General features: G+C 44.4%; 4 protein-coding genes, 1 long non-coding RNA gene and 3 other non-coding genes across 16 annotated transcripts; 2 read left to right on the top strand and 6 right to left on the bottom strand.

Moving 5' to 3' along the window:
• Positions 1–36,493: 36,493 nt before the first annotated feature.
• CLCN7 (chloride voltage-gated channel 7) lies at positions 36,494–69,617 on the bottom strand. 3 transcript variants are annotated; one of them, XR_009756428.1, is made up of 26 exons: positions 69,377–69,617; positions 68,031–68,108; positions 67,242–67,325; positions 64,054–64,119; positions 63,075–63,207; positions 61,004–61,113; positions 59,311–59,391; positions 58,685–58,747; positions 58,414–58,497; positions 57,929–58,022; positions 57,740–57,804; positions 57,244–57,360; positions 55,088–55,142; positions 54,722–54,782; positions 52,509–52,650; positions 51,604–51,697; positions 50,296–50,462; positions 49,374–49,425; positions 47,832–47,959; positions 47,211–47,296; positions 44,734–44,875; positions 43,989–44,066; positions 43,008–43,184; positions 41,549–41,629; positions 40,903–41,097; positions 36,494–38,493 (listed from the first exon to the last, which is right to left on the bottom strand). XR_009756428.1 is itself a non-coding variant. In XM_061570121.1 (25 exons), the coding sequence occupies exons 1-25, from the start codon at positions 69,494–69,496 to the stop codon at positions 41,011–41,013; spliced, it is 2,445 nt and encodes an 814-aa protein (XP_061426105.1). In that variant the 5' UTR covers positions 69,497–69,617; the 3' UTR covers positions 36,494–41,010. The 3 variants fall into 3 exon arrangements, 2 of the variants coding, with proteins under 2 accessions (XP_061426105.1, XP_061426106.1); XM_061570121.1 differs by having other exon boundaries at positions 36,494–41,097; XM_061570122.1 differs by having other exon boundaries at positions 36,494–41,097; positions 43,989–44,063.
• A 2,542-nt stretch (positions 69,618–72,159) lies between these two features.
• Positions 72,160–79,839, bottom strand: LOC133353564 (pentraxin-4-like). Its single transcript, XM_061569895.1, has 3 exons — positions 79,429–79,839; positions 76,136–76,622; positions 72,160–74,801 (listed from the first exon to the last, which is right to left on the bottom strand). The coding sequence occupies exons 1-3, from the start codon at positions 79,708–79,710 to the stop codon at positions 74,164–74,166; spliced, it is 1,407 nt and encodes a 468-aa protein (XP_061425879.1). The 5' UTR covers positions 79,711–79,839; the 3' UTR covers positions 72,160–74,163.
• Positions 79,840–81,506: 1,667 nt separating this feature from the next.
• TRNAR-CCU (transfer RNA arginine (anticodon CCU)) lies at positions 81,507–81,579 on the bottom strand. The gene has a single exon. It is a non-coding gene; the product is annotated as a tRNA-Arg (tRNA).
• A 2,407-nt stretch (positions 81,580–83,986) lies between these two features.
• TRNAR-CCU (transfer RNA arginine (anticodon CCU)) lies at positions 83,987–84,059 on the bottom strand. The gene has a single exon. It is a non-coding gene; the product is annotated as a tRNA-Arg (tRNA).
• A 2,623-nt stretch (positions 84,060–86,682) lies between these two features.
• Positions 86,683–86,755, bottom strand: TRNAR-CCU (transfer RNA arginine (anticodon CCU)). The gene has a single exon. It is a non-coding gene; the product is annotated as a tRNA-Arg (tRNA).
• Positions 86,756–88,460: 1,705 nt separating this feature from the next.
• ECI1 (enoyl-CoA delta isomerase 1) lies at positions 88,461–102,350 on the top strand. The gene is made up of 8 exons (XM_061570022.1): positions 88,461–88,479; positions 90,238–90,329; positions 95,597–95,767; positions 97,288–97,415; positions 98,379–98,525; positions 98,994–99,115; positions 99,894–100,072; positions 101,958–102,350. The coding sequence occupies exons 2-8, from the start codon at positions 90,293–90,295 to the stop codon at positions 102,122–102,124; spliced, it is 951 nt and encodes a 316-aa protein (XP_061426006.1). The 5' UTR covers positions 88,461–88,479; positions 90,238–90,292; the 3' UTR covers positions 102,125–102,350.
• A 384-nt stretch (positions 102,351–102,734) lies between these two features.
• Positions 102,735–143,764, bottom strand: INTU (inturned planar cell polarity protein). Of its 6 annotated transcripts, none has more exons than XM_061570020.1 (19): positions 143,615–143,764; positions 139,188–139,444; positions 132,783–132,998; positions 132,109–132,515; positions 129,997–130,082; positions 128,341–128,553; positions 120,797–120,915; positions 115,559–115,648; positions 114,964–115,041; positions 114,258–114,474; positions 113,190–113,243; positions 112,065–112,127; positions 110,926–111,138; positions 108,989–109,202; positions 108,075–108,325; positions 107,053–107,144; positions 105,664–105,853; positions 104,866–105,023; positions 102,735–104,276 (listed from the first exon to the last, which is right to left on the bottom strand). In XM_061570020.1, the coding sequence occupies exons 2-19, from the start codon at positions 139,439–139,441 to the stop codon at positions 104,165–104,167; spliced, it is 3,027 nt and encodes a 1,008-aa protein (XP_061426004.1). In that variant the 5' UTR covers positions 139,442–139,444; positions 143,615–143,764; the 3' UTR covers positions 102,735–104,164. The 6 variants fall into 6 exon arrangements, with proteins under 6 accessions (XP_061426004.1, XP_061426001.1, XP_061426002.1 ...); XM_061570017.1 differs by lacking the exon at positions 143,615–143,764 and adding an exon at positions 143,008–143,485; XM_061570018.1 differs by lacking the exon at positions 143,615–143,764 and adding an exon at positions 143,202–143,485.
• On the top strand, positions 109,002–119,807 carry LOC133353632 (uncharacterized). 2 transcript variants are annotated; one of them, XR_009756419.1, is made up of 5 exons: positions 109,002–109,138; positions 110,922–111,113; positions 111,526–111,594; positions 112,196–112,265; positions 119,409–119,807. It is a non-coding gene; the product is annotated as an uncharacterized LOC133353632 (long non-coding RNA). The 2 variants fall into 2 exon arrangements; XR_009756418.1 differs by lacking the exon at positions 119,409–119,807 and having other exon boundaries at positions 112,196–113,876.
• Positions 143,765–144,179: the final 415 nt, after the last annotated feature.

Raw genomic sequence — 144,179 nt, 5'->3', positions numbered from 1 at the left:
TTAAAGAAACAATAAATCACGCGGTAGGTTATTTCGAGATATGCAGTCTATTCTCCTTTGTTATGCAGTCTATTCTTAGTCTCAAGCCTCACCTTACCATATTAATAAAAAGTATGCGGCCCTTGCCCCACCACCTTCTCCAACCATTATATAAACGGAGTGGTAGCTCCTGCAATCTCTCATTTACTTGATACAGCTGTCGTGGCTGTGACGGTACCACCTGAAGACGGAAGCTTGTGTTGCCTCCGAAACGTCGTGATTTTTATGTTTATTTTATTTTAATTTTTAATGTTCTTACCTACGTGACTTTACCGAAAAAACCTAAGAATATATTTCGAGATAGCTAAAGTTAAGACTGTGGTCGTAGGCCCGTTCTTCCCAGCATGCCTTGAATGCCGCACGACACAATTGCACAGTGTGTAATATTACTTTCATTTCATTCCAGACTTTTTGTCTCATGAGCTTCTGACAATTTACAGAAATTTCGATGTAAAGCTTTCGTGACTGCAGGGATTCATTTTCTTGGTTCTTTCGGTAAAGTCACGTAGAAGGGAAATTATAAAATAATAAAAATAAAACATAATAAAATAATTCTCACGACGTTTTGGCCACAACGCTGTTTTTTCCGACAGACCTGTTCTTCACATGAGGACGGCTGCTTGCGTTGTGGCCGAAACGTCGTGAGAATTATTTATATGCTTTATTATTATTATTTTATTATTTCCCTTCTACGTGACTTTACCGAAAGAACCAAGAAGATGAATTTACAGAAAGTTTTAGGAGAGTGTTTGTTTGCTCTGATTGCTTTACTTCATTGCTGTGTTTTGTTTATTTTGTTTTTGCAATGTTGGTGACCCCGGGTCACGCGTGCTCATAAGACTCGTCCTGCTCTCTGGTTAAACAAAATAAACCTGAACTACTTTGCCTATTTGGTTGCAGCAACTGTGGGTGTCGTGAGAAATGGCTGAGAGACACCCAAAAAAGTTGGACAAAAAGCCTAGGTTTTCCTTTCATCTTTGCTCCCTTCAACAAATTGATATAGATTCTGATTATGCAGACAATGGAGTCTTTAAATATACGTATGTTGAACTTTTTCGCACCGTATGTTAGCCAATTGCTCTTATCGGAGCAATGCACAGTAGCGCACCAACAGTCGGCTCAATACTGAGTCAGTAGCCAGCGGTTACGTAGATCGAATATAATTATAGTGCACTAGAACTCATCTTATCCATGCTGAAGTGGGGGATGAACTTCACAGATTCAATCTGTAATATAACCATTAACCACCGGGAAACATTTGCTTCTAGGACACCCCCCAACTTTTTCGGTGTGGCTTTGTCCCGGAGAACCATCCATAGGCGGTGCCAACTGTTCCCACAGTGGTCCCTCAGGAGGGCTTGTACAAAGACAGCAGGAGGCAATGATGGCAATACCGATCTGGCACTTCCTAGCAATGATGACACCAGAGTGAAGTTGTCTCGTCGTCTCGCTCTTGTTGATAATAACACGGCCCCAATTGTGAATCTCGGCAGTGAAGAACAAGGCTGTGTGGCCTTTATACGTGCGGAGATTAAAATCGCGTTATATCACCGCACACACACAGTAGGGCAAGCACACGCACGCATGCTGTGGGATTTCACTGTTTATTGTTGCTTGGGGGAGGAAGGGGGGTGGGGGTCTTTTCATGAACTGCGGTTTGTACTCAAACAATTTTTGTTATGTTTGCTAATTCCATTGGCTTTGGACAAAAGCTCTAAATCCGACATGCGTGACTGACATTCGTGGCTTTAATGTAGTTATGGACCAATGTTATTTACCCATTAATATTACTGTTATTATAAAACAGCACGTGATAATTATTTATGTCAGGCTCTCGTGCAGAATGAGCCTAATTAGTGTAATGTGCAATAGAAGGTGTATAATTTGTGTGTTGTATCATAGGGCCCATTGTTGTGCGAGCCACCATAATTTCTGGTTCATGCTTTCGTAAACTGCACAGCAAAACTGCCGAATAATATTAATGCCTTTGACTAAATCACCCGGAATTGCCCCCAATCTCCTCAGATCCCAGAATGATCAATACAGCCTGGAGTGCTTCGATCAAAGTGCCTTTGTTTCAGCCTTTCCCCACGTGTTACTTATGTAATGGGTTCAACTGAGTCGCAGACATAGACTTGGAGGCAACACATTTATTCAGTTCCAACACACGGGGTAACCTTCCCCTTAACAGGATAACAACCTATGGTGGTGACCACCAGGCTAACTACACTATTTACAACAACGTAACTAGCTACTACGGACCGGGACCAACAGCTTGGGTCCGGGTCCACGTGTTGGAGACTCAAACGGAAAACGTAGACGTAGGTTTCTTCCAAGATGAACAACAACCCCGGTCCCTCTCGGGACCCGGCTTATATTCTCTGTGGGTGGCCGGCTCCACACTTGGCAACGTCCACCTTCCAGAATCCTCGGGAAGGATCTCGGTCCCAATCACGTGACCACCCCTAGCCCCCACTTGGGGCCCCTTTGTAGACGTAGCTGATCACGTGTCCTCCCGGGTCCACCAGAGTGCCATGGCCTCGAGTAATCTCTTCGGCCGGCACCCACACACCCTGTCCTGTATGGTCAGCACTGCACGCAAAGCGTGGTGCCATCCAGCGCTATCAATCAGCGCTCACCGGGCCACTCTAGGGCCGGCACTGCACCCAGCATGCTGACATCCAGCGATGTCACTATACTTATATTCGAACTGTACTCTAGAAGGTGTACGCACAATCAGCTTCTCAGTTAATATGCTTGACGTTTCAGTCTATGGCTCTTCACAGCATGACTATATATTATCTTGTCTGTTATGAGCTGTGTTTAGTTGAAGGCAGAACAGTCTGCAACATTCAACCGGGAATTACAATGACATAGCACACCCATCTGGCATTATTATGTCCTGAACATGCTTATAGGATGATAATAGGGTTTTCCCCTTTTTTCTGGCAACAAAACAGGTGTTAAGATGTTAAAACACCAAACTGAAACCTTATATTATCAGAGTATGTTTTTTGTTTGCATTCTGACCACAAGCATTGTGGTTAATGCAGACATGATTCCTCGTAAAAGGTTTCAGTTTTGTGTTTTAACATCTTAACATCTCTTTTGTTGCCATAAAAAAGGGGAAAACCCTATTTTCATCCTATAAGCATGGGGATAGTGGGCCAAGTGGTAGTGCCGGTCCGCATCATGGAAATGGAGGTACGTGCTCCGGTACTGGTCTCCTGTGTGCTCACGGTTTCCTGCTTGATGGGCACGGACCTGTTGGGTCTCATACCCGTTCGCATTCTGATGGACGGGGTCACTTGTATTTCTTGCGCCCAGACGGGGAACCGAAGCAGCTTCCGCGAGTTCAGGCGCTGGTCAGGACTACGGTCTCAATCCCGCCTGGTGCGCAGGCCTTGGTGCCGCTCCAATATCGCACCCCGCTCGTCACTTCCCGGTCGGATGCACCGATCATTGTCTCCGCAGTATCGTTGGTGGTGGGTCGCCATTGCTTAGCACCAGCTGGCACGCTCGTGCGTAGGAATCAGCCCCTGTTCATGCAGGTCCTCAACATGGCCGACACCCCCGTTACAATTCAGGAAGGGACCTTGTTCGCAAATGTCAGTCCCATGCATTCAAACCCTGAGGCGCACACCGTCAACAATGTGCAATTGGACGGCCCGTCGGTCGGCACAGAGGACACGGCATGGATAGACGCGCTCCTGGCACAGAACACAGATCTGTCGGCAAGGGAAGCGGGGGAGCTCAGGACTTTGTTGAGTGACTTTGCAGACGTGTTAAGTCAGGGTCCCTACGATGTTGGTCGCACGACGCTGATGGAGCACCACATCGAAACGGGCGATGCGCCACCCATTCGGCAGAACTCCTATAGGATGGGTCCTAGGGAGAAGGAGCATGTGCGGCAGGCAGTGCAGGAGATGATGGAGTCAGACATCATATCGCCATCAACGAGTCCATGAGGGGCGCCGGTTGTATTGGTTAAGAAATCGGATGGATCCTTGCGTTTTTGCGTAGGCGGCTGAACAAAGTTTATCTTGGCGGACGCCTACCCGCTCCCGCGCATAGACGACTCATTAGATGCCCTCGCAGGAGCAATAATTTTCTCCACACTAGATCTTTTGGCAGGATTTTTGCAGCTACCACTAGATGCCGAATCCAGACCGAAAACGCCTTTCAGAACGCCTCAAGGTCTCTTTCAATTCAACTGTTTGCCGATGGGTTTACAGACGGCTCCTGCCACTTTCCAGTGATTGATGGAGCTGGTGCTTGCGGGATTGCAGTGGGAGTCGTTCCTCATCTATCTCGATAATGTGATCGTGTTCACTCGCACATTCGAGGATCACTTAACCCACTTGCGACAGGTGTTTTCGAAAATCCGTGACACCAAGTTCAAGTTAAATCCCTCCAAGTGCCATATGGTTCGCTCCTCCGTTAAATACCTGGGGCATGTCGTCAATGCGTCGGGGGTCGCGACAGATCCCGACAGAACGGTGTGCATCTATCATTGGCCAACACCCACGTCCGTGCCTGAAGTCCGCAGATTCGTGGGGTTTGTTTCCTATTACCGCCGTTTCGTCGAGAACTTTGCAACCATCGCTAAGCCCTTGCATGCGCTCACGGCGAAGGGACAGTCGTTTCATTGGGGCCAGCCAGAGACCGACGCGTTCTTGACACTGCACCAGCGGTTGACAGAAGAGCCGCCCCTGGAATACCCCAATTTTACGATTCCCTTCCTGCTGGACGATGCGAGTGAAGTGGGCATCGGGGCCGTTCTCTCCCAGATTCAGGACGGGAAAGAGGTTTTCATTGCCTACGGAAGTCGCGTCTTGTCGCAGGCCGAGCAGCGGTATTGCATTACGCGCCGCGAGCTGCTTGCCGTCGTCCGCTTAGTGCAGCAGTTTCGGCCCTACCTGTACCCGCGAATTCACTGTTCGGTCATACCATCCACAATAATCCCGTGCCGTTCAGTGGTCATTCCAGCGCCCACCCCCTCTCCATTGATCGCGGCGCAGTCGGGCCCCCAACCTGGACACCCACCCAACCACCTTCCCACCCACCAAACCACCTTCCCACCTACTCAACCACCTTCCCAACCACCAAACCACCTACCCAACCACCTTCCCACCCACCAAACCACCTTCCCAACCACCTTCCCACCCACCAAACCACCTTCCCACCTACCCAACCACCTTCCCACCCACCAAACCACCTTCCCACCTACCCAACCACCTTCCTACCCACCAAACCACCTTCCCACCTACCCAACCACCTTCCTACCCACCAAACCACCTTCCCACCCACCAAACCACCTACCCAACCACCTTCCTACCCACCAAACCACCTTCCCACCTACCCAACCACCTTTCTACCCTCCCGCGGCCACTGTTGGGATATTTTTTTTTCGATTCAACGTGCCGCGAAGATCGAGCAATCTTGAAAGAGTACCATGGACTGCACCAATTTGAGAATCACTGCTCTAGTGGTAGTGCCTTATGCCGATAATCCCTCCTCTAAGCCAGCCTACGTAGCCTTCCTGGGGGGGGGGGAAATCTCGAGTTATAAATTAAGCCGTGGATTGTAAGGTGGAGTGACTGACGAATGTTGGTGAAGGGTTTGGAGCTGTGCCTTCCCACCACTGTCAACACTGTCCTGTATTTATTTACTTCCACAAAAAATATAAAAATGCATTGGCCATTACTCTCCAATGGAAAAGAGTGTGTTACAGAGTATTATATATCGTTACACAATGTGTACTCACGATGACTCTCAATAATAATTGAAGGCTGTCAGCAGTCATTATGTAAATTACGACTGCCCTGCTTTACATGCCAAATGTTCTTTTATGAAGACCCTAAAAAAACAGGGCCTTTTTAAATCGAGCCTTGGACATGTGATAAACTAATCTATATTACATAACACACACTGAAGTAGTTTGTATCGTGCTGGGCTGCTAAGCCACAGTGTCTTGGCTCTAAAGCCTGCATGACTGCACAGGTCAATGGAATATCTGTCATAGTCACATGATCCCTGAAGTTGAATGCCTCATCAAAAACCAAAAAGACTAAATATATATAGGGTAGGTATGTGCTCTCGTTTTTCAGATTACTCGGAAAAACGGCAAATCAGACGTAGATATGACGTTTCGTACAATTCTAACATTTTTGTTTGTTTCGGATTGATCCAAAAACATCAATAATTTGACATCACTTCCGTGCTCAGGTCACTGAGAGATAGCAACACAGATAGATTCAAGAATCTAGCTCTTTTTTCCATCTCCCTAACACCTCACTACAACACCTGGTGGTCACGCACGCAAGCACAAACCAGGCTCATCCTGCTGAGTTTCTGGGATCTGATGAGATTCGGCGCATTCTAGGTGATATAGTCACGATCAAATATTGACTGGACCACATTGGGCAGTTTAATATCCATTGTATGTTAATGGCTGACTTAAACACGAGAGACCAGCGTCTATGTCAACCCTGGAGCGTGGCCTGGTCTAAGGGGGGGAGGGCAATACACGAACTCACTCACAATGTCAAACGAACGTAAAGAACGTGGTAAACGCTATACGGAACGATGTGCTTTGGTGTGTCCTGCATTCTGCCCTAGCTCTACAGCCCCTGCCCCCCAAGTATACGAGCAAAGGCCGCACGGACACTCCATGGCTTGACTTGAAGATTTAAGTTGCGCAAATTGTTGGTGCTGGAGAAATCGGCGCATTTTTTGCAACGACAAAAAGAGACTAAATTAAAGTCGACGAAAATGAATGGTCACCTTAAGTAAGGGGGACTTGCCCACCCCCCTCACCCGAGGGTACCGGTGCACGTGCGGTTTAAGATTTCTAAAGCATTCCCCCGCGCCTTTATCCAAACACAAACTGGTGGCTCGATACAGCTCCATGGAGACTAATGGGAACAGATTTCACGTCTTTCCGAAATGGCCGGCACACGTCACATCGCCATGGTGACTTTACGCAATTGTTGGTGCTGGAGAAATCGGCGCATTTTTGCAACAAAAACAACAACAACAACAAAATAGACGAAATTATATTCGACGAAAATAAATTTTCGGCTATAGATTGGAATCTGGACCTAGATGTGTGAATGTATGTGGTCCGGCTTAAGGATCAAACTCCCTTGTGGTATTATTGGATCAATATGAGAGAATGGGTGCAGGGGTTGGGTGACATTAACACTCATAATCCTAACCCTATCCATTAACCCCACCATAAACCCCTGAACGTAATTCACATCCAAAACCACATTTCATACGGGCAGTCGTACACTTGAGCCTTTGCAGTAAAGGTCATACATATTACAACACACACGTGTACATTTTAAAATAACAACTTACAGCCATTTGGATAAAGGCCTCCCCATGGTGTATCGATCATGGAGGGATACAGTATTTGAACATACTTCACCATGCTGGTAATGTTATAGCAAATGTATCAATAGTGAAAGCGACATCAAGACGTATCATTTAAATATTTACAACACATTGTAGTAGGGTGACACAGTGGCGAAATGTTAACTACCTCACCTGGTTTGCAGAAGGTCATGGGTTCTATCCCAATCCTGTCACTTGTATATTTGGAGTTTGCGTATCTCTCTCCCCATGGTGGCGTAGATTTTTCTCCAGGTCCTCCAGCTTTTCCCTCCACATTTAGAATCAAATTGCATTTTGAGGACTTGGCTGCTATAAATTTCCACATAGGCCACTTCGTTGAGCAATTATTTGAGGCCAGGTCGCTTCTGAAAAATAGTTATATTTATCAGTGGGCCTCACCTGGTCAAATACAATTTTTTTAGTATAAGTTTTTAGTTTATTGAACAATCTAAACATTGCTCTCTGACATACAACGGCTGGCTAAATATTGAAGAGATCAACTGTCCCTTGAAAGCTACCCCCCTCAACCCCTATCCTGGGTGCGCCTTTGTCTGTTTATGAAGTTATGGGAAGCACGTGTTTATCATGTATAATGCAACATTATGGAAGCAAGGGCTTATCTCGAAATCAACTTAAGCTTCGATGTCATTAATACTCGTAATGGGATATTTTTTTTAAATGGCTTTGAAAATATGTGTAAATTAAATTGTTTTAGATGGGTTTCTCCATGACAACAATCAATATTTTGTAACATCCCCTCCTATAGTTTTTGCCGGAATAATAATAATAATAATTTATAACACTGTTGTTAATGCACTAAAGGATGAAGCCCTCCCCATAGTGTGTCGGTGATGATCGGTTGTTTGGTCATACTTCACCACACTGGTCAGAGTGGCTTCGTGAGTGGGGAGACTGATATTAACCAGTTCAGATATATGACTCCCCCACTGATGTGAACTGTGGCTGGGAATCGAATTGAACGGATACTCGGACCATGCTATCCACCAAGCTGTTTCTCCCACCGCGGAGAAACAGCCCCCTGAGACTCCGATCAAAATCATTACGTTGCCATACATAGCAGGCGTTACCAAAAAGATTTCCAAAATTCTAGGCAAACACAAGATCCAGGTCCGATTCAGTACAGTACACAAAATCCGTGATCTGATCCCATCCGTAAAGGATGTCATTCCTGACTTAGAGTACCCTGGTGTCTACAAACTGAGTTGCACCTGTGGTGATTGCTATATCGGGGAAACGAAACGACATGTTTCTGATCGCATTCGTGAGCACAAGTCAGATTTAAAGCACGGAGGACGAATTCTTCTGCCGTCGCTGATCATTGTTTCAATACAGCGGGTTCTCATGATATTGTTTTCCCTGATACCAAAGTGCTTTGCAAGCCGTCTGGATACCACCAAAGATTTGTCCATGAAGCCATCCAGGTATACAAACATAGACACAACCTCAACCGAGAGGATGGTTTTAAATTAAGCAATCATTGGAAGGATGTCATCAACCAAGTCAAACTTTAGCTGCCTTATAATTTTACAGCCATGTCCGTATTTCCAGTTTTTTACTCCCAGCCTGATACACCACCATTACTCGTCGTACCGGCACTGTAGTCAGTCTCAAACCTCCCCTCCCCCGGCATCACAAAAGGAATAAGTATAACCCGTAAAAACAAAGTTTTTCACTATAAATCCTTTATATGCGTGGCGGATAGAGTCCTCTCGTCCTCTGGCTTGAGATGGCTGCCACCTATGGGTCAGATGATTGTCTGCCAGTATTAAGCAATTGGTAATTAAATATTTAATTTGTTTTCCCTAAACAGTGTAAAATTTTGGAAAAAGATTTTCACGAACATTAATTGTCTCGCACAACGAGTCTGTGTGCAAAATGTCAGCTCGATTGGATCACGGGAAGTGGGTTAAAAAACGACCGAAAGATTTGCACGGTCGTAAGCAAGCAAGCACGCAAGCAAGCAAGCGAACTTAATATAAAGGATTTAAAAAGATGGGTATCTATCGGCTTAGCTCATGCTAATCCCCTGTCCAACCCTGACCCCTTGACTCCTCACCCCCCCTAACACCCTATAACACATTCCTGCGGAGGGAGCTGGTAGGAACGTTGGGTTGCTCGGTCAATGGCCAGGGTCAACGGCGGCGTGGTGTATTCCGCAAATATGGCCGACTATGAGGGCAGGCACAAGCCGGCGTGAGTAGGTTAAACGTTGAGTTTTATAAGGACACCACGGGGTGACCAGCCCCTCCCCACCCAGCCCCACCCTCCCCTCCCCACCCAGCCCCTCCCCACCCTCCCCACCCAGCCCCTCCCCACCCTCCCCTCTCCACCCAGCCCCACGCCTCCCATTTTTGGATGCACGACGGACGGACGGACACAATAATCCCCTGTGGGCTGGTGTAACCAGGAGGTTCCTACCAGTATAAACACGTTGTCTCTGAAGAGCTCTCTTCATACGCTGCAGTGGTTTTGCTGGGGCGGTCAAACAGTACCTGATGCTTGTGTTCCTTCCGAAACGTCGTGATTTAATTTAGTTGTTTTCATTTATTTTGTTTTATTTTATTGTATCTTTTACCTACGTGACTATACCGAAAAAACCAAAGAGTATGAATCCTTGCAGTCATGAAAGCTTCAAATCTCGAATAAAATTCCGGTCAATGGGTTCGTGCAGTGCAACGCGCCACTACATCACCCCAACACACACAACTCGCATATGTCCATATTTTGTCGCGGAACTGTTATGCAAACTTTGTTCGGGAAGTTACGCGCTTCTTCTCATCGTAAGTGATGCACATTGCACTGAGTATGCATGTCAGTGGAAGATACTGGAGGTAGAATGCCCTGGTCTCTCTATTCTTCTAAATCCGGGCGGGGGTTAAGGCATCACAACGAAAAGAAGAAAATGTGTTTTCTTAATCAGCTCTGCTTATACATCAGCTGCGTTTTGGAATATAATGGTATTTAAAGTTTATTTTGGATGCCCATGCATGTGTTATTTATAACGCACAATCAGTTGCATTACAGGGTCATGAATGATGACCCTGTAATGTCTTGTAGATAGAGTGTGCTCACCAATAATATCTGGCAAATGGCAATCCGGATGTTGTTGACAAAGTTGGGAATAAATAGGGGGGGAACCCCATACGTTTAAACAGCTGGAACCTGTTCCATCTTGATTTGCATTTAACGAGGTTCCATTATTTTGATTTGGAGTGCTCTTGCCAATAACATCCGGCAAACCAGCAGGATCTGTCTAACAAGCTTGACTCTGCTGATGAGTCCTTGAAGGTCGAAACTGGTCCAGCATTTGGTTGTTCAAACAAATGCTGCTGGATAATATTGATTTGCAAAACCCATAGGCTCATATAACTTAAGCATATTTTTTTATGGAGAAGGACCAAAAAGAGGTATATATGTTTTGTATTACTACAAGGAGCATCCCATTCTGCAGCTATATTATGCTAGCATTTTTTAGACAGTACTTGCTCGTTTTACGATGTACTGTAATTACTGAATTATCATCATAATAATAGTATGTCCCCTGAATTCCAAATGTTTAGGCTCCTAAATAGTTCCGTATAATGGAAATTGCAGGCATACATCTAATTTCTTTTTTTCAGATTCTGGAAACCCCAAGGTGAAATTGGTCATCATTGCAGAACGTGTTATTTGATGCCGAGGCACCTCTAGTTTAATGCCAATGGCATAGGGCTCAATTTGAATCCCAGCCTATTTCTTTACAAACAAATGACCCAGCCTGCATTCCCCAAAACGCCTGCTCCAGGTGTCTACAATAAAAGCGCATTCAATGATCGACGCTTCCCATGCAAATCTCATCAAATTTTGAGTAGATACACTTGGGACACTTTTGGGCGGATCATGGTGAGGGCAAGAGTCTGGTGAATGGGGTGAAGCCAAAAGGGGAAAGAAGTAAAGGTGCAGCCCTGCAATTGCTTACTAACAACCCTGCTGGCAGAAGACCCTCTAAAAGAGAGATTTACAGAGTCCGTAATGTTTGCCTGCTCTTCTAGGCTGGCAATAAATATTTGAAGATGTGGAAGTTCCCAAACCTTGCCCCATCACACACAATTTACCTAATTGACTAACTGTGTTGTAATACATGTATATTGCTTGGTGGGCAGTTGTGTGGTGGGTTTAAAGAAACGTGTAATCCATTGTTTCATCTACAGCGCCTGGAGATTGAACCTAACTGGCGACCTTGGATTGCAAGCCCTTGACACCACGGCGGCATCCCTTGTACGCACAAAAGTAGCTTGGAATTAACTCGGAGACTGGGGAGATACAAGAGAGCACGACAGAGCGTGGGATGTTGGAATGGAACCGGAAAGAGAGGGTGTGGACCGGGGGAGGGGGGGAGTGAATTATTAAGCAAAACATTACGGCTCAAATTGTTGGATTTGCTGACGTTTTGTCTTGTCCTGTCTTAAAACTCGGGTCATGTTCGTTTCACTGGAGCACTGGGGGTGATGCTTGTGGAGCATTCGGTGTGAACGCCTGAGGCTCCTGGAGGTGCTGTCAAACGCCTTCACAACTCTGCTTAACCGCCGACAATCGTTGCGAGTCTTAAACCCTCGTCACGTAGCTGAAAGTGTGACAGCTGCCCGACTTTGTTGAGTATTTTAAACAACGACTTTCAACCAATATCATGCCAAAAACGCGAAGGTATTCACAGCCAATATTACGATTCGTAATTGATTTTTGTGTGAGGCCGACCTGGCCAAGTTGTTCTTTCTTGCAAGACCCTCCACCACCCGACCTAGCCAAACAAATTAAATCGTCAGGCGTACAAGCGTTTTACAAGTGTTCAAAGCGCCAATTATTATTGATTCAACTCCAACAGTGCGTTGTACGACTCAACAACTGCCAACCGTCGAATGCTCTCCGTGAAGAGTCAACTCCAAATCCTCGGCCTAATTATGTATGAGCAACGTCAACTTGGAGCTCACTAACGGCTCTCGGTTACACGAAGTTGCAGCTCCGGTACGTCCAAAGTGGAGTGCTTCAAATACAATGCCACCTCCCACGGATAGACAAACACGACATAAAATACTCGGCAGAAACAGTCCATGCAGTTATCAATCATGAGTACGTGATACCATGGTTTCTGCCTTACTGTTGAAAAAAACCATTGGAGAATCCTACCCAATGAGCGTGAAATGAAATGAAAACTGCCAATAACGGCCAAGAAAATCTAGGATTTTGCCGTTGAACTATGGCCTCAATTTCAGCCGACCGCGTGGATGATTTGAATGTGCAAGGGCACATTCCACATATTTAATCCGAGCGACCGGGCTCGATCCATCTGAACGCCGGCAACCAATCTCGCTTGGGTTGACCACGTTGAGCTGAATAACACTGTGTAACAAATAAAGAAAATTAGTTCCTGGGTAGTAAGTATTATTTCCTAATTGCTTATGCCTCAAAGTACAGAAAATGGCTATTATTCCCCACAAATTTTGCTTTTGTGACCAGGACAGTGATATTTAGAAATTTACATATTTTCCAGAACATTCCAGATAGATTCATGAGCTCCCCGTACCCACTCATCCGGAGAGAGAGCAGCCGTCTTGAGAAGAGAGCAGCAAGTCAGAGAGCGAGGAAGACGTTGTAGATCCAGATGACAATTTCAGAGGTGGAGCTGAGGGGAGAAACCCATACTACCACAACCAAAAAGACCTCAAGGACTTAATCAGAGATCTTGGTCTCACAAATCCAATATTGAGCTTTTGACGTCTAGGCTCAGCAGTGTAACTTGTTGGATGAACGTGTGCAAGTCGCAGATCAGAGGAAGCGTCAGCAACCTTTTTGCAGCTTCTTCACCCGTCAAGATGGGCTTTGCTTCTGCCACAATGTGCCCAGACTCTTTGATAAAATCGGAATCGCCTGTAACCAGAATGAGTGGCGCCTCTTCATTGTCAGCTCATCCAGGAGCCTCAAAGCCGTGCTGCTCCATAATGGTAACAAGTACCCGTCTCTTCCCCTGGCTCACTCGGTGCACCTCAAAGAGGATTACAACAGCATCAAGACCTTGCTGGACGCGTTGAAGTATGATGAGTACGGCTGGGAGGTCATCGGAGACTTCAAAATGGTGGCATTCCTGATGGGTCTCCAAGGCAGTTTTACCAAGTTTCCCTGTTATCTTTGCCTTTGGGACAGCAGGGACACCAAGGTGCACTACCACAGGCAGGACTGGCCACAGCGGACCGAGTTTTCTGTGGGGAGGAACAACGTCAAGTGGGAACCACTGGTGGACCCCGGAAGGTGCTGATGCCACCACTACACATCAAATTGGGCCTTATGAAACAATTTGTCAGAGCTGTAGATAAGGAGTCGGCAGCCCTCAAGTACCTTCAAGACTTCTTCCCTAAGCTGTCTGAGGCAAAGGTCAAAGCTGGTGTCTTCGTCGGACCACAGATAAAGAAGATCCTGGAGTGCAATGAATTCCCCAAGAAGCTCACTAGTAAAGAGAAAGTGGCTTGGAACAGCTTTGTCACAGTGGTTCTTGGCTTCCTGGGCAATCACAAGGTCGAAAATTATGTGGAGCTGGTTTCGACTCTGATAAAGAACTACGGCACAATGGGATGTAGGATGTCCCTCAAAGTCCATATACACGGGAGCGTACTCGGAGGAACAAGGTGAGCGCTTCCACCAGGATATACTGGACTTTGAACGCCACTACCAAGGACAGAATAACGAGAACATGATCGGAGACTACATTTGGGGGCTGATTCGTCAAAGTGATTTACAGTATAATCGTAAATCTCGAAAAACTACTCGCTTCTAAATCTTTTGTAGTTATTTTTGTACTACTTTAGTATAAATACATGTTAATTTTGATTAATATGTAGTTTTTTCTGACGATGTGAACGAAAAGACACAAATTCGCCCGTTTTCTCATTAAAAATAGGTAAATTTCAAAATATCACTGTCCTGGTCACAGAAGCAAAGTTTGTGGGGAATAATCGCCATTTTCCACATCTTTTTATGCATAAGCAATTAGGAAATAACACTTACTACCCAGGAACAAGAATTATGTTACATAGTGTAATTCATACTGGATTTTAACCTGGGACATTCATTCGCAATTCAGCTATTCCAGCCACTGTACATATATGCATTGTAGTGAGAATCTATGCATCGCTGAGGCTACCAGAACTATTGGTGCAGTGCGATCCTTCTTTATGATCCCAGCAATCGACAGCCAACATTCACGGCGTTTAGTGTCTGGGCAATGGGACGGACAATATCCTCGGTCGATGCTAGGTTGACGCAGACTTCAGGAACGAGTACCTGGTGCAGTGTGTCAACGTGAGCACTGGTGAGACAAAGGCAGCCAGGCATGGTGTGAAAGTCACACCACACACCGCGTGCGCCGTATGTTCTTATTAATAGTTACTCAACGTGGATGTATTTGTTTCCCATTGAAAATTATCTGATGTCACCCCCCTCCTCCCACACCTCCAGTAACGGGGACAAAGCAGCAAAATATTCTCCAAAGCTTAGCCCTGGACAGTTCCGGCAGAAATCTTGCCCTGGTGCTCAGTATAACAATACTTTGTGGAGGGGTCTATGCGGGCAATGTGGAGTGCAGGGTGGGTGGCAGCATCTTATCCTGTTTGGTCAGCATAGCATTTCGAGTAGCCTCTCAGACAGTCTGGAACGCTCTGCCAGATAACGTTCGATCCATCCCAGGAAAAGATTAAAAAAAAATTTAAAATGTTGTTTCGTGTAACCTTAGGAACTTCGATCAAAAACCGCCAGCGTTTCTCCAGTATCACCACAGGCCTCGGCCTCACGACATTGTCTCTGAAATATGGCGCTGGTCAAATACATGCACTTTATTGTCATTATTGTGTTTGGACTGCCGGGCAAAATAAAATATCACTGCTGCTATAAAGCAGAGGTGTGGGAGAATTGAAAAAAAAGCCACGGTCCAGTGGGTGTTGGCACGACTGCAGCTTAATGTGAAGTGGTGTGTATCTCGAGGCGCACCGAGTGGCGAGTGCGTGCGTGTGCGCGCACTGCACACACCCTCGCTTCAATTGTCCTTTTCAAGGAGGCACTTTGAAACACAGAGGCTCTCCCATCCCAAAGGCAGTGAAGTGCCTTCTGCTGTCGTTATTTTCTTTTTTCTATACACAAGATTGCAGCACACTGTGTCGCAAAAGATTTGGGAGAATGGAGTAAAAAATTATTATTGGAAAAAATACTTAACCCCTATAGCTTCTTCAATCTGCACACACAGGCATGGTGAAAATATAATAATACTTTGTATTAACAACGGTCTTCGCATTTTTTTTAATCGTAAAAGTGTATAAATGTCAGGTTTTTTTTGTTGTAAGTCATAATATATTCGTGGCTATGCCACAGTCTTTATTTTATCTGTTTTAATTGTAATGTATAATAACAATTATGTGTTCACGGAGTTAGAATTATATTATTATAACCAGTAAAGCCTCACTGAGTCTCAAGACTTGTTCAGGAGGGTGCTGCTACATTGGGATGTTTGTCAAATTCAATCAAGGAGTGTTTGGCTGCCATGTGGGTGGAAACCGGAGAACCCAGCACGCGCATTGAGGAGGTGACGCGCGTACCACCCACCTATCAGTCACCTGGTACCCCACGCCCACAACGCTTGGCTAGCCCTGGTGGTCACATGTGGAATAACCAGGCTCAACACTGCTCAGCTTGTACGATACGTAGTGAGTGGGCGCATTTAGAGTGATTTTGATCCAGACAGTAAAGCTTTTAAATATACAATATAGTAATATATAGGTCAACGTTTTTTTGTTACGTCCTCTACTTAGCAGCAGCAAGCTTTGGTTCCTTTTCAATCTCTGCATGACTGATTGGTTCAAACTGCAGCAATCAAAAATAAAACAGGATGATCCCAATCCAAGTTAGAGTTTGTGCGCACATAAATAACCGCATTTATAATCAAAGCGGGGAAACTACAGCGGACCGCAAGGGAAACAAACTAAAAGCGTCATTACTGATGCTTGGTAGCGATACATGTTTTTGCTCAAATATAGCAGCTGTAAAACTACCGCAGGTGCAAGGAAATACAATTTCTGCTCATGTGATTGGTGATAATGATCATTTTTTAAATGCCACGATCTATCCGCTGCTCAATAAAGGCCTCTAAGCCATTCCCATCCCTCACGGCACGCCCAGTCGAAATTATCGCTGCATCTTTGCAGCTGACGTCATCCCAGATGTCTTCTATAATTTGGGTGCTCCTCCAATGTTTGTCTCGACCACCGCCCATTAAGTATAAAACTCACTCGCTTTTACACCATTGGAACCTCATTTGCCAGTAAAAAATATGATAATTGTTTTTTTTACCATTCTCTCTGGCTACAAAACTGACACCTTTTTTTACAAGGAGTCATGTTTGCATAGACCACAATACCTGCAGTCATCTGGTCCAACCCATGTGAGACTAGGCTCTAAGGAAAGCTGTCTCGGGTGTGGACCAATCAACTTCAAGGACAGTGCACATTATCAGAGTTATGTTTTTTGTTTGCATTATGACTGCAGGTATTGTGGTCTATGCAAACATGACTCCTTCTAAAAAAAAGATGTCAGTTTTGTTGCCAGATAGAAGGGTAAAAAAACAATTATCTCACTCGCTTTTTCTCAAGACACCTTCTCTAACCAGCGTATGTTCTCTGATCCACGATGTAATTCCAAGAATGCACCTACCGATGCTTCCTTACACACTTTTCAGCTTTTGTTCAGTCTTCCTAACAGCTCTGCAACCTGCCCTCGTTTACTGGTTTATTCGAAAATTTTGACATCGGTTCATCATCAATAGTTCCCCTCGGTAAACTTTGCCATGATATCTCGTTGTGTCCCCTCAACTGGTTTATTCAATTGCAAAGCAAACTTCTTGTTCATGACTTTTGCTTTTGCTCAAATTTATCTTTAACCCATCTCTGCAGTCTTTCTTTCACTAAGTTATTCAATAATTTCCTCCTGTTAATTTCCATTCAGTTGTTATAATGACGATATGAAAATCTGTTGGGGCGTACACTTTTCTGTTTATGGTTCTACCTTCATCATTCCAATCCAATTTTCAGAAGACAGCTCCTAATGTTGCTGTGAATAACTTTGGCAAAAACCGCATCTCCTTGTCTGACTCCCAGTCTAATATTTATGTTGTTACTTAATGTTGTTACTCATGCAATCTCAGTGTAGCTGGTTTTCATTGTTATTATTGATGATTTCAAATAAGTTTTATTTAGGTCTTGAGAGCTTGGATGACTGCATTAATTTCCCATTAAATAAATGCATATTAAACATTGTTAAGCCAAGTAATTTTAATGCTATCAAATGGCACTGGCTCAGTAATTGATAATGCCACCTGTAACTTAATTCAAGCTGAAGGAACTATTTAGTTTCTCAGGAATAGTCCAATCACTGAAATCAACGACTACTTTCAAAATTCGAATTTGAAACATTGAGTAGAATAAAAAAAAAACATCACAACGCGCTGCCTTCTCGCGGATAATTACGGCATAATTGTCAATGATTAAACAAAAATTACGTCCTGATTATGAATGCTTTAATGACACCATTTAAGTTGTTTAGAAACAAATTTAGCTTGGGCAGGATGCTTCGCTTGGAGGTGACAATGGCCGGTGTTTAAGAATATTGCCTGAGTGGCAGCTATGGAATAGAATGCATCTGAGAGAGTACATTTACCGAGGAGATGGAGTGGAGAAACCAGTTCGTGTGCATGTGCTTGGTGGATTATTGGTAAGCAGGCTCGTGACAGATAACGGCGGCTTGTATCGGCCTTCATCCAGCAGTGGAAAAATCATGGCTCATGATGATGAACTGTTTAACAGAAAAATCTCATTTATATAACATCGAAAGCTAAACGTATATAGCTCCAACATTAATAACATTTCAAGTGTATTGAATCACTTTGATGGATCCAAGTGTAATAATATCAAGAATATAAACTCGTCCAAATTATAACAAATTAATGTTGTCCCAGAATGGTGGTATATTTTCAGTTTGTTTACAAGACCATTATTATTTGGACACTGGGATTCATTGCCAGCTAAGGGGTAACTTGATGTGACATTGTGACGGCGCTTGGAAATTAGAATCATTTAAATGAATGCCTGGAGCATTAGACAAGCACATCAGCCCAGACATGCACAATATATTTGACGTGAGAGTATTTTTTTTTTCATAACCGACCCCAAAAATCCTTTCTTTGTTCTTGTGTCAATGTGGCCTTGTTTTTTTGCTTTACCACAGTGTCTTTGTTTATTGTTATTCAAAACACTTGCTTTCAATTAACATTGACGTGGCCATGGAGTGATTGGAATTTTTTTTAATACAAAGTACTGTACGTATACAAAAACATTAACAGAAACTGTAATTGGAAATATCTGACCATGTTCACATTTTATCATTGACATTCGTTCCGGCACCAACTGCAAACAACTTCTGTCGAAAAAAATAGATCAGTTTATTATAAATTAGTTAACTAGGACACGATGTCATTAAAATATATATTTAAGACAAAGCAGCGCTTTCACGCTGTTTAATAATAGTTTAATATTAGACCGTGCGCTAAATTATTCGTACAAATAATGATTTTCTGTGGCCAGCTATTTTTTTACACCCAATTAACCACATTATTTTTCCTACATTTTAAGATTAATACATGGGGCAGTAAAAAACGTATACATTTTTGAAAATTTTGTACACAAATGCTCCGTGCACACATCAATGTTTCATTTGTTTTTTTTAAACCGATAATTACATGAACACACACACATAGATGAACAAACCGCGTGCAGTGAGCTCCACACTAAATCGTAAACTCTCTCCATCCATGCACGCAAGCAAATGTGGTATATGTGTTTAGAGTCTCATATTGACATTATGGGCAAGGACTCGGTCTACCAGACTGGTTAAGCGAATCTAATTGTATATTTATAGAAAGCACCTTCACTCAAGGCGCTTGACATAGCTTACTAAACGGTGACAGAATTGAATGATTGAGATGGCAGGGGCGTGCTACAAGGGATGAGGAATGAGTGACGGCGATAGAGGGCTACTTGGGGATCACGAAAGAGGAGGGGAGGGACGAGAATGCGTGGAGAAGCAAGGGGATGGAAGAGAATTGGCAATAGAGAAGAGACGAGGCTTTACTAGAGGAACGGAAGGAGGTTAAGGAGGGGACTGCTTAATGCACAGGGACAGTGTTAAGTCTATGGGCAGCGTTGAGTCTATGGGTAACAGTGTTGAGTCTATGGGCAGTGTTGAGTCTATGGGTAGTGATGAGTCTATGGGCACTGTTGATTCTATGGGCATTGTTGAGTCAATGGGCAGTGTTGAGTCTGTGGGCAGTGTTGAGTCTATGGGCAGTGTTGAGTCTATGGGCACTGTTGAGTCTATGGACACTGTTGAGTCTATGGGCAGTGTTGAGTCTATGGGCAGTGTTGAGTCTATGGGCGGTGTTGAGTCTATGGGCAGTGTTGAGTTTGTGGGCGGTGTTGAGTCTGTGGGCGGTGTTGAGTCTATGGGTACTGTTGAGTCTATGGTGCAGTGTTGAGTCTATGGGCAGTGTTGAGTCTATGGGCAGTGTTGAGTCTATGGGTAGTGCTGAGTCTATGGGCAGTGTTGAGTCTATGGGTAGTGCTGAGTCTATGGGCAGTGTTTAGTCTATGGGCGGTGTTGAGTCTATGGGCACTGTTGAGTCTATGGGCACTGTTGATTCTATGGGCATTGTTGAGTCTATGGGCAGTGTTGAGTCTATGGGCAGTGTTGAGTCTATGGGTAGTGCTGAGTCTATGGGCACTGTTGAGTCTATGGGCAGTGTTGAGTCTGTGGGCAGTGTTGAGTCTATGGGCAGTGTTGAGTCTATGGGCACTGTTGAGTCTATGGACACTGTTGAGTCTATGGGCAGTGTTGAGTCTATGGGCAGTGTTGAGTCTATGGGCGGTGTTGAGTCTATGGGCAGTGTTGAGTTTGTGGGCGGTGTTGAGTTTGTGGGCGGTGTTGAGTCTATGGCCATTGTTGAGTCAATGGGCAGTGTTGAGTCTGTGGGCGGTGTTGAGTCTCTTGGCAGTGCTGTTCAATGTGCAGGGGAAGTTGATTCCAGTAGAGGGGTGCAAGGAGGGAGGACAGAAACTAGATTGGGCACAGGGAGATGGAGGGACAGAGATAAACGGAGAAGATTGGGAATGAAGAGGACGAGCGGGTTTATGCAAGTAGATTAGAGAGGGGATATATCTTCTTTACTATTTTCAACCACCACACTGCAGGTGAAAACACTTCACTCTCTGCTCCTTTCCTCCCACTGTGAGCTTTTGCAATTCCATCGCATCGTCAAGTTCTGATGACCTTGCCGAATTCAAGAAATATTATGAAGTCCCATCTCTTACACCTTAACGAGTGCTGTTTGTTGCTGACTAATTTGGCGTTTTGGATCTTTAGACCTGTGCTCAGCAACCATGACAACAAATAATAATAATAATTAATCAACCGATGGGCCCATTGACCAGTGCAGAAATAAATGGATTTCAATTAAACAGTCGGAGAAATAACCCAATTGTTTGATGTTTTTGTACCAAATGTTATTTCAGAAATAAATCAAATGTCTCTATCCCCACAGTCAAGCAAACTAATCTCATGTCGACACAATGGGCAAGTAGTGAGAACTTTTAAAAACATAAATAATAATGACGGTAACATATGACCCAACATTCGATGAACAATTAAACAGCGGTGACACGACAGTGTGATAATGAGATGTTCCAATTCGTTGACTTGTATTTTTGGAAAAACTCGGACGTAGGCTCATTATTCAATTAGCGGCCTCGCACTGTTTTGCCCTCTCTCTCACCCTCACTCCGGATGCCCCCGGCCAGCCACATCGCCCGCGTGAACAAGAAGGCGAAGAAGCTAAGTCGCTGCGCTTGAGGAGAGAGGGGACATTTGAACTTCGATGGTCACTGCTCGTTGCTCGGGCACAAAACAAATGACCGCGTGAACACCACCCACGGTGCACGCAGGAGCAGTGATCAACGTGCAACCCTGCCCCATCGACATTGCCACCGTAGAATGATGGGGCACTTCCCTGAGCTGCACACACTTTCCTGCTTGCAATGAAGATTATCGAGTGTTCAAGGTAAAAAAATATGCAGCCCCTGCCATTGCTTGCGTATTTATGCTACTACTGAGTGCATTTTGCCTACTCTTCCATACTGGCCGGATGTCTTTGAAAAGGTGGGTATAACCAGACTTTATCCCACCACACTTGGATCTTGTGATCGACTGTGGTGTACCTTTCGATTTAAAGCTTTCGTGACTGCAGCGATTCATCTTCTTGGTTCTTTCGGTAAAGTCACGGCCACAACGCAAGTAGCCGTCCTCAGGTGGAGAACAGGTCTGTCGAGGAGACAGAGTCTGTCTCCTCTGTCTCCACCTGAGGACGGCTACTTGCGTTGTGGCCGAAACGTCGTGAGAATTATTTTATTATGTTTTATTTTTATTATTTTATTATTTCAATTCTACGTGACTTTACCGAAAGAACCAAGAAGATGTGGTGTACCTATTTATATACTGCTGGGAGGACAGAGGTGTAGAGATGTAAAACAAATAACGTGCACCATTGTTTAAACTGGCACACCAGAAGATCAAATAGAAACAGCGGCCTCTGGATCCCAATCTCGAGGCTATTAATAATGCACCTCTCGTACCGACAGCTGCACTGCGTTATATGCATTCCTAGGTTTTCCATTGATGCACTCCCAGAAGGCCGTGCGCCTGATGGTTTGTGTAAGGAGCCATCCATAAATGACGTCACGCAATTTTGGACTATTTTTTACCCCCCCCCCCCCCATCGTCACACGGAGTCACAAAGAGCCAGACCCCCCCCCCCTCAAGTATGACGTCACAAAGCTCTGCCCCCCCCCCCCCAAGAAAATATAAACATGCTTCAAATCGCTTTAAACTATTGTCATTGTAGTGCGTATTTAATGTGCGGCTGCACTCTGATGTTGTAAGAGAAAACATTGATTTAAAAGTCTATTTAATTAAGTAGAACGTGTTGTCTATGTTTATTTAAAGTTGCGCATTTTGATGTGACGTCACATTTCTCAAACTACCCCCCCCCCTCGTCACACATCGTCACAAATGTCCCCCCCCCCCCCCAGGTGCGTGACGTCATTTATGGACGGCCCCTAAGGAATATTTGTGTAATTATATTTTGCCACTTCAGCAGCGAGGTCCCTAACTCACGGCGGCGTTGACCCTCACATCTTATAAACACGGTTGCCGGATCAATGCCACACCTTTGGGTTGCCAATTGCATTGTGATCACTGCGGGGAGCCAGAGACAGGGGTTCGGATGGGGTCAGCAGTGGCCGTAGATTCTGCTCCGAGCCAAGGCCCAAGCCTGGGAAATCGTCATCGGTCGCGTTTGGCGATTCCCAGGGGCCCGGCCATGATGCGTCGATTTAAATCGTGGCGTTTTTTTTAGCTCATGGGTGATTCTGCTGCGTAGGTGTTGACCGTCGTGCTGTAATGGCTCTTTGCTGTGTTGTCACGTTGTACCGCGCGTTGTTGGGATGACGTCGCGATGACGTTTCGCTCCACGTGGTGAGAGCTCATTCAGTACGTGCAGTGGTACATATACGTTTCTTTCAGAAAAAAAACGTCAAACATCGTGCCAAACAACATACGTTACAGCCAGAAAATACATCGGTGCGGGAAGGTGAAGGCATGGACCATATAAGTGCAGTACAACAATGGATTTTGCTGCACTGCCCACCACGAGCACACAGCCGATCACAGTGGTCACCCATCGAAGTGCTCACCAGGCTCTACAATACTCAAATCCTGAGGTTTGATGAAAATTAGGGCATTTCGGGTAATTAAGTTGTCAGAAGCTGTCTCTTAATAGGTTTACGTTTTTGATTATTTTCTTACGTGGCTTGGCGGTTGATCCATATTTAATACAAGTGCATTATCTGTCTCATGTGACAACGGTGGAACGGCAGAAAAAGCCCCGCTCAACAACACTGATGGGGGGAGCAAGCCTCACATCGTTAAATATATTACAAAAATAACGTAGCGTTATTATTTATAGGTGGAAGTGAGGAGTCATCCTGAAGTCAAATTAGTCTTGGGCTGTTGTCAATATTCATTGAAAGTCAATAACAACGGCATTAAATATTTCATTCATGGCTTCAGAAATGGGTAAATGCCATTGTGGAAAGAGGTTACTGGGTTACAGCAATCAATACTTTATAACATCTCCTATCTTCTTTTGCAGTGATCGTATCAATCATTACAGCACCTTGGTCAATTCACTGTTGGATGAAGGTCCCCACACCGGTGCAATCATGGGGATTGTTTGGCCATACTTCACCACGCTGGTCAGTCTGTGTTGGTGAAGCGGGTGGGGGGTATTAGGGGTAGTCATTTATGAGTCAAGTACAGTACTTATAGGGTGTCCAACACAGTACCATCCGTTAATCATTACACTATGTAACACAATTTTTGTTCCTGGGTAGTAAGTGTTATTTTGTAATGCCTAAAGAGTATAGAAAATGACTATTATTCCCTAAAAACTTAGCTTTTATGACCAGGACAGTGATATTTTGAAATGTACCTATTTTAAATGAGAAAACGGGCAAATTTATGTCTTTTCGTTCACGTAAAGTCAGAAAAAAACTACATATCAATCAAAATTAACATGTATTCATACTAAAGTAGTACAAAAATGACTACAAAAGATTCGAAACGAGTAGTTATTCGAGATTTACGATTATACTGTAAATCACTTTGACGAATCAGCCCCCAAATGTAGTCTCCCATCATGTTCTCGTTATTCTGTCCTTGGTAGTGGCGTTCAAATTCCAGTATATCCTGGTGGAAGCGCTCGCCTTGCTCCTCCGAGTATGCTCCCATGTTCTCCTTTAATTTATCAAGATGAACATCAAGGATATGGACTTTGAGGGACATCCTACAGCCCATTTTGCCGTAGTTCTTCACCAGTCTCAACCAGCTCCACATAGTTTTCGGCCTTGTGATTGCCCAGGAAGCCACAAACCACTGCGACAAAGCTGTACCAAGCCGCTTTCTCCTTACGAGTGAGCTTCTTGGGGAATTCATTGCACTCCAGGATCTTCTTTATCTATGGTCCAACGAAGACACCGGCTTTGACCTTTGCCTCAGACAGCTTAGGGAAGAAGTCTTGAAGGTACTTGAAGGCTGCCGACTCCTTATTTACAGCTCTGACAAATTGTTTCACAAGGCCCAATTTGATGTGCAGTGGTGGCATCAGCATCTTTCGGGGGTCCACCAGTGGTTCCCACTTGACATTGTTCCTCCCCACAGATAACTCGGTCCGCTGTGGCCAGTCCCGCCTGTGGTAGTGCACCTTGGTGTCTCTGCTGTCCCAAAGAAAATGATAGCAGGGAAACTTGGTAAAACCGCCTTGGAGACCCATCAGGAATGCCACCATTTTGAAGTCTCCGATGACCTCCCGGCCGTACTCCTCATACTTCAAGGCGTCCAGCAAGGTCTTGATGCTGTTGTAATCCTCTTTGAGGTGCACCGAGTGAGCCAGGGGACGAGACGGGTACTTGTTACCATTATGGAGCAGCATGGCTTTTGAGGCTCCTGGATGAGCTGTCAATGAAGAGGCGCCACTCATTCTGGTTACAGGCGATTCCGATTGCCTCGAACAGACTGGTCACATTGTGGCAGAAGCAGAGCCCATCTTGACGGGTAAAGAAGCTGCAAAAAGGTTGGTTACGCTACCTCTGATCTGCGACTTGCACACTTTCATCCAACAAGTTTCACTGCTTGAGCCTAGACGTCAAAAGCTCGGCATTGGACTTGGTGAGACCAAGATCTCTGATCAAGTCGTTGAGGTCTTTTTGGTTGGGGTAGTACGGGTTTCTCTCCTCAGCTCCACCTCTGAAATTGTCATCTGGATCGACAACGTCTTCCTCGCTCTCTGACTTGCTGCTCTCTTCTAAAGACTACTCTCTCTCTCTCCGGAGGAGTGGATACGGGGAGCTCATGGCAGTGTGGCACCGGGGCGATAGATGAAGGAAAGTCCAGATACGTGATAGCAGGTGCATTCTTGCCAGTCCGACGTTTGTAAGGGTCCACCATGCAGAAGTAGCAGCTGCTTGAGTAGTCAGTGGGTTCCTGCCAAATTATTGGGATAGCGAACTTCATGGCTCTCTTTTCCCCTCTGTACCATCCTACCAATATACATTTATTTCACCCATGACTAATGTGTAAGAGATTCTCGCAACATTTTTCATGGATGATATATTTTTTTCAATAACATTGAACATTGTAAAACATTTTAAAATAAAAAAAACTTTTACAATGTTAAAAAATGTAACAAATTTTATAACATTAAATTCCGAGCAACAATTGTACATCTTACCTTCCAGAGTATTTTTGCATTGCTCGCATGTGAAATGAGGTGCCCAGGGTTTGTCTTGATCCCCGACAGGCATGCCGAAATATGCCTTGTAGGCCTCACGCATCTTAGCAGATGCTTCCACAGAGTACTTTTTCGCTCTTGTCTTGATACATTGGCCACAAACATAGCAAAATGCGTCTGCTGGATGCTTACAGACTCTTGATGCCATCTCAGAAAAATGCAGGCTTAAGGGCCCTGTATTTGTACTAGTATTTATATTACTGGAAAGTTCTAAAATGTTCTAGAAGTTACTCCAAGTTTACTCAGCACTGTATCTATCTGGAATGTTCTGGAAAATACGTACATTTAAAAATATCACTGTCCTGGTGACAAAAGTAAAGTTTGTGGGGAATATTAGCAAGTTTCTGTACTTTTGAGGCATAAGCAATTAGGAAATAACACTTACTACATAGGAATAAAAACATTTTGTTACACAGTGTAATCAGCCCATGATAGATGCCCTACTATATGAAGGCCTCCCCAAGCTGTTGCCATCCCTCACAGTTGTGTGACAATCCACCTCGCGAGCGCCTGCGCACGAAGAGTCGATTTCATCGCCCCATCTCCTTGGTGGACATCCTCTCGGACACGTTCCACTCCTTAGCCGCTGCTCCATCACTATTCTTGACTATCAACCATCGTCTGACCATGACCGTGTCCTACCCACGTCCACTTTCTCTCTGTAACAGTTTCAATGATGATGTATTTGATCTGTGCATGTGCTCCAACCTACGCATTCGTCTTTCACTTGCAATGTCCACCTCTCAAAGCGCTTACATTTTCAACGCTATCTGCCAGGCGAGAACATTCCAACAAAATGGCACCCTTGCCAGGGATAGTAAAATGTGCCACTCACTCTTCGTGTGCGAACTTTGGAAGTGATAATCCACGTGCACCGAGCATTCCAGTTGTAATTACTGGCGAAACGTCATGCTCAGATTGTAAATGTTGTGACTTTGCTCTCCAATACACTGGTGTGCTGTACTAGTAACTAATCGGTATGTTCTGTTCACGGGTTTAACGACACATTTATATATTTTCGTGATCTAGCCCAAAAAAACCTGTATTATGGAGCATTCCAAACTGGCAGAACGCCACCATAACACTATGTGGTATAACACTTTGCCAGGCCCTCCGTGCCCATCGAAATTTAATGATTCGTTGCAGTAACCGTTTTGCCGTAGTCCACAATGTTGATGCTAAGAGCGTTGCTGAAATTAGTTGTCCCTCATATGAGGGAGCAAAAGTGTGCGCATAAACATACAGCATGTATCATCATTAGACCTCCTTTGCCAGTACCAAAATATAATAATAGGATTTTCCCCCTTTTTTCTGGCAACAAAACTGAAACCTTTTAACAAGGATTCATGTCTGCATTAACCACAATACTTGCATTCTAAATACAAGCAAAAAACACACTATGATAATATATGCATTGTCCTTGAAACTGATTGGTCCATACCAAGGGAAAGCTTTCTTTTGAGCCTCGACCCAATTGGTGCTCGACCAGAGGACGCCAAAAGGCGTAAAGCTCAAAGACAAAGCCACTATCAAAGTAATGAGGGCTCGGGGTGAGCATCTGCATCATTAGACCTCCTTTTCCAGTACCAAAATATAATAGGGGTTTTCCCCTTTTTTCTGGCAACAAAACTGAAACCTTTTAACAAGGATTCATGTCTACATTAACTACAATACTTGTCTGCATTAACCACAATACTTGACTATGCATATATTATCATAGTGTGTGTTTTGTTTGCATTTTGACTGCAAGTATTGTGGTTAATACAGACATGAATCCTTGTTAAAAGGTTTCCGTTTTGTTGCCAGAAAAAGGGGAAAACCCTATTATTATACAGAATGTACCGATCGGCCTCATTGTACACAATGAACAGAGATGTGCAATTATGAATGCCACATTGCCTACCGCATTACGATACCACACCCCCAATAATAGTGAACATATTTGTAAAAGACTTACGTGATTTCCTGCTCAAACAAGCATTAAGGTGGTGCTCATCTGTTTACAATCCGAAGCCAGTGGTGTGAGTTCCACATTTCAATGGGCAGTGGGTGAGTCCCTCCATAGGACAACCACTGTGGACTTCCCCACAAAGTGTTATTCATTTTATCAACCCCAGGGGGATGATGGGCTGAGTCAACTCCCAGCCAGGACTTGAATTTAACACGTAGGCTTTCGCGACCAATATTATCCATAATCAACGTTTTTGGGTTTAGATCGCGTTAATTTATAAATGTGTCGTAACCCTCCACCACCCGACACGGCCAATCAGTAAAAAAGTGTCCCGTTGACAAAAGACAAATAGTTCACTGCTTTAGCCCACCGGTATGTTGAAGCGTGAAACCACAACATTTACAATTTGAGTACGACGTTTCGCTGGTAATTGCATCCAGCATCGTACTCAAATTGTAAATGTTGTGGTTTCACGCTTCAACACACCGGTGGGCTAAAGCAGTGAAATATTTGTCTTTTGTCAACGTGACACTTTTTTACTGATTGGTCGTGTCGGGTGGTGGAGGGTTACGACACATTTATAAATAACGCGATCTAAACCCAAAAACGTTGATTATGACTTGAATTCGCAACTCTTACCGACTGCGAGCCACCTGGCCGTTAGACGCATGGGACTCTCTTAAATGTCCGTGCGATGCGAGTCGCCAAAGCAACACCTTTGCATACATCCCCGTTACATTTGTTTAGCGGAAACCACGGGACTACCCTCTCACACCTGCTCAGCTCAACACAAAGGGAACATGAAAGCAGTCGTCGCCGCAATTACCGCAGTTTGTCCTGAACACCAGCGCGTACAGACTTCCTTTCGCCGAGTGCACGGGCGTAATATGTGTTTTTTTTCTTTCAGGTGCACTCAATTTACCACTCAGAACACCTGTTTGATAATAACGTTCCCGGCCATAATACTTGGAAAGCTCGCTAAACAATCAGGATACCCGGAAAGCCCTCGCGAAAGGGTATAATATCCCAGGTTCACATCGAGATGGATGTCGTGGGAGCGCTGCCACGTGTGGATGGATCGATGTGGGGGTACCAATAAGGACCGCCGCCATCACCATCATAACCAATCATTGGCCATCGTCTCGCCCACGGCTAAAAATAATGAATGGGAAAGCACGGGAGAGAAAGAGATTTGATGATGTGCTGAGAATTCCACCGTGAACCTCACCCGTGCCTCCTTATTACAACGTTAAAATGCGATTCGATCATTTTCCTCTGCTTATTGACATTGGTTGCAACCGTGGTGCAATGGTTAGCACATTTGAATTGCAAATCAGAGGTCGCAGGTTCAACCTCCTGACACGGCATTTGAAACAATGTTGCAAGTTTCTTAAAATCCACCCCCCCCTCCTTCCTCCCACCTCAGTCCACCCAGTATTGTATTAATGGGTACACCACAACGAGTTAACCTGCAGGTCGTGTGTAGTGAGGTCAAGTGTGTTACTTCCACCTTTTTTTCAAGATATCTGGCCAGTGTCTAGGGGGCTGTCGAGAGTTTTTGCAAGTGGAGGCTCTTCTGCCAGAATTGGTGGTGGTGGTGATGAACAAGCAATTGCACTTTTTTATATACTGGGAATAGAACCATCACGATAGTTGCTAAGCAACCGAAAAGCGGGCAGCCGAACCCCACCTGAGAAACAAAGACTGCATGTGCATGTTTAAGTGGATGCCGTTTTCAGGCCACGCTCAAACAATAAAAAGCAATTCGTACGCCTCCACAAGTTTAGTGCTGGAGGCAGTAAATACAAAGGTGCATTTTATGGCATAATTAATAAGGTATAAGACGTGCAAGAAATCATGCAATGCAACAGTTAGTTGGGGGTCCATGCAGCCCATCATCTATGCTATGCATATATTTCTAGATTTGAAGCTTTCGTGACTGCAATGATTCATATTCTTAGGATTTTTCGGTAAAGTCACGTAGGTAAAAAACATTAAAAGTAAAATAAAATAAAAATCAAGACGTTTCGGAGGCAACACAAGCTTCCGTCTTCAGGTGGTACCGTCACAGCCACGACAGCTGTATCAAGTAAATGAGAGATTGCAGGAGCTACCACTCCGTTTATATAATGGTTGCATATAACTATACATGTGTAATCCGCAGCTCCGACACACGTCTAGTAGAAGGCTTCTTATTTATTAAGAGCACACAGGCTGTTCAAACACGCAACCCATCTCCGTCCTGCGCTACGCTGGATGGTCGACGGAGCTGATCTTGCAGAAGAACAGCCACATGGTCGAAGACGAAGAGATGACGATGGCAGCAACGCAACCAGGACCCAGACCCCACACTCACAGCCCTGAACCTCTGATTCGGTGCTCCTTATATCTGCCTGGCACGGCCAAGCTCCACCTCGGGCCACGCCCTCTTTCCAGAACCTTCGGGTTGGTTCCCGGAGCTTCTCGACTGACTCCGCCCTTGACCTTTACCCCAGATACGCCCCTTCATAATAATGAGGCATGTAATGCAGCTATAACCGTAATTACCCCTACAGGCCGGCAGGTGTCACCCTGTCATTACACATGTAAAATGCTACTTTTCCTGCCATAGTTTGTGGCTGAGCAAATGCATTTGGCACCACTTAAAGCGGCAAGAATTTACCACTCAGAACACCTGTTTGATAATAACGTTCCCGGCCATAATGCTTGGAAAGCTTGCTAATCAATCAGGATACCCGGAAAGCCCTCGCGAAAGGGTATAATTTTGCCGGTTCGCAGCGAGATGGATGTCGTGGGAGCGCTGCCACGTGTGGATGGATCGATGTGGGGGCACTAATAACGACCGCCGGCATCACCATCATAACCAATCATTGGCCATCATCTCGCCCACGGCTAAATTTCATGAATGGGAAGCACGGGAGAGAATATATATTTGATGATGTGCTGAGAATTCCACCGTGAACCTCCCCGTGCCTCCTTATTACAACGTTAAAATGCGATTCGATAATTTTCCTGTTTATTAACATTGGTTGTAACCGTGGTGCAATGGTTAGCACATTTGAATTGCAAATCAGAGGTCGCAGGTTCAACCTCCTGACACGGCATTTGAAACAATGTTGCAAGTTTCTTAAAATCCACCCCCCCCCCCTTCCTCCCACCTCAGTCCACCCAGTATTGTATTAATGGGTACACCACAACGAGTTAACCTGCAGGTCGTGTGTAGTGAGGTCAAGTGTGGTTACTTCCACCTTTTTTTCAAGATATCTGGCCAGTGTCTAGGGGGCTGTCGAGAGTTTTTGCAAGTGGAGGCTCTTCTGCCAGAATTGGTGGTGGTGGTGAACAAGCAATTGCACTTTTTTATATACTGGGAATAGAACCATCACGATAGTTGCTAAGCAACCGAAAAGCGGGCAGCCGAACCCCACCTGAGAAACAAAGACTGCATGTGCATGTTTAAGTGGATGCCGTTTTCAGGCCACGCTCAAACAATAAAAAGCAATTCGTATGCCGCCACAAGTTTAGTGCTGGAGGCAGTAAATACAACGGTGCATTTTATGGCATAATTAATAAGGTATAAGACGTTCAATAAATCATGCAATGCAACAGTTAGTTGGGGGTCCATGCAGCCCATCATCTATGCTATGCATATATTTCTAGATTTGAAGCTTTCGTGACTGCAATGATTCATATTCTTAGGATTTTTCGGTAAAGTCACGTAGGTAAAAAACATTAAAAGTAAAATAAAATAAAAATCAAGACGTTTCGGAGGCAACACAAGCTTCCGTCTTCAGGTGGTACCGTCACAGCCACGACAGCTGTATCAAGTAAATGAGAGATTGCAGGAGCTACCACTCCGTTTATATAATGGTTGCATATAACTATACATGTGTAATCCGCAGCTCCGACACACGTCTAGTAGAAGGCTTCTTATTTATTAAGAGCACACAGGCTGTTCAAACACGCAACCCATCTCCGTCCTGCGCTACGCTGGATGGTCGACGGAGCTGATCTTGCAGAAGAACAGCCACATGGTCGAAGACGAAGAAATGACGATGGCAGCAACGCAACCAGGACCCAGACCCCACACTCACAGCCCCGAACCTCTGATTCGGTGCTCCTTATACCTTCCTGGCACGGCCAAGCTCCACCTCGGGCCACGCCCTCTTTCCAGAACCTTCGGGTTGGTTCCCGGAGCTTCTCGACTGACTCCGCCCTTGACCTTTACCCCAGATACGCCCCTTCATAATAATGAGGCATGTAATGCAGCTATAACCGTAATTACCCCTACAGGCCGGCAGGTGTCACCCTGTCATTACACATGTAAAATGCTACTTTACCTGCCATAGTTTGTGGCTGAGCAAATGCATTTGGCACCACTTAAAGCGGCAAGAATTTACCACTCAGAACACCTGTTTGATAATAACGTTCCCGGCCATAATGCTTGGAAAGCTTGCTAATCAATCAGGATACCCGGAAAGCCCTCGCGAAAGGGTATAATTTTGCCGGTTCGCAGCGAGATGGATGTCGTGGGAGTGCTGCCACGTGTGGATGGATCGATGTATGGGCACTAATAACGACCGCCGGCATCACCATCATAACCAATCATTGGCCATCATCTCGCCCACGGCTAAATTTCATGAATGGGAAGCACGGGAGAGAATATATATTTGATGATGTGCTGAGAATTCCACCGTGAACCTCACCCGTGCCTCCTTATTACAACGTTAAAATGCGATTCGATCATTTTCCTCTGCTTATTGACATTGGTTGCAACCGTGGTGCAATGGTTAGCACATTTGAATTGCAAATCAGAGGTCGCAGGTTCAACCTCCTGACACGGCATTTGAAACAATGTTGCAAGTTTTTTAAAATCCACCCCCCCCCCCTTCCTCCCACCTCAGTCCACCCAGTATTGTATTAATGGGTACACCACAATGAGTTAACCTGCAGGTCGTGTGTAGTGAGGTCAAGTGTGGTTACTTCCACCTTTTTTTCAAGATATCTGGCCAGTGTCTAGGGGGCTGTCGAGAGTTTTTGCAAGTGGAGGCTCTTCTGCCAGAATTGGTGGTGGTGGTGGTGAACAAGCAATTGCACTTTTTTATATACTGGGAATAGAACCATCACGATAGTTGCTAAGCAACCGAAAAGTGGGCAGCCGAACCCCACCTGAGAAACAAAGACTGCATGTGCATGTTTAAGTGGATGCCGTTTTCAGGCCACGCTCAAACAATAAAAAGCAATTCGTACGCCTCCACACGTTTAGTGCTGGAGGCAGTAAATACAACGGTGCATTTTATGGCATAATTAATAAGGTATAAGACGTGCAAAAAATCATGCAATGCAACAGTTAGTTGGGGGTCCACGCAGCCCATCATCTATGCTATGCATATAACTATACATGTGTAATGAGCGGCTCCGACACACGTCTAGTAAAAGGCTTCTTATTTATAAAGAACACACAGGCTGTCCAAACACGCAGCCCATCTCCGTCCTGCGCTACGCTGGATGGTTGACGGAGCTGATCTTGCAGAAGAACAGCCACATGGTCGAAGACGAAAAGATGACGACGGCAGCGACGCAACCAGGACCCAGACCCCACACTCACAGCCCCGAACCTCTGGTTCGGTGCTCCTTATATCTGCCTGGCGCGGCCAAGCTCCACCTCTGGCCACGCCCGCTTTCCAGAACCTTCGGGTTGGTTCCCGGAGCTTCTCGACTGACTCCGCCCTTGACCTTTACCCAGATACGCCCCTTCACAATAAGGCATTATGTAATGCAGCTATAACCGTAATTACCCCTACAGGCCGGCAGGTGTCACCCTGTCATTACACATGTAAAATGCTACTTTACCTGCCATAGTTTGTGGCTGAGCAAATGCATTTGGCACCAATTAAAGCGGCAAGACTTTCGTTGTACCAACGCATTATGATTGACAACAGTTGTTCAAGCTACTGCTACGTGAAGGCCTCCCTACACCGAGACAGTCATTGGGGTTGTTTGGCCATGATTCAGCCTGCTGGTCAGTGTCGGTGGAGAAGGAGGGCAGGGGGGGCATGACCCCTTTCAGATATCACTCGCCACTGATGTTAGCCGTGACTAAAAATCGAAGCCAGCTCATCGAGTTCATAGCGCAGGCTGCTAATGACTGTCTGTACTAACAGTCCGCCCAGTTTATTTTTGTTTGTGGATTACAACCAAGTGAGAACCCACTGAGATGTAACAACAGAATAATTAACAATACAATCACACAAATCAAGGGGAGAAGTAAACCAACGTTTAAAGAATATATAATTTTGTATATAAATAAATAAACGTTTTACAAACAAGTAGTTTCGGAACTAAATGTTGCCACCCAGCACAGTATAACACTGAACCAGTGAAATGTCTGCTGTGGTCTCATTGAGTCACGAAACTATTTGGCAGGCATTGCTTATAATTATTATTAGCTTGGAAAACCCACAATCTCTGGTGGGCCTTGTGCTTTCCGTGTGCGGCATGAGGCTGAAAGCGTCCACCTCGCGTGGCATTTTGGGGCAGTAGTGGCAGAGCTCGCGAGTGTGGCAGCGATGCAACTGCGCCGTGGGGTGCAGGAAACTGGAGGGGGCCAGTTACCAGATGACGAAGATGTTGAAATTGGACATGAGGATCGACCCAATTTTATTCCTTGCTCTAGGAGCCCAGAGCCCCTGCCAACAACGCTCTGCCACTGAGTGTGCGAACCATTTGTCCCTGTCTGTCGCTGATGAGACGACCGCTCGGGGTTATGGCAACTGGCCATACGCGGCTTCAATTTAAGATTATTGTAATTAGTTCAGGGATAACTCCAGCAGCCAGACCCACTCGGTGGATCTGTGGCACGCATTACCAACGCGTGCACCCGTTGTCTGCAAGCCAGGTCCAATGTTATTCTTGCTTACACACGAAGAGCCTTTCTGGCACAAACCTGCCACTCAAAGCACCATCACATTAATACAGATCCCCGATTTGGCCTTAACGGACTGGTGGGGCAAGTGCTGTTAGCCAGCACCTATAAAGGCTGACACGGCACAGGACGGGGTGGGTGGCCTGCACCACGCCCGGCCACCTTTGTCTATAGTACCAGGTACTAATTTGAGGCTCAGTCGACCTAGGGAAGGCCCAGGACTAGGTCAGACAATCGTTATCACTGGTGGTGGCCGTGAGCAGATTTCGAACTCGGGTCGCCGGGTTCGTAACACAACGTGCTCACCACTACACTACCGCTTCCCACATGTAATGCATAAACATGAGACAAAGCAAACTATCCCTCGTTGTTTAACATGTGAAAATAAAATCAAGTTGCGGCTGTGAGTTAGCTGTTGTATGCAAGTGCAAAGAGATGTGTTGTTGTTGTTGTTGAGTTGTGACTTGAATGTAGCTATGGAGTCGTGGGGCAGATTGCTTCGGGGAGGTTGTTCCAGAGGTGTGGTGCTGCAAATAAGAACGACCTGTCCAACCCCATGATGTGCGTGGTTGGCTGTTGATGGTTGGAGGAGTGATTGGGTTGAGGAGTGAAGTGATGTTGTTTTGCTTGATCTGAGGTTGCTGATGTAAGGTGAAACCTGGTTGTGGAATGCTTTGTCTGGTAATATATTTATTTTGAAGTGTATTCTGTATTTGATTAGTAGCCGGTGTAAGTTATTTTTTTACGTGTCATTTGGTGTATTATGTATATAATTGCTAACCATTCTAGATTTCAAGTTCAGAATCAGAAGTTTATTTTCCGAGTAAATCCCATTGGGCTAAGTCGCTCTCTTCACGGTAATCAATCCATGGCAATTCGGTCGTCAGTAGGCCTTCCAATATTTCAGTTGTCTTGGATCAGGCCGTGTTTGTGAATGCAACAGAAACAGTACGGGCACACTCAGACAAGTTAGGAAGCATTGTGCTCACGATGGGTAACTTTCACATTGAGAAAATTGGTGGCCAATTTGAAAAATGGCATGAAGCTGGGAATCTGGAATGTTCACCACATGATTCCAAACAGTTCAGGACATCAGGCTAACTGAAAACCAGTTGCTTTAGTCCCCCAATTTGGTAGTTAAATGTCGTCTGGCTTATGAGCTATTTCAATGCAGAGGTTATATGTATTATTTACAGCTATATTCTATCTAAATTTCTGCTGATGAATCAGAGATCACAGACGCGTTAATTAAACTAACATAATACGAACATATTATTATTCTGTTACCAATTGAGATATGAGACAGTGTGGTTTTTAGGCTCATAAATTGCTTTGAATATCCGTGCATTATGCAATTCTACAACTGTAATTATTCTGCGAATCATGCAGAATGATTGTGCACCACAGCACTATATGTATGAGCAGAGCATCATTTCATCCGGAGCTGTACATTGTTGAGTTCCAGAAAATATCACCGCCTCCCCAAGACACAAAGGGCTGGCTGGAGGGTTTGTAAATAGATGAGCCCCGGAAAAATGACGTGAAAAAATAAGCCCTGTGTACGAATCTGCTATTCACCACATTAAAATGCTATAATGCATACCCTTCGAGATACCATACGACACGGACAAAAGCACAAAATTCATATTTAATTTATTCCACTAAGAGCGCGTTTCTGTACCATTACACAAGCTGAGATTCAAAAGGCGGCGCCACAGTATTCCGGCATGCACTCATAACATTTGTTTGGGCCCTGTGGTCTTGGTTCCATTAGCCCTAAAACGTGCCGTGAGGGGCCCAACACGTGTAACGCTCTGCACAAGGCCAGTCACCCACGTGGCTTACAGAGTAGTGGCATAGCTACCAAGTGTGTACTGTCGGTGGTGCAACTAGACCGGGGCCCATGGGCTGGAGGGATCCAGGCGCTGAATTATGAACATGGTGGGATATTTCATAGGAGGGGGAGGTATTAATATCACTCGTATGGTTTTTGGTTTAGATCGCGTAAGTATAAATGTGTCATAACCCTCCACCACCCGACACAGCCAGTAAGGTTTGTCACGCAAACACACGTGGCAATTAGTTACTACTCCCGCCCACTGGTGAGTTGGAGAGTAAATCCAAAACATTTACAATTTAAGTACGACGTTTCGCTGGTAATTACACGACTCCTTGCATCAGGACCCATGATATGCACCCTACGCCACTTTGACGAAGGCTAAATGTTGAGACAAAGAGCGATGATCGTGAAATATGGGCTATGCACGGGCAATGCTGCACAAGCCCCAACAATGTGGGCTCAGGATGGAGGACTGGAGTTTTGCAAGCTTATGTCACAATGCATTGCATAACTTTGTTGTAATGATATCAGTTATATTTAGTTCAGTCCAAATTTACATACAAGGTGTCACGGACATATCTTTAAAGGTTGATTGCAGCACAAACGTCGAGTGTGCATGAGATAAGGACATGGCTGGGCACATCATGCCCTTGCCACGCACTTCGATAGAGCACTCGCAGCACTGCATTGCGCTGCCAGCCCCCTGACACATTTAGAAACATTTTTGGGGGCCACTGCTGGTCAAACACATGGCTATTTTATACCAAAAGTGACGGTGACATCACCACAGCCTGTGACAGGCCAGGTGCAATTTGAGGCCACGTAAAGTGTTGAAGGCTCGCAGACAGGTCTCGGGACAGACCCAGGTGACGTGGTTTGGCTGACTGAGGTGACTGGTAGATGCACCAGCTATACCCCCTACTGTGCCAACTTGCTATATTTTATCTGCCCGGCTCTCTGCTCGTAGTTGTGAGCGTCAATCCTCTGCCCTCCGTTGTTGCCTCTTAACTGCCCAGTAGCGTTCTTCACGAGCCTTCTCCAGAGGCCAATCTTAACACCGCACACACAAATACCAGCACGTGTGCCACAAAGACGATCCATTTAGTCATATGGGCTGCTGGGGCCATTTTTTTAAATTACAGTCGCTGTGCGCAGACCCAAAATGCCAAGAGGCTAGACATGTCGGCTATTTTAAATGAATTATTTTTTTGACTGCGTTGGTGTCCAGGCTTTCATATTCATTCATAAGACTTCATTTAACACCTTCCTGGAAAAAAGTGGTCTGGTATGCAACGGATGACACCCGAAAGAGCCTTGAGGCATATGAAATAGCATAGCAACTATGGCATCTGGTAAAACGTTACATCTTAATTTTCTAAAGCCAAACACACTCATTCCAGTTACTTATACGTTGCTACATACACCTGACACCATACATCCATTTGTTAAAATAAATAACCTTTCACGACCTTTCAACACCTTCTTACATTCCCCTGGCCATCGCGTTACATTCCCATCCCTCATGGGCATAACACGCATCAGCATTCATTTGTAAGAACGTGCTCCTGGTTGACAGCAAATTATTTTAGTCATTTGATGGAGATGACAAATGACTTTAGCGGGACACCAATTTAACGTTTTTTGTTTTATTACCCGAGTATTAAGCAGACGCTGTGTAACATCAAACTTGTACGCGACTGTGCCAGAGCACAATAACAACCAAAACACAACTGCATCCAGCCACCTGCTTCGCTGATTCCGCCTGTGAATCCGAGTGAGACTAAAAGTTCACCTTCCTGTATTGTGACGGAGACGGGTACACACACAATTCACACGTGGGCGCGCGCACGCAGGAGCACAGTGTTACGGTCAAACGCGCGCAAGCACAGCAAAAGAAAAGTGCCTCTTAGCACTTTGTGCAAGGAAACCAGCCCATTTAGCAGGGCACATTATGAAAGGTGTTGGCACGTTATCGCAGGCTGGATAAAAAAAAAAGTGAGAACACACTTAGATTAAGGTGGAGGTGCAGCCGTGCAATTGCTTACTCACGGCGGAACAGCGTCCACTAAAGGTAGCTCTAGACAGCCCAACTCTCCCACGCTGGCCAGACATAGTGGATAAGGTGGGAGCCCCCACACTTTACCCCACAAACATGCCACCTGCCGATAGACTGTGTACCAATTTATGCTGCGGCGGGGGATTTAATAAATGTGCCCCATCGTTTCAACTCCCGCAACGGGAGATCAATGCGCAACCCATTACTCCACAGCAGCACCCATTATGAGAATATACTCCTCTACTTACGAACATTCGTCTTAAGAACTTTCAAAGATACGAACAAAGCTGTCCATATGTCCAGTTTCCGGTTCAGAGTTAGAGTCGTAAGTTCAACCACTGCGCAATAGATAGCGGCGGTGGCATCTGCAGATCAAGAACCAGTGGCATCGACATCTACAGATTATACAACTTTTAAAGCCATTCCCCGTGTTTAGTGTACACGCCGTACAACATGTTTGGAATCGACAGGAGTAAAGTTGGACTTACGAACAAATCGACTTACACACATACCTCTGGAACCTAACTCATTCATAAATAGAGGAGTCCCTGTAGTACATTACATTGTGGCTAAATATTTTTCCAGGTGTATTTCTAAATCCTCATTTATTTACCAATTGCATTCACAATTTACTGCTAGGGGCTGCTTTGTATAATTACTTCGTATTTAATTTAAAATGTACCTTCATTGTATGCACTGTGCAATATACACTTACATAAATATATATTCCAGATAAAACAGGCGAGTAAATTACGCCGTGAAATCAATTCACACAGCTTGCAGTGACAGGCGAAGTTCTCGTATCATGTCTATACCCCCCCCCCACCACCCCCGCTCTCATTTCAGGAGCAGGCAATCTCAAAATTGGGATAAAAAATAAAGCAGCAACATATGGAAAAGGTAGCCATCTTCATAGCTTGATACAGAGCCAAGCCACTGTGCAATTAACTCTTGAAGTACAAACAAATGCTACTGCAGCACATTTGTAAGAAGTGTTGATTATACAGCATTCCCCAGTCAGTGTTGGGGCCACTTGCTGCCACTTCACTTTAGTGAACACAGTGGTCACAGTGCCACAAAGTTCGTTGTGCAAGACCCCTGGCAAGAAAAACAAATGTACAACCCTTATGTCAATACACTGATGGATAAGGGCCCCCCCCCACCCCATGGGTTGTCTAATCAAACTCCACCACGCTGGTAAACGTGGGTTGGTGAAGGCTCGAGCATAAATGCTGGAGCATCTTGGAAAAAAATACAAAACGAAATATTCCTACGCTGCTAGCTGCAAACACAGTAGCCCTGCAGCAGCCTATAAGCCCTGTTTTCGGCATGGTAGCCGGCCATCCAAGCACTATCCAGGATCAACCATGCCTAGCTTCCGGATCTGGCGCATTCCAGGTGATTTGGTCAGGAGTGGCAAGTAAAAAAACAACCACATATGAATGTTAAGTGGTTCAAAAAAAAATATTACGTGGAAATCACAATCAAAGTACAGGATAGAGCGGCGAGTGTTAAGGTTTGCAATTTTGTAGGATCTATTAATACTCAATGCTCTGAAAGAAGCATTGCTCTTTTAGCAAGAAATTTCAAGCAATATAAACACCCCATAGATCAGAAGGTTGGCAATCGAAATAACGAGAAAAGGCATTTTTTCGAATTTAGTAAAGAACTCAATATTTCCAGAGCCGCAATGCATGTGAATACGAAACGGTCCTTAATAAATAAAGTCACGTAGCATCCTTAAAGAGCCGCATGCCACTCCAGAGCCGCACGTTGCCGACCCCTGCCCTAGTGGTAGGAAAGTCAAATTCGCATTTGGAGTGCCTATTACCTACTAGCTTTAGGTAAGAAATGTGAATTCAACCAGTGTACAGTGAAACAGGTTACTTGTGAAGAGAGTGGTAATTAAAGCCTGAATATAAAGTTCTCCCACGTGTGACCTAAGACCACAAACTTAAGCAATTAAGGATGCAGTCCTGAGCGCATCAGGCTTTTAAATGTTAGTGGCCCCCCACTGGAAAAATGTTGCATTTGTACCAACATAAACAACACTTTCATTATAGAAAAAGCATACGCTCGATCTGTATATTATATTTACTCACGCGGGTATTCACACATACACACACACAGCATCCACTATTCGACGTACAATTGTAAACACGCGCTACATTTGCCAGCTTGTCCTCCTGCCATTGAACCAATGATGCCTTTGGCCCTGAAAGCAACGAAGCCAATGAAGGCCAATCTCTCCGCACCATCACGTCTGCGTAAGCGGCACCTCCTCCAGGCCCCCTTTGTGATAGCGGTACCGTGCCAGATCCTTGCGGGTCACCAGCCCAATTACCTGTGCAATGCAAACACATGACCAACACACACAAATGCAGATTAAAAGTGCCCATGAAAATGCACGGGCTAACAGTTAGATAATCATACATATACCTGCAGGCCTAAATACATAACAGTTAACAGATATTTTCCACTGTAAAAAACATTCACTTTCTAAATCCACTGCTGGATAAAGGCTTCCCCACGCGATGAGGGTTGTTGTTTTTAATACTTCACCACACTAGAACTTACAGTACAGTACAACAATGTGTTTTGATGCACTGCCCTCCTCTGCCCACCATGCCGACAACTCCCGTTTTAAGTACAGCGTCATTGTTCCTGAGATCTTATAAGATACAGCTCATTCTGAGCGATCAGGTTATATTTTAGTGCAGGGTGGTTACATTTACACACAGACACACGCCAGCGTGATTGCGCAACAGCACGCGGCACTCTGAATGACGCCTCACCCTGTTGTCGCCGTTGCAAACCACCAGGTGGCGGAGCCCGAGCGCGCGGAACAGCTTGAAAATCCTGTGCAGCGACGCCTCCTACAGACAGTGATTGGCAAAGACAGCACCCACAGGCATTCCACATTCAACTCTCTCGCATACCTGCCAACCCATACTGTTCACCCGTATTCTTGTACGGGGAAATTGAGTTTTCAGACGTTTCGATACGGGCAAAAAAATGTATCTATTTGTTTGTGTGTCTCCCTTGTTATGGGACTTTGTAGGATAAACTTTGATATTTATAAGGGCACGGGATGACCAATAAGGTCTGAATTGGTCTGTAATAAGGTAGGCACTGATAAGGGGTTGACAGGTATGGTCTTAGCTGTGCTGTCAGACAAGGCATTCATAATGTACCGTCCTTTATGAAGCCACGGCTGGATAACAGCCTTCCCATCCTGTTTCAGTCAAGGCGGTTCTTTGACCATACCTCATCAGCCTGGTTTGTTGAGGGTTGGTAAAGGGGGGAGGGCCTGGGACTGGTTAAGATATCACTTGCTACAGATATTAGCTGTGGCCAGGAATCAAACTCACATGCAAGAATGCCATTGGAGCACCCCTTGACCCCAATGCTATTAGATGTAAAACTACTGCTACCCAATAATTTTAATGACCAGTTTCATTCATTGCTTGGACATTTCTCTATCCCTGCTGTAAATGGTGCACAGGGCAGACAAGCAAGACAATATGGGGGGGCGAGGCCATCATCTAGCTGTAGCGTGCTCGCCACTTGTGGTAGAAGTTTACTGTTCGAATATGGCAGGCCTCCCTGGTTATAATTGCAGCGTATTAACCATACAAATAAGTGATGTCTGTACCAGTTTAAAGGGTAAAAACCTACTATATTTTGCCACTGGTAAAGGAGGTCTCAGTGTAAATGCTTACCCCGAGCTCTCAATACTCCGATAGTGCACTGTTTTTGAGTTGTACACCTTTTGGCGTCATCTGGTCCAACGCCAATGGAGACTAGGCTCTAAGGAAAGCTGTCTCAGGTGTGGACCAATCAACTTCAAGGACAGTGCATATTATTACCATTATCAGAGTTGTTTATTTTTGTTTGCATTTTGACTGCTTGTGTTGCGGTTATTTGCAAACATGATGCCTTGTATAAAGGTGTCAGTTTTGTACCAGTTTAAAGGGTAAAAACGTACTACTATAAGTGATGTCTGCTTTACAGTGGATATTAAAGATCCCCTGACATCATTTAAAAAAGAGTAGCCCATTGGTCCAAATGTAGCTCCTTAAAAAAAAATACCCACAAATTACCCAATTGGGATTACACGTAGCAACATCACTCCATATTTAAAGACTAAATCACCTGTCAAAAATAGCGCTTTGGTGAAAGCTACCCCTGTGCCAAAATAATGTCGCAAAAAGGAAATTTAGCAGATTATTATAATGGCAGGGAAGGCGGCACCTGTGGTACGGTGTACGGTGTGGGGTTCATGTAGCTCGAGAGGTCGACGGTGCACTCGCGCTCCTCTTCCGACACGTGTATCGACTGAATGGGTGGAAAGCGCGGGTACGCGTCCCGGAAGTCCTTCAGCGTCAGCCGGTGCCTCGGCTCGCCCACGTCACTCCGCTCCATGAAGGCCTGCACTCCTCGCGTCGGGAAGGCCGCGTGGGTTACTTAGGCTTGTGGCCTCCGACTTGGCAAAACTGCATTTCTAAAATTAGGACACTCAGTCACCTGTTGTCTTTAAAGTCATTCTAAGTGCCATCGCTCTAATGAGCTGCATACTTGCTAACCATGCGTGATTATAAGTGGCAGGATGTCGATCTTTAATCCCTTTCATCACATACCAATTATAAAAGCAATGATTCTCATATTTTTTCCTCCAAAAACGTTATGGAGAGGGTATGGATTTGCTTAGAAAACCAGTATGCGTTCAAAGGATTTTGAATTCAGAAGCATACCACTTAAATCGATCGGTAAAAATGTCAAGTATGCAGCTTGTTGTAACTAATAAATGCAAGTTTTCAAGCAAACATATTAAAATGGCCAGCATTTTCTTGGGGATTCGACTGTATGAAGATAGGTGCGCAAGGGAACGTGCAAATGCACGTGCAAACATGCGCATGTAGAACGTGCACCTGTGCCCATTCATTCTAACAAGTGAGCCAACCTTGCTGGTATATAGTAAATAGGTTTTTTTTTTCTGAATAAAAATGCTTTTTCCAAGTAATTCATTGCCAATTATCCCAGTGACTTCAAAGATTAATATAAAACATATTAAAATATGAAAAAACGAGGCATACGTTGGTTCAGGGTAAAGTTTTTGGTTTAGCAGGGGAGGCAATGAGGCTAAGTGGTGGTGGACTGCAGTGGCCGCGGAAAAAGATGAGCACGTGTCAACACTTCTAAGTGCAACACCACAAGCAGTTGGAGAACACCCACCTTGTGTTTTAAAAGCACAATCAGCTGAGAACGCAGCATGAGCCCACGCAGCTTCCCAAAATCATCTGCGTCCCCCTGCTAACACAAGAATAATCACACATTTGTGAACAAAAACAGCCAATTCCCATCAATAAACCAGCGTGGACGCATTCCTGGAACCTTCCACATGTAAGAGCATTTGTTACATTGGTAGTATAATAGATATTTAATAAACCGCAGTCATGAAATTTATCATTTAATCATGCAAATCTTCTCCAGTATCGGTGCCTTCCTGCTAAGCGGGGAGTGCACATTAAGGAGCAATGCAAAATAATATGTGTTTGTACTATTTGGGTCTTTCGGTGTGACTTTACCGAGAGACCCAAAGAGTATGAATTCCTGCAGTCACGAAACCTTTAAGTCAAGATTTAAAATGTTTTGTATACAGGCGAGTCCCCAATGCGTTCTTGGAAACCCCATCGTAAACTGGATCACCGTAAATCAGACCCTATTTTCCCAGACAGTAGAATCAGTATAAACATCACTTGCCTATGTTTTCCTTTTATCGGCCATATTTAACAGGGTTTAATAGGTAAAATTCCACAAAAACCATTAAGAATAACAAAAGCTCCACGCCAAGTCACATCGGAAACCAGACTGACTCAAATGTGTTCGGAGTCATGTCGGAAAATGCGTCGTAAATAAAGTTTCTGCGTCGCAAATGGATCCACAAGATTCTTGGTTGAGAAACAAAAAAAGTCATCACCTCGTTGACGTTGACCACGTCTTCTCCCTCCTCCACTATGGGGAAGCCATTGTGGTTTGCCGTGTTGTCGCTGAGGATGTCCACGATGCGGCCCACTTGCTCAAAGCGCTTGAAACAGACCACCGGGTGACTCATCACCTCGCTATACGCAGCAGCAGCAGCAGCAACACACATTAATAGGGCAGGAGGCATTGGTAAAGACATCAGGTGTGCAAGGAACATATGTGAGATGAGAATGCCTGCAGAGTGGAACATATGGATAAGCATGGAAATAACAATTTATTATAATAATATGCAACCCTTTGCGAAGCCACTGCAACAACCCCCACATCATGTCAGAACTGGCGGTTGTTTGACAATACTTTACCACGCTAGGAAGTGCAGGTTCGTAATGTCTGCCACGACCGGAAATCCTCTCTCCTCATAAGATCACATCGTAACCGAGTGAAACACAGAGTAGAGGAGGAATGAGAGGTGAATGCAAAAAGATATGTATGTATGTACATTGAACTTCTCTCGCACCGTACATAACCAACCATGGTCATCGGTGGACGGAAGGACAAGTAAACACAAAAAGCAGCTCTAAAGAAATGAGGTATGCATGAGGAACATGATGCATGAGTGCAGTCGAGACAACTGCTATTAGGATGGCCTTTCTTGAAGAGGGCAGATACTAAAAGGCTATCAGAGGAAGGATTGCCTTGGATACAACAGCATTAAGTAAGAAAAAGGGCTACAGATAACAATGATGAGTACAGAATTGAAGATTCATAATAAACGTTTTTGGGTTAGATGGCGTTATTTATAAATGTGTCGTAACCCTCCACCACCCGACACGGCCAATCAGTAAAAAAGTGTCACGTTGACAAAAGACAAATAGTTCACTACTTTAGTCCACCGGTGTGTTGAAGAGTAAAACCACAACATTAACAATTTTTTTTTATAATATTGGTCGCGAAAGCCTACGTGTTAGAATTGAAGATGCTTACAAAAACATTCTAATGAAGGAAAGTTTAATATTCAGCAGACATGGACACTGAAAGGAAGAGGTTAGAAGAAAAAAACATTTTCAGATGTGGGTATGGTATCGGACAGAGAAAATCAGTTGAACTGAATGAAAGAGTAACCAAAAGTGTAGGGCAAGCTTCAAGGGGACAGAAGTCTAATTTTGACAATTCAACAGCTAAAGAATTTGATTTGCCATATTGTCAGGTGTGAAGACTTTCTGAAGGAAGCTCTAGATGGGCTTCGGGGAGATTGCCAAGAAGGAAAAAAGGAAGATGCTTCTCAACAACTTGAAGAAAGGGGTTCCTTATGCCAAAATGAAGAGGAATGTGCCAGATCGGACAAAATGGCAGAACCTGAACCGAGAACCTGCCTCCAAGCAGATCATTTGGGACCAAGATATCTAGAAGGAACACTGAATATATAAATTCCTTCACCGGTTGTATTAGAAGTAATGTTCAATCAGACGAATGATAACACAACACATGAGGACGATGAACAGCATCATCACACACCAAATTTAATACAAGAGCACATCCCCACTGCCAACAACTTCTATAAACTATTGGCAAAAATTCAGCGCTTCAAGATAAGTTACTGGGCACAAAACTAACCAGTGCCCCTGCCAGTAGCTGTAAATCCATATGTACTTGGCTTTTGTGTAACAAAAGCACAGGGGACATCACATAGATGGCGCTTCCTTCCTGCATGAATACCAAGCCAGACAGAGCTTCGCTTGTATGCACACAACACAGCCTCTAAGCAACGTAAGAGACCGCAGACTGTCTTAACAGATGTGCTAAAAAAAATAAACTTCTCATTTAAATACTGTTATTTTTGAGACAGGAGAAGAACTGGCTCACTCTGCATGTCTTTGTTATGACATAACATATTCTTTGTTCTTTCGGTAAAGTCATGTAGAAGGGAAATAATAAAATAATAAAAATCTAACATAATAAGATTAAATTCTCACGACATTTCGGCCACAACGCAAACAGCCGTCCTCAGGTGAAGAAAAGGGCTGTCGGAAAGACAGCGACGTGACTTTACCGAAAGAACCAAGAATATGAATCCATGCAGTCACGAAAGCTTTAAATCGAAAAATTACATAACATGTTCACATTTTTCATAATTTTCCCCCAATATTATATTGATTGTGCTTGCCATGTCATGTCAATGTTGTGTCATGAGAGAAAGTATCCATGAATTGGGGACCGGCCTGAGACCATCAACTTACTTCACTTGAAAACCCTGTTAAGTAAAGAATCTCGGCAGTACCAGATCAATGCTCTGAACTCTGAACCACCCAGTCAGCTCAATAGTTACGATAAAATTACTTTAAAATTGCGACCACTAACAAGCACGCAATTTTATATAAACACTGTTCAACAAATCCCATTTCCAAATACAATAGCGACGATCGATTTGATGAGTGGGAGAAGAAACCACATCCAACGGGGTGATCGACTAACCTCGCCGTGAGGCTGTGAGATGTTGCGGGTGGCTCCCAGCCCATGAACGGCACACTCTGTAACTTGATATGGATGTCGTACAAACCCTGCAGACAGGATTAGTGAGAATTAGTATGTGCTCCTGGCCATGGTTTCCTTAAAATGTACTCAACCGAAAGAGAGGTGTGTAACCATTCATTAATTTCAATACATTCTTCGCAGCATGATACATGCATTGAACTTGTGTGTAAAAAATAAAACGGTTTGCCTATAGCCAAATCACCCGGAATGTGCTCAATTGCATCAGATCTCAGAAAGCTATGCAGAGTTGAGCCTGCAAAGTGCTTGGATAGGTGGTTACCATGCATAAAAACCTGCAAGTTCACAGACACCCCCTGCTGGAGCTACTCACCCAACATGCACTACAATGGCAAAAAAAATCTATTCTCCATCTCAGGAGAATAAATGAGTTTCCTTTTTATTTCTAGCCTTCCTTGACCCGATGGTTGGCCGCCAAAATCGACTAGCCTATGCCACTGGGCTCTCCCTTCGGCTAATCTTCTGAGTTGTTCCATACTGAGCCCTGTTCAAGCAGCAAAGTAATCAATAAAAGGCTAACCCAGAAAATATTTCACAGCACACCTCAAAGCAGAAGTCCCCGACCCACTTGGCCATCATGAGCACGAGCATGATGGGCAGACCGTAGCTCACGTTCCCCGTCGCCTCCACCAGGATGACAGTGAGGCTCAGGGTCATCCGCACAATGCCACCTGTTCAACGGTACCCACAGCCAAAGGCACCGATGAATACAAAGACACACGGAAAAATAAATATGCGTTGACCCATATGTGCATGACAGAACCTACACACAGAATAACAAAGATCCCCCTAGGGCCAAAGCAGAATTTTGGGGCAAGTGCTGTTAGCGAGCACCTATGAAGGCCAGCACGGCAGACGAGGAGATGGATGGCCAGCACCACACCCCAAGTAGTGATGTTTACACACCGCACCAGGAACTTATTTGAGGCTAAGTCTACCTAGGGAAGGCCGAGAACTTATTCAGATAACCGTCAATGGTGTTAGCTGTCAGCGGGAATCGAACTCGGGTGACTGGGTTCGTAGCATAGTGCTTTAACCACTGCGCTACTGCTCCCTACGCACAGAATAACACACATTCATACACACACACACACGATGGAAAATACAAACACATATATTGGTCCTGTGATAGGAATGCAATATCACGGACAGAGCTAAATGGAAGGCAATGATCACCAATGTCTTTATCCTTAACACAGAAATAGGAATGTAGAATTACACCAATGGAGACAAATGTTGCCCCATTTTCAAGTGAGTGAGAAAACATTTTGACTTTTTAATTATTGTTTATTTCAAATAACATCATAGGCCTGCGTATTTCCCGTCTTATTTTAGGAGCACCTTGTAAACGTGAAACTTGAACATCCCTATGGAGTGGTGTTATGCATGAAAGAGCACAGCCAATAAATAAATACCTCCCATATGCTTTTACTGGCTTGCATAAAATGACCATTGCGAATGCTTTCATTAATATTCACAATACACTCCAAAAGGAGAGTTGGAAAACTTATTCTCCAAGATGTATCTGAACAACACAGCATCAGTTTTTTTTCGCAAAACAAATATGCCATGTCAAATTCACTTTTCCATTAACGTTAAAAGCACACTCTTGTCCCTTTGGGCTGAATGAAAGCTGGGCGACTTGCACAGCATTTTTGAAGGCAATCAATATTAACAGGGCCATACAAAGGGCTGTGTTTATAATTGCATGCTTTGAACAGGGCATGCAGGGTTAAAAATAAACATATCCGGGCACGACTTTTAGGGTTTTCACGCTTGTGATACAAATTGGGAGACATTGCGCGTGCCAGTGTCAGATGGCCTTAAGAGCACAGCAAAGATAAAATGATGCTGGGGAGTAAAATATAGAATGTGTGAACATATCATCCAGGCTGTTCTCTCTGCATAACAATTGAATTCCCATTAATCTTGAAAGATATCAAAGAACCAACTCGAATTAGCACCATTGTGTTGCACTGCGATGAGTGAAGCACAGTGGCGTGCACTTCAGGCCGTTGTCCAGACGCACGTTTCCGATCCGAGTGATGCAAAGGAGATGCCAAGAGCTTGGATGGTTTCCCTTACCCAGCTGTGCAGCAGCTCCCATGAGGGCATACTTCCCCGGGTCAGCCCATGCCTGTGGAGGTAAAACACAGCTGTCTTATTGAGGGCAGTGCTTTTTGAACAATCCAGCTGATGCCTTTTGCCTTTCAAGTCGTGCTAATGTGTCACGTCGGTAAAGCAACTTGTTACAGCTGAGTAGCGAAGCATAATGAAAATTTCGCTGTCAATAGACATGCACATGACACAAACATTTGATTTATGGCAATGTCCCCCACGTACACGCAACTGCATTTAAACCGAGTAAAAATATACTCGGGGTAGGAATTTTAAAAAAGCATATCCACACAACTATAATGGGGTGCAGCAGTGGTACGGCTTGGCAGCTTGAGTAAGATTCCTGGACAAGGTTAACATCAGTGGCGAGCAATATCTGAACAATTCCTGGGCACCCCCTTCACCAATTCAGACAGACCATCATGGTGAAATATAGTCAAGGTACCCCCAAGCAATACCACTTAACTTTTTCTCCGTAACAATCCAAGTTTACTCGTGCTATGACAAGAGACAAAGAAATCTCCGATGCCAGAAAAAGTCCCTGAAAGATGACATGTCCCATCAAAAAGCCCGAATTCACAGTGCAGGCAGCATATCTCTATTATACCCTGAAGATTATTCATTAAATGGCAATTAAATTCAGCCAAAGTGTGCAAAACGAAATATGATTTTTTTTTAAGCCATTAACTTCCTACACTTGAGAACCCAGTTTAAGCAATAGCAGCTGAAACCTGGATTTAAAGGCAGGTTCTCAGCAATTCCAACACAAAATTAGTCCACTGAACCAAACAGCCGGTCACATCACAAGACACATCACGACAGGTCGACCATCACAAAACAGCAGAGACCCAACTCTATGCCCCACGTCGTCAGGCGCATGCGTACTCACGCCTTTGCTCATATAGGACAGGAAGATGCCAAAGAGACGGCCCCACGCTGCACCCAGCAGCAGTGAGGGGATGAACACGCCACTGGACACGGCGAGGCCGTACGTCCAGCATGCCACCAGGAAGTAGCTCAGGCAGAAAAGGCCCAGAGTCACTGGGTTGTATGTGCCTGTCGCCCACAGAAGGAACAATGTCGCAAACACAGCAGGCGTTATTTTTTCTTTGTTTTTTTTGGTAATTTTCCCCAAATGTTATCCCAATTGTGCTATCAGAATCACATAATGAGAATCAGTACCCATTCAGAGATCTCTCACAGAACACTGAAACTCATTCGTGTTAGATAATGGTCCACGGAAGCGGATATCAGAGCTACCTTTGAAATCCCTTTCAATGACGTCTGGCCCACACAATATAGGGATACACTTTCCCATCACCCGCTTCTGGATTCGAACCCAGGTACGATGCCAGCTCAGCATTCGGACCTATTGTGCCACCCAGCCACCACTGGTTTCTTTTCAATCAGAGCTGTAGCAAGATATATAAAGTAGTGCTAACAAAAGACAGAAGTGAGGCTCTGGGTGCAATTCACAGGTTGGAGGGGAATTAAAGAGCCTGAAGGAGCACTCTGTGTTATGCGTTTTCCATTTACTCTGCCAGAATGGAGGAATCCACCAACTTAAATTACCTTCCACCAACATGTGTAGCTTACTCTCTCTCTGTTTGTGGCATCTTATTGGGTGTGCAGTTATGGCGTTTCAAGTACAACCATTGCCAACATGGTAATTTTTCACCGATTTGCATTTTTAGTAATTGGCCACTGTGTTTTAGTCACCATTGCCAGTGGTGCTGTTACCAAGACACCTCACCAAAATGTTTTTTTACACAGGGCTTACTACATCTCACTGAATATTTTCCGGGTTGCTGGTAGACTCGAGTAAGCACGTGACTGGTAACCACAGCCATAGCAAGAGGTCTACTAAATGTGGCGACAGGTGCAGAAATATTTTCTAGGTCGCCAACCCAGATAGACCCAGCTGAAAAGAAGCCCTGCATTCAAACAATGCAGCGCTAACTAAATACTAATTTTCATAAACGTTACACAATACACATCATCGTATCTTATCATTCCATACCATGACTTATACAATCCCAGATGTAACGTTCTGCTCAAGATAAGTGTTTATCACAGAAAGAGCACACAGAAAAGTATAAGTGGTAAGTATTTGAAAAAAAAAACACGTGACATGATATCATGTGGGAGAAATAAATAAGAAGGCTATGTCTGCAATGGTGGAGTGAGTTGTACAGACCAGGGGGGTCGTGGAACAGGCTACGGACGCTTTTCTCTGGGGTGTTGAAGAAGGTCGTCGCCATTGAGTTGTACTCCCCGTCATTGCAGAATAACTGTGGAAGAGAAATAGATGCCGTTGTGTGGCTCAGTGGGACAAAGACCAAGCCAGCCAACGATCCACATGTCTCAATGACTAGATGAAGTGTCATAATTGAAATCATGAATAAATTGCTCTATTGCTATCGTAATGCATGTTGAAATATATAATGGTATGAATCTATTGGGATGGAACAGTGGTTGATACCTTGTGCTATGAACAATGTCACCACAGAGTTATATTCCCGGTCACAGTTAACACCAGGGGCAAGTGATATCTGTACGAGTTCTGCGCACCCCCCTTCACCAACCCACACTGACTCGTGTTTCAGTATGGTCAGCAACCCCATGACTGACAACATGGAGATGTCTTGAGCCAGAAGTGGATTGACAAAGGATTGTAAATTGAATTGATTTGATTGAATTGAATTATTTTATTGTAGTATGATATATATAAAATCTAGTGGTAGAACCACAAATGTATTTTAACTCATCGATTCTTAAATGCACAATTTAATACTGCATTGTGAGCAAAACAATTAATTACCAAGGATGAACCGATGGATCCTTGAATATAATTTGCATCATCACTACCACCACAATCACCATGTACCTTTGGGAACCGTTATGAATGAGTTTTCTAGCAAAAGTCTAAACGCTTCACATGTACAAGTGAACACTTGCAAACAGGTAACTGTCTGCAGACAGGCATGCATGAACCCATGCGGTGCTCAGTCATTAATCAATATTGCCCACTTGTGGAATAGCATGGCATGGCAATTAGAAAGGCAGCGAACAGCCGAAAGAGAGACAGGAATATATGCGTACCTGCAAGGTGTAGTCCGCGCTCTTGTCCTCGCCAAGAGGCTGGCAGTCGTTGGAGAAGTATATCATGGTGAAGGAGACAACGGCTGTGACGGTTGCCACCAGCATGGCCTCCAACACCTGCTGCGCAGGCCGATGAATGTACCTGAACGACAGCCAACAAACAACAAAGCGCAAGCTCAGAGCCATGCTTTCCACTGGAGGCTGTGCAGTCAAAACATCTAACTTGTTAAACAAGTTCCAAAAAATCGTGCACATACATGAATTATGTAAAAGTTTCCCAAAAAGCGTTTTACAACAGAAGTATCTAATTTGCAGTACGTAGGTTGATGGGTAGGTGTCAAGGTAAAACATGTGAAGTCATTTTGCTCTGGTTTGTATATCCAAGTATTGGGTAACCCTGTTATCATTTTGGCTGGTTTGCAATCGGGTAAGTCCCTAATAGGAACACTAATTTACAGTACACTGTTTCATATTGGATCATCTTTAAAAGCATTATAGCACGCTCTGGCTACAAACGGAGATTACCTTAGTTGGAATGCATTTGTAAAAAGCTATTCTGCCACAATTAGTTTTTTTTAAATACCCAAAAATTGCAGGATTTTCTGTCAACTAATTTGGCTGATTTAACAAGAATCCTGTACCATACCTATTACTTTAACCATTTTTTATCCACATCGTCATTGGTAATATCGCCATGGCACTGAGAAAAATATGTTTGGCTTCAAATTCACGTAACATTACTATCAGACCTTTGTAGTAATCGCCACAATCAATGATCGCCCCTTTTCCCACAACCAAAAGGACAGACGTGAAGTGTGCAAATCAATAATTATTTTCAGTAATTATCTGCAATTATGAACACAACCAACAAAAGCCAGAAGCATAGTGTGCAAGTGCACTTTATACCCTTGTTTTGGATATACGAACCTCTAAATGCGTTTAGCGTGTGTGTGCATGCAACCACTGCCTGATTAGTTTCACAGGCTTTTCTCCTTATTCAAATGTGCCAAACAAAGCAGGCTTCCGATACTTTAAAAGTTTCTTCTTTTTCACGGCTGCAAAAAATAGATCTCATCCACTAGAATTTGTCGAAAGAATTTGACTTCTTTCACTTATTAAATGGAAATGAAGATGAATGGTATGAACTAAACACATGTGATGGTAGTATTATTCCAGTAAGGAGTCTCAAAAAAGGGGAAAAAAACACATGCCCTTGGACTGCTACATGCAACAGAGGCTCAGGAGAACAAGAAATTAAATAATTATTTTCCACCCCAAAGAGGGAAGAATGTTCTCGGTGATCTCAACAAATGTTCTACCCGGGGATATATGATATATCCACTTTTTAATGACTGGGTTTCTCATCTGCAGTATAGTACGTGGTCTGTGAAGCATGTACTCTGCCATAATGCAAAAAAACGCAGTCCAGTCGATATTTAATGTAGCTATGCACACATGGGAAGGATTTGAGTTCCGGTTGATCCAATTCTTAAGAAAACCTAAGTAAATAAAAAATGAATGCATGTAAAAACATTTACCCAACAGAGTCTCGCTGAGTATAAAGCCTTTAACATTTAAGAGGGTTACTGCATTGAGTTGTGTATCCATTTGTGTTGGCAACTTTGGAGGAAACGAGGGATAACCTGGAGAAAACCCAACTCATACGAGGGGTAACACTCAGCACTGCCATCTCCCAGCCACCTCACAACCTCAATGCCTACAACACCTGGAAATGCAATGGTAGTCACCCTTCCAAGTAATATCCAGGCTCAAGTTTGCTTCGCTTCTGAGGTCTAGGATCAAGTAGATTAAGGGAATTTTGGGTGTAACCTCCATGTGACCTTCACAAAAAAGGCCACAAAAACCATCCTAACCATACTACCAGTGTGCACATATACACAAGCATTTGTAGCATTACCAAAATAAACAAGGGCCTTGTGCTGCTGTGCTATTTAATATTGATGGCAAGCTAAATTCTACACAGCATGTCATCTGATCAGTATGTACAGATGCTGTGGAATGGTGAGCATCTGCCTTTCCTCAGTGTAGGGCCACCAGACAATATCGAATAACACATGTAACAATCAATCCGATATATTCAGATATCAACTATGTACAGCATGCCATGAAAGCATAGAGCCTGCAGTTAGTAATTTAATGTGATTGGGCCTTAACCGCACTGAGAGTGTCGATGTATCAGAACACCACCTTACCGGATCCTGAGAACTGTCAGCCAATAGTTGAGGAAATTGAACAAGGCTCCCAAAAGACCTCCTGCAGAGGAACACGGGGAGATAGTTTACACCTGACATACCATCCTACAAAGGTTTAGTGGCATACATTTAGATTTGGCAGTTTAATGTATTCAGTCAACAGCTGCAGTTTAATGTGCAGTGTGCATTGAGACAATGTAAATTACAAAAATACAAGACATTTTGGAAGTAAATATTTGTCCACTGATCTTTAAAATGCTATTGTTATTTAGCTAATTAGTATAGATGCATAGATTTGCTTACAAGAACTCTATCCTGGTTAAAACTAGCAACTTAATGACATGCACAGATATGATTATGCCTTACCAAAGACACCCATGATCAGAAATAAGGGAATTTCATAAATGTAGTACGCAATGCCCTATAGGGGGGGGGGGAAACACACACATACACACGAAGAGGTTACAATGGAAATGTCATCAGAATAAATTGCTCACTTTTTAATTGTTGTGTCAAGAGTAAAAGTGATTTCCTTCTTAAATTAGGATTGAGGCATTGGTGCTCACCTCTTGTTTACAGCCCTGGGCCAGTGGTGGAAATTATACTTCCCTCTGACAGGGTCTAGTCTCTCCATAGCATGACCACTTTGGAGTTCCCCACAAAGTGGTACTCATTCTATCGACTTCGGAGGATGATGGGCTGAGTCACCCCCCCCCCCCGCCCCCAAGATATGAACTTGCTGCTTTCTGATTGTGAGCCACTCCCTCTACCACTGAACCACCCGGCCGTTTTGTGTGTAGACAGAGTATATCTTGCAAACTTGATTTGGCGCTTTCGCGACTGCAGGAATTACTCTTTGGTTCTTTCGGTAAAATCAGGTAGAAAGAGAAAATAATAAATTAAATAATTGCATACGACGTTTCGATTGCAACACAAGCAATAATCATCAGGTACAAATGAAAGAGAAAACAAACCTAGTATACTTAGAAATATAATGCAACACAACACAGATAGTCGGCTAAAACAACAGTCAACACCCTACCTGGTTGATTACGTTCTAAGTTTACTAGGTTTGTTTTCTCTTTCATTTGTACTTGATGATGATTGCTTGTGTTGCAATCGAAACGTCGTATGCTATTATTTAATTGTTTATTTTCTCTTTCTACGTGACTTTACCGAAGGAACCAAAGAGTATATCTTGCAAGCCTGGTCTAGCCTCCAATTTGTGTTCCAATAGCATATGGTTGGGACAATATGGGCTTGGTGGTGCTATGGTATACATGTCAGCACTGGGGAGGTAAGAAGTCAAGGCTGCTGCCTTTGAATTTGTGTGTGGCCTAAGTTTACTGCCCCTCAGCTGCTGTGCAGGCCGTTTTTATCACTCACTGACAGATGGGGGCCGGATTTACTTGTGCATATTTGCTTGTGAACCCTTCAGGGGGTCTTTGTTGGATTTTCCCTGTGGAGTACTTTATAGCTGAGAGAGAGATTGGGTCACGTGTCATGGGAAGCCCCGGCTCTGGTCTTTCAGGGACCAGTAAACGAGAAATCTGGCTAGAATTTGTCACTGTGTATTACCACCACCCGTTTAACTCAGTAGGGCATACAGAGCATGGCATTGTTTTGCTGTACCAATATGAATCTTGGCGATCTGCCATGAAATTTCAGGAAATGCAAGTGTCTTCTCATTATCTGTATTTTAATGTATTTTATCAGTTTTTTGCAAGACATGTAGCCATTCAACTCCTAACCCACCACGATTCAATTCATTATCAAGATTCAGTCACAATTTGATACTTTAAAAGATCATGACTATAATTCTCATTTGCTTATTCTTATTTGTTTCTCCTTAAAATGTGTACAGTTTTGTTTACTCAAGAAGCCTCAACATCAGATTAGTGTATAGTTTGCTTATAAGTTGCATACATAATCAATCGTCCAGCCTTACATGCACACTCGATGTGTGTGCTGTGAAAGTTAAAAACGATTGTAGTTGATGAATCAACAAACCATGACATTGCTAATTTTAACAGACTAATGCCCCAATGTTCTGTAGCAATGGTTCCCAAACATTCTGGACCCACGGACCATTTTCAACTCTAAAAAAATGCTTGCTGGACCACCATTTAGCAAAACATAGGGTCCATAATACAGGTTTTTTGGGTTAGATCGCATAAATATAAATGTGTCGTTAAACCCGCTCCCACCCGACACAGAGAATTTGTAAGGTGTGTCACGTAAACAGAACATGCCAATTCGTAACTAGTACAGTACACACTGGTGTATTGGAGAAAAAATCCACAACATTCATAATTTGAGTGTTAAACCAAAATATACCGTGTTTTGCAAAAGAAATCACATTTGGATTAGTCCATTTTACCAATTCCCATGGCCTTGCAGACCACCAGTGGTCTGAGGACCACAGGTTGTGAAACGTTGATCTATACAAAGGTCATACAGTAAACAACATTTCTCAGAAAGGTACAATCCTGTAGTTGAGTAATTGTGAGGGCATGTCTAACCGTGGATTCGAATGCTCCAAAGTTGATGAGACCAGGGTAGGACAGCTCGCCCAGGTGGTTATGGTACCAACTCAAGACAAAGTTCAGCGTGAACGTGGATATGACCGAGGCAAAGAACTGGGGGGGGTTGGAGGGGGGCAGACCACACAACACACACACAACAAGCACAACTCGTGAGGAGCTGGACATGTGAAAGAAGTTGTTACTCTTGTTTGTGTTATGACAGGCAAATATATATTCTTACAATCAACAGACGTTGCCACAGGGACTCATCGAATCAAGAGTGGCTCTCAATATCGTTGCGTCATGCAGATGCACTCGCAAAGTAGAAGTGGTGCATAAGCGATTGTCTGTATCAATGGGTTTTAGGTATGCTCAGAAAAACACGTCAACATTCACCTACAATACAAATATCACCGTGGGGAAAACTAAAAAAATAGCAGACACAAATCCAGCAAGAGGATATTCCCTTAAGTGCAGCCCTTGCATAGCTTACAATTCTCCAGGTGAGGTATTGATTCCAGAAGGAAGCCCCCTCTTCCAGACTGAAGAGAACACCACCTGCATGCAAAGAAATCTGGCTTACTGGAAACCACCGGTGAACCAAAATAGACGGTGAAAAACAAAGAGGAAACGAACGAGGAAGTCGGGGGCTAAGTAGTGAATGCGTGGTGAGAGAGCTCACCCACGGGCGCGCCAAAAGCAGCTGACACTCCAGCAGCTGCACCAGCCGATACAAAGTCCCGTTTCTCTGTATCTCGTCGAAAGTACTCCAAGACCTGATGAGGAAACCGTATGCATCGGTAAATTAACAATTATATAGGTTCACACTTTTTGTGTTCATGAATGCACAATTATAAAACAGTGTTTATAAATGATTGTGATTTTACTTTTTTATAGTGTCTAGATTTTGTTTTCGAAATTTGCATTTGGTCTGCAGTCACTTTCTCACCAAATAATTATCTATAATTCCCCTTTTTCTGGTGCCCAGAAATGTATTGCATGAGAAGTGCATTATAAATAATAATTTATTAAAATGACTACAAACACCAGCCAAACTAAGCTCCTCGTTACACTGCAGTTTTCTGTCGAGGCAACACTCAATGTTTTTTTGACATATAACTGGAATGTGTTATACGACTGTGCACCCAAAGGAAATGTGTGGCTCACCTTGAAGTCCTTCTTCAATGTTGTGGAGCGACCCTGAGAGACCCCTGCTGCTATCACGGCACCCGAGTGGATCATTGGCCCTTCCTGGTTGAGGAAGTGATCAAAGGCACAGTGGGAGAAATACATTGCAATGAGAGAAATAACAACCATATACAGCGCTTTCCTCGAATTAAACGCACAACACGCACATGTTACCGAATATGAAATGCGATGCCAGGCAGGTCAGAACTTGAAGAGAAACCGTTGGTTCCTTTGAGGCCAAACAACGTACCTTACCAACAGCAAGACCCCCAGCCACAGAGCAGATGACTCCTAGGACTTTCACCACCAGTGTCTGCAGCAGTGCACACAGACACATTGCATCCACACCACCAGCTAGACCAACACCAACAAAACCACTTGGCTACTCTATTGTGTCCAACGAACATCTAGAGCAGGAGTATGGAAGCTTTTCCTTATCGAGGGTCTAATTTGACTTGACTTTCAAATAGGTTTGACGGACCACACATTTGTTGCCAAACTTGTTTCACAATAGGACTGTATGCATTGACTGTATGCCCAAAACTACTTGAAAGACAATCGGTGATGGAGCGTGATAAAATTAGTGTTGTTGCCAGATCAAACATATCTCCCTCTTCTACCAGATTAGTGACTAAGACGCTTACAGTGACAGATACATATCACTTACAGGCCGTTTCCTTGTGGTAGACCGTGGGTGGCGTAGGCTCAATGAATCAAGACATGGCCCATTTTAAATTAAGTTACTGGTTAGATAATGGCCCGGTATGCAGGAAATGTGTGCAATTCTTAAAACCTAAGGTGACAGTTAAGTTGTATAAGATTAAGTGGTTGATGTGAAATCAGCATTGTCCAGATACAACATTCATCAAGAAGCACCTTTAGTCTGACCACATGTGGGATCTTCACTCCATTGAGGTAGCATTTGATTTGAGGGATGCCACTCCCTGCTGCCACGGGCTGTTGAAAAATGGAAGATGTACTGTGGTGTTAGTTTGTCAGTTAATGACTTTCTTCATTGCTCAAGCATACTTCCCTGCGCTAGTTACTGTTTGAGGACACCAAATAATTATCAGCATCATTGTGGAGAATATAAGCCACAAAATAAATAAGAAGACATTGTCTCCTTCATATATGTCCCTCTACGTAAAAGTCTATCATAATAGTAAATGTTACTCATTCCATCAGCCACAAGGCCTTCAGGAAGTAAATAATTTGAGCAACATTGGTTCAAAACAAGCACATTCTGAACCGTTTGTCATCAGCCTGCTTGAGTCAAAATGAATACTATCTGAGGAAGTTACCCAATACCTATAACCAGTAGTGACAAAGAGTAAAATATGTCCATGTGATAAACCTCCAGCTTCTCTTTCCTCGAACACAGCTACAACGCCTTCCAATCATCCAGAATAATGCCACGAAACAATTTTTTTACCTCTAGAAATTATCCAAAATTACACCACAAAAAAACTTACACTGGCTACCAATCAAATACATAATACACTTAAAAATAATCATATTAACATACAACCAAGCTCCACCTTGCAGCAGAAACCTCATACAGATCAAGCAAAACAACAGATCACTTCACTCTTCAACCCAAACACTCCTCTCCTCCAATCACCAACAACCAAAAAACAAAACCATTGGGTTGAACAGATCTTTCTTATTTGCAGCACCACGACTCTGGAACAACCTCCCTGAAGCAACCCGCACACTCGTCTCCATCACTACATTCAAGTCACTACTAAAAATACTTCTCATTGCACTTGCATACAACTCACAGACGCAACTTGCTTTTGGTTTTATATTTTTAACTAAAGTGTATATTGTACATTTTTCTCATTGTATATACATTTTCTATTTTTATGTTTAAGAGTACGGGCATTAATGCAATGGCCCTTTGCGTGGCAGATTTGTGCCAGAAAGGCGCCACGTGTTCAAGAAAATGTAAAATTGACTTGACTCTTTAAATATTTTGGCTTTGACTTTAAATAATAAACAGTATAATTCACAGGCCTATTTCAATCCACAACAGGATGAAGGTCTCCCTGAAGGGTTATATGACCATACATCACCATACTGGTGAGTGCAGGTTAGCAATGGGGGCCTCTCATGACCGGTTCAGATTATTATTTGCCACTGCTGCTCGTCACAGCCTGGGATTAATCTCAGGTGGCTGGGTTCATAGCGACGTGTGTGTGAACCACTTTGCCGATTATCCACCTTGCTTTGCATTATGGGCAATTTAAGTCACTGTGACCTGACAAAATCACCCGTAATGCACATGATTCCACCGCACCTCGGAAACTAAGTAACGTTGAGCCGTGATACGGATTGCATGGGATAATCATCAACCACAAAATAGGTGCAGAAAGTCTTGTGGTTAGTATACAGCAGTGCAACAAAATCCACTATTGTGAAGTATGGTGAAATAGTCCTCACTGCCTGCCTGGTGTAGGGAGCCCCTCATCCAGCAGGGGATTTAGAAACAGTGCTGCACATGTACAAACCACTGTGAAACTGAATACAATTGTTTTGTGTAAATAGTAAAATAGACAAGGCGCCTTACCTCTCCAAAAGCAACCAAGATAGAGCCCACCATTACAATCACAGCATTCATTGCTGCCCAAATCACCATGGAGACAGACAGGCCTCCGTCTGCTGTAAATGTGTCAATGTCTGAGTTTGTGGTCAGGAACCATGTACCACCACAGGATAAAAAAGACAAAACCTTCGTGCAATAATTCAAATTTCCATGCTATGTCTCATAGGCAAGATATGAAACTCTACAGCAAGCACAGTGAGAATAGCTTGTAAGTTACATTTTAAGTGTTTTAACAACTGTGATGAATTCATAAAACTTCAACAGCACATTAATTTGAAATATTAAATCATGCTTTATAATTTAGAGTAAAATGTGGGCTCATGGACACATTTTTAAGTTATACCACTAGTTAGCTTTAAATGTCACAGCTTTCCATCTGTATTAATAAAAAAAATGTTTAAGCCTCTGCAAACCATATCTTATAAGAAGCAAATAAAAGATAAGTTGAAATAAGAGCCTTCAACTCTACAATAAAAAAACATCAGTTACCTGTCCAGTTTGTCCTGTCATAGCTCCACACACAACATAAACCACAAATTAGTAACTTACACACACAATGCATTCTCTTGCAATGAAATATGCAAACCATAGACCATGCGCTCTTTGCACTCAGCTGCCATCATTTGACTACACCTCCCCCATGAGGACAAGTGACATGCTGTAGATGGGGTGCTAAGAAAGAAGTGCTGTTTCGTAATTGCCCACACTTCCTGGGGATAGTAGCCCAACCTTTCAGACAGCCGGGCCTACTGCTATAGAAATGAATAGACACAGGATAAAGCATGCGCATGAACCCACAGCTAGCTTCAGACTGACACACACCAGTCACAAATTTGGAAGTTAACCTAGATTGCTAAATTAGATTGCCTTGGTAGCTTACAACACCAAGTAACTGGTGCCCCCCACCAGTGAACACTGCAATACTGTGCTGCTACTTTGCAGATGGTAAACAGTTCCCCACAGTGAACAGGGGTCTTTATCACATCTGGAACAGATTACTATTGCATAGAGCATATAGGGAAGTATAAATACTGTACATTATTTGGGGAAGCTGTCAGTTTTGAAGTAACCCTAACTTGAGAAAGACCAACAAAAAGGATAAATGACAGGAACAAAACTTCATAACCCACATTTTACTTTTTTAAGATAACCTATCTTGGCTTCATATCAATCCGTAAACACCCAATTTGATGGTCTTTGTGATTTTATCATTGCTGCACTGATGACCACACACGATAATTCATGATTAATTTACTCTTAATGCACTTAAGAGTAAGTACTCTTAACCCACATTAAACAAGACCTTAATTTCTCAACAATGGGCTTCCAAGCATTATCTTTATGCATAGTACACCCCAAATTAGTTTTTTTTCCTTTTAGTGGGTGAGTTGCTGATTAACTTTTCGGTGCTTTCCTAAACCTTTTAAAACACCCCTTTGTTTTTGCTTAAAAATGCACTAATAAAATTTTCAAAGGAAAAAAAACACATTGAAACAGAACAGGCAAGTCAGTCAGAAAGCGAATAGCGTTCACCTTTCCGTAAACAAAGCTTAAAAGAAGGCTGAGATTGATTTATATATCTTACTGCAGCATGACCTCCCACTAAATGAAACTTGAGAAGCAACGTTCAACACATGCTTTTGGTTTACCAGTAAAAGGAAGTCAAGAAACGTACTTCCCAGTATAATAAGTTTAAAGCCAAGTTTTAAATAAAAATGCACACATTTAAGAGGAAGACACTTTTTCACATTCCATGTACATCCCTTTGTCAATCCACTGTTGGATTATGGTCTCTCCATGCTCTGCAGGTAATGGAGTAATTTGACCATAATTCACAATGCTGGTCAATGCTCAGTTTTTAGTTTACCATCATTATATTATAACCAACTATAAAATAATCTGTACTTCTGAGAGTACTAAAAGATTTCTATGAATTGTAAACTGAAGCACAGGCATCTACCAACGGAAGATAGAAGTTCGGCAGGATTGATAACCTGTCTACCACCAGCTTAATCTCGTCACGGTCAAAGGATACACTGTTTGAGGATTTGGTATTTTAGTCCTGCAAGCTGCTCGATGGCAATGTCAATGACACAGGCTACGAGAGCTGTCAGGATGCCGATCGCCATGCACACCGTCCAGCGGCCGGCCTCCATAAACTTAGCACGCTGTGAAACAACAAAAAAACACCACAGGGTCACGAGGGTTTAATAGGTGTGTTAGTAACCTTGCTGTCATCACATTACCTACCAGCATGCCACTCCGTAAAAAATCTGGCTGTCAGAATATTTTATGATCAGATTAGTGGCTTAACATCTTGTTGAAATTTTCCGTGTCATATCAGTCTCGGAGCAAGTCAAATAAAAGTGCCACTACTGTAAATGTGCAAACGACTAACAAGCTAAATTGAAACCATGTTTTACTCGATTGCTGCAAAATACAAATTAAATATAGAATGCATTACTAATACATAAATACATCTCACTTAAATTAAATACTACAATACTTTTCGATTTAAAGCTTTCGTGACTGCAGGGATTCATCTTCTTGGTTCTTTCGGTAAAGTCACGTAGAAGGAAAATAATAAAATAATAAAAATAAAACATAATCAAATAATTCTCACGACGTTTCGGCCACAACGCAAGCAGCCGTTTTCAGGTGGAGAACAGGTCTGTCGAGGAGACAGAGTCTGAGGAGACAGACCTGTTCTCCACCTGAAGACGGCTGCTTGCGTTGTGGCCGAAACATCGTGAGAATTATTTTATTATGTTTTATTTTTATTATTTTATTACGTGACTTTACCGAAAGAACCAAGAAGATACTACAATACTATACTGTACTTTCATGAATGTAACTTAATGGTTAACAACACACCGCTAGCGGAAGATTACTCTACAAGGCCATATATAACCTGTGGTTATGACTTTACAAGGTACAGTGTACTTAAAAGCTTCGATTAACTTTCCACGGCCCAGTAAACTGAAAGGTCTCATGTGCCCTATGTTAATACTCACTTGGACACCTAAGTTGTGTTCTTCTTCCAGAAAAAGCTGATTTTCACAGTTGTCATAGTCAAGGCTCTGCAGAAAAATGAAGCACAATGCCACACTTTCAATCAACCTCGGTTTTCATAGTCCAACCGAATCCAGTAAACTGCATAACTATTCATTTTTAACACTTTCAAAACAGAGTTTAGGCATTAATGCATCAGCTCAGTCCATCTGTCTGCCCATCTTTCTGTAATGGGGAGTCACTATCACTCTTGTACTGATGATTCAACATGAACTAACATGTAAGTATAACAATGTGTTGCTATTAGATACTTGCCCTGTTGAGAACTGGCCAATACGAAAAAAGATACAAGAAAAAGTAAAAAAAAATGGAAATACTGCAAAAACAGTTTGCCCTGACAACTACCCCCATGTATTGGAAAGCATTACATATTCCACGCACATGCATGATCTTTCCCAACTTGTTTTGTAAACCAATTGCTTAATTATACATAAACATTCAAACATAAACACATCACCTGTGAACAATGCACACCAGAGAATAATACACTTTGGTAAAAAAAATACCTTGGAAATGAATATTTAAATCCCTCCTTATTTCAGTGTTTATGATATACATTAATGTATTTTATGAAGCAGTGAGAAGTGTAATGCTTCATTTGATGTGCAAGTGTATTTTATATGTTACAATAGAGATCCGTGGTGAGTGATCACAGCAGCAACAAAACAAAAGACAAAAAACATCAATGTTGCTGAAAATTAGTACATTCATTAAAGGAATATTGCACAACATACAGGGCATTTAATGGCTGTAAACGACACACATGCCAATGAAAAAAACACGGTGCAAATATAATAAGACCCAGAGGTGCCAAGAAAAAACACACACGTGCAAATAAGCTTGATATTTTAGTCTAATAGTGATGTCAATACATAAAAGGTTAGGTACAGGGTGCAAGTATGCTAGATTTGAAGTTTTTTTGACTGCAGGGATCCATTGTTTTTTTCGGTAAAGTCACGTAGGTAAAAAATTTTAAATGAAAACAACTAAATTAAATCACGACTTTTCGGGCGCAACACAAGCGTCCGTCTTCAGGTGAGGACAGACACAGCGAAAGAACAACCGCTTAAGTCTGCCTTATTTTTTTTACCTACGTGACTTTACCGACAAAAACTAAAAGTAAAAAAAAATTATGCAAGTATGCTCTTTGTTTAGGTCTAATAGGGAAATAAAGAAGGGGGGGGGGGTGAAGGGAGTGAACCAAGCTGTGCAAGGGTATTCCAGAAACATGAAGCAACAACACGGAAAACCTTTAAACAAAGTTTCAGCAAATGGAACGGAGGAACTTATGAGGCTATGAGATGGAGTCAAATGAAGTAAGTCGTCCTTTAGGAATTGGCGGATTTGTTTAAGAGGACTATTTGGATGAGTACAGAGCATTGATGCTGTCTCTGGCTATCAAAGGGGGATAGATGTGATTTAATGTACAGTCTGCAATGATGAGTTCTACAGGGGGTGTAAAGGGTAACATTGAGAGTGATAGATTGTGTCATAATAATCAAATATGGGCAGGATGGTGGCTTTAACTCTATTCAGATGGGTAGAAGTGGAATACAGAATTTGTTTCTGTAAAGGAATCCAACTTTGTTGTTTAATATTAGTGGCCATGTGGTCAATGTGGGTTTTGAAAGACAGTTTCACATCTATTTAAACCTGCTCAATAAGGTGTGAGCCAAAAGCCACAATGTACAGAGGTGGCAAGATAGGATTGGGACAGCCAGAGAATAATATAACGTTGGTCTTTTTAATTTAAGATAATCAAAGTCCTGCTGTAGATGCTATTTTAACTCATCCATGGCATTTCTGGAGGCCATCAGGGCTGCGTCATCAGTAAAAAGGTTTATGTCACTCTTCTTCTTCTTTCCGACAGCATGACGGAAAAGCAACAGTTATAAAATGTGTTCTAGTTGAATGCTAAATTGTTTAAAGCAATCCAAGGCAGAAGACACTGTATGGTTCACGGTATCACCGCCAGGATGTACATGGATGGCGCACCAAAGTCGAAGTATGGCGATTCTTTGAGCTTCCGTTTGTGGAAGGTGTACGCGCATCTCCAATGTTACATTCGAGAACGGTTTAGCGAGGTCCATTAATTTCTATAACAGTAGGCCTGTGCGGCCAAGTGTCTGTGAGAGGTTGGGCAACTAATCCTCAGTGAGTGAGGCCAGTTATGAAACAACACTTGTTTCCCAGCATCCCATGCACAGCATGTGACTTGTCTTGAGGGGGGAGGTGTAGTCAAGTGATGGCATCTGAGTGCAAAGAGCATGGTCTATGGTTTGCATATTTCATTGCAACAGATGGCATTGTATGTGTAAGTTATTAATCTGTGGTTTACGTTGCATGCCGAACTATAACAGGACAAACTGGACAGTTGTCATGGGAGAGAGAAGCCCGGTACTTCCGATGGGGTCCTCAATGAGGTGTTTGTTTACCACATCCATATCCGCCGATTATTCCATCGACGTTTATTTTCTGTTGCCAGAGCAGCAGTGCACAGGCAATGGTGGGGTCGGTTATTTAAGATTTTGTTAGAGAAAATGGCAGAGTGCAGATTAGAGATGCCTATATTATTGACATACAGAGAAAGAGGACAGAGACAATCACAGAGCCCTGAGGAACTCCCTTCACCTCTGGTGATTTCAGCACCTGTGATTTTTTTTACTCTAAATTGGCATTACAAACCAGAACACACGATTATAATTTTACAAACTATAACCGTTTAATTCACCATTGTTATGTGTAGTTAGAGAAATTATATACATCTGAGCATTTTCAATTATTTATAAAATGTTTCAATTTATGTGGAATTGATACTTGTCTGTGGCATTATAATGGCTTGTGATGTGTCGGCTACTTCGGTGACTGAGTCAGATGTACTCGTGCATATACCCTTGTGTCAATCCACTGCTAGATGTGGGCCTCCCCACACCGTGCGAAGAGTCGTGAGGGTCATTTGACTAATACTTCAACGTGCTCGTTAATCCGGATTGGTGAAGGTGGGGAACAGCTGTTGGAGCTTAGTTGAGTACAAGAAATTATTTAGCCTTGCAGCAACCTACAACACCTGGTTTATGGATGCTGGTCTCCCATCCAACCACTACCCGTACTCAAACCAAATGTGAGGTACCTCGTATTTTTGCGAGAGGAGGTTCTCACTGTGAGGGATCTCCTTGGGCCTGGGGGAGGTGAACACCTCCTGCGATTCCAGCACCTGCACAATGCAAATACTAATAAATTAGGGCTGTAACGAAGCATCAATTCATTAACATCGATTCTAATACTGAGTATACACGTACAATATTGTATGTATGTTAAACTACTTTCACCCGGTACGTAGCCAACCGTGCTAATAGGTGTGTAATACAAAGTGATGTTTTTAATTCGTAAATGCTGAAAGCAATGAGGACTCATTCTGCCACGTGAGTCTACTACAATCACCACTATTAAACATTTATTGATAATTTTAACTCGTCCACGAACCATTACAATTCCTTGAAATGCGAGGGGGCGAATCGTTGCACCCCGGAAAATGAATCAATAGGCATTGCGAATAGCTCCACACAAAACTATGAAAAGGCTAAAATTAACACGTGAATATAATAATTAAAATGTTACTATAAAAAAAGAACACACCATGACATACACAATGTATCTTTTGATGATTTTCATAAAAATCTGTATTTGTATCCAGCAATAATAAAAACACCACACAAGCAGTTATTGTGAAATACCATCCTGCAACTACTTGTGCAACAATGCTGTTTAGCCCCAAATGCAGTGCAATGTTTATCATGGACAATACATCACTTATGTGCCTTCTCTCAATGTATAAATGGTGGAGGATGCTGGCCGTTACATTAAACACACCACAACAACCCTACCGAAAGAACCAAAGAGTAACCCTGCTCCGTCTCACCTCTTCTGAAATGCCGTCTCCATCAGTGAGATCCACGGTTCTAAATCCGCTCGAAGACAAAAAGCGCGACCTGGAGTTCTGTGTGTGTCGGGGTGACAAGGGGAGCACTCATTAATGATTCGGTCGACGTCCAGATAACTAGAAGATTTCTCACAGTGCGATGGTGCATGCTGAGCACCATTCTGCACAACACAACATCAGCACTTTACACACACACGCGCATGTGCGTGCCTCCTGTATCACAAGATCCGCATACCAAACAGGAAGAGCAATGCTGAAACGTCTTTAAGAGACTTAGGCTGAGGAATTTGTGTTATGTTGTTCTGGTCTACACCATGTATTTGTTTTTACACATTTAAGCCTCGCATTTTTTACAGGGTGTTCCTGTACAGAACCGATTCTAGTTTGAAATTTGAAATACATCGGTTGAATAAAGCCACGATTTCCCCCGTCTTCCCAAACTAGATCAAAGTTCAACAGGGCATTAACATACCTCTCAACTCCTTATTGGTACCAACCTAATTACAGACAAATTCAGACCTTATTGGTCACCCCGTGCCCTTATAAATCTCAACGTTTATCATACAAAGTCCCATCACAAGGGAGAAACACAAACAAATATACAAATAAAACATTTGCCCGCATTGAAACGGCTATACGCCGTATGGACATGAAACTCAATTTCCCTGTACAAGAATACGGGGTAAACCCTATCGGTTGACCAGAATGCATTAAACGACATAAGTATATTTTAGATAAGTCTCGAATCAAACACTCAAAGACTGTTTAATCCAGACTCAGCAGCATCTTAAACCGAGTTGAATGGTATTATTAACCCTTCTCTGACTAAAACAAGCGACTTGTGTGCTATTGTAATGTATAAAGTTTAAAGGGGGGTTGATGTGGGATTACCGTTCCCTTTGCTTAATTGTGAACACGATGCGATAGGGAAACACAAATGTGGTTAAAGGTAACGATGACACACAGAAAAGTATTTAAAAACAACAAATATTCCCCTCCACCACCACCTAATACCACACACAAACACTCCGTCACCCAAACTCGTGACCGGTAAAAAAGAATAATAATTTAAAAAACCGCCTCCACTCCTCACATCAGTATGACGCCCCCCCCCCCCCCCTCAACAATTACTTATTCAAACTTCTCTTAAAAATCTGACGGACAACGCGGGTAACACGAACAAAAAACCCGCATCCGAACCCTACAACAAACCGTTCAATATAAACAAAGCGTCAAAGTGTGCGCCGCTATATTTTAACGGAGAGAGTGGAGAGGGCCCGGCGTAGACCGGTCTTGCCTAGATCCATCCAGCCGGGTCGACTTACGCGTTTCCCGGCGGCCGAGGCGCCACTCCCCCGTCGAGAGCCGACCAGCGACGTCCCCTCGTTCACCTCGCCGTCGTCGTCCTTGCTCGACCACGATACCTTCTTGAGGATGTTCGCCATCAGCTCGGCCCGCGCGCGAGGAGACGAGGAGGCAGAGACGGACCGAGGGGACTGCGAGAGAGGTGGGGTGGGTAATGTTGATGGGGAGGAAGGGAAGGAGGGGTTTAACGTTAACGCTGTTTCCCCCCCCTCACCACATCCCTACGTAAGATGGCAACCCTCACCCCCTACGTAAGATGGCAACCCTCACCCCCTACGTAAGATGGCAACCCTCACCCCCTACGTAAGATGGCAACCCTCACCCCCTACGTAAGATGGCAACCCTCACCCCCTACGTAAGATGGCAACCCTCACCCCCTACGTAAGATGGCAACCCTCACCCCCTACGTACGATGGCAACCCTCACCCCCTACGTACGATGGCAACCCTCACCCCCTACGTAAGATGGCAACCCTCACCCCCTACGTAAGATGGCAACCCTCACCCCCTACGTAAGATGGCAACCCTCACCCCCTACGTAAGATGGCAACCCTCACCCCCTACGTAAGATGGCAACCCTCACCCCCTATGTAAGATGGCAACCCTCACCCCCTATGTAAGATGGCAACCCTCACCCCCTATGTAAGATGGCAACCCTCACCCCTATGTAAGATAGCAACCTTCACCCCTACGTAAGATGGCACCCCTCAACGTAATATTTTCCCCCTCCCCAACGTTAGATGCCCCCCCCTCCCCAACGTTAGATGCCCCCCCAACGTAAAATACCCCCCCCCCCCAGCGCGAAGGCGGCCATCTAACGTAGGGAAATGGTCCGTTAATTGCAATGAGAATCAGAATTGTAATTATCCTGGAGGAATCCGATGAACTATGAAGCTCTTTTTTACAGATGTCCAGTCTGGAGGGGGGCGGGGGGAGGTTAGAAATTATAAAATAGCAACGTAAAATGTGACGCTTTCTCTATATTATTTTCTCAGCTTAAATGCATGGGGCTTCGTCAGTACAATATACAGTGCACACATGGTTTAAAGTTATCTTGTATTACATTAGGACCCATTTCTTCGAGAGAGAGGATCCTTGTCTTTAACATCTGGCAGTTCAGCACGGATTCAAGGAAGTCTGCTGATGAGACACTAAATGTCAAAACCGGTCCAGTTTGCTTGTGCGTCCTGAATTAATGCTGCTGAAATTCTTTCCACCTGTCAACTGATCCAGCATACTCAATGCACCGACACATGATATGCTGCGTATATGTAGAGCAGAGAAAACATCGATGTTCTCTAACATTACTCTTTCCTGTCGACACTGGGATTTGTTGGCCATGAAGTACTTTTCCACAAATACTCCAACCATATGGGTTGCTTCTAGATAAACTTGGACCCAGGGCTTAATTCTGAGTCACTGGTGGACTGGAATAGGTGGAAGGAATGTTGTAGCAACAGCCAAAGTGAAAGGCATGATTTAACGTGGTGTGCTGGGTGCAGGAATACCCAGGTAACTGACCTGGACACACCGCTGAAATGAAGCCATGTTTTGGCCCTTTACCAGTGGCGAGCAACTTGCGGCCCACGAGCTGCATGTGTTCCCAGGAGCCTCTCGTGTTGGCCTGGTCCCCGGTACCAGCCCTAGCGGGGCTTGGTGAGTGCAGGGATAGCGCGGGCACCACGCATAGCGTGTAGTGCGGGCTTCCAAAAGGGGAGTGGGAGAGTGTCATCCCAGGGGCAGGGTTGCCCTGGGCCATGGCACTCTAGTTGACCCAGTAGACACGTGATCCGGAGTATCCACAGAGAGGACCCCAGGTGGGGGGGGGGGGCTAGGGGGTGATCACGTGTCCAGGGAGAGCTCTCGAGGGGGATCGAGAGGGAGCTGGAACGCTCGAGAAGGCGGGCGGGGCCGAGGGCGGAGCGACCCGGGAGGATATAAGGTGGGTCCCTGAGAGGGACCGGGTTCGCTTCGTTCTACAAGCTGGAAGCTCTACGTCTCAAGCTGGAAGTTCCACGTCTACAAGCTGGAAGTTCCACGTCTACAAGCTGGAAGCTCTACGTCTACAAGCTGGAAGCTCCACGTCTACAAGCTGGAAGTTCCACGTCTACAAGCTGGAAGCTCTACGTCTACAAGCTGGAAGCTCTACGTCTACAAGCTGGAAGCTCTACGTCTCAAGCTGGAAGTTCCACGTCTACAAGCTGGAAGCTCTACGTCTACAAGCTGGAAGCTCTACGTCTACAAGCTGGAAGCTCCACGTCTACAAGCTGGAAGTTCCACGTCTACAAGCTCGAAGCTCTACGTCTACAAGCTGGAAGCTCTACGTCTACAAGCTGGAAGCTCTACGTCTACAAGCTGGAAGCTCTACGTCCTACAAAGCATCAACACGTGGCCGGGGACCCGAGTGAGGGTCCGACCCTTCGTAGCTGTAATTCCTACGTATAGTGTAGTTAGCTGGGTGGTCACCACCCCAGGCTGTATCTGTTAAAGGGGCAGTTACCCCTTTGTATATACGTGTTGCCTCTGAAGAATAACGTCTGCAACTCAATTGGACTCACTACAAATGCACAAGCACGATTTCAAGCTTGCGACACACTGGAGTGAGGAGGGCTGATCATGTGGCCCACTAACTCGTTTTGGTTGCCTATCACTGCCCCTATACCACGGTCTGATAAAAAAAATGGGTGCAACTCAAAAAAACCTCTACCTAAAAAATACGTAAAATGAATTCCAAGCTCCAGGAATTAACACTTGTTGAATATATTTCGGAACAAAGGTTTACGCGCACGTTACATTCATTGTGTTGACTATGCATACAAATACAATTGGAGCAATTCAATAAATACATGATAACATGTCAAATTTCCTCGTCGTTCAATGCATTGTCATGAACACTGGAGGTATTAACACACATGATAAGCCTGTGCTCCAAACTATTGAAAATATGTTTTTATTGTGGACGGTTATTGTGAATTACATTGACAGTCTTGCACAAAAATACATGAATATATAGTCAATATATTAATTTCAGAGTCTGATTAAATATATTCATGGAATTGTAAAAGCCATTTTCTGCAAACGTAGTTTCCATTAACGCAAATATTTTTGCGTTCTAACTTTAAGCATAGACTATACGAGTCTTTTGTCAATTCATTTCTGGATGAGGGCCTCCATTTGCTGTGTCAGTTGTGAAGGTCGTTAGGCCATCATGCCTGTTCAGTTAAATGGATTCGTCCAAATTTGAATTGCCACTGATGTTAACCGTAGTTGGGAATCAAATTCACGTCTCTGGGTTGGTATGCCGGCGCGTTAGCCACCGTTCCACTACTCCATCCCTCCTTACCATACTATACAAATACGGTACGCAAATTAATTTTACTTGGTGTCTGTTTAAATGTAAGTACAAGACCTTCATCTTTTTCTCTATGTTTTGATCAATTGTCTTTATTTGCACCTTTTTTACACGACTTCTTTATAATTTCCCAATAATTGTATCAGTCATGGCTTCCCCTCCAAGAATAAATCTTAAACAATATTCTTATTGTCTTCCAAATTTACACTTATTTTAAAGTTAAACTTTTGTTGTATTAATAGAGGAGCAGTGGCGCAGTGGTTTATGCACTGCTCCCTCAGCCCAGTTATAAGAATTTGATTCTTGGTTTCGGCAAACAGCAGATATCTGCACTGGTCCTGGACCCTGTCTCCAAACGCCACCTTGACCACCCCACAGTGGTCAGCATGGTTAAATATGGTCAAACATTCCAATGACCAACATGGCGTGAAGAAGCCTTCATCGAACAGCGCATTGACCAAGAGCTGTAGGTGCATCTAATGGTGTATGGAAGCAGAATTTTCTTGGACAATGTTGACCATACGATGATGCAAAATGTTCAAGTGCGTTGGTCTGGCAAGTCCTGCTTGTAAGAGACGAAATTATCCTTTGGGGTCCAATGCTATGAGAATAGGTATATACATCTAGCAATGAATACATATGTATATTAAATACACGTTTGCAGTCCTGGAACGGGAAAAAAACATGTCTGAAAAAACGACTCGTGTACTATTTGACGCTAGATTATTTACGTCACACACTTCAGATCACAGTGGGTAGAGTGGCGGCACAGTGGTTAGTACACTGCGGCCATTTACCATCAGCGATGGGTGATATCTCAACAGACCCGAGCTTCAGATTGGTGCAGATATCCATTACCATTTCATAAGGTTAAACATATATATACAGCAATTAAATGCCAAAGCATCTCAAAGCGCCATATATCATATCTCATGTTACTGATTTCATTGCCCTGAGACAGTCTCACCTCGGGGACCCTAGTGGCAAGTCTAATTTGGATCATCAAAATATATTCCTTGATGTTGTGCTACACACAACTATTAAACAAGCCCTGAAGTGCCAATATAATTAAGAAACACTATTGAACAGAGCACTGCACAAAGGTAGTAGCACACACAAACTTTGTCACAACATTGTTCAAGCACAATCAGCAACGTTTTATACACTGGAGTATATGATAATAAAACGAACGCAGAACAAATCATGTATAGTGGCATCATTGTACCCTTAATATATATGAAACAGGTGACGTTTCAACCTCCTCTTGAACTGCGATACATTTGCACAGGAAGCTATATGATCAGGCAGCAGATTCCGTAGCCGTGGTGACATTGTAGAAAAGGCCCCATTCTGCATCATATCCAGCGCCAACCTAACCCACGCCCTTCTGGTGTCCTCAGCAGTCATCCAAGCAGTCACACTGCACCAGCTTGGCATCGCCCGAGAGCTTTCCGAGGTCACTGAACGTGAGCGCCACCCCTTCCATCGGCAGTTGTCCACCCCTGGCGAGCGCCGACACCTCCCCGGGCGCCAGGCTGCGCGTCCACAGCGCGAACCCGGCCAGCGATCCCACGAACGCCTCGTGCCTCTCGAAGCCACCACCCATTGCGTCCTGCTCCTGGCCTAACATCAGCGAGCCGCCCGACGCCACGGCATAGCCGCGCCTGAACCCCGACCCCGCGGCGGCCAGCCTGCGGTCCACGTAGTAGGCGTAGCGCCCCTCGGCCGAGGACCACATGACACACGCGTGGTGCCAGCCGCCGTCGAGCAGGGCGGCTGCCGGCAGCTCGCGGTATTCGGGGTCGCCGATGACCAGCTGGAGACGGCCCTCCCCCGCGGCGCGGCCATACAGCACTAGCTTGTTGTCGTTGTCCTCCGTGGCGTAGGACAGCACGGTGCCCACGTAGCCAGCGCTCGTGCGCAGCCAGAAGCAGGCGGTGAAGGCGCTCAGCGGCGCCGAAAGGCCCTTGCGGAACGAGGCCGCGCTGGACACGGAGGCGGCGGGGAAGCGCAGGGCGGCCTTCACGTTACACACTGCAGGACACAACACAGAGAAAGATCCCCCGTATAGCCTTAACATACTTTAGGGGCAAGTGCTGTTGGCAAGCACCTATGAAGGCTTAAGACACCAACTCACTTGTTACTGTAGATGCAATCGCTAGTATGACTGACGGTGTCATAGTGCGTTCGTCATGGGCCCTGATGTAAGTCATTTAATTGGTAAATTTCACCCCTCTGGTCTGTGAGTCCTGGTGTAATTGCACCGCCTGTATATTTGAGAGCTTTGCCAATTGATATGAAGCATCTTTAAAGAGGTATTGCACTACGTCACCTGGTCACATATATTATACTGCCAAGCAGCCCATCACTTCGTTACTATCATTAATTGTGAAAGATTTTGGTAATTTGTATCTAAGTCGTACATAATTAATCAATATGGTCAAAGTAAGTGGAAATCCAACTTTAATATACTATTTTTGTAGAGTCGTTAGTGACCTAACGAAGAGCTTCAACTCACTACATTTGATATTCTTGGTTCTTTCGGTAAAGTCACATAGAAGGGAAATAATAAAATAATATAAATATTAAACAATAAACATTATCACGACGTTTCGACTGCAACACAAGCAATCATAATCAGGTGTGAAATTTCTAATTTCTTGCTGTGGATTTCACACCTGATGATGATTGCTTGTGTTGCAGTCGAATCATCGTGAGAATTTTTATTGTTTTATATTTATATTATTTTATTATTTCCCTTCTACGTGACTTTACCGAAAGAACCAAGAATATGAATCCCTGCAGTCACATTTGAGTTGGTTTAATCACAGGTGGCTGCCTGGATTCAAACCCGAGATCTTGGCGATGCCAGCTCAGCACTCTGACTTCTGAGCCACCCAGCGATCTCAATAATTGTTCATGACTGGAACCCCCACTGCCAACACACGGGCACATCAAGAGCCCTCCACTAGAGGTGCAGCCACATTTCGGATGGTTCGGGGTGTGCTACTCACTTATGGTTACTGGTGGTTATTGGGTAGGTTGCAGATAGAATTCACGAAGTTCGCCCCTCAACATCGTCACAGATAAGTGGAATTATCCTGCACAAAAATGACAAAGTACTGGCTACTGACTCATTACTGAGCCTAGTGTTCGTGGGCTACGGTGTATAGTATATCAAGGTTTCGTCATCAGCACAATCAGCAATTATGTCACCTTGTTGGCCTGGATAAAAAAATGCAGACTCAAATATGGTATTCTTTTCAACATTTTGTTGGTGTTTCTAAGCCATATTTAAACATTTTGGGGGTGCGCTGACAACCACGAAATCCACAGCGGCTGCACCGCTGTCCCCCCACAAATCTCACCGCCAACGTGTCTCCTCGGCTCTCCGCGAAGGGTCCCCTTCGCTGTCCCCCTTCTTCCCCCTCCTCCTGCCTTCCTCCTGCCCCCGCCTCTGGCCGTCAGAGACTCGTTCAGCGCTCGCTCCAGCGTCTGGAGTCGCACGTCGCGAGCACGTCCCTGCCTCTCCAACGCGTCCAACGCACGCCGCAAAGCGCCCGCCTCCTCGGTGCGCGCCGCGACCCCGGCATTCCGTAGCTCGGCCGTGGCATTGGCGAGGCGCGCTACGGCCTGGGCACCCTCGGATGACATTCGACGCTGCACCCCGTCCAAGACGGCCTCGAGGGCCGAGAGACGCAGCTCCCAGTCCGTGGCCTGCTTGCGCGCGCTTCTCTTGAACTCACGCACCTGTGCCTCCAGGTCGCGGCTGGCGGTGGAAGACGTGGTGAGGTTCTCGTGAGAGGCCCCCAGAGACTCGAGGCGACGCTGAGCGTCGTCCCTGAAGAGGCGGAACTGCGATGAGAAGGAGAAGAAGGGGTCGGCGAATTCATGAATTTTGGAGACGATGTCGGGACTGGTGGCGTAAAGTGAAGAGGCGGATATAGTCATTTCCCAAGGGGTTGGGTGGGAGGCAGTCAAGAAATGTCAAGCTGAATAATCATTAAATGTCGTTTTCCTAAGAAATTTCAACGAAATACTAATTTTGGACGTCGGGAAGGCGTTCGCTTTGTTCCTCACATTAGCAATCGTAGGTGCATATACATATTTTATTAATTTTTTATGTTAATTGTAAACTACTGAAAATATATTAGTAAAGGTGTCCAGTTTTGGGGGGGGGGGGCTGCCCCCCCGTGCCGCCCCCCACCCCCCCCCCCCCCCCCGCAAACTCCGCCCATGGCTGCACCTTTTATGATTCAGAGTCAAACCAATGCTTATTTTCGGTGACCCGGAAAATATTTCACACTTCATTCATCATATGGCGAAAGCTACGAGTCACATGCCAGTGAAAATTTAAGCTGCAATTGGTGGTATAGTAATTTCATAATGAGATAGGATAAATTTGCAAATTTGGAATATAACAAGATAATGGGTAGTGTTAGCCCGTGCCCAAAAATCCATAGTTATTGGGCTAAATATATTTAATTTTACGCGGAGAGACATACTTTTGTCTATTTTAATGATTACCAACTTCAGTTGAAAGCATGTACTGTGCACATTTTCTCTGTCCATCTGCAATGGGAGTGGGTGGGCATGATCAATCTAGTAAGATGATCAAATATGAACCAACTTATATATATGCAGCTGTTCGGTATTAGGAACTCTGCCTTTTAAAAACAGACCAAATGGATGCCTGAATCTTGGAGACACAAGCTAAGGACTACTGTATGTACTTGCAGATACCTGCCGTATTGTGTGCTTCTAATTAAATGCTTCAGAGAACAAACACGTGTTAGAAAGCATTCTATAATCCATGCCTGTGCGTTATTTTTCTCAACTTGTTTCTTTACAGAATAAATAACCCATACCAATAGAACATCTTATCTTGCTCTGGCTTTGTACTTACTGGTCAGGTTCCCTCTAAGGGTCATGTCCCTCGCCAACTTTCACTGCATGTAATCTAAGTCGCACCGAGGCAGTGGGTGTTGAAGAGAGGGATTTAATTTCATCCCCGCGCAGCTCCGTTTATTGAAGTTAAAATTAGGCACCTCGCCACAGGCGGTTGACCTTTTGACAGCATCTCTAATATAAGCGCGGCCAGCAGCAACGACACAGAATCTAAGAATACTGGGTGTTTGTAGGCTTGTGTACTGAATTGGCCCAGGAAACAATACAGAAACTTATTATTTAAGCCACAAATGTGGAGATTTGAGTGTTATTACTTTGGATGATTTTCTGGGTTTTCTCCGGTTTCCCAAGTTAAGTCAAACACAAGTTAAGTCAAGTACACGTTAATGGAATTGGTCAAACATCCGCATGTAAGACATCTTAAATGCCATTTGTTTATATAGCTTTCCTTGATAAATAGCAATAAAAGGTATTTTGTTTATTGCTGGTCAAAGTAGAAACGTAACCATAGTTGAGTTGTATTAAACATTTTAAAATGTTCTGTAATTGGGGTAAACGATATGGGTCGTTAGCAATAATAACACGTCATTAAAATATATGCGTAAAAATTGAACGCTTACACATGGAATCGGGTTTCATAATGAATGTGATTACAACCTTTGACCACGTTTTCCAATTAACACTTGGCTTTTCACACGTTTTGGAAAAAGTAAGATACCTACATTTGCTAAAAAATATTAGCCCATGTTGATTGCATGGCGTGTGGTGACACGTTTGTGATCAAGCCCTTTGGTGGAACGTGTTGGTGGTTCACGTCGAGATTTGTTTAACTCTTAAAAATTTACCCGTAAAAACAAAGTTTTTCACTATAAATCCTTTATATGCGTGGCATCGATTTTATTTTATTATTCATTTCTGTTTTTCTTGAGTAAGAGTTTCATTTTTATCACATTGGTATTTGTAATTAAATATGAAAAAAAAAATCCAAAAAAGTGGAAAATTTTGGAAAAACATTTTCACGAAAATAAATTGTCACGCACAACGAGTCTGTGTGCAAAATGTCAGCTCGATTGGATCACGGGAAGTGGGTTAAAAAACGACCGAAAGATTTGCACGGTCGTAAGCGCGCAAGCAAACAAGTGAACTTAATATAAAGGATTTAAAAACCAGCAAGGGCTGCCATGGGGCCAGGGTATGGCAGTACGGCAAGTAGGTTCGTCAACCCATCTGTTTCGCGGAGCTATGCTTGTTATCACATTCGTGTACATAATCGGTTTTTCTCTGGATACTCCGGTTTGCTCCCATATATACAGTAACAACATATCCGTTCATGAATTTTCCGAGTATCCCAATATAGAACCGTCCAGAAAAGAAAAATCGGGAGACCCGATGAAGCACATGTGAAACAATGTTCACATGTAGAGCCGTTTTGTCAATCCACTATCGTGGTCGTTATTGTCTGACCATACTTTGGAACGCTGGTCAGTGCGCATAGAAGTGCAGTACAACGAATTATTTCTGCTGACCACCAGAAAGCAAAGCCACGTCGCCGCCAATGACAACCTGGTGTTCGTTACAATCACAAATCTCACCTCTATCCAGGCTCAAAACCTGACGATCTTCCGAGAACTGACGAGGTGGGACGCATTCTGCGTGATCTGTACGACTCAACAAATGCATCACATTGTATATAATATCTGGTGGCAAATGACGCCTGCATCCACAGCGTCATCTCAACGACACGCAAACGTACCGCGACTTTGAGCTCGTAGACGTCTCGGTGGAGGCGAGGGAAAGCGGCTCTGAGCTCAGACAGGCTGAGGACGGGTCCAGGCTGGTTTCCCGTCACGGTCGTCTGGTTCAGTGAGCGCAGGGCAGAGGCAGCGGCGGCAGCACTCAGAGGTCTCCGGCGGACGCCTGCAGCTGCTGCAGAGCCGAGTCTTCGTGGCTGGGATTCGTCGGCTCCGAGTGGAGCCAGGGTTAAGAGCGCAGCCACCAGACCGAGGACGGCACCGTGGCCCACAGGGCAACGCATTGCTGGGCACGACCACTGGCAGACTCGAGGAGGTAGCAGAGTGCGTATTAAGTCGTTTTGAAGACGATGGCTTTGAGGAGGAGCGGGAACACGAGTCGTGATTAAAATTGGCTGCTCAGGTCAACTACACCAACCCTAACTCCAGTCCCCCTCCCTCCCCATTCCCCAACACACACGCGCACGCATCTCCGACGGACATACCAAACAGCCGTGGTGGAGGAGGAACACATGTCACACACACACACACACCCCTCTCCACCACCCACAACCACCCACTAACGTTGGTCCAGCTCTGCTATTTTCATCAGGATTGAGCGGACCACGCGCCCGCCGTCACTCGCCCACGTATCGCTTTCCAGCGGCCACTTTTTTTTTAAAAAAGCCCCTCTATTAAAACCGTGAGGCCAGAAATGGCAGGAGGCAATTGCCACGAAGGACAACGCGCGCGGTGCCAGTGAAGTGCCGTCAAATGCAACGACCAAACTCGCTCCTGGCACGCGAATGTTCACTTGCAGGCCGCACAGAAAGAGCTCCCACTGGGGCGGTGTGGGGGGGGGGGTCCATTAAAAGTGTTTTGAGTTACCGAGGCTTCTTTTATTTTTACACAATTTGAATGCAAATACTTTTACATTTATCTTAACAACAGTGTTCGCTCACTCTTGAAAAAGGAACGGCCTCAGAGGCACGAGGAACCACAGACAAGCGACGAGCCGGCGCCAACAGTTGCCCAAGCCCTGCGGTCCTCTACATATTAAGGTGTTCTCAGCTAATTTATGAGTTTAAATGGTGGGGGGGGAGGGACTGGAGCACCTGGACAAAACCTCAAATGCGACGGGGCAAGTGGAGTCCACATTTTTGCTGTACTGCCTTCTCCTGGCAAACCAGGGAGTTTCACAACATCTGTTCAATCCACCAATTCTAACCCCCACAGTGCTGAATTACACGCATGCATAGCCACAGCCACCGCCCGGCTGACATATAGAGTAAGATATTTATAGATTGCTCAGAATAACAAGAACTAGAAAAACTGCGTTTTATTATGAAACCTCCACTTCACCAATCTCAATGCACTTATTGCATCGTTATGACTCGCTTCTGGAAGATATGGAGCCGTCACTTTTACAATAGGCCTATTCAATCACCTGTTTAGAATATGCGACAAAAACATTAATTTGACATTCAGCAAAGTGCATCGCACCGTGTTTGAGAACGGCCTTCAGAAGGTAATGTCATAGAACTTTGTCAAAAGATCGATTTAAGTGAGCTTATTTGATCTACAATACAGGTGCCACAGTTATTCCCCATATGCTTCGAGAGAAGTAAATGTCAAGGTTGTCAAACCAATGCAGGAAATCTGCTGACGTGATAAACTGTGCTTTTCCTCCGGAAACACCAATTTCCGCCATACAAAAGCAAAACCTTTTAAAATGGTAAAGTATCCCAATACAGGGCAATTCTGAAAATAGTGACGCATTCCTGATTAAATGACATCACTACGAGTCTTTCAGTTAAACCCAGTAACAACAAAGTGTGAGCTTTGACAGCCCTTTCGGCAGTCTACCGCTAGAGAACGGCCGTGTGGGTTATTTGACCATACTTCACCACGCTGGTCACTGCGGGTTTCTGAAGAGGGTGCCCCCAGAACCTGTTGAGATATTATTCGTCAGTGATGTTGTAGCCATGGCCGGGTATCAAACTAGTGATTCTCGTTATTTTTATATGTATCGAATGTTGAATTTCTTTTGCACCGTACGGAGCCAACATACATGTTACAAAAGTATATTTTTGTACTCATCTACCCCAGGTGGGACTCGAACCCACAATCCCTGGCTTAGGAGGCCAGTGCCTTATCCATTAGGCCACTGGGGCTGCACATGCACAGAGTGCGTGAAGTGGGGCTTATGCCACGTGGACGTTATCTACATCGTGATTTGGTGGAATTTCAGCTTGTGCGTATTTTCTCGTTCACAGCGCAGTACGATAAAGATCTGGCGCATGTGCAGACACCTTAAATAAACCGACATTTACCGTAAAAATTTGACATCTTTAATTAACTCGAAATCATTTCAAAGCGATTATGGTTAAAGATTAAACAGGAAAACCTAACATGACCCGTGGTGGGACTCTAAGCCACAATCATTGACTTAGGAAACAAGTCCATTGAGCAACTGGGCCACATGAGGTAAGATGAAGATGCAGATCTGGCTTATTATGCCCCCCCCACCACCCCAATGAACACCACTGCTCATCACGCCCGCCACCCACGTTGGGTATTAGTGTGTTTTGTCGCTGGAATGTGGTTATGAATTTCCCCGCGCACATTTGAAATGTCTCCTGGGCGACAACCATGCCGCAGACTGCCCCCCAAAGAGCCTTGGGGGGCCTGAGCCACGGGCTGAGAACGGCCGAGTTAAACCAAATGTAGAGCAATGTTGAGGGGCGTTTAAACGTACGTCTTGAACATTGGTATCAATAATTAACGATATTGCACTGTGATACAACTCCTAAAGCGGCCTTACAATTGTGTAAAAAAGTACAACAAAGGACCTTTAGGTGAGAACATGATGGAATGGCCTTCATGCAACAGTCATTACCCTTAAATTCTGCACAGTTGCATATTTTATCAGAAGTCAAATCAGCTACATACAGAATGTTTCCTAAGTGTAAGAAAAAAACACAAAGTGAGCCACAAGCAAAAAAAATTAGGAAGAAAAATCATGCATACGAATGCACCCTGTGATGCTTCCCAACCGCGGGGTTGTCCTGGGAAATATTTAATGAACGATCAACTACAGCGCTCGCGTCAGGCGGGCAGGGGAGAGCCAGGCGCTGCCGGGGAGGGCAAGGGGCAACACGCTCTTTGTTTTTTTCGGTAAAGTCACGTAGGTAAAAAAAGAAAATTAATTTACACTATTGGAACCTCATTTGCCAGTAAAAATATGATAATTGGTTTTTTACCCTTCGATCTGGCAACAAAACTGACACCTTTTTACAAGGAGTCATGTTTCCATAGACCGCAATACCTGCAGTCATGATAATGTGCACTGTCCTTGAAGTTGATTGGTCCACACCCGAGACAGCTTTCCTTAGAGCCTAGTCTCACATGGGTTGGACCAGATGACGCCATGTGAGACGAGGCTCGAAGGAAAGCTGTCTCGGGTGTGGACCAATCAACTTCAAGGACAGTGCACATTATCAGAGTTATGTCTTTTGTTTGTATTATGACTGCAGGTATTGCGGTAAAAAAGGTGTCAGTTTTGTTGCCAGATAGAAGGGTAAAAAACCAATTATCAAAATAAATGTAATTAAATCACGACGTTTCGGAGGCAACACAAGCTTCCGTCTTCAGGTGGAACCGTCACAGCAAAAAAAAATTACCTACGTGACTTTACCGAAAAAACCAAAGAGTATGCACCCTTGCAGTCACGAAAACTTCAAATCTAGAAGGGGCAACACGTTGGTCCATTCGGCAAAATTCTCATACCGTAAAACATGGGAAGTCATTAATATCAATAAAACTTAACGCTAAAGTCCCGTTCGAATTAGTTTGGAGGTATTCTAAATCCCCCCCTTCATCCGTTACGGAAGGACCAGAGCTAATGCATCAACTATTACAGACGTTATTGTTTTAAAAAAGACACTGCCAGCTTGAGACGATCAAGCAGATGCATTTGCCGGAAGGAGTGAATCACTGAACGATGTCTCCACCTGGCGGACAGGGAACGGCAATGTTAAGAGATCATTTCAAGGTGGCCTTGGTGACTCGGAGGTCAGGGTAGAGCTGGGTCTGAATCCGGGTTTCAGTTTAAACAGGTACAGGTGCCCGAAAGAGCCCCCCTTGAGGGTATTTGGCCTACTCTTCCACACTGGCCAAAAACGTATTGAAAGAGGTGGGAGTACCCACACTTTCCCACCCACCGCGCGCGATCTGCCAACACGTTGCGTGGTTACATCAATACAAGTCGACAAAAACAGTTGAATATAGCTCTCAGTTAAACCCAGTACAACAAGGTGTGTACTTTTACAGACCTTTCGGCAGTCTACTGCTAGAAAACGGCCGTGTGAGTTATTTGACCATACTTCACCACGCTGGTCACTGCGGGTTATTGAAGGGGGTGCCCCCAGAACCTGTTGAGATATCATTCGTCAATGATGTTAGCCATGGCCGGGTATCGAACCAGTGATTCTCATTCTTTTTATATGTCCCGAACGTTGTATTTCTTTTGCACCGTACGGAACCAACATACATGTTACAAAATTAGATTTTTTACAAATCTACCCCAGGTGGGACTCGAACCCACAATCCCTGGCTTAGGAGGCTAGTGCCTTATCCATTAGGCCACTGGGGCTGCACATGCACCGCGTGCGTGTAGTGGGGCTTATACCACGTGGACGTTATCAACAGAGGTGGGACAAAGTCATTGTTATGCAAGTCCAAGTCGAGTCTGAAGTCATCAAATTCATGACTCGAGTCTGACTCGAGTCCAAGTCACATGACTCGAGTCCACACCTCAGAGGTGGGACAAAGTCATTGTTATGCAAGTCCAAGTCGAGTCTGAAGTCATCAAATTCATGACTCGAGTCTGACTCGAGTCCAAGTCACATGACTCGAGTCCACACCTCTGGTTATCAACATCGTGATTTTGTGGAATTTCAGCTTGTGCGCATTTTCTCGTTCACAGCGCAGTACGATAAAGACCTGGCTCATGTGCAGACACCTTAAATAAACCCACAATTACCATAAAAATTTGAGATCTTTAATTAACTCGAATTCATTTCAAAGCGATTATGGTTAAAGATTAAACAGGAAAACCGAACATCACCCGTGTTGGGACTCTAAGCCACAATCATTGACTTAGGAAACAAGTCCATTGAGCCACTGGGGCCACATGAGGTAAGATGAAGATGAAGACCTGGCTTATTATGCTCCCACCACCACCACCCCAATGAACACCACTGGTCATCACACCCGCCACCCACGTTGTGTATTCGTGTGGTTCTGAAGTTCCCCGCGCACATTTGAAATGTCTCCTGGGCGACAACCATGCCGCAGACTGACCCCCAAAGAGCCTTGGGCTGAGAACGGCCGAGTTAAACCAAATGTAGAGCAATGTAGAGGGGCGTTTAAACGTACGTCTTGAACAGTGGTATCAATAATTACCGATCTTGCACTGTGATGCAACTCCTAAAGCGGCCTTACAATAATTATACCATTGTGTAAAAAAGTACAACAGACAAAGGACCTTTAGGTGAGAACATGACGGAATGGCCTTCATGCAGCAGTCATTATCCTTAAATTCTGCACAGTTGCATATTTTATCAGAAGTCAAATCAGCTACATACAGAATGTTTCCTAAGTGTAAGGAAATAACACAAATTGAGCCACAAGCAAAAAAAATAAGGAAACAAAATCATGCATACGAATGCATCCTGTGATGCTTCCCAACCGCGGGGTTGTCCTGGGAAATATTTAATGAACGATAAACTACAGCGCTCGCGTCAGGCGGGCAGGGGAGAGCCAGGCGCTGCCGGGGAGGGCAAGGGGCAACACGCTCTTTGTTTTTTTCGGTAAAGTCACGTAGGTAAAAAAAGAAAATTAATTTACACTATTGGAACCTCATTTGCCAGTAAAAATATGATAATTGGTTTTTTACCCTTCGATCTGGCAACAAAACTGACACCTTTTTACAAGGAGTCATGTTTCCATAGACCGCAATACCTGCAGTCATGATAATGTGCACTGTCCTTGAAGTTGATTGGTCCACACCCGAGACAGCTTTCCTTAGAGCCTAGTCTCACATGGGTTGGACCAGATGACGCCATGTGAGACGAGGCTCGAAGGAAAGCTGTCTCGGGTGTGGACCAATCAACTTTAAGGACAGTGCACATTATCAGAGTTATGTCTTTTGTTTGTATTATGACTGCAGGTATTGCGGTAAAAAAGGTGTCAGTTTTGTTGCCAGATAGAAGGGTAAAAAACCAATTATCAAAATAAATGTAATTAAATCACGACGTTTCGGAGGCAACACAAGCTTCCGTCTTCAGGTGGAACCGTTACAGCAAAAAAAAATTACCTACGTGACTTTACCGAAAAAAACAAAGAGTATGAACCCTTGCAGTCACGGAAACTTCAAATCTAGAAGGGGCAACACGTTGGTCCATTCGGGCCAATTCTTATACCGTAAAACAAGGGAAGTCATTAATATCAATAAAACTTAACGCTAAAGTCCCGTTCGAATTAGTTTGGAGGTATTCTAAATCCCCCCCTTCATCCGTTACGGAAGGACCAGAGCTAATGCATCAACTATTACAGACGTTATTGTGTTAAAAAGACACTGCCAGCTTGAGACGATCAAGCAGATGCATTTGCCGGAAGGAGTGAATCACTGAACGATGTCTCCACCTGGCGGACAGGGAACGGCAATGTTAAGAGATCATTTCAAGGTGGCCTTGGTGACTCGGAGGTCAGGGTAGAGCTGGGTCTGAATCCGGGTTTCAGTTTAAACAGGTACAGGTGCCCGAAAGAGCCCCCCTTGAGGGTATTTGGCCTACTCTTCCACACTGGCCAAAAACGTATTGAAAGAGGTGGGAGTACCCACACTTTCCCACCCACCGCGCGCGATTTGCCAACACATTGCGTGGTGACATCACGACAAGTCGACAACAACAGTTTAATATAGCTCTCAGTTAAACCCAGTACAACAAGGTGTGTACTTTTACAGACCTTTCGGCAGTCTACTGCTTGAAAACGGCCGTGTGAGTTATTTGACCATACTTCACCACGCTGGTCACTGCGGGTTATTGAAGGGGGTGCCCCCAGAACCTGCTGAGATATCATTCGTCAATGATGTTAGCCATGGCCGGGTATCGAACCAGTGAATCTCATTCTTTTTATATGTACCGAACGTTGTATTTCTTTTGCACCGTACGGAACCAACATACATGTTACAAATGTAATTTTTTTTACAAATCTACCCCAGGTGGGACTCGAACCCACAATCCCTGGCTTAGGAGGCCAGTGCCTTATCCATTAGGCCACTGGGGCTGCACATGCAAGGAGTGCGTGCAGTGGGGCTTATATCACGTGGACGTTATCAACATCGTGATTTGGTGGAATTTCAGCTTGTGCGTATTTTCTCGTTCACAGCGCAGTACGATAAAGACCTGGCTCATGTGCAGACACCTTAAAACACGTTCCTTCAGAGTGGGCAGATAGGAACTTGGTTGGACAGCGCATTCGTGCACGACAGAAACCTCGCGGTCACGTGACGCACTTCAACCAATCCCGGAACGTATATGTTTGGGAGGGGCTATGCACGACAGACAAATAATCCCTGGTGGGCAGTGTGAAACTGTTGTTCCTACTTGTATAATTCCACTCGTTGAGTTATCCTTCAGCGATGAGGACTCCAGACTGATTTTCTTCTCACCCACTCCGTTCGACCACCACTCGGCAGGTCACAACACTTTTCTCTCGGCTTCCTCCACGCACTGCTCAAATTTGGAAGTCCATCCTACGGTTTCAATTCTAAATATCTTGCTAATTTCCATAAATATTTTAATTTCACACTTGATGATGATTGCTTGCGTTGCAGTCGAAACGTCGTGAGAATTTAATTGTTTTATTTTTTTATTATTTTCCTTCTACGTGACTTTACCGAGAGAACCAAGAATATGAATGTCATAAACATGTTAACTCTTATTGACTACAACTTTGATTGTAGTGCTGTCCATTGCTGACCGTATGACATGTTGGTCTTCTGGATTTATGCTCAGCAACCATAACGAATGAAAACAAGCAGACGTTTTGTGCAGGCCACGCATATTCCTTCGAGTAAAATTGCCCACTCCAGCGCTCGCGTCAGGCGGGCAGGGGAGAGCCAGGCTCTGCCGGGGAGGGCAAGGGGCAACACGTTGGTCCATTCGGCCCAATTCTCATACCATTAATATCCATAAAACTTCACGCTAAAGTCCCGTTCGCATTGAATTGCCTTCACGAGAGGTATTCTACCCCCCCCCCCCCCCTTCATCCGTTACGGAAGGACCAGAGCCAATGCATAAACTATACTGGTAGGAACCTCCTGGTTACACCAGCCCACAGGGGATTATTGTGTCCGTCCGTCCGTCGTGCAGAGAGGGGCTGGGTGGGGAGGGAGGGGCTGGGTGGGGTGGGGAGGGTGGGGAGGGGCTGGTCACCCCGTGGTGCCCTTATTAAACTAAACGTTTAACCTACTCACGCCGGCTTGTGCCCGCCCTCACAGTCGGGCATATTTGCAGAATCGACCGAGCAACCCAACGTTCCTACCAGCTCCCTCCGCAGGAATGTGTTTACAGACGTTTTTGCTTTGTGTTAAAAAAGACACTGCCAGCTTGAGACGAAAAGAGTCAATCACGGAACGATGTCTCCACCTGGCGGACAGAGAACGGCAGTGTTAAGAGATCGTTTCAAGGTGGCCTTGGTGACTCGGAGGTCAGGGTAGAGCTGGGTCTGAATCCGGGTTTCAGTTTAAACAGATACAGGTGCCCGAGAGAGCCCCCCTTGAGGGTATTTGGCCTACTCTTCCACACTGGCCAAACGTCTTGAAAGTTGGGGGGAGTTCCCACACTTTCCCACCCACCGCGCGCGACCTGCCAACACATTGCGTGGTTTCCTATTTATACCATCGGGTGGATAGAGGCGTGAGTATTTTAAGAAACTTGAACATTGTTTCAACTGCTGCGCTGGAAGGTTAAACAGGCGACCTCTGGGTTTGCAAGTCCGGTGCAAAGGTACAGCACTAACCCATGACATCTACCCCGTGCTTTAATCACCCTTGTAATGATTATTATGGGCTGTGCTGAATGAGCTCTTCCATGCGTTTTCGGGTCGTACCTCGTGTTTGTCCGGCATGATGTCCGACGTTTCGCCAAAGAAGCTCTCCACTGAACACGTGCGGCGAAACGTCGGACATCATGCCGAACAACGACGCGGTGTGACCCGAAAACGCATCGGAGAGCACGTCACTGTTTTGACCTGTCAAATTAACTTTATCCATCATACAGGGTGCTTCAAAAAATGTTTTACCACTAATATGGGACTATCGTATTTAATGGAAAAATAACGTATAATACACTGTAACATAGCTTCGAAAAGTCAGAATCTCCACTTGTTCGCCATCATTGTCAACGCATGCATGTAATCTTCTCCATGTGATCTCTGGAGCCCGGAGGCACACTTTTCTCGTGGTATTCTTGCAAATTCTCAAAAGTGTTACGTTTTTTTTAAGCGCCCCTGTACAAATTGACTTTAACCTCTTGGCAGGAGTTTCGGGGCATGAAGGCGGCCCCTATCCGTGGATATGATTCCAAGGCCACCTCTGAATCATTCTGAGTCGAGCACTTTTTGGAGCCGTTGGCACCCAAATCGACAGAATTAAACCGCGCAGTTCAATGCCCAAGCCGTCATCATTAACCACGACGAATTCTCAACCCGCGTCGTTTCTGACAACTAACGCTCACGGTGCACGGGATATGCTTTGCATCGTCCCGCTGTTCGAGTGTAACATACAGGGTGTTTTAAAAAGATGGACCCATTTTCAAAGCAAAGCGATTTCAAATCGGGTCCATCTTTTTCATACACCCTGTACATCAACAACTACACTTGCACTTATTCTTGGTTCTTTCGGTAAAGTCACGTAGAAGGGAAATAATAAAATAATAAAAATTCAACAATAAAATTCTCACGACGTTTCGATTGCAACACAAGCAATTACCATCAGGTGTGAAAACCACAGCAAGAAAATTAGAAAAAAGTGGCGTTTTTGCACTGTTACGGCCCTTTTTGTCAATCCGCTGGTGGATGAAGGCCTCCCCCAGCAAGTCGTGTGCAGGTCACGGGGGTTGTTTGAATAATTATGTACACACTTCGCCCGTGCGGACTGGTCGGAGAGTGGCGAAAGCGAGGAAATTAAGATCAAGGCCGTAATTACAATAGTCAAATATGCTCAAAATGCCCCCCCCCCCCCCCCCCCAATATATCGCTATAAAATAGATTTCTGTTCATATGATTGTGGTATGATTGTACTTTATTAATCCCTAATCTCTGCCGTTACATACAATGAAACAAGAAAAAGTAAAAAAGAAAAAACAGAGCAATGTAATACAATACACTATTAGACATTATTATAAAAAAAAATCCATCCCATGTGTTAGTGAATTTTTTTATATTTTAGGCAGGAAATGTCAGGAAATTCGTTTACAAATTTAGATTTTTTTCAGACCCTCTGTAAGATTTGGTCCCCCCCAATGTTGACTCCATGGCTACGGCCTTGCATAAGATGTTGGGAGCTGCGTAATTTAACAGACATCGGAGGCGGTGATGGGGCCACGTTTTGTGACGAGTCTCACTCCACACGCTACGGTCATTCACCGTGTATCTATTTAAATCGACGAATCGTCGCCGGCTCCAGATGGTGACAGACACGCGCACGAAACGATGTTGAACGAAGGTCGCCCTGTTTGCTTGCCATGTCACAAATCTTCCGCTAGGGGGGGTCCCACATCGTCTTCTTCATCATCATCATCAGACCGGGACAGTGAGATCATGGCTGCGCTGCTGCTGAGGACAAGCCGGAGCCTGGGTAAGCTACAGAGAGGCGACGGTGATGATGATGATAATGGGTTGATCATCTCTCTCCACGTCGGTGTGTCGGTTCGAGTGGTGGGTGAAGGTGTCAGCTGGGATGTCGTAGACATGACACACTCCCGTCCCACACCTAACACGACTCCAGTACACACACACAGATACACACACAGAGACACACACAGATACACACAGAGACACAAACACACAGACACACACACAACCCCGTGCGACTACTTCGTTTGACTCGGTGGGTTCTGCGGTGTCCCCAGACCGGCCACATCCCAAGTTCGCTCCCTGGGCCAGGGCCCAACAATCGGCGGCGGGTGTCGTCTAAGCCCGTTGATGGCGACCGCCTCCCCTAAGTCAACTCGGCATTAAATTAGCACTTTGGCTCGGTATAAACACAACAACAACAACACATCAGCAGTGGGGAGACAAAGGCGGCCGGGCGTGGTGTTAATGTAGCACCACCCCCCCTCCCCACTATTGTGCATTTGGCGTCCTCTCTCCCCTGCTCAGCACATGGTGGACTCGCAGTGAGTGAGTGTCAGTTGAGGCTCTCTCACTAACAGCACTTGCCCCAGCAGTCTGTTAAGGCTATGCAGGGTGGGAACTTTGTCTTTGTTTGACTGTTGAGGTTCTCTCGCTCACAGCACTTGCCCCAGCAGTATGTGAAGGCTATACATGGTGGGAACTTTGTCTTTGTTTGACTGGGGAGGTGGTCACTAACAGCACTTGTCCCAGCAGTCTGCTAAGGCTCTCCAGGGTGGGAACTTTGTCTTTGTGTGGCTGTCGAGGTGCTCACTAACAGCACTTGCCCCAGCAGTATGTTAAGGCTATACAGGGTGGGAACTTTGTCTTTGTGTGGCTGTCGAGGTTGTCTCACTAACAGCACTTGCCCCAGCAGTATGTGAAGGCTATACAGCTGGGATCTTTGTCTTTGTTTGACTGGGGAGGTGCTCACTAACAGCACTTGCCCCAGCAGTCTGCTAAGGCTATACATGGTGGGAACTTTGTCTTTGTGTGGCTGTCGAGGTTGTCTCACTAACAGCACTTGCCCCAGCAGTATGTGAAGGCTATACAGGGTGGGAACTTTGTCTTTGTTTGGCTGTCAAGGTGCTCACTAACAGCACTTGCCCCAGCAGTCTGTAAGGCTATACAGGTGGGATCTTTGTATTTGTTTGACTGTCGAGGTGCTCACTAACAGCACTTGCCCCAGCAGTCTGTAAGGCTATACAGGGTGGGATCTTTGTCTTTGGTGTCTTGCCAGGCTTGCAGACGAGTGACCGCTTGTCGGGGTGGCAGTGTTTATAGTTGGCTCGAGGTGGCTGGCTGGCTGGCTGGTGACTGTAAGGCAAAGGTTGTGGGTGACGAGGTGTCACCGACTGCCCTGAGCGACACACTTGCGTGTTGGCCAACTTTGCATTTGGGCATGGTTGCCATAGAGCAAGTAGGTTGTAGGTGCTAGATTTGAAGTTTTCGTGACTGCAAGAATCCATACTCTTTGGTTCTTTCGGTAAAGTTAGGGAGGTGAAAAATGAAAAATGAAAATACAAATATTAAATAAATCTATTTTTTCACCTACGTGACTTTACCGAAAGAACCAAAGAGTATCTTCTTGGTTCTTTCGGTAAAGTCACGTAGAAGGGAAATAATAAAATAATAAAAATAAAATACAATTCTCACAACGTTTCGGCCACAACGCAAGCAGCCGTCCTCAGGTGAAGAACAGGTCTGCCGGAAAGACAGCGTGGCCGAAACGTCGTGATAATTGTATTTTAGTATGTTTTATTTTTTTATTTTATTATTTCCCTTCTACGTGACTTTACCGAAAGAACCAAGAAGATGAATCCCTGCAGTCACGAAAGCTTTAAATCGAAACCAAAGAGTGGGTTATAGGTGCACGTGTTTTCGGGTGGGTGATGTCTTCTCGTTTCTCTGGGTTTCCCGAGGGAGTTTTAGGGGGTTTTTTCATCCTCCATTAAGGGGCCGTCCATAAATGACGTCACGCACCTGGGGGGGGGGGGGGGGTCAGGCATTTGTGACGATGTGTGACGAGGTGGGGGGGTTAGAAATGTGACGTCACATCAAAATGCGCAACTTTAAATAAATATAGACAACACGTTCTACTTAAAAAAATTTACTTTTTAATAAATGTTTTCTCCTACAACATCATAGTGCAGCGCCACATTAAATACGCACTACAATGACAATCGTTTAAAGCGATTTGGAGCATGCTTTATTTTCAAAATGGAAATATGGTTTTGAGGGGGGGGTGCAGAGCTTTGTGACGTCATATTTGAGGGGGGGTCTGACTTTTTGTGACGCCGTATGACGAGGGGGGGGGGGTCAAAAATGGTCCAAAATCGCTTGAAATCATTTATGGACTGCCCCTAATGCAATAGACAACCCAAACTTTGTCCGAATAACAACCACCGCTTAATAAACTCGCCGTATCGCCGACGCGAAGCAGATTTTAGCCTGGTTAGCACTTGAATGGGTGGTCATCAGGGTTTGCCCAGGTGTTGTAGGCATAGGGCTTCGAATTGGCCAGGAGGTGGCAGTGTTGCATTACGCCGGCTACTCGCCCACGTGCCAAACACACACACTGAATGGAATTGACCAAACATTCCAGTTGCAAGACCCTCCTGAAAATAAGCCTTTAAGACTCCGTAAAGCTTTCCTTGTGTGAGTAATAGAGATTATGTAACGTTGAAATTTTATGGAACTCATTCGAGTAAACAGGAAAGGGTCGAAAAAATATTTTCTAGGTGACAAACGCCTCGAGGGCATGGCATACATGTCAACCCCTTATCAGTGCCAATCTTATTACAAATCAATTTAGACCTTATTGGTCACCCCGTGCCCTTAGAAATCTCAACGTTCATCCTACAAAGTTCCATCACAAGGGAGAAACACAAACAAATCAACACAAATTATATATACAAATACTGTGTTCTTGGAATTTCTCTCACTTGATACAGCTATCGTGCTGTGACGGTTCCACCTGAAGACGGAAGCTTGTGTTGCCTCCGAAACGTCGTGATTTTTATTTTATTTTTATTTTACTTTAATTAATTTAAATTTTTTACCTACGTGACTTTACCGAAAAAACCTAAGAATATGAATACTTGCAGTCACGAAAGCTTCAAATCTAGAACAAATTATGGGTTTTTTTAACCCGTACTGAAACGGCTGTACGCTGTATGGACCTGAACTCAAGAATACTCAACAAGAATACGGGTACACCGTATGGGTTGACAGATATGGCATGGCATGTGAGATGTACTGCTTCGTGAAGGTACGTCAGCATTAGTTGAGTGACATAGATGCCGCTCTCTAACATGGGGAGATGTTTTACTGCTATGGAAATGTCTCAATCTCTTAACAACATTTTGCAGGTAGCACGGTCGTAATGTCATTTACAGCCCTTGATTTGCCCAGAATCAAAATATTATATATATATAGTTACACCAGCAAACAATACAAAAAAAAACTATATAAAAGCAAGATAGAGAAATCGTTAAGTCGCTCAAATAAATACAGGATAGAAGTACAAATTGCACAAGAAGATAAATTCCTGCCGATTTTTCACAACCAAATGCAAGCTTGGACAAGGCAGCAAAACAACAACAAATGCAGTCCCAGACCACATCAAGACAACACACAGTCCCGCATTACATTTCGCATTAACATTGAACTATCGATACGTAGGTAAGGTTCAAAGTTACAGATCACATTGGAAATTTTGGCTGTATCTGGCACTAATCTTCTGCTTATATACTCTTTTTGAAAGAAGATTTACGATGGTGAGGAAGGAAACACGTTTGTTCCAAAAACGTAACGGCAAAGGATTTGTCACCTATTCCACTTTTTCTCGGGATGGTTAAAAAGGCAATTAGATGTTCATCTTTGGTGTCTTGAGTTTGACAATGAGGTTAATTAATTAGATACGTTTTTCGGAGATTTGCCGATAAGGATTTTATGAATGAACAGGGCCAAATGGAGATTTCTTCTTGCATCAAGTGATGTGAGATTGCATTTTAAGTAGAGGTCATAATGGTGGGTCCGGTATGGTGCATCCAGTGCAAATCAAAGAGCAGAATGATGAAGCGGGTTTAGTCTGTTTAGTGATTCATCAGTAGCTGATCTGTAAGCAGCGTCACAGTAGTCAAAAAGTGATATAATGATAGGTTCAGAAATTTGGAGGTGCAATCGAATGGGAAAACGATGTTTCTGTATGAAAACTATTTTTTTTATTTCTTTCCAAGATGAGATCAATATGGTGTTGGAATGTAAGTTTTTAATCAATCAGTAAACCCAAGTATTTGAACCACTCTGTTTGTTCAATGATGTTGTTTCTGATATTCGTCTTAGGTGAAGGGAATGAAACTGAATTTTTGTTTCAAGCAAAGAGTGCGTATCTTGTTTTTTGGGGGGATTTAGGAGCAATTGAAAGTTTTATCAGCACAGAGATTTAATTTTGAATGATTTGAGTGTAGTCCAAAATTTTTAGATATAAGGTGAACAGAATTTGACCCAGCATGGAACCTTATGGAACGCCCTTTGTTTTGTTCATATTTGTGGACGAGATCTTATCACTATGTACCTTTTGTCTTTCTTCTACACCGAATTGAATGTTCGCCAAAATAGTCTTGGGTTTTTTTGTGAATTGAAATTAGTTTGATGATAGTATGAAAATTTTGCTCTTCTTACATGGCGAGTACATCTATTCCTTAGTGTTCCATCCAATAATGGAGGTTGTTTGATGTCTTTGCATCATTCCAGGCTATGTCTGTTGTTTTCATTAAATCAGAAATGTTCAGATCAAACCATGGTCGACAATCATCCTTTACTCTGAACTTTTTTGAAGTGGACATTTTGTTCACCGAATCCCAGTCAAAATGGAGAGTGTCATTTTTCAATGCTTGAATGTCAACATTTCTTAATTATAGAAGTAATCCGCACGGATTACTTCGATGGGGGTTATTGTTGTTTGACCATACTTTACCATATTGGTCAGTGCTGGTCGATGATAACCATGTTCGGGAATCGAACTCAGATGATTGGGTTCATAGCGAATCGCACGAACCTCTGCGCCACCACTCCATCCCACAAACGGACTATAATTTGGAGTAATTCTATTTACAAAGTCCCAAATCAGAGCAGACACAGTTATATTGGATTGGATGAGTGGCTGGTCTGGTCTGCGATGTCCAACCGACACCTCTCCCTGTTCCTGCGCTCCTCCCTCCTGGACAGGCGCGTGTCTCCGCGTGGCCACCGGTTGCCCGTCGCCATCATCCTGTGTCGTGGCGGCATGGTCGACGGCGCGGGGGCCCCGGGAGGGTGCGGTGGCGTGGAGGACACACGCGCAGGTGCGGCACTACTCGTCCAGCGACAAGCTCTCCATTGAAATGGACGACAAGACCGGTGAGATTCGCGAACACCGGCTTCTTGTCGTGCAGCCTTGGTGCGCGAAAAACCGTTGTGAAATATTCATAATATAGGTTTTTGGGTCAGATCGCGTTATTTATAAATGTGTCGTAACCCTCCACCACCCAACACGGCCAAACAGTAAAAAATGTGTCCCAAGTTTTTCAAAGGACAAAATAATTCACTTCTTTAGCCCACCGGTCTGTTGAAGAGAGAATCAACTGCATTTAAAAATTTGAGTACAACGTTTCGCTGATAATTACAATCAGCTTCATCGGGCAAGAATGGTGAAGCTCTCCTGTTGCTCCCGGTCTTAAATAGAGCAGCAGCAGGGTGACGTCATCATTTAATTCACTCTGGTGCAGTGATTCGAGGCAAAGAGGGGGAGGGTATTGTAATTATATAGATTGGTAATCATTCAATTGTTATTCATTGGTATTTGTTTCCCTTATAAGGAATTGTAATTGTATTTATTTAATAATATGCTTCCAGGCCGCACTAAGCCTGTTGCTTGTCAGAGCGAAGTGAATTATTTTGTCCTTTAAAAAACGTGACACATTTTTTACTCTTTGGCCATGTCGGGTCGTGGAGGGTTACGACACATTTATAAATAACGCGATCTCACTCAAAAAACCTATATTATGAATAATATTGGTCGCGAAAGCCTACGTGTTAAATTGTTGTGAAATATCATCGTCATCTTCAAAATCAACCACGATCGTCCATACTGTGTTCATCCCATCCATGCTGTGTACATCCAGCACACTGCTGGTCACAGCACTTCTCTTTCTGATTCTTTCCTCTCACCGCTCAACTTTCTTACTCCCTTCTATTATTTATTTTCCAGAATTCGTGTAACCTTTTCAATTAAAGAAACCTATGAACTCCTATATGTTGCACCTTAAATAGGACTCTTTGTTGCTCGCTGCTTGGTGCGTTGGGCATGTGCTCAGCAGCTGTGATTTTAAAAAAATATCAAACTCCATTGCTGGATGAAGACCTTGCAAATCTCTCACCGTTTCACATGGGTCCTGAGAGTCATCCATCTTGCACATGTCATTGCTCCATCTTCATAGTGGACATCCCCTGCCTTGGCTGCCACTCTCTACATAGTTTTGACTATCGGCCATCATCTTATCGAGTAACATATCCTGCCCAAGTATGTTGCAACCTGCTAATACTCTTTGGGTCTTTCGGTAAAGTAACGTAGATAGAAAAATATCTACGTGACTTTACCGAAAGACCAAAAGAGTATGAATTCCTGCAGTCACGCAAGCTTTACGTCAAGACTCAACCTGCTCGTGTTCACTACCATGTGTTTCTGTCTCTGTGTAATTTCAAGCATTCATCTCTCAACGCTTTATAAATGGTTACGTTTCTTTTTCATGTGTCCAAGCAAGTAATAAGCCGGTATAACAAGGTTCTAAAATATTGTACCCTAGCTCAACCGTTTACCCCCCTGACTTGTCAAGAATCGGCGCTTTGGAGGCAAACGGCGAATCTCTGTCCTCTGGCAGGAGTGGCGGTCCTGAAGCTGTCGAATCCACCCGTCAACAGCCTGAGCCTGGAGCTGCTCACGGAGCTCGCCATCGGCCTCGATAAGCTGGAGATGAACCCGAGCTGCCGCGGCGTCATCATGACCTCGGTGCCGTGACCCATGACGCAACGAGGCCGTGCATTCTTGCGAGTTTTTGACCGAATGTGTTCTCTGCCAATGTTTGAACTGCTATAGTGAGGTGGGCAATGTGTAATTTCCTTGGCGGCTGATGATGATGAGACTGGATACACTTTTTACATTCCTCGCTGTCTCTGGTTATGGAAATCGCTTCCTGTTCAGCGACTCTTTCCTCTATTAAGGGGCCATCCATTTAGTACGTACGCATGGAGGGGAGAGAGGGGGTTAACCCAAATGCGTACGTTTGCATATGGGGGGTCTACTGACAATGTACCTACGCATAGGAAATTGGGGGGGGGGGGGGTGAAGCCTCGATAATAATTTATCTACATTGGCCTTCAAATGAGTTAGATAGTCCGGCGGTGGACTACCTGTTCGCTTAAACACGTTAATATTATTAATCCTTGATCGTTTGTGCGTGGATTCAATATCGGCCGTTCTATAGGATTCGGGGGGGGGGGGGGGGGGGGGTGCGTCAAGCGTACGTACGTACGCAGGTGGGGGGGGTGTAAAAAGTACGCGCGCGTACAGGGAGGGGGGGGGTCAAGTTTTGACAGATTTTTGCATACCTACTAAATGGATAGCAGAGTACAGTCACATGGCTCAGGAGGCACCACGTTTTCCACTGCAGAAGCCGAACCGTGCCATTGACATCACACTCAAAGAACGAGTTTAGATGCTTATAGATGATGCGGTTATATTTCCTCAGTATATTTGCGTCATTAGCCTCACCTTTGGCCCTGCTTGGCCCTGATCCAGATTCTGTCTTGTGAGGCCAGCATGTCACGGTTTGGTATCGACTCAGCACCGTATCTCACCGATGTAAAATCTTCTTTACTGTGAGGACCTCACGCTGGCTTGGCTGGGACGTGCCAATGCAAAGGGGGTAATCTTGGCACCGTTGCGTCGTGTGGGGTGTGCTGCGTTGTCCAGGCAAATCCGCACATCTTCTCGGCGGGCCTGGACGTGTCGGAGATGATGGGCAAGCCCACGGAGCACTACCGCGAGTTCTGGCGCGCCGTGCAGGAGATGTGGCTCAAGCTGTACGGCTCCAGCCTCATCACCATCGCCGCCATCAACGTACACTGCCCTCACCCCCCACCACCCCCTTTCAGAACACCACCAACAAAGACAAAGATCCTCCGCACAGCCATATAGATTACTGAAGCAATTTCTTTTTGCGAGCACCTATGAAGGCTGGCGTCGTACACAACGGAGTGGTGGCAGATGTGTCTTATCTGCGGGTCGATCCATAACAGATAATTCCAATATGAACGAAACTTCAGTTTAAAGATGTGTTGCTATGAAGCACTTACCTATTGAAAACAAGACATAGTTATGAAAGGGTTAGTGCCCAAAAGGTGGAGTTACAAATCAGAGCAGAAATAACTATTTGCATATATGCAAAGGAATGTTTGTCCTGACAGCTACCCATTGGCCTCCATACTGCCAATTAAATACTTCTGAGCATTACAGATTCCGTGCGTTTGCTTTATGTTTCGTAACTTGTCATTCCACAATGTGCTGAGCCGTGGTTTCTCCCATCAGGGCTCGAGTCCAGCAGGCGGCTGCCTCATGGCCATGTGCTGCGATTACCGCCTGATGGCCGACAACCCCAAGTACTCCATCGGCCTCAACGAGACGAAGCTCGGCATCGTGGCGCCATTCTGGTACGAACCTAGCCGCTCGGCGCATGACAAGATGGTCTTGGTCTCTGTCTTTCCATGCTGTCAGGCTCATAAGGAAAAGCTGGGACATTTCCACTTTGATCCGTCTTGGACAAGGCGTTCCAGGTCACGGATGTCGATTAGGAAGCTGTCTTTCCGACAGCTGTTCTTCACCTGAGGACGGCTGCTTGTGTTGTGGCCGAAACGTCGTGATCATTTTATTGTTTTATTTTTTATTATTTCCCTTCTACGTGACTTTACCGAAAGATCCAAGAATATGAATCCCTGCAGTCACGAAAGCTTTAAATCGAAAATTAATAAGTCCTTTGGTGTTTGATTGAGGCATCATTCCATTACCGAGGTATACAGTCCTGGCGTGGTCAAAGTTTTGTGAGGCATGGTCAGACAACCCTCATGACCGGCACTGTGTAGGGAGTCGCTAACCCAGCAGAGGATCAACAGAATGGCTGTACATACATGTTACCTTTATCACTGCATGGCTTATTTATACTTGATCAAAGTGCATATTATTATTGCATACCGACTAATGTTGAGGTGTTATTAAATGTGCATAGCTGCCAAATGGTACTTAAAAGCCCGACCCGGGCCTTCGGTGAGGAAAAATGTTTTGCGCCCCTGCCCCAGTGCATCATGGCCTTAATCCACGCTCCTGACAGCAAGCCTCTATCTCTACGACCGCATGTATATTGAACTTCTTCTGCACCGTACGTAGCCAGCCGTGCTAACCGGAGGTGGGGATGCGTGGTGGTGCACACGCCAGGTTCCGTGACACAATGATGGGCGTGGTGGGCACGCGCGTCACAGAGCGCTCGCTGCAGCTGGGCCTCATGTACTCGCCCTCCGAGGCCGTGCACGTGGGGCTGGTGGACCGCACCGTGCCCGAGGAGACCGTCATGGAGGAGGCGCGCGCCGAGATGGGTCGCTGGCTCAAGATCCCAGGTGGGAACGCCACTCCTCGCTTTCCTTGCAAATCCCAGGCTGAGGGAGGGGGTTTTCTGCGCCACAGGCGGCAGTTTAGCGGGAAAAGCCGCTTTCTTGTGGGGACTTTTCAGTGCTGCTGAGCGTTGGGCTTGCTGGTGCCGAGACTGTGTATGTGACAATTCATTGTCGTAAGGTTCACATGGTGTTTCTTTTTACCTACATAGCTCATCATGACTACCATACACGTCACTGGCTTCTTACGATCAAGAGTCCTTTCTCAAATCTGTGTGACAAAAATGTTATCAATTAAGTGCTGTGACTGACAGACTGACTCACAGAAAGACAATTGAAGTATATTGTAGTGTAGCTAAATACCACAGCGGTAACTAAACACACCAAAAGTTTGCTGAAGACTTGTGGAGAATGTGTGGCAGGCCTGCTCATGTTTGTCATTTAAACATATGTATATATAAATATATGGGTTAGTCAGTTTAACACGTAGGCTTTTGCCTACGTGTAAAAAATAATTGTGACCGTTCGGATAGCTGCCAACTTAGTGCTGTGTGGAAGCGAATCATGAAATAAAACATTGTTTAAATGCATGCCTATACAGGCCACCATACTTCAATAGGGATTACCGTTGGTATGGATAAGATCAAAGTGCTCGCATAATGCGCATGCATAATGTATTCTACCCCCCCCCCCACGTTGCGCAAGAGCGGAGAAGCGTGGTCACCATATCTACGCCTCTATATAAGGAACGAAACAAGTGGACTTCTCCACAAATCTGGCTGTCGCCTGATGAAGCTAGTTGTAGTTACTGGCGAAACGTTGTACTCAGATTGTAAATGTTGTGGCTTGGCTCTCCAACACACCGGTGTGCTGTACTAGTGACGAATTGACATGTACGTGACAACCCTTACTCATTGGCTGTCGGGTGGTGGCGGATTTTAACGACACATATATTTACGTGATCTAACCCAAAAAAAACTCATGGATATAAATGTATGCTTACATGTTATCGTACATGCCAATATACTGTGTTCATTATATATACCATTTGAGATATGTATATAATGAATTGGAATGTAAGAGCTCCTCCAAAGCTTCTTCTAGTGGAGGCCCCTCCACCAGCAGTAGTGAAAGCAAGAAGTCTAATTGCATGATTACACGTTCATCAATAAACTCAAGAAGGAAAAAAATAAACATCAGTGTTTCAGAAAAACTTTATGAGAAATAAGTCGGACATCAGTTGCACCATTGTACACTGAAATATAAGGTTGTGTGGGCATAGGTTTCCACTCAAGCGTGCTGTTGGGCACTGACCTTTGCCTTCATTACCAGTACCTGCCAAGCTGGGCACTGTGGCACGAAGCTAATATTGACTGTAAAGTATGATAGGGCTTTCTATAGCTTAGGATGCAACTGGATTGGTAGATGTTACCCATGCAATGGCTGACCCTCGTCCCTTGCGATTTGCTGAATTTTCACGATTCAACAATTTAAATACAATTACAATTGTGGTGAATGCAGCGCATCTAAATGCTGCATACCGACCTTGTCAATCCACTGCGAGATAAGGGCCTCCCCATAATGTGGAGCTCATGGGGTTATTTGACAACACTTCACACTGGTTAGTGTGGGTTGAAGGTAGCGAGCATTGACATGGGAGCATAGTACAGTACAACAATGTATTTTTCTGCACTGCCGTCTGCTATGGAAAACACAGGTCTGCTACAACATATACGAATGTAAAATAATCGATACGCACACATTCTTCACTGTGTGCATTGAGTGTGATAATCTATTTTAATTGAGCAACTCGTGCAAAATGCTTTAGCTGGTGCCGACTCAACCACATCGCCAATGCCTGCATGAAAATTTGTATATGATTGTTTCCCAGACCACGCGCGGCAGATCACCAAGTCCATGATGCGCAAGACGACCATCGACCACCTCCTGGCACAGCGTGATTCGGACATCTCAAACTTTGCGAACTTCATCTCCAAGGAGTCCATCCAGAAGTCGCTTACGGCCTACATGCAGGCTCTCCGCCAGCCCAAGAAGTGAAGCGGAGGGAAAGGGAGGGGGGCTGTGTGGTGCCCTCGGTAAGTGCGTGGAGTAATTCTGCCCCCCCCCCCCGCTCTCTCATGTGGAGCTTCCTTTGAGACTCTGACAGCACCAGCACGAGGGGGTATGTGGTTGTAGGGATCATCCAAAAAGTCTAGTCACACGTGATCCTGCTTCTCGGTATTTAACTCATCGTACATGTTCGCACTGTTTCCTCAAAATACAACACATTTTTTGTTTCGCCTGCTTAATTTACCCTCTTTCCACTCCCTCGCACTGATCTCTGTAGAAAATGCAGAGAAATAACTAAGTGATGCAGTGCCCAGTGGTGACTTTACACGTGAAGAAACTGCATATAAAGCAATAATAAATCTACCTGAGAAAATATTTAGTTGAGTTTGGTGCTTTGGCTGGACAACACCATATTAATGTTTGTTAATTGTTTCATACCTTTGAGGTGTGCAGTATTCTATTGTGAGTTGATAATTACAGCAGGGTTTAAAGGCCCTGTTTGCTAAATGTGAGGCTGCTGAATATATAAGATGCAAAACAAACTGGTTTGGCTCAGAGCCTTGCTGTGGCCTTGCAGACGTGACAATCCATTACTCTCTTGTATTTGTCTCTGTTTATTAAACAGCCTTCCATTTCATTTAACACACTGCGAATTTTCACATAAGCTGTGCATTGCACCAACACATCTATCTGAGCCTGCAGATGTGTAGGCTCCTAACAAGGAAACTGTGACTTGAGTTGAAACTGGTTGTTGGGGAATTTCGTACGTTTTATGGAAAACCTCTCGTATCCTGCAAAAAGAATATTTTAGTAAGCAGGCAGAGGCATTTACTAACAATGTTTGACAACTTTCATCGTGACGGTGTCTATGTGTGCGATTGCTGACAAGTGGGAAGAATTATACTGTTTTAGGAGGGCTTTTAATTCGAGTTTGAAATGAACATCACTTTGCCCTGTTGAGTGCGTTACACAAACTGGGTGGAGATACGGGACAATAAAATTGTTTCAAAAAACCTTCATGTATACTGGCATTTGTTATTGTTCAACACTAAACAACAAACTACTCAGTAGTATAAAAAAATAACTTAATTACGTACACATCAATACTACATTTTTTCTTTTATAAAGGAATTAACATTTAAATGCCAATCGGAACAGTTAAAGTAGAATGAGTTTTTTTTTTCTCCCAGCTTTGACTCCTTGGTCTTCTGTTTTTACCAGATCTCCCTTACAAAGGAGATTTGTCTTAGTGGGCTATCGCATAGTTAAATCAAGGCTACGTATCTGCAGTGTTCCTTGGTACCTTTCTTATCACACAGGGTCACACAATAATCCTACTACTTCAACATTTTATATTAAAAAAAACTATATATAGCAACAATTAAGGCTTCAGGTGACTTATTAAAGTGTTTCCAGTGTCTTATCAAGCAATTTGATGCCATAATAGCCGAGTCATTCAGTGTGAGCCATTCATGCCAAAAAGTTGGCTGCTCTGCATAGCTATGGAATACAATTATACTGGTAGGAACCCACTGGTTCCACCAGCCCACAGGGGAGGATTGTGTCCGTCCGTCGTGCAGGGAGGGGCTGGGTGGGGAGGGAGGGGCTGGGTGGGAAGGAGTTGGGTGGGGGGTGGGGCTGGGTGAGGGGTGGGGCTGGGTGGGAGGGGTGGGGAGGGGCTGGTCACCCCGTTGTGCCCTTATAAAACTCAACGTTTAACCTACTCACGTCGGCTTGTGCCCGCCCTCACAGTCGGCCATATTTGCAAAATACACCACGCCGCCGTTGACCCTGGCCATTGACCGAGCAACCCAACGTTCCTACCAGCTCCCTCCGCAGGAATGTGTTTGTTTCTGGAGGAGACTTGTCCCTGCAGCCTGTCACACAAGTAAATTAAGGCTACTGAAGTGAACGCATCTGTGCAGTTACCTCATGCGTTGCTCAGCACACTAGGGGTCACAACAGTAACCCTGCTACTTTAACACACATTTGGAGGAACTGATATTCGTTGACGATCAATACAGCCGGTCACATGGCGACACCGAACGCCAGCTTGAATGCGAGCTCCACGGCGCTCTCCGACACCGAGTCATGGAAGCAGACGTAGAACTCTCGCGCGGGCGGCTCCAGGCACTGCCTCCTGCGCATGCAACAAGAAGGGGTGCCAGCACAGCAGCGATTCAATGGGAGGGACTATGCATTCCCCTCTAATATATATATTTTTAAAAAACTATTTGTTACGGGCACAAATTGTGCAAAACCGGCACACGTTCAATCGCTAACTTGGAGGTAGTGAAAATTAACAAACCGTGGTGCCAGCTGCTGTTTGAAGATGCCCATAGTAGTGCTTTAAGAAAACCTGATAGGATATACTCTTTGGTTCTTTGGGTAAAGTCACGTAGGTATAAAATAAATCGCGACGTTTCGGGCGCAACACAAGCGTCCGTCATCAGGTGGGAAGGCATGGTCTGCTGCTGAGGCAGACTGTTACCGAAAGAACCAAAGAGTATGGATTCTTGCAGTCACGAAAGCTTCAAATCAAGACTGATAGGATATGCTGAACACAACCTAACCCCAAAGACAACACTTTAACTGTATACTACAGTTTGGTTCATAATGGACCGTCTATATAATGCTCCCTGCGTCATGGACAGATGTACTGAGCCAATGCATAACTTCTATCAACATTCGTTGGAAAGTATTTAATAGGCACGAGTGGAGCAGCTCACCCCAGCACCCAGTAGGTGAGCGTCGGTGCAGGCTTTTTAGGGTCGTTCCAAAAAGGCGCACTACAGTGGAAGAGCACGCCATGCTCCCTCACGCGGCCCAGCGGTGACCTTTCACCCCTGAGGTCAGAGCCCTGGAGGACGTCCGGCTGGTCTGTTCGCTGTTTTCAGAAGAAGACATCGCAAAAACATGGGAAATGTCGATGAGATAAATGAGATTTATTTTATAACCACGCGAGAGTTCCTTGACACGAAAAGGCTCTTTTCCGAGCGGCAAGAGATACAATTGAGGTGTGTTATATTCGTTACGACCAGCCGTAACCAATTTACTGCTGATATGAAAGCCTCCGCAAGCCTTCGCCATCTATCATGGTTCTGCCAGAGGAATGTGAAATTTCCACCACTGGCTCAAAGCTATAAATGGAACACGAGCGCTGACCCACATCATGTGAATGGGAAACCACAATACAGTGGATATAACGTGTCCCACGGTTTTGTTTATAAAACAAGCCAAAGCACCACACACCTTACTTAGCCCGGTATTCCAAAGACACATAGCACAGGGTGATTCATTTACAGATTATCCACTGAATTCTAATGATCTCGGCTTATGCATCTTGGAATGTTGTAACCAAATCAAACTGGCTGCGTTGGACAAAAGGTGTGTTACGAGCGTTAATTCTCTTCATGGGTTATCTATATAAATGACCCTGTATTTTATTCAAGTCTCCATACAAAAGAGACGTTTTATCTACAACAGCTGACCGCTCCGGTGCTAGCGACTTTGAGCTCCTGGCTTACCGCTAGCGGACTGCTCTGCTGAAAGAGCGCCCTGATGGAGAGGCAGCAGCGGTGGAAGCTGGCGAGCAGCTGAGCGTGCAACGTGCCGCCCAGACGCTCCACGTCGCTGTGGGCAGGGGCGATGTACACACCCTCCGCTACCTCCAGCGACACGTAGTGGAACAGCGTGTTCTCGGCGCCCGATGTCAGCCTAAGATCACACGCAGGATTGGAAAGACTGGAATCACACAATAGTCTGATATCACACGCACAGCGTGCCAGACTAAAATCAAAGCTACAACAGCCTGAGTATCACACACAATGTCAGACTGGAATCAAACATACCGTACAATACAACAACCTGAGACCATACACAACATTACAGCCCGAGATCACACAGCACAACAGCCTGAAATGACATCCATGATATACGAGTAAAATAAAATCAACAAGTAAAGAAAAATATCGTGCACACGCATGGATTATGTAGCACTTTCCAACATGCATTTATCCTCAGAGATATTTAATCAAAACTACGCAAAACAACAGCTATGGGCACAAGACAGGTTTTACATTTGCAAATAGTCCTTTTTGCTCTGGTTTGTGTCTCCAGATTCTGGGCAATGCTTGATAAATTTGATAAATTTTAAGTCCTTCATAGATAAACTATTTTTTTCATGAAAATTGTATTCATATTGGATCATCTTTATGCGAGTTATCCTGAACTCATGTTACAAGTAGACAAACAGATAATCCATAGATGCTTTCAACCTTAATTGGAAAGTGTTAGACAGAAAAATCTGATCTCAGTGGATATTTACTTGTTTACTGCAATCATAAATAACAATGATCTGATATCTAAATAACTACCTTCTATAGAGTAAAAGGTTAATGTGGTCCCTTGCTCAGTTGAGCATGGGGCGGCACTTATTTCCTGTTTATAGCACTGAGCCCGAAGTAAAAATCCCATATTGCTCTGGTAGGGTTAAGTATTTTCAAAGGACAACCACATTGTTGACCTAACCACAAGGCAGTACTTATTTTATCAACCCTGGAGGGATGAATGAGCTGAAGGACACAGTTGACCCCCGATTGGGATTTAAACTCTCACTCAGCCTTCCGATTGCGAGCCGCTCATTTTGGACATCTGTGAAAAAATCTTTATAGCTCATCGGATTCCTACAATATGAATACATATTCTGATTCTGATTTACCTCTGCCACCCAGCTAGATATATTGAACAATGATCAGCTGCAAATTTAGTTCGAGCACCTTGTACGAATCATTTGCAATAACATCACACCATTAAGTTATTGAACTGGATAAAAAAAAAAATCCATGCCCATTTTTATCAAATGAAGGTAATTGGATGTGACGCGTGGGTGTGGTGTTTAACACGCGGAACTTTGCCTGCACACGCTGCTCATCTCCTGTGTGTCAGCATCGGCGCTCTCCCTCCAGCCACCGCCCAGCAGGAAGGGACTGGATCTCTTCTTCGTGATCTGTGCATAGTCACCACAGCCGCAATAAGTTTGATGGGTGCCTGGCGCATGCCAGGCAGATTTTTCTGCTTTCTATATTCAAATCTTTCCCTTAACTGTTTTACTAACGCCCGTGCCTGATTACAAACCACTAAATTGTTATTTAAACAACAAAAAGTTTGTGATATGTGTTGGCAGTGGAGCGCAAGAATAAAAAACAAAACTCAACACATGCATCAATAGATTTCCCTCAAAGGAAACACGTCAGGCAACATTTCAGACAACGGCTTTTCTTCATCTCTCGGTTATTAAGGGCCATTTCCCGAAACGTTACCATTGTTATTAACCTTGGTTTTCTCAGTTCTGATTTTGAAATGTTAACCTCAGTTAAAGCAAACAAAGCTATTTTAATTTCAGCGCATACTGGTAGTCATACAAATAATGATACTACGGCTTTAGTTACCAAATGACCAATAGGGTTTATCATAGTACAACAGTATTGTGTTTCAGCCATTATAAAGCTGGATAGATGTTTTGGTGTCACTCGAAATACAAGGCCCCAGGCTACAGACCCTTAAGTCCCTGCTTTAATATAGCCATGGATGTCCCAGTGTGACATAATTAAAGCAGCACCAGCCTCTGAGCCAGGGTTTGTCACACTCCAGTTGCAAGGTTTTAGCTATTCAGCCAGACTCATCCATATTAATTTATTTGTCAATATTGTCATCATGGTCAATGAACTGCTGGAGAGTTTGGCTCTCTGAGCCTCAGGCATGAACAAAAAAATACCTTCGTCTGAGCGTCAGGACTTAACAGGTGCATGAGTCTGCCTTTTTGAGCCTCAGTAATAATATCTTCAGTGTGTTGTGATATATCGCCTTGCTTACCTTTGACTTTCTAATACATGTGTGTGATGAACAGTGCTGTGTGCATGTGCGTGTCCACTGTCACCTTGAACGCACTGGTGACTCCACTGCTACCTCCGCTGCCGGCAGAGACCCCTGACCCCTGGCTCTCCCTGCGCCCGGGCATGCCCGGGACGCCCCCCTCTGCCGAGCGCTGCGCAGTGGTGCCGGGTGCGGGTGAGTCCGCTCCATCCTGTCTCCCTCTGGCAGGACTGGGACTGAGTCTCCGGGGTCCACGAAAACCCGGAGAAGACTGTGTCCTGCGGTGGCCCGGACTGAACACTGTCGAACCGCCACCTGCAGCCAAGTGTCGCCCGTCGCACATAGGGTTAGTGGCGTTGTCATATTTGATATGATATACATTTTCACGATATGAAAATAATCGTAAAATTAGTTTTCCAGAAATTTAAATGTTATCATTTGCATTTTTGCATTGTTTTAATGCTCTAATCAGTCACACAAAATAGTAATGAATATATTAATTACAAAAATTAATATGTCAAGTATTCCTAAAACCATTTTCAGAGGAACAATTATTAAAACATGAAGAATTTTGCAGCCAATATTATGATACATAATTGATTTTTGGTATAGACACCATTATGATCTGACCACATTTTTATTATGAAATTCTGACTTCCTGGTCTCATGACCTGAGGATGCTCGATGTAGGTCACAGCGAAATGTCGTATCTAAATGCTAAATTTGTTTGTGAGAATTATTCTTCAATTTACCGATGAGCTAAAACTGCAATAATTTGCGCGTTATACGCTTGCACATGTTACAATAAAAAACGTTTGGCTATGTCAGATCATTACGTGGCCTAACCCATAAACCAATTGAGCATTTTTTATATTTAGTTTGTTACATTGAGAAAATGCATGATTTTGCTGACTTGTTTTGGGTGCACATCTTCTTCTAATGGGGCCCGGTGAGGCTTCATGGCGGCGTGCGGCATACCGGTCGAGTGGCCCAAGAAGCAGTCGGCACAGGAGAGCTCGGGCAGTGGTGGTCGCTCGAGGTGCTCGCGGATTCGCGCCGGCACGGAGAGCGAGTCGAGCGCCAGCAGCGTAGCACGCGCCTCCTCCACGTAGCCGGGGTCGGGGCCAGGTGAGCCCACAGCACTTGCAGAACAGCCACCCGCCTCCAGCACCACGGACAGCAGGCAGGGACCCTGCGCGCAAACATGCGCACGCAGCGTAGCAGATGATGACAACAGCTGCCATTCGCCACCATGTGACGTCGCCACAGCGCTTGTGCCAGACTAGGTGCACTTGCAGGCCACGTGAAGTCTCGAAGGCTCACTGGCAGGTCCCAGGGTTAATCGACATGACTACACCATCTGTACAATACTGGTAGTGTGTACACAGACATGTACAGCCCTTTTGTCAATCCATTGCTGGATGAGGGTCGCTCCACGCCATCTGAGTCTTGGTGGCTCTTGACCATACTTCACTATACTCCTCAGTGTGGGTTAGTGAAGGCAGGGAACATAAACATTTTATATATGGTGGTGGTCCATACAAGTAGCATCCAGTCTCAACCTGCTTAGCTTTCAAGATCTGAGGAAATCGGGTGCATTCCAGGTGATTCAGTTCGAGGCTCAAGCAGTACATTCAGTGATTATTAATGAGTGTCACACAATCAAAGGCATTTTAGTGAGCGCGTATTTACAAGATAACTTTACAGACTTTTTCCTCTTTGCATCTGGTTTAGCTGAGCTGCTGTGTGTGCCTCTGGGTCATCCCCATAAACCCGGTCAACAAAAGAGCACGGCAAGTCGCCAAAACAACGTCACGTTCGCCACCGCGACCCACACTGGGCTGCCCTCATTACCCCGGCACGGCCCCGACGGGTGACTGATGGCATGGCCCTTTCTAAGTGGCAGGGTCAAGGGCTCAGTACAATTCATCAGCAGGGATCAATTCCAAGGGGGGAGGCACACGTTGGGAAGAGAGCATTTCTTTATTAATGCGTACAAAAGGCGCAGGCATTTGGATTAATCTGAATTTAGACTATTGCGTGTGAAAGCGCCCGTGTGTTAATTAATGCGCGTGCGGGTTAAGGCGGCCACAAAACTTTGGAGTGTTTTTTTGTTTGTTTTATTTCCTCGTCGTTTTCTTATTCCGTCTCTTAAAACTCAAGCACACAATGACATCATTTGTGCAGCTACATGCTATCCTGCTAAATATAATACAGTTTACCGAAAACATTTGCCTTGCTTGAGTGAGCCTGTAAACACTTGCTCCAACCCGCGCCCTGCCCCTGCCTATAAGCCTTCTTTACAGCCAAGTTTCATGACCACAGTGACTCTCTGTGTTTCCCATGCATCGCCCTTTATGGTGGTATAAAGGATTGATGGAGGAGCACCCGGAGTAACCACTAAGCCTCTTAATAACCATAAATAATGTGGAGGGCTGGCCGGGACAAGGGGAGGCAGCCACAGGAGAAAACTGGCCCATTCACCTCACATCAGGAGCAATCCATCACGTGCAATGTGCAAACAAGAAGCTGCTAACTTTGGGGCACGCTTAGGACCGCAGCTCTTTAATTGTATAATATCACAAAAAAATCGAGATGATGCTAACATTATGAGATAAGCACTGCCCAACGCCTGTTAAGAATACAGGGAAAAACTCTGATATATTCTTTTCTATGAGCATCAGTCAAAAAAGGTCATCCTTAGATTCGAAAAAAAATGCCAAAAAACGCAACACTCTATAAGATGATGCTAAAATTATTAGTATAATGAGGGATGCCAACTGTATAATACTTTTAATATGATAAACTACTTATCCAATTCTTCATTGGGAACACTTCACCATCTCATTTGTATTTCTTGCTTGCGATGCCTAATAATATCCCTTAATCGTGTCGTGGATGAGTCGGGCAGTTACCAGGCCGACGATGAGCAGGAAGTGCCGCGCGCCCTCTGGCGGCGAGTATCCCGTGGCGACGGCGGTACGTGGTTTCCGTGGGAACAGCTCACGCCACACAACGAGTTGCCCGGCCCTGGGGCTCCGCGTCAGCAGCAGCAGCCCATGCAGGCGGCAGTAGAGCGTGACGGCAGTGAGCTCCTCCCTCGGTAGGTGGTTCGCGACGAGGCAGCCCTACTTGCGGCAAAGGCACGCACGTCGCACACACACAGACCATAACCACAAGCACATGGCACCCACAGTGGCATAGCTGTAGAGTATGCAGGTGGTGCAACTGCGCCGAGAACTATGGGTCAGATGGGGCCCAGGCACTGGGCTATGAAGAAGGGAACATTTTACTTGGAGACCTCATTTCATTCCTTGCACCATGGCTCATTCCAAATAATCCCATGACCCGCAGGGCGTAGGGAGTTTTTAATTCAGCAGTGGGTTTACAAGAGTTGTGCAGCATGTGCATGTATTGTGTTCATATGGTCAGCAGGCTGTGTCGGGTAATTCCAAACGAGTGTCGCATCAGTGGCATGTATTCCTGTGTGACCGAAATTGCATTTTTTCCTCCAGGTGAGCCATTCCCAAGTGTTCCTCATCTGCCAAGTGCTCGTGTAACGGGTTCCGGAGACACTTGTAGAGGTAGCTTCTTTATTACAATACAACACTCCAACAGTCCAACTCTCCAACAGTCCAACTCTCCAACAGTCCTGATACTCTGTTACAGCCTAGGTACACAGCCTAGGTACACAGCCTAGATACTCTACTCTGGCTATGCTCTGGAACTCGCCCTCACAAGGTCGTAGAGTCGGGAGTTCCAGAGTCCCACCACTGGACTCTCACAGCATCCCAGGGTCTTCAGATGGCTGGTCGCGGGTCTTGGGTCTTGAGTTACAACTGGGCCCTGATCGTCCAGGGAGCTCTCCTTCTATGCCTGGTCCAACGAGGGGTGGGGCCGTGTGCGCCACCAGACATCCCACAGAGCACACACAGCCCCCCCCCGTTGGCGGCGCCAAGAGGCTTAAGCGTCTGGACCCGCCTGAGAACCCAACGCCTGGTGCCAAGAGGCTTAAGCGTCTTATGTCACTACATTTGTGATGGCTTGTGCTCACCTTGTAGAAGAGGCAGGAGCCCAAAATTGTGTACAGTCTCCGCATGGAATAATAATCTTCTGACTGAAAAAAAACACAGCAAATTGTTTACCCTCAAGCCAATAATTAATAATCCTGAATTTGTATTGCAGGACCTACACAGAAACCAGTAACGTGCAGACACAAGTACAGGTATTACAGCCTCAGCTGCTATAAACTGAGGTGAAATGTTCATTTCTGTTCTAAATCATGTTGCAGCATACTTCTACCCTCTCATCTGTCTTTCTACTTCCCCTCGTTGTAAACTCCATTCCAGTAATGAAAATTTATTGGCAAACCTCACAGTCAACCTCCTATCTATACTCTTTGGTTTTTTCGGTAAAGTCACGTAGGTAAAAAATAACATAAAATAAATGAAGACGGAAGTTTGTGTTGCCTCCGAAACGTCGTGATTTAATTTAGTTGTTTTCATTTCTTTTCTTTTATTTTTTACCGAAAAAACCAAAGAGTATGAATCCTTGCAGTCACGAAAGCTTCAAATCTAGAACCTCCTATCTGCGGAGGTTGCAATTTCTCGACTGCTGCCCCAGATATATGGAACTCCCTCCCTCTAAGGCATCCACACTGAAGACTCCTTCTTGAAGTCCAAGCTTAAGGCCTTCTTTTTATCTCTGCCTTTGACAAGTTGCATCTGTATTCAAACCTTCCCACCCATTCCCCACATGTCCACCTCATTTAATCTTCACCTAGTGTGTGTCCCCCACCTATATACAACACTAATCTAACTGTAGATACTGTCTAAATGCAATCATACGTGAAAACACAAAAAGGAGAGGGGGGAAAAAAAGCTACATTCAAGAATGAGAGGGATAGAGGTTGGGGTGCACTGGCGGGGATGGGGGTAGGGGAGAGAGGGGCAGGGGAGGGAGGGACAGAACGGGGGTCAGGGAAAAATGGGTGAGGACAGAGAGCAACACTGCGGCAAGCCCAGAACAAAGCAATTGGGGCCCAGCAAAAATAAAAATGAGAACCTTGCTATAGCCGGGCCAAAATGTATATATATGCATCGTGATGTTTTATAAATCACAGCTGTAATTGTGTAGCGCGAGTTGAGTCACTACAATTGTGTGAATCACATCATCTCACCAGCTCCTGAAAGTCTGCCGATTCCAGCTCACTCAATGTTGTGTCAATGTCGACCTGAATTGTGAGAAAAACAAAAATAGGTATTTTTATTTTTCTGACTTACTACCTGGAAGAGAGATAGCATTATAATACAATACAAATTAAATGCTGCATTCCAACAAGCAGCTTGCTGAATTTGTGGATTCATTCTCTGTATGCCTCAGATTTCAAATGTGTCAATCCGTGCTTTTATCTAAAAATGTATTGAGACTCAATGAGGATTTCTTGAATAAGTCGAGAATTATTATTTTCCTCATCACTTGCATCAGAATAATCATAATTTTAAATTCACAACAGAGGTATCAATGTACAACCTTCAAATTACATATTTACAGATGACGAATGTACTTTACAGGAGAACAAAAAAAGCATTGAGTTAGAATCCACTTGAGATCTTCATTTGACTTGTGGTTGTTGTTGTTGTTGTTGTTTGACTTGCATCCCACTGGGATTTTTGCACAGCGTTGGTGTACGGTGTTTTTTTTTCTGGAAGACTTTGCAGGTTTTTCCTGGATTTTTATGTTTGCGCATAGTCACTTTAAGATGTTTTCTTGTTCATGTTTTTGTTTTTTGTTTGTTGCGGTTGCACCCGATTCAAGAGCCGAATGGCTCACAGGGCTATACCATATAAATGAAACTGAAATTTCATACATATTTAATTTCCTTCCTGAAGATAGAAAAATCCTGAAAGCAGGGGTTGGGAACCTATGGAAACATGGGCTGGATATGGCCCATGACTAAAATCACTTGCAGACAAATGAGGCATATAACCACTTCGAAATAACCCACAACTAATATTTATCCATCACGTCAAGCACCTAATTGGATCCTAGAGGCGTGCTATTTTAGACACCGCGTTTATCATTTCATTGTGCTCGGTCACTCCTTTCAATGCAAGAGGCTTTTTGCAGTGACAAGTGGGACTAAAATGTATGCTAATGTGTGTCCTGCCAAGGTATTTAAGAGTCCTACTCTGCTCTCAGCAGTTGAAAGGTTTCCCTCCCCTGCCTTTAAGGGACACTGCCTTGCCTTTATGTCCTGCGGTAGCGGCAGCCAGGGAGCAGCAGGGAGGTTGTCGAGAAACTCCGCCCCGGAGCAGTGCGGGTGCAGCCCCACTGGACTGGGGGCTGCAGGAGCACCTGGCCCTGAGTGCGTGCAAAGTGACTCCGGCTCCAGGCAATGCTGGAAGAGCAGACTGAACAGCTGGTCCAGGTGGCCTGGCCCTTCTGTGCGCTGATTAAATGCCCTGGAAATAATAACAGGTTATTATATCAGTGGGGTGTCGCAAGTGGTTTGCAACAGGCGCTATGAACCCAAGCGAGTCCATTGAAGAGATTGAAGACAAAGAGGGTGATCTTGTAGTTACTAGGGAATGGATTGTGAACCAGTGGATGGATCTGAATTTTGGATGGATGTGCTCTGATTTAAGAGTGCATCTAATCAGTCTCGTCTTATGTTCAAAAAGTTCATATTAAGCTACAGTGTCCAGGAATATTCCTCCTTCAGAACAAACCCCCCATCTATTCCAAAGAGGGTCCATTTCCATGAATTTTGGTTTAAAATTTTCGTGACTGGAATAATATTAATTTGGAGGACCTTTTTACCAGCAGAACCAGTGTTATTTCCTTTTGGCATTTCAATAAACGCCTTTTCTTGTTTGTGTGCCTTTTATAATTCAAGTAATTAATTCAGGCGTGTCCTCCTTTGTTGAGAAGGCACACACAGGTATGCTTACTTGTGCAGGGATCCGTGGAGAAAGGACAGAAGCCGCGCCAGGTCTGATATCAGGTTCCTCAGTCGAGCCAAAGGCACCCTGGTGTTTGAGAAAACCAAGGGAGGTTATCATCAGTTGCCATCTCATGGTCACATTGGCATTCAACCTTTTACTGACGGCCAGGACAGCTCGCTCTGTAAAGTACTGGGCTCGTGATCACAAGGACACAGCAGAGTTCAAATCCTGGTCACGGTCTATTCAGGCTCTCTTTCGTCTCATCGAGGTCAGTAAAAGAAACACCACCTGGTTAGATCAAACCACTTGGTTGGAAGTCGGGGGGGGGTTACTGTGGCAAGACTGGTTTCTGACTGAGAAATGTGGAGATTGAGCATTTATTAAAGGATTCGTGTAAACTGTATTTGGAAGGTTCACATTAGCATATATTTGCAATACATTATAAACACTTAATTCTCAAATGTACAATTCGATGTATGTAATTAGAACATAAACACTTATTTAATCTTTGGATTATTAAATGCCTAACACCTTCCTGTCTAAGGTGTTACTAAGTGAAATATCTGGTCTTCGGCCATTGCACTAAGTGGGGAATTCTAACCTATCAGCAGGCAGTCCAAGAAGAAGCAGACCATCGCCCTCCCTCCAGTAGGCGACATGAACCAGGCGGCCTTCAATTACCATGCTGGAACTGTGAAAACAGGGGAGGCACATGGACAGAGATGGCAAAGTTCATCAACAGTTCTCTAACTGCCTACTGATGTGTGTCATGTTTTCCGGCCATGCTTTATTAACTGCACACGGCAGTTGTGGAAAACAGCATGCTCTTGAGAAAATAACAGCCCTAAAATCTTACCTGTGTGGCTGTACCTTTTGTTAAAAAACTGTAAACAGAGAATGGGCAAATTATTCTGACCGATTGTAAATGTACGCTTAACAATCTGTAAAATACCAGTAGAATACTGCATAGATTCAGAGGTTGTGCTGATGTGTCTTTGGGTGTTGACACATTGTCGAGCATGGAAGCTTATTCAATTCAGTTCCTGAAGAAGCTGTCAGCATATGGAGCAACATGTTGTACGGTTGGCTACGTGCAGTGCGAAAGAAGTTAAACATACATACATACGAACAAACAACGTAGTACAACCGTAAAAACATATTTAAAAGCTACATTAGCAGTATTTTTCACAGTTTCAAGCTTTCTGTCTGCACTAATAGTTGAGACCACAAAAAACAGCGGACTTGTACCTTGGATCCTGATTAAAACAAGACAATTAAACTCCCTCATTCTTAAATTACCCTTAAGCCCTTTAATGCAATTGATTGGAGGATTACAAGCTCTGAAGATTAGCAATGTGATGCTTACAGCCCACAAGACCTTACTTATAAAATAAAGTGCCAGTGTATGGAGCCAGGATTATGGGCACTTGCCCTCATTTCATTCCCTGAGCACGGCTCATTCCACGAGTCTCCTAGCAGTCATCCGTGACATGTTGCTAAAAATCAAGGCATCGGGGATTTGGCTGGCTGGCTTCAAGGACTAACACTGTGTGAGAGCACTGAACCAGCACTGCTGAGATCCTAGGTTTAGATCCACGCTTGGAATCCGTGTATAAGCCGAGTTCGAAAATACAGCAAAAGTTGATGGTTTTAAACCAGCAACCAATGATTGCACACGTAAACAAAAAATGCCTAATATATTATCGTGTATTTATTTTTCATATTTCAGCTCTTAGGACAAGCTATTTTGGTTTGATTGTCAGGCAATTAACAACTCTTGAGCAGGGCATGCGAGACAGTGCACCATTTAGAGTGCATAGACAGTCCTATTAAAGTGGCTTCAGAAGTAGATCTGTGACGTCTTCTTTCAGCGATATTTTATTACGCAACATGGTAAACTTCTAACTGTGATACTTCCCAACGAAAATGTCTTGCACTTGTTCCATTAGCACAAGTGGGAACATCATTGGCCAATTTTTTTTTAAACAATCCCAGCATAAGGCGCCTTATAATACTGCTCAATGGTGTCGACACTTTGCATGTATAACGCATATGTGTGCAATCAGGAATTAATTTCTCAACGAAAATATTCTGGGTCACTTGTTAGACTAAAGCGGACATGCGAACAGTAGCCACAGTCGCAGAGCGACAATTACATTGGATGTTGTTTGCCGGGGACAGAAATACTTTTTGGGCCAGCGACCTGGGCAGAACGATATAAAATGAGCCCTGCATGTAATGATAATGGTCACAAAACACTCAAGCGGGCAAGGTCAGGGACAGAGGTCGCAACCGGGTACCCGATACCCGTACCGTACCCGATACCCGGCTACCCGTACCCGGCCGGGTACGGGTACCCGTTTGCGACCCTGGTGCGGTCGGGTACGGGTAGGCCGTGAGTCACTGGTGAGTAACTGTCACTCATTTCCCAACGTCTTGTCTCGTCTCACAATTCAAGTTCCTAGAATCAACCCACCCACGCCTGCAACATGGCTTCATCCCAGAGGTCACAATCAGGTACCCGATACCCGTACCCTACCCGTACCCGGCCGGGTACGGGTATGGGTACCCGTTTGCGACCCTGGTGCGGCCGGGTACGAGTACGGGTAAGGTATCAAAACCCATTTGCGACCTCTGGTCAGGGATCAGGGACTGACATGGGACCAGCGACCGATCGAGCACGGCGATACTGGAAGTGACAGTTGCACTAATCCTCGAGGTGAATCAAAGTGGACAGATGTCCGGTGGAAAGCTTTTTAACATACACCACTGAAGGACAAAACCACCTGTCTCTTTGCGATAAAGGGCTCTCGGTAAAACACGTCAAGCATAGGACATGGCGGGTTGGCCTTGATGTTTGGTAGAGGATATGTGCACTTATTGTATCAATGTAAAGGAAAAAAACATCTGCAAAAACACTAATTCACTATATGTTGGTCAAGTGAGCTGTTAGGATAAACCTGTTTTCAAATTAAATATTTTGAATTAATAAAACAGTGATTGTATGAATGAAAAAACAATTCAGGAATGTAGCCAATGGAAACCAGTTTTAATGAGGAAAATGTTAATGTAATGGAAAACAGGATTCCAAATTACTACACGGTTATAAAACAGTTCTTGCCACTGAATGGCATAATTAGTTTAAGACTTAAAGGAATGTATTTTTGCAGACATATGCAACAAGTACCATGGGCCAATCTAATGCACAAAACATATTTGTTATTAAATAGTTTGTTAAACATTGGTTTAGCATGTGTAAAGACGCCATTATAACGTTAAGCTGAAAAGAGATATTTGAAAAAAATCATGACCGTGATATACTTTAATACCAGTAAATGAATACTCACTAAATAATACAGACTTCTGTGTGAAAGCTTAGCACACCGCCTAATCCCCGGCTCAGCAGGCGCATTTTCTTTTCACCAATGAGGCAAAGTCCCGCTGCTGGCATTTTCACACTGAATAATGCTAATGCTGGCGGCGCAGAGAAAGGGAAATATAAAGAGACTCTCTTTCTAGCACAAAGCATCTGTAACTGGCAGCACTGCATTAGTCCAAGAGGATTAAAAATCAAGGCATGCCACACCAGAAATCGGCAACAACCGCCTTTCAGTTCCCCGCGCATTGGAATTCAGGAGAAGGCATCGTTCATGGCTGCATTACAGAAGCCACAAGATAGCGTTGCACGGTAAATGCTGTTTCACTTAAATATAAACATAAGCCCTGAAAGTGACACGTTTGTTCACTGTAAAATTGAGCGCTGCATTATGTAAGCTTAACTTCCAATTTGATGCTAAGCTCATATTCATTAATGAAATAGCAGCAGGCTACACTTGATGGTGCAGTAAAACTTTTGCGCACATTGTGGCAATGCATAAAAGGGGCTCACAAAACTTGAATGAATCAAGGCTGCTGCATAAATCTAGTGTGGTATTTAAAAAATGTTTACTCAAGTCTCCTGAATGGATCTGCAGTGTTGCTTGTAAGCAAAGCAAAAGACATCCCACATCTTAGGGGTTTTTTGACACAAGTTCTGTTGAAACATTCTGCATATTACTATTCTACATCTTTGATAAGTTGCATTGCATTAATTCAACTGAATTACTACTATAATAGCCCAGAAATGTGTCGCTTCAAATATGACGTTTCTTTACAGAAAGTGACGGTAAAAAATTAATATACGCAGCATAGTGCTACACCCGTACGTGACGCCACTGCAAAAGAAACCCCCCCCCCCCCGTCATTACTATCATAAGCAAGACATTTTTTTACGCAAATTCGCTTTCAATTCGACGTTTCTTTATTTAAAGTTAATCAAGTAATTAATTCTACGCAGCAACAAAGTGTATTTGGTGTCTTTATTTATTTCTTCAGCACTTGAAACAAAAGGTAAGTCTAATTTTTGCTTCTAAATTATGATACATTTTTTACATTTCTCTGTGATTTTCCAGACATTGTATCGAATTCAAATTGATTACAACCCCAGCGAGCGAAAGCAGAAGAAAATAAAGTATGAGAGCACTAATTTTGAACTAATTGAAGGTGAGTTAAATGCAGTGCTACAGTGACATGAAGTGAGGTGTTTTATGACATAGTTTTGTGCAAGAATCACTGCCATTAAGACAGTACAAGAGATTCACACAAAATATTGTATACCGAGGTTTCATTTTTTAAGTTCAGAAAAATGTATTTACGTGCAACAGTTCCTAAAAAAATGTACAATCACACGAGAAAACATAAATGTACATCTTTAATATTACAGCTTCCGTCCTAGGATGGGCAAAAGGCTAGTTATAATAATAATATCCAACCACCTCCAGCCACTGCATGACACATAGCTAATAAATGTGTGTCAACACAATTTGCCTCTGTTTGCGCAAGTAATGCAAAATGCAAGTGTGAAATCAAACCAAACTTTGATTCTAGCTGGAAAAATAAATTAGGTCCTTAATGTATAAGTCTCTGAACTAAGACACCATGTTGAAGTGAATATCATCAGCTAGGAGCCCACACTGCCAATGTGCCTTATAAACTATGCATTTGCTTTTCCAGCAGTCATTCCCCAAGTTCGCAGCTAAAAACATGTGGAGCTATACGAGCTTTGAAGACCCAATACCATTGTCACAAACAAGACCGGGTCCTGTTTTACTGGCAAGTGTGTTATCTCGAAAGGCTGCTTAGAACAACCGAAGACAAAGGTGGGAGTCATCGGTGCATCTAGGCCACTCAAAAATAAAGAGCCATCACGATGGGGGTAATCGGTGTGTCTGAGCCATTCAAAACATAATACACATCACAGCACTCGAGGTCCAGATGACCTCTCTTCCCCGCACTCTAAGTGACCCCTAATTTTTGTTCAACATTTTTGTTTTCTCACATATAACTCTCCAATTGTGTGATGATGTTATCAGCATCATGGCATGAGACAAATGAATATCGATTAGAAACGTTGAAGCTAACAGTGGGTACTTCACTCCTCTTACTCCTGTGTGAGAACGGCATCGGAAGATGATGTCACGGAACATCTGATATCACACAAATGGTCTCTTATCCACACTGGGCACACAGCATTTAATTTCCAGCAAAGATTTCTCGTTACACGCCAATCAAACTAAAATAAGCATTGGGGATGGAATACACCACATTCAGTGAACAGCCAAAATTTATGCAATTAATATTTTGTGCAGTCAATCGTGACTGGGTGAAGACTATACGACTCACTGGACTTGAGAATCTGGTTTAATAACAGGCAGCTGAAACCCAAGTCCAAACCAAAGATCTAAGTGTGCTGACCCCTGAGCCACGCAGTGATCTGTCACAACCCCTGCTGAGTAGTCACCTGCGGACAGAGTCGCCTGTGACTCGGGGCAGCATGTCACTCAGCGTAAGGAAGATGCCTCGAACCGCCCTGAGTCTCGCCGCCGGTCCCCTCCGTGGAAACGAGTAGATGATGTCCTCCTGCACAAAGCACGAGCAGTGGCACAGCACGCACCCAGCACATGCTGGTACATCACGAGAACATGTGGAGGAAAGCACTCTCTCTCCTCTTCCATAATTCGTCACATGGCAACAGATGATGGGACTGGACAAACCTCTTGCATTTCTTTCTCTGGTCATGGCAATCATTTCATCTAGGCCTACAGTTTTCTCTTTCAAGTCCTCATTTATGCCGTCATTCCAGATTTTGTTAGGACGGCCTTGAGCAGGAGTTGTGGTAAAACTTGATTTAAAACCAGCTGTAAGGTCATTGGGACTAAAAGGATCTTGCCTATGACCAAATCACTCTGAATGTACCCAATTTTGCAGATAGGCACTTTATTTATCAGATGTATTAATACCTTTAGAAAATCCATAACACCTGTGACACGTCTTGATTGTTTGTTCACGATTCCTAGATTTCGTACAAAACTTGGTGTAAAAGCTTTTTTATGCAGCTGCTCTAAAGTTTTGGAACCAACTTGTCTCTTCTCTGGAGATTATCACTCTGCCATCTTTGTCCTCTTTTCAAAAGACATTATTGAGGTCAAAATAATACAAATGCGAATGTACAAAATTGTTTTGCAAGATCATTTGGTTTAAATTACTTTATTTATATTTATAATTTAATATTTTATATTGTATGTATCAACTCTTGCTGCCGTGTCCATCTGCTGGTCGAGTCACCCTTGAAAAAGAGCAGTAGAGCTCAATGGGTAATTTATTCGGATATTAAACGTATGATTCTGTATTCGCTACTCCCACGTCTTTGGTGTCGCTATTATGTCCTCCAAACGTCTTCCGCTATTTCAATTCAACTTTTATTTGTAACACAGAAAATTGAATTTAGCCAGTTACCCAGCAAGTTTCAGTGGCAAAAGGCCCACAGCCAATAACAACAGAGTTATTGTTGGGTTGCAGAGGAGCCCAACTAGCAGCCAGCCAATAAACTTGAGGCATGAATTATTTTTGATAGTAGTATGATGCGTTCTGTGTAATTGGTTCATGTAAGCCCTGCAGCCACTAGAGCCTCTAATTCACTTTAATGGTAAAACATAACCTATCCTTGAATTGAATAGTTACCCAGAATTATCACAATTCATTCAATCACAAGGGGGATTAATCATTACATGCTGGAAACTATGGCATACACTCAAAAATACAAATTGATGAACATCCAAATGCAGGACCATCTTGAAAAAACACAAGATTCAGTGAGGCTTTCCTGAATAAATGCGTGATTATTACATAAAACAATACTTAGAGCAAATGAAATAATTAACTTAGGATCAGGAGATAACCAATTAAAACAATACATTTCTGGATGTGACACAGTAAATATTTCATACCACAGTTGATGTTTGTGTATTTCTGCTTATGCAACAATGTATATTTTAAGTGAACCATTAACATTACACAAGCTGCACCTTTTGCAATGAACAAAGATGCATTTCGTATTTCAACGACTAGGGGACTGGTGCTGAAAGTCTGTGCCCTCTTCTAGAATTGTAAGAATTTGAAAAAAGCCCTACGGGGGATAACAGCACAAGTGCAAAGCTAACCCCTGCTGCCCGGCACAAAGGGCTCCACGCAGCACAAAGGGCTCCACGCAGCACAAACAGCGCCCCGAGGCAATTAGCACTGGAGAGCCTGGCCCTACGCCGCTCCGAGCACAAGCGCTTTCATAACCCAGCCCAGGAGCCTTCCACCACCACCACCACCACCGAGGCTCGCCTCTTGAAGCACTATGCTGAGAGGTTCCTGAGAACTCGACGGCCCATTTTACTTTGCACGGTTTCAAACACCCATCGAAGTTTAGGCTTCAACAAAACATAAATAAAAGAGTTACTCCCTTTTCCCATCCTAAACAGCACCCGTTGCCTCACTCCCCCCATCAACCCAATAACGGCGCTCCGGCCCACACACCTACTCGGCCGATCGCGCCACTGCCGCAGCCCACCCAGAGCTGCCTCGCCATAAAGAAAAGTGGGAGGAGAAAGGAGAGCACACAAGGGGCATACACGAACGGCAAATAATACAGAGCAAGGCGCACGCTGATGAGACGGAGCCTTTCAGCAGTCACGCAACCAGCCACCGACAGCCCGGCAAGGAGAAATGCATTCACCGCTCCCAGTCTGATCCCATCAAACGACACAGAGCAAGACGAGTGATGTCGCAACAGTTGACAATTGAACAGACAAGCACACAGCTTTGCTAGGTGGCATTGTCACTCAAGGCATGGATATCATTCTTGTACAACACGTGCACACTTGCAATGTTAGCAGGACCATAGCATGATTGGTAAGGTCCCTGGTGCATGAAATGAAATGGGGCATCTGTCCAATATCCCCATTCTGTGTAGCCCGGTGCCTGAGCCCTGTGGTTTTTGAGCCCTGGTGCAATTACAGACTCCTGCACACTCCATGGCTCTACCACTGAATGGTAGTTTATTTCAGATGAATCTCCAAGTAAATTGGGTCCTTGGGCAAATATAATGAGTCCCATCAACACATATGCGCTGCTTATGAAAAACATTAGAAAATGAGCTCCAAGATGTGACAAAGGTATCCTGGGCACTGCCACGCATGAAGGCTGGCAGAGGCAGGCTCACCCATGGAAACGTGGCCGCAGTAACAGGACTCGCATGTAAGTGCACATGTTTCCCATGGAGGTCCAATTGAAGAAAACACGGTGAGCGTTTCAAAAGCAAACATGTCGGCATTCACGGAGCAGACGATATACACACAGACACGGATGAATCGTTTTTTTGAAGCTCAAAGAATCGGAGCCGCCGTAAAAGCTTTTTGTTATCAGTAGTGGTTTCTAGGTAACCCAAACACCTGCTTGTTTACTCTGCAATCATCATTTAAAAATGCAAGTGAACTATCAAGCCAAGTGTGTTTAGCCAAAACATGTCAACGACTCGGGGGCGTGCGTCCTCGCCAATGTAAAAGTGGGAATTCGCCCTGTATTGACTGCAGGATTTACACTGCTGAAAGAAACAATGATCGCGACACATATCGGCAAACACAGCCCGCTTCGCTCTCCATGTGCCATTGTGCCGGCGTGGCATCGCTACCGCCGCAGCATACAAAAAGCCGGAGCAATGCGCTCCAAGTCTCGTCCGTCTTGGTAGAGAATCACATTTACGTCAGGCGCTCTTGTTTGGACGTGGGACAAACGACCGAATGAACTTTGCGCGGCTTGACGGCGATAAGTGAGCCGTGCGTGCTGGCGCTCTGCGGCTCTGCACGGTTGCACCACAGAGGTTTAAATTAAAGGCAACCCTCGTCTTACGTTCAGACAACAAAAACTAAAAATCGCCGTGTACGTGTTTTTACCGCCTGCCACTAAGCAACGGGTAATGTAGGTTATTGGCCTCATAGTGCCTTCATCAAACATATATCAATCAGTCCAGCTGTCCAATAGGCTTTCAGATTGTACTGGCTGTTGTTTGGCAAAAGTTGTCCGAGGTTTCGCTCCACGTGTTGAGAGCCTCTTCAGGTCTTGAAGAAACTCCCAAGACGTGAAGCGAATTGTCAGACATCTTGCCGAACAACACACGGTAAAAACAGAAAACACATCGGAGAGCTGTATAGAACAAGCACAAAAACCAACGTTATATCGGTCTATATCCCCATGTCAAAATATAGACTGAATTGCTCAATTTAACCGACTGCAGCATATGCTGATAATGAACAGGGTGTGAAGAGGTTCGTAGACTGAGCTGCAGTTCCCGTGAGTCACATTCAAATCCTGGCCAAGCACCCAACTCCAAAAATGTTATCTGAACATAGCCAGGGCATCTTCGAGGTGAAGTTTGGTGAATCACACACATGTTGTATAACTCCATTGACATGGTCATCAAGGTGCAATATACCCTGTCTTGCCAGGAGAAGGCAGTAGGAAAATACGTGGACTAATCTCGATCGGTATGGGATAGAGTATTGCCCACTCACACACATAGGTTTTCTCCGGGTGCTCCGGTTTCCTCCCACATGTAAACACTCATTAATTTGCTTAAAAATAATTCCATAAATCAGTGTTTGGCTTCAGGTGGGAGTAAACTAGAGAGCTAAGCAAAAACAAAGGCATACTTCTCAAAGCTCTGCATAAATATTATCAATTCACTTGCAGTACTGACATCTCATACATGCCAACCATTAATGATCTAAGCCAGGGGTCCTCAAACTTTTTAAACAGGGGGGCAGTTCACTGTCCCTCAGACCGTTGGAGGGCCGGACTATAGTTTAAAAAATCTAAGAACAAATTCCTATGCACACTGCATATATCTTATTTTGAAGTGAAGAAACAAAACGGGAACAAATACAATATTTAAAATGAAGAACAAGTAAAGTTAAATCAACAAACTTGCCAGTATTTCAATGGGAACTATGGGCCTGCTTTTGGCTAATGAGATGGTCAATGTCCGGTTACATATTTGTCACTGCTAGTCGTAACAAGTGATGCAAGTGTGCATCCGTTAGTCTAGATCTGGTTGGAGATTTCAAATGTTTCATTCTGGAAAAAGTCTGTTCACAGACATAAGTGCTGCCAAAGATGGTTGCCATTTTGAGTGCATGGTTCCTGAGATGAGGATATGTCTCAGAGGGGAGAAATGCATAGAAATTATGAAGGCTGCTTGACTTGAATGCGTCTTTCAGAGTCACAATTCTGCAGTTCAGCCAGTTCCATTTGGTAAGTTGTATCCACATTTTCAATGTCAATAGAAAATGGGTTACGGAAAAGCTGTATGTCCTGTTCATGGAGATGAAGCTCTTTAAATCTAAATTGGAACTCCTTTTGCAATTTTTCCAGTGAATCCACACATGTTTTGTTTGGGAATGCAACCAATGGTTTTTCCGCTAACAGATTTTGAGTTGTGGGGAGATGGCAGAAGTTTTCCTCCTTCACTTGTTTGATGAGGAGGCCTAATTTTACTTCAAATGCTTTGACATGTGATTGCATATCACAGATGAGCTTCCCCTTTCCTTGAAGTTGCACATTGAAACTGTTGAGTAGCTCTGTTACATCTGTCAGAAAGGCAAGGTGCCATTTCCATTCTGCATCATTGAGCTCTGGTACTTCTTTGTTTTTTGAAAACAGAAAAGCTGTAATCTGTGGAAGTAAGTCATAGAAACGTTTCAAAACTCTCCCTCGACTCAGCCAACGGACTTCTGTGTGGTACAAAACATCTTCATAGTCAACATTTAGCTCAGACAGAAATTCCTGAAATTGTCTGTGGTTTAGTGCATGAGCTCTAATGAAGTTAACAGAGTCCCACTTCAGTGATTTACTACACAGCACTTGTTGGTGGATGAGGCAGTGTATGGCTATTGGATGAGAATGGTTATGTTTGTCCATCTCTTGGTTAATGCGAGCAATTACTCCTTTCTTAGACCCCACCATGCTAGGAGCACCATCAGTTATCACACTGGCTAGTTTAGCCCAGTTCAACTCCAAACCATTCACAGTTTGGCAAACCTTTTCATAGATATCCTCTCCTGTAGTTGTTCCTTTAATGCTTTGCAATGCAGCAAGCTCTTCTGTGACTTCGAAATAGTCATTCGTCCCACGAATAAAAATGAGAAGTTGTGCAGAATCACGAACATCATTGCTTTCGTCGAGTGCCAAGGAAAAATAGGAAAGTTTTTGTGTGGAGTTTTGCAAATGCTGATGCAAATTGTCTCCCATTTCTTCAATCCTCCGTGTAATTGTAGGTCCTGAAAGACTCACTGTACTAAATAAATCGGCCTTCTCTGGACACATCTCTTTGGCAACAGAAAGAAGGCATTCTTTAACAAATTCTCCCTCCACAAATGGTCTGTCCAGTGCACGCTATTAGCTTGGCAACTTGAAAACTTGCTCGCAGTGATGAAATATTTAGCTGCTTCTGCTTCACAAAAGTATTTTGCTGAGTTGTTAATGTATTTTTCAGTTTTAATATTTTATCTTTTCTCACTTCTCCGACCAAACAATCATAATTATCTTTATGTTGAGTTTCATAGTGTCGACGTAAATTGTATTCTTTGAACACAGACACTATATACTGGCATATCAGACACACAGCTCTTTCCTTGTACTGCATGAAAAAGTAATCATAAGTCCACTGTTCTTTGAATATCCTACACTCAGAGTCAATTTTTCTCTTTCTTGACATCATTGTTTCCTAGGGAGTCAAAATTGCTATTAGTAAAATACCAATATATATACAGCGCTACAAAAAAATATACCAGCAATAACTTTGCCCACACAGAGACATACAGACTGCACTGCCCATCAATGCAGTCTGATTGGGGGAACTCCGCTTTTACCCCAGGCTCACACTGGTGCGGGTGCCATTAAAAAGTTAATTACACCTGCAGTTTTGTTCACAGATCGCAGTGCGATCTGTGAACTCGCATAGGAATCTGATCGCATGGGGGAGAAGACCCATGCGATCCGATTCCACTGCAGGAAAAAAGAAGGCACATGTGCCTTTTTTCTTCCGAATCTAATGCAAGTTCAGCCATACAAGCATATGGCTGAACTCGCACTGCTCAGATATCGCAACAGTATGAACCGGGGCTTACACAACATACAACATATAACCTCATACAACTGAATAGCAATCAGAATATAAATGCAATTACTGTCATTTAAATTGGGTTTCCTACTCCTCGGCTGTCTGTCACTGACCAGCACGGGAAAACAGCAGGCAGCCCCTCCAGAGATCAGAGATCACTCTGTTATTACCCCTCTATCATTTACTCAGCACACAGGAATATCACTGGGAGTGGAACCGAGGGGCAAGTGAGGGAGCTGAGGGAGGGAGAGCCAGTCAAGCGCAGCCAGGGGAGGGCTGGCAGCCTTAGGCCTGGGGGGCAAGTCCAGTCAATTGGCCCATTGAACCATTCACCAGCGCAGCCCAATGAGTGCCCACCGCCGCAGCTCAATCAGTGCCCACCGCCGCAGCTCAATCAGTGCTCACCAGCGCAGCCCAATTAGTGCTCACCAGCGCAGCCTAATTAGTGCTCACAAGCGCAGCCCAATTAGTGACCATGGGCCGGATAAATGCCCTCAGTGGGCCGCATGTGGCCCGCGGGCCGTAGTTTGAGGACCCCTGATCTAAGCGGTTAGCTGCCACGGTTTGAAACTTTCACTGCATACTGATTTTCTAAGCTAATCATGCCACTTCATAAAATATTTAACAAAAAGACTAAATTGATGCGATTTTTTTTTTTAATCGGCGTGTGGTAAAATTATTTAAAAGTCGGGAGCATAAACCATTTAAATCGCTACCGCACAGCCCGGCGGGGTTTGTGAATTTCACAAATTTGCGTGATCATCCAAACCTGACCTGCAAAAGCGGCGTATTACAAGCATGCGTCACCACGAATCAGCCAGTGATAGAAAAAAAGGCCTGACCTCCTCGCAGGCGGACTCGGAGTCGAGACGCAGGCTGAGGTACATGGCGGAATGGGGGTGCGAGGAGAGGCGAGCGTGCAGGTCGGCCGTGTCCTCCCCGCTCAACAGCCTCACAAGGCCCGAGTGGGAGTAGACGGCGCTACTCTCCTCATCACCCTCCGCTCTACCGCGGCCGGCGCTCGCACCTCCCTCCACCTCCATTGTCAGCCTTACCTGCACAAACAATGGACATTCTCCTTCCTCTGGTGTACGCGCACATGGCTGAGCCAGGCCACAGTGTTATCGTGCGCAGTGATTAGCTCTCAGGAATGAACGAATCGATAAATGAAAACACCACGGACATTGATGCAAAGGTCTTGTGTCTATGCGGAAGGCGATTAACTTCACTGGTGGATGTAAGAAGATAAGATATTTACGAAATAAATCAACAAAAGTGATGACAACACAGTAGCCTATTAATACATTTGTATTTTTGTGACAATAATCTTTATAAATATGACATACAATACAAGTGCAGTGATGTTTAATATCAGTATCACACATTTAGTGGTTTGTTTTGAAAATGGGACAAAGAAGACAGATTATAGGTGCAATAGTATATTTTGGAGTACAGTATTTTAAAACATCACTGCAAGTAGTGCTTGTCAGAACAAAATGATCTTGAGTGCCACTTCTTAAAAGTGGAAGATGTACTCAATATCCACAATAGAAAATGATATTTGGCTGGCACATGATGTGCGGTAAAACTTCATCCTACGTCTTTCAATGCATCACTTAAGCCATCGCCCAATGTAATCGGACGGCATGCGAAACTGCCAATTAACATCACAAAGCACCGCAAACGTGACAGTCTTTCAGGAATCCAGCATTCAGCTTGACATGCTGCTTCAGGCATGAGTGGGGAAACACAAGAGAAGGCCTTTTTAGTCCCAGTTCAAAAAAATACATAATGCAGAAGGCGACAAGCCTGGCGTGTACACAGCACTGGAAGACTTGTAATTTTACACAACATCACAAGCTGAAAATTCATTCTGCTAATGGGCCTATGTGCTTCAGCAACTTACAAGTATTTGCGTAGATGTACGAAGCATTTATATGTATTACAAGAGCTCATCAGCATTCAAGCCTTAGTTAAGGAATATGTGGTGTCATTTTTATCAATGTTTAGTACAGTGCACTCAGCTGCAAAGGAGCAGGATGGAAACTTCAATGTATCGTGCAAGCATGGTCATATCTCCTATTAGCATTTAGCAAACATATAAATGACAATTAGAATGAATAGATTTGGTACTCGTGCAATTATTTTCCCACAAGGTTATCACGAAGGAGCCATGTTTAAGAGATGGGTAGAGCCTACTAATAGGGGGCAGTGTTGCTACATAATTTTACCCAATTAGTTAATTTACAAGCAATTTTCAAAGATGGAAAATTTGGACCGTGACGTGACAATGACGAACGTGGCTTTTGTAACTTAGCCTAAATACACATGTTGTATGTACGTATGTTGAACGTCTTTCGTACGTAGCCAACCATGCTAATCGGAGGGTGAACGACAACAAACTGAACACAAACAGCAGTTCTAAAGAAATCAGAGCAGTAAGTATCAAACAAGGAAGGATGGGTGGAAAATCGGGTGATGACTACAGCTGACGATACCTTCATGGGGCCGGGGATGCAGGAAAGGACCCTCTCAATGTTCTCGGTCGTCACATCAACATCATTCACCGCCACCAGAGAGTCGCCTATGCCGCCAACACCGCAAGTGCACAGCACAGAGAGACATGGGAATGTTCAGCAATGTTAATGCCCATCACCATTAATGGAAACTGATTGTGATACTACGTGGGTTTTAGTGTTTTTTTGTGGTTGTTCATCATGCTGAACAATACGCAGTACAATTCAAAAACACATCAGAGAGCTATAAATGTAACGCTCCCTCGATATTCACACTCACTAGCCTCTTGCTGAAGTTTATGAAATGATGTATGGCTACCCCAGAAAACATGTTGATTCCAAACAGGCAAAAGCAGGGTTGTGGTTAAAAACAGTATTTTACAATTTTTACAGACAGCAATCACTTCAATACTGGAAGAAGGCTACCCCATGGCATGTCAGTTATGAGAGTTGTTTGGTCATACTTCCCCATGCTGGCCAGTGCATTTTATCCATTGTTGGGATTGGAACCCAGGTCCCTGGGTTCATGCGCTAACCACTCTGCCATTTAAGATTATAGTTCGTACAAATACACTTGACAGGCTATTTTCACTTCGTATGGCTGCAATCACTCATATGTTCCATTTTTCAAAGCAATTTTGTGAAAGCCATGAAGTTCTCCCAAGCCTTGAAAATAGGTCATACTTTGACACCATGTTGTGAGCTTTACTTGGGTAATGGTAGCAGATGTCTGCATTCGAACATGATGCAGCCTGCAGAGAAACTAATAACTGTGCTGTTTTTCTAAAAACATTCTCTGTAATGTCTTTGCCAGGAAACGCCAACCACTGTAAAATTCATAATGCTTTATCACTCTGTTGGAACATTCTGTTCGAATGATCCTAAGTCTGGCATGAACACTAAAACAAAACACATTATTTGAGTTTTCACAGTTGTATTGCTTTCCAACACCGAGGCATTTTTCATCAAACCCAAAACCCCAGGTCTCTCTTGCAGAATAAACGTTTGTTTCCATGGGCTCTTAGTTGGTTCAAGTTCAAGTTCATTTATTAGGTATAGCCCTGTGAGCCATTCAGCTCTTGAATCGGGTGCAACCGCAACAAACAAAAAACAAAAACATGAACAAAAAAACATCTTAAAGTGAATATGTGACTAAGTGCAAACAGAAAATCCAAGAAAAGACAGCAAAAATATTGCAGAAAAAACACCGTACACCAACGCTGTGTGCAAAAATCCCAGTGGGATGCAAGTCAAACAACAACAACAACCACAAGACAACTTAGATTAAGGCCATCAGTCTAACTCTGTACTACAACAACACAAACATGGCTAAACCAATACACTTTTCGAAATCACCAAAATAAAGCCATGAAGGCAATGAAAAAGCAATCATAGGAACTGACGGAATTTTCACAATAAATGGCATAAACAACATGTACTACCAAAACCCTGCAGCCATAGCTGGCTGCATGAGTCACTCTGTTGGAACATTCTGTTCGAATGATCCTAAGTCTGGCATGAACACTAAAACAAAACACATTATTTGAGTTTTCACAGTTGTATTGTTAATAGAGTTCACCGAAATATATATATTTTTTAAAACAACTATACAAAATGACACTGACATGGATGTAATCTTTAGCTCAACACACATATACCAACTTTGCTAAAAATCAGGTTTCAAGTATTTATCGTGAAACTATGCAATGAATACACATGCGAAAGGCATGATGCACTTTATCAGGCTGCTTGAAACTAGAGAAGTAACAATTAGTTAGTTCATCGATATTGGCTACTCTTTGTGGTCAAATACTCTTTAAATATGGCAGCCACCTGTCCCCTGATGGCAGGAAACCACCAATATTCCATGATGCAGCTGATGATGCCGATGACATCACCAAGCCTCACCTATCACCTCCCATCCAGCTGCACACATGGAAACGGACGTGCGAGAACTTTTTTGTCGTCTTATTTGATTAATCGGGTCATCGATTATATAAATAATCGGATATCCCATCTATAATTAACGCATTGACAGTGTGTATCACCCGCCCCCCCCCGGCAATGAGAGGACAACCGCGCGCAAGTACTCACCTATGTAAATCTTCCCACTCTCCATGGCTGCTCCTCCATGCACGAGGCCGTGCACGGAGATCTTCTCGTCGGCAATCGGCGCCACCGAGTCCTCCGAGCGACTCTTCCTGCCACTCCGCGCGTCGCGCCCTTGCCGTCCACTCGCGCGATGCAAGATTCCGAGGAGCGACCCGAGCAGGGGAGCCTCCTCTCCCACGCGGATGTCACGTTCCCCCGTCGGCCGGCGCAGGGGGTTCACGTAGAGGGTCACGTCGCGGAAGCGCAATCGAGCCACCACCAGAGGAGGAGCGTCATCGCCTCCGTCTCCTCCGTCACCAGGGCCCTTGGTGAAGACAGTGTCGCCGGAGTGGCCTTTACGATCTCCATTCGCTCCATCGGCTGGCAGCTCTCGGCGAGCCGTCTTCCTCCTAGTACATCCGCAAGGATGTTATTAATTACAGTATGCAATTTCTTTGGAAACATTTGATGAGTGATAATAATGCAATACGTCCATAGATGAAGGGGAGACAACTGAGATTGAATAGCAGCTCTGCTATCCAATCTCAGTTCATGGAAAGAAAGCAAAATAAGTATTGAGTTATTGTGGCCCCATGTTAGAAAGAGCCGAAACATTTATGCTTTTAACCTTTCTTGGAAAGCATTGAAAACCATAATAACAATAAAAGCCTACGCACCTGCGCAGGATGTCTGCCAACTTTCTCAGCTTGGGTCTCCCCCCGTCTTTGCGCCGGGCGGCATCCTGGCCGGGGGCCCCACCACTCGAGGGTGCGGCAATGCCGGCTTCTTCTTCCTCCTGTGCCAGGGCGGCCGTCTCCTCGCCCTCGCTCAGCTCCAGGTAGAAGAGCTCTCCATTGGGCTGCACCTCATCCAGCCACTCTGGCTCCAGCTCACTGGGTGGACAGACAGCACAGTGCAGGGAGATACTCAGACACTGACCATCACTTGCTAAATGTCATTTGTAGAGATTGTCACATTAACAAATATTGCAATTTGACATAAAGAAAAGTGTATTGACTTATCCATCTCCAATGTATGTAAATGTGCAACGCTTTCATCAATCCACTGCTGGATGAGGGCCTCTTCACAACGGGTGAGTTGTGGGGGTTAAGTGTTTTCACAATACAAGTTTTTTTGGGTTAGATCGCATAAATATTAATGTATCGTTAAACCCGTCATCACCCGACACAGACAATTAGTAAGGTTTGTCACGTAAACAGAACATACCAATTACTAGTAGAGTACACCGGTGTGTTGGAGACAACCAGCATCATCAGGCTGCCGCCTGATGATGCTGGTTGTAATTCCTGGTGAAACATCGTACTCGGATCGTAAATGTTGTGGATTTGCTCTTCAACACACCGGTCTGCTGTACTAGTAATGAATTGACATGTTCTGTTTACGTGACAAAGCTTAATAATTGGCTGTGTCTGACGGTGGTGGGTTTAACGACACATTTATATTTACGCAATCTAACACAAAAAAACCTGTATTGTGGATATTGGTCGCGAAAGCCTACGTGTTAAACTGGGTTGAGTGTTGTTCACCAAACTGGATGGTGCAGGTTGGTAAAGGTAGGGAGCATATACTTTGGAGCATAGCGCAGGACAACTGATTTTGCTCCACGACTCTCTGCTGACAACGTAGCCTCGAAGTAGCCTACGAAAAATGGTTGTACGCATGTTGGTCGCCTATCTAAGCAGTAAGCAGGCCCCAACCTGCTTAGTTCCTGTGATGTGATGAGATCAAGCACATTCAAGGTGATAGTCAAAGGCATCAATCACAAAGAATGGGATCATTGAACCTTATGGCGGTACCCCGGGGTTACCATAGTACCCCGGCTCTCGCATAATGTCCGTGATACAGTCATTTTTAGTCTGTTGATGGTCGGCGATGCGGCAATCGACTCATCTCGACGAGCTGTACACGATGCACTATGGTGCATACGAGCGTTCAGGGTTTCAGCGCAATCGTCCTCGCTGCATTTCGTCATCGCGGAGTAGCACTGATTTCGGATTGATTGGTACCCTAGTCGCGGAGTTAAGTACACCCCTGGAAAAAATAGTGTCCCAGAAATAATATATTGAATTGCCTTGGCCATTTTGTATTATTTGGTATCCCGGGGTACCGCTGTAAGGATCATATCGCACATGCTATGTGTTTCAGCCATTTCATCAAGATGGGAATCAGGCTCAATGTGTTTTGATACTCGTTTTAGGACGTACAAGTGATATCTGTTTGTATGACAGTGATGGTTTGTTAATCCATGTAACTTAAAACAATTGAGTCTGTCCCGTGACCATCTGCCTCTGAGGATTGCATGATTTCAAAGTACACCTAGCCTGGCATCAGCATTGGTAACATAACCATCACTTAGTGGTGAAATGCAGCCGTTTTTGTTGTGTTCAATCCACAAAGTGTGCAGTTTCAATCCCCACGTGAGGAGTATACAATTGTAAATATTATCACCAAAGGATGTGTAAATACACGAGTATGCAACCTGGATCAGTGGTAAATGCAAATAAGATATTAATAATGTAGTCTGGGTCACTCCAGCCTCGAGCTGAGTTCCTATGGTGGTGTCAGCTATTAGGGAAATTGGACCTAGCTATCGCAATTAAGGAAGGGCCTTCATCATCCAGTCATTTAACATGAATTTTTTTAAAGTAAATAGTCGTCTATTCAGCAAACGTCATGGACACGAATTGTAATGATGCCTGACTTATGGCCCAGATAATTCCTTGCAAGCACAGCTGAATCTTAATCATCTCTCTCCTGAATGTAAGCACGGATTGCATACCAGCATTTGCAGCATCATATACACGAGTATATTTTAAACAGTAAACAGACGCAAAATTAAATATATTCTAAATGGGATATTATTGTGAATTATTTCTGGATCTGGCCCTTTTATCAACTGATCTACAGATTACACAAAACGACGTTTTGTCTCAACTGACCATAAACTGATGTTAAGTTTGAACATAAACGGATTATATCTGCCACACCGGTTGGGTGCGTTCATGTGCAACTGTAATTTGATCAGACACCAACACTGAAGTTTAAGGCAGGATAAGCTACACGCAGGACATGCAGGACACCGCGATGCCTGTAGGAGGCAGTACAAGTAAGTTGCTGACATTAATTCTAGATTTGAAGCTTTCGTGACTGCAATGATTCATATTCTTAGGTTTTTTCGGTAAAGTCACGTAGGTAAAACATCAAAATTAATAAAAAATAAAATAAAGATCACGACGTTTCGGAGGCAACACAAGTCTCCGTCATCAGGTGGGACCGTCACAGCCAGATTAGCTGCATCAAGTGAGGCAATGATTCAAGATGTAATCCCTTAAAAGCGAGTTGAGGGGGGAGGAGAGGGGGGGGGGAGCTCATCAGAATGTGGTAGCCAATGAATGGAACGTATCGGGAGGGAGGGGGGGGCAGCCCCCCCCTCCCCCAGCTACCGAAAAAAACCTAAGAATAAGTTGCTGACAGTCCACATGCAGAGAGAAATGTAAAAATTCTCCCCTCATTTGGGTTTTTTTCTGGTCACTCCAGGGTGTTTTTCATACAGAAGACTCAAACATAAAGTGGCCAAATATCCCAATCAGTATCCCTCGAGAATGGTATTGGGGCTAAGCAAAGTTTTCCTTGATAGTCACGATAATTTACTGTTCACGTACTGTAGGCGGTGGCGCCGTGGTAAGCCCAATCGCACGATAAACCCAGTGTCTTCATTGTATTTGGGGCACCACAGTGGCGAGATGTGAACTACCTCGCCTAGTGTACAGGAGGTCGTGGATTTGATCCCGACTCTGACGCCTGTATATTTGCGGGTTCTCCCCGTGGTCGCGTGGATTTTTCTCCGGGTCCTCCGGTTTTCCCCTCCACATTTAGAAACATGCGTTTAGAGTAGGTGGCTCATATACATTTCCACATCATAAGCCAATTCGTTGAGCTATCATTTGTCGCCAGGTCGCTTCTGAAAGAAATCTAAATAGCTCAGTTGACCTTACCTGGTAAAATTGTTTAGTTATTATGGTTAAACAGCTCCATGTCAAAGGGCTGTAAATTACTTTATTTTATATTATTGGTTTTTTCGGTAAAGTCACGTTGAAGGGAAATAATACAATTATTTTAGTATATCTTTCGTCAATTCGAATATGTACAGTATTTAAAAAGTTAAAGTTATATCACTTGGTGAAAATTCCACATTCCTTTGGCGGGATCATGTCAACCAATATAACGAGTCCATTGACTAGAATACACACATACTTGATTATAGATGTGGCTGTGATTTTTTTATGTTCATGCACGAAAATTAAGGTTAAAACAAGACAGTACAGAAACAACTACAGTATAAGTAAATATATTTCCTCCTATGCTCGCTGGTAGCCAAAACATGCAAACGTGTAATATTTGCACGTGCCATTTATTTGTACAGCTGCTGCTTGTTGTGACTGTCATTGTTAAAATTAACACGAAACATATCCATCTGCCCGGAACAAACCACCCACATTACTCTGGGGCAAGCTTCCGTCCCAGCTGCTGCCTATATCTACACGCTCCTCTTGCTGCTATTATTACACGCCTTCTGTTCCTTGTGTTATCATTTTGATTACTACACTAACACAAAGCACTCCCCCTCCTTTACTCAGAGCCAAATGACCAGTCTCCACCGTTTAATCCAGTCTCCATCTCCATCCTGCTCCATCTCCTCGTGCTGCTACAGCGGCTGTCACAATTACATTTTGCACTAAACACACCGGTTCACCCGGTACGAGCCCTTGCCCTCTTACTCAGACTCGCTGAACCAGGAACCAGAGTCGCTCCCGTCCCAGCTGCTGCCTCCATCTCCACCCTCCTCTTGCCGCTGCTGCAGTTGCAGCCGCTTCTTCTCCTCCCCCTCCTCGCCCCGAGACTCCGCTCGACCGGCCATTGCCCCCCCTCCCCCGCCTGTCTCCTCTAGCTCCCTCCAAACCTCCCTCTCAAAGCCCGCACACCCCGACCGCCCGTGCCGCCCCTGTGAAGCGGGGCTCGCTGCGTTTATCGCGGCCGCGGAGACGCTGAAGGCCGATCCCCTCGCCACGCCGCCATGTTGCTGCCACCCTTTCGTGCCGCCGTTCCCGTCACGTGACACGCGATACCGCGCGCCTATTGGTCGTGCGCCGTTGTCACGGCAACGCGCGCGAGGGGGGGGAGACGCGCTGCATGCTCATTGGTCGTCGTGGCGTTGCTGTGGTAACGCGCGGCGTGCTGCTGGTGGTGGTGGAGGTGATCTCGCACGCTGATTGGTTAGAGGTTTGGGGGGGGGTTCGTTGCCATGGTAACAGGAGGACGCGTTGGGTACCACGTGTCTTCTGTGAGAGTGATGGGGAGTGGTTGCCACGTGCTTCACGGTTGCTGAGCCACAGGTCCAAAACGCACAGCGGCCAGCAACAAGCGGCACTACTAAAGGTGTAATAATAGATAAGAGGGTAACGCGTTTCTCGAATTGACCAAGATTACTGTGAGGTGGTGACAGTGAAGCGGTGTGATGGAAGAAGCAGAAAGATAAGTGAGGTGACCTGTGGTGTGGTGAGAGCTGCAGTGTGGTGGTTGAACACACAGTGTGGATGAGACGAAACAGTCAGACGGGAGACCGAGTCCTCCACATGGGAGGAGGAATCATCCTTTAGCTCAGGGGTGGGGAACCTTTTTTCTGCCAAGGGCCATTTGGATATTTATAACATCATTCGCGAGCCATACAAAATGATAAACTTCAAAATTTGCCTGTTATATTTCGTCAAACATTTAATTAACTCGCCCCTAATGTGATGGCTGGAACTGCTTCTCTTTGGCAAGGCGTGTGACGTTAGCTGGTTTTGATGATGTTGCTACTCGCAACTGATTTTCCAGGTTTGCTCCTAGATTTATTGAATTTCGAGTCCCGCCTGCGATTGCCTTGGCAGGGCCACACCAAATGATTTCGCGGCCCGCAGGCCGGACGCTCCCCAGTCCTGCTTTAGCTGAGTGACTGCAGCTAAATTTGACCCTGGTCAAGACGAAAACCTATGTTTTCACACCTGGAAGCCTGGTACCATGATATTGATACTGTTGCAGGTATTGCTATTCACCCAATGGAAGACCTACAGCTACATGATATTTACACTGCAAGAGCATAAATTTGAAACTTGATTTGAAGCTTTCGTTACTGCAGGAATTACTCTTTGGTTCTTTCGGTAAAGTCACGTAGAAAGAAAATAAATTAAATTAAATAATAGAATACGACGTTTCGATTGCAACACAAACAGTCGTCATCAGATAAAAAGCAAACCTAGTGAACTTCTAAATTTGAGAGAGAGACAAAACAGACACGGAGATACATAGACAGACACACAAGCAGAGAGAAACAACACAGAGACACAGAGAGAGACACACAACATAGACACACAGAGACCCAATGCCTCCGTGTCGAGGCCTTAAATAGAGATAGGGGGGTGGGCAGAGAGAGAGAGGTGGGTCTGCTGGAGCAGAAAAATTAGCATGTGAATGAGATAGCTGTGTGGAAATCCACCCCGCGGTGGCCGGGGGAGAGAAAGAACGAATGGACCTATGAGAGTCTGGTAAATTTTAGAGAGAGAAATAAGCAGTTTGAGAAAACAAACTTAGGAATTTTTGTGACTGCAGGAATTACTCTTTGTTGCAATCGAAACGTCGTATTCTATTATTTAATTTATTTTATTTCTACGTGACTTTACCGAAAGAATCAAACATAAAGTCGGGTATCGGGGAATTGCTCGGCCCATCATCACTCCGGGGACGATAAAATAGCTGACACTTTGTGGGACGTTGCCAGTGCTAATTTTATTGAGCTAATGTCCACTGCGATAGAAATGTGGAATGTTTAACCCATGGACATTAACATTACCCCGTGCTTCTTTGAAATAGGGAAAATTGAAAGATTTCAGCTGCATATAGCTGAGCGGAAGACAAAACATCTCAAACACATGCGTGCACATTGTACGTCTATATAAAATTAGGTCGCGACACGTGTCTGACCCGCGGGTCGTACGTTCCCCACACAGTGCACACGTGCTTACCTGTGAGCCAGGACACTGCCCACCGAATCGAGGGCATCCAGCGTCCTCCGAGGCCAGTGCAGGGCTCCGGGCTGCCCGCCAAACAACCCCACTTCCCGGGATTCCAACAGGGGCTCCCCGTACCCACAAGAACCACTGCACTCGGGGTCCCAGCATAGTGGACCCGCCGAAGCGAGCCGCAGTGCAGCACTGCCGGGATAGTGCAGAGAGTGCATCTCTTCCAAAGCGTCTGCTTCACACGACTGCGTGAACATCTTCTGCAGAGAGACCGGGGAGATACGGAACATGAAATGCATTGTGATACATTCATAGATATCCTATTATTTTTATAATTATCATGCTTTTGGGTCTTTCGGTAAAGTCACGTGACTTTGACGAAAGATCCAAGAGTATGAATTCCTGCAATCACGAAAGCTTTAAGTCAAGTTTATAATTATCTTCTTGGTTCTTTCGGTAAAGTCACGTAGAAGGGAAGTAATAAAATAATAAAAATAAAACATAATAAAATAATTCTCACGACGTTTCGGCCATAACGCAAGCAGCCGTCCTCAGGTTAAACCAGGTCTGTCGAGGCGACGGCTGCTTGCGTTGTGGCCGAAACGTCGTGAGAATTATTTTATTATGTTTTATTTTTTATTATTTTATTACTTCCCTTCTACGTGACTTTACCGAAAGAACCAAGAAGATGAATCCCTGCAGTCACGAAAGCTTTAAATCGAAATTTATAATTATCATCACCCATGGTCAATCCACTGCTGGGTCCTGCACTGGAATAATACCCCTCGCACCTGCACATGAGCTGGTTTCATCGCATCATTACCTCGGTGGTCTTCTTTCGGATGCGTTCCATTCCTTGGCTGACACTCCTTCATTACCATAGGACTTGAATGCATGGAAGCAGTAGTAACCGGTGGTTCACTGTACTCGCTTTCCAATGGCTTTAGCGTCACACTTTTCAAAAAAGTATCAACAATTGTATCATTCCGTAATTGTATTCACTGTCATTCAACACATTCATATTTAAACTTTCATATAAAACCTTCAAAGCCTCCAGATAAAACTAACGTCGTAGGGTCGAATTTCAAGAACAAAAAGACCCAAATTGTCCTGAAAACTTAGAGTTTAGAGACTCACATTGGACAATTTTTTTTTGTTAATGTTTTCTCGTTTAAAATATAGTCGAATACGGTATACATAGTAAACCAGAATTCTAACCCTTCTAGACAATTATTATAATTTAAATTAGACAGATCTAAATAAATGAGTTTTAAACCTATATTTCAGAAAATCTTTAGCCTTAATATAACAGAAAATGTAAATTCCGTACATTTTTATTTCACTTATTAGTAACTGAAATACATTATTGATCCTGCAGATACAATTGTATTTGTCATTATTTTAAGTAATTTATAGTGTGTGCAAAAGCAATTGCTTTTTCCCCATTATGTGTTTTGATATCAATTAAATTGTAGGTATATTGTAAAAATAGAGCATAAACGGTAAATTCACAGTCCTGCATGCTGCATATAAAGTTATTTTATTGCAATAGTGCTAATTAATTATATTCTTACAACATTTGTTAAATAATGCATAGAGTATTCTTGGTTCTTTTGGTAAAGTCACGTAGAAGGGAAATAATAAAAATATAAAAATTCTCACGACGTTTCGATTGCAACACAATCATCATCAGGTGTGGTTTTCACACCTGATGATGATGATTGGTTAAGCGCGGTGGCACCACGCACAGCGTGCAGTGCGGGCTCCCATTGAGAGAGCGAGAGAGTGTCAGCCAGCTAAGGCTACGTTGGGGGCATGATACTCTGGCTGACCTGCAGACATGTGACCAGATGATACTGGAAGGGGACCACCGGTGGAGGGAGCCAATGGGTGGTCACATGGTCCGAGAAGAACTTTCGAGAGCCTTCGGGCAAGGGCGAGAGAGATCGAGAAGGTGGGCGGGGCGAGAGGCGGAGCCAGCCCCAGCTCGGCCCGATATAAGGAGGGCCCCAGAGGGGCTCGGGGTTCTTACTGTTGGAGAGGCAAGATATTCACGTCAAGCTTGAAGAAGCCTCCAGCCACGCGGTCTGGGACCAACTTGTGGGCCGGACCGGGATAGTGGAACCGTATCTCGTTCTGCCGTAGCGTGGTTAGTTGGGTGGTCACCACCCGAGGGTGTGTTGTGTTAATAGCCTGGAGTATGTTGTGCTAAGAGTTCAATAAAACGTGTGCTAACGTTTCAGGCCACGGGTATTTTCTAGACACGAGCTAATATTAGGCAAATACATATATATTGCTTAGACGCCACAGTGTAAAGTGTAAGCATCAACTATAAGGCTAAGTCAATCTTTTTGCCATTCCTTAACACATCTGAAGAAGGGCCATTGCTCGAAACGTCCGCTTACAAAATAGTTATATTTTACTGCAGTGTTAGTGGCATACGTGGTAGGGTGTATATATTTGTATTTTAATATACTCATGTTACGGACGACTGAGGCAGATCACTCCATTGCAGAATTGTGAGAGATGGCCAGGGGCTTGGTTGAAGGCATACATCCAGCAGTAGATTGATGACGGCTGATGATGATGGACTATAATCATATCACACTGTCTCTACCCACGAACACATACATACATTACACTCCGTCACAGCTGCCTGCATCCTTTTATACAAACCCCACGTAGCATGATTAAACGTTAATAATCACGTTGTTAATTGTAGCCCACGACCGTATTAAAAAAATCATCTCAGAATATATTAGGCTTTTCGATTGCTGTAATTATCCCGAAATGTAGGATACCCCTTAACATTTATTTGGCTCGTTTCTTGCAATAGTATTTTAACCCTTTATATAAGGCAGCTAATAGAGCCAGCCTTCACTAGTAAGTATCTATATCTCGAATTATATTATGCTGCAAATTTACTTGCAGCTTAATTCAATTTGTAATTTAACAAGTTGCATTGATAATTATCAACAATTGCAAGTGCTTGCTCACACCACTGCTGACTGAACGGGCTCCTCTAGAGGGAGCTCTAGACGGCCCTTCGGAGGCCCTTTGAGGGTATGTTGGTCTACTTTTCCAAGCTGGCCAAACGTGTCTGAAGCGGTAGAAGTACCCACACTTTACCCCCACCATACCCAACAGGCCGGGGGATTTCATAAACCTGCTATTTTTCAATTGCCTCGCCGGGAGAATAAATAGAACAACCGACGACCTCTGAATTTCAATTCCAAGGACATACATGAATAACAAACAGCAAATAAACTACAGGTTTTTATTTAAAGCTTTCGTGACTGCAGGGATTCATATTCTTGGTTATTTCGGTAAAGTCACGTAGACGGGAAATAATAAAATAATAAAAATATAAAACAAAATTCTCACGACGTTTCGACTGCAACACAAGCAATCATCATCAGGTGTGAAATCCACAGCAAGAAACGTCGTGAGAATTTTATTGTTTTATATATTTTTTATTTTATTATTTCCCTTCTACGTGACTTTACCGAAAGAACCAATAATATAAACTACAGGTTATTTAACTCTATCAATTACATAGCTATATGACATGAGCTTAGATTGAATATGCTGCGCCATAACAAGGCAAAATACACGCCGCGTTTTGACCATACTTCACAAGATGGTCTGCGCGAGTTGGTGAAGACCGAGGACACGCACGAGGATCGGTTTAAATACGACTCGCCACTGTCATTAGCGCTTTGCCGGGAATCAAACCCCGGTTAACCACCCACTGAAAGGAGGCTGCTTTATTTTAAATAACAAATGTTCAGTACATTAGTTAAGAAGCAGCGCATATACTCACCTCGACTCAGCACCAGCGGGTAGCTCACAAACATTCCATGTCTTCGGAGTCAAGTCTCCGAGACTCTTGTTCCGTATGTTCTTACACAATTAACATGCGCACACCCTCACGAACTACACACGGACATAGCCTAGGACGACAACGTGCTCCCCTGTAGTCTACTACACTGACTGCAAGTGCGCATTTACTGTTACCAATTAGGATGGGTGGTGTGGACAGCAGCAAGCCGCGCCGCCGTCGTCTTCCACGTGTTGATGATGATGATGATGCTTACAGACTGCACAATGTTTACAGACTGCACAATGTTACGCATTACTTGCCAAGCAGACCTATTAGAGGTCCTGAACCAGGTTCTGATATTCCCCACTTATGTTAACCGTGACCGGGAATCGAACTTGAGTGACGATGTAGTATCAATACCATTCCCCAGCGGACACACGCACACACACAGAGACACTCTCACATACAAATACTCAAACATTGGCTATGCATACACACATGATGATGCTGCTGCTGCCTTCATCCCAGCCCTCCCCCACCCTTCACAACCCCCACTGTATGCAGTTCTTTCTCCGCACCTCCGATTAGCACGTGTGTTGCTACGTACGGCGCGAAAGAAGTTCAGCACCGCTGTTCGCCGCACGCATTCGCGCTGATGTCGAGCGCCGAGTGGCACCACGCGGCTCGTGGATGAGCGCCCCCGACTTGCCCGTGCGTGGCTCAGCGGACAGCGAGCGCAGTGCCAGGAGGGTGCGGGCAAAATTTGAAGACGCAAAGATGCGCCCCTCCACCTCGTACATAGACTCCTGTTGTTGTTGATGGTTCTGTCGGCGAGCTCAGATTAATGCCAAAACTGCGCGCAGCAACGAAGAGGAGGGGGGGGTGGGATGAGGTGTGACCAGCAGCACCACGACCGGGCCGTCTTTGTTTCCCCGGCGCTAGTGTTTATTAAACACCGCACCGAAAGAACCAAAGAGTATGGATCCTTGCAGTCACGAAAACTTCAAATCGAGAATTTATTTTAAGGTTAAGTCGACCTAGAAGAAGGCGCGGGATAGGTTCTGAAATAGCGCGCTGCTGATGTGAGCCGTCATCGGGAATCGAACTTAGGTGGCCGGATTTCGTAACCACTGCGCCACCGCTCCCCACGAGTAGATGAGTTTTACAAAGAC

Source organism: Lethenteron reissneri, chromosome 44 (assembly GCF_015708825.2).
Source record: "Lethenteron reissneri isolate LAM-NWPU_2019-01 chromosome 44, ASM1570882v1, whole genome shotgun sequence".
In the NCBI taxonomy this organism is placed as follows: domain Eukaryota; kingdom Metazoa; phylum Chordata; class Hyperoartia; order Petromyzontiformes; family Petromyzontidae; genus Lethenteron; species Lethenteron reissneri.
The sequence above is the reverse complement of the archived record's forward strand: the minus strand, read 5'-3'. Positions and strand labels throughout refer to the sequence as shown.

Coding starts and splice junctions, on each gene's coding strand:
- CLCN7 (XM_061570121.1), bottom strand. CDS start 69,496: ATGGCGAACATCCTCAAGAAGGTATCGTGGTCGAGCAAGGACGACGAC. Junction 47,960..49,373: donor GGGAGCTGCTGCACAGCTGG/GTAAGGGAAACC, acceptor ACCGTTGAACAG/GTGGCATTGTGCGGATGACC. Junction 44,067..44,733: donor ACGTGGTCAACGTCAACGAG/GTGATGACTTTT, acceptor TTCTTGTGTTAG/CAGGGGGACGCAGATGATTT.
- LOC133353564 (XM_061569895.1), bottom strand. CDS start 79,710: ATGCGTTGCCCTGTGGGCCACGGTGCCGTCCTCGGTCTGGTGGCTGCG. Junction 76,623..79,428: donor TCTACGAGCTCAAAGTCGCG/GTACGTTTGCGT, acceptor TTCTCATCGCAG/TTCCGCCTCTTCAGGGACGA. Junction 74,802..76,135: donor GCCGAGGAGACACGTTGGCG/GTGAGATTTGTG, acceptor TGTGTCCTGCAG/TGTGTAACGTGAAGGCCGCC.
- ECI1 (XM_061570022.1), top strand. CDS start 90,293: ATGGCTGCGCTGCTGCTGAGGACAAGCCGGAGCCTGG. Junction 98,526..98,993: donor TCACCATCGCCGCCATCAAC/GTACACTGCCCT, acceptor TTCTCCCATCAG/GGCTCGAGTCCAGCAGGCGG. Junction 99,116..99,893: donor GGCATCGTGGCGCCATTCTG/GTACGAACCTAG, acceptor TGCACACGCCAG/GTTCCGTGACACAATGATGG.
- INTU (XM_061570015.1), bottom strand. CDS start 139,483: ATGCATTTCATGTTCCGTATCTCCCCGGTCTCTCTGCAGAAGATGTTC. Junction 132,516..132,782: donor TTGGCAGACATCCTGCGCAG/GTGCGTAGGCTT, acceptor CGGATGTACTAG/GAGGAAGACGGCTCGCCGAG. Junction 104,277..104,865: donor CTCACCTACTGGGTGCTGGG/GTGAGCTGCTCC, acceptor TTGCATGCGCAG/GAGGCAGTGCCTGGAGCCGC.